Source organism: Miniopterus natalensis, chromosome 5, assembly GCF_054644295.1.
Source record: "Miniopterus natalensis isolate mMinNat1 chromosome 5, mMinNat1.hap1, whole genome shotgun sequence".
Lineage (NCBI taxonomy): Eukaryota > Metazoa > Chordata > Mammalia > Chiroptera > Miniopteridae > Miniopterus > Miniopterus natalensis.
The window spans coordinates 53,344,463-53,488,641 of NC_142085.1; the positions used below are offsets into that span (position 1 = coordinate 53,344,463).

Consider the following 144,179-nt stretch of genomic DNA (forward strand, 5'->3'; position numbering starts at 1 on the left):
AAAAGGAAGGATATGGGCAAACAAAGTGGAAGCTACATTGTCTTTTGCAACCTAGACTCAAAATACAGCAGCATTTATTCCACATTCTCTTGGTTACAAATAAGCAACAAGTCTCTTCAAGATTCAAGAGGACAGAACATACATCCACCTCCTGATAAAGGTCTCATTGCAGAAAAGCTTGTGGCATGGCAGAATCTGTTTTCACCATCAATGAAAAATGTAACCTTCCATAGTCTGCTTGTTGACCACAATTCACCTCATTTCTATATGTGAAATATATTCAGATTTTCCCTTAAGACCAGAGTCTTAGCTCAAACACTGTGGGCCCAAAGTTCAGATACCTGTGACCTATATCAGGCCCACATGTGGAAGAGACTCCTCAAGTATAGTTTCTCGGGTAGATTAAAAGACAAGATATCTACCACTGCTACAGCCAACATGCAATGAATAACAGCCACACAAACTCTGTGTTAGACTCTCTGGGCTGCCATAACAGAATACCGAAGGCTGCGTGGCTTAAACAACAGAGATTTCTTTTTTACAGTTTGGTAAACCAGAAGCCCGAGATCAAGGTGCCATCAAGGTTGGCTTCTTGTGAGACCTGTCTTCCTGGTTGGAAGAGGGCCCCAGCCTCATGACTTCATTTAACCCTAATTACCTCATTAAGGACCCTTCTCCCAATGCAGCCCAATTGGGGGTTAGGACTTCAACACACGAATTTTGAGGAGAATTTAGTCCGTAACACATGAAATACAAAAATGGGGGAAACTGAAAGCACACTATAGTCACTGGTTCATAGCAATTAAAAAATCCAGCCAGGATCATGTTTCTACTTCCTTGATTAGGGCCCATCTGTGTTTTCTCAGAGTTCTCTGTTCGCTGACTCTGTCCTCTGGGCTTTTGCTTCCTTTCTCTGTGCAACTCCTCCTTTTCTACACAAAGGGGCCCAGTCTGAAACGGAGTATCTGTCCAAGCTCACTTACTGTCTGTAAAAGGTTTCTTTTCATTGCATGCTCATTAATCGTTCACTTTAAAGTGATACAATTTCTTTACCATGTTATAGCTTACTGTGTATCAATTGATAATCTACTCTATTAAAACAAAACAAAACAATAGCAGGTAACTTTGGCCATTATGTCTACCTGGAAAAATAAAACATGCTCTTCAGATGCAGATTTATCTGTAGTAATATGAATTGAACTAACCAAAGCATAGCTGAATGGACTGCGGATAGTCAACCAAACTAAGAAAAATCAATCCACAGGATGGCATAATCTGACTACATTATTTTGAGCAATGTAATGAGAAAAGACATAGAAGCTCTAGTCAGTTCATCATCAATACTAATCCAAAAGACTGCTCCACAGTATAGCACCTTCAACCAGAGTCATCCTCATGTCATTGGTAAGTAGACACCTCAAGCAACAAATTTAAGATCTCTATAATGCTGTTGCAGAAAGGAGAATGGAGTAGAGAACAGAAACACAAATAAAAATAAATAAATAGAGAGTCCAGCACAGACATCTGAATTTTCTCCTTCCCATTAGCAAGGGCCTGAGCACTGCATGTGGATTCCATGATATTCTTATGTAAACCAAATTACCCACCCATTTGTTCTTCAGTTTAAGTAATTTTATGTCTTCTATATAATCTCCAAATAATCTCTAGTGAGAAAAAAAAAATTCCCAAAACAGAATGGTAGCTTCAGAGGACTGTCAAAATTCATTTAACATATTTGGTTATAATTGCAACTGAAAGCTGGATTGAGGAGACTATATAATACATTATATAAGTGAAAATCTGAAAGAAAATGACTTTTAAAATCATTTAATGAACATGCCAAAATGCTATAATCAGAAAATATTAGTATATCCAAAATTCATGAGAAAAACAATGCATGGAGGAAAAACAAAACCACCACCTGGTTTGCTAAGTCCTCCATCATGTCACATGATAACCACTTTTTCGTAGTGAGGACATTTAAGCCCTATTTAGCCTTCTAGCTTGGTGATCCTCACTATCCCTAGAACGTCCCTAGATATAATAACAGAGTAAAGTTACTCGGATATTATAGGTTTGACTATCCCCAGCTGCCTGTATAACATGCTAACTTATGTCTAATTTAAATCATGAGAGGTTAACTGAAGAATTTATATGCATATATGTATAACCCATGACCACAGGCAATAGTGCCATGAAGGTCTAGTGGAGGGTGAGATGGGAGCAGTGGGGAGGGGGGTTAAAGGGGGGAAGGGCATCTGTAATACTTTCAACAATAAAGATAAATAAAAAAACATGAGATCCCAGTGTAAAATGTACTGCAGTAATATTTACTGAAATATATTATTGTTTTAGCAATACAAGGAATAGTCTGGACTTTCAAGACATTTTGCTTAAACTTTACTAAAGAGCTATCCTTGAAGTCAATTTTTGAATTTAACTTCTAAGAATGAGTAATAAGAAATAATATAAATAATGTGAAAATTAAATCATCATGTGGATAATTTATGAAAAGTATCTCATATAAACAACTTGCTTTTTCTACACATTTAATAAATATTTATATGAAGCATAGCTATATAACAGAAGCTTAGTTTAATTAAATGAATTTGAATCTATAATTTTCATGTTATACTTATATTTCATTGTAAATTGAGGATATTTTATTCTGTGTATGGCTGGAGATAATTTTTATACAGCAGAAATACACAGCCTGCCAAAAGGAGAGAGATACTGTACCTTTAGATAAAATGGGTAAATTGATGCATTATAGAAATTCTGCACATCATTTATACATGTCCCAATGTAATAGCATAAATGCATCATCATAAATCATTTCCCTTTCATTATTTAAAGTACACTAAGGTCACCTCCAAAGTTAAGACAATATTAGCCATTTTATTCATTATGGGGTGGAAAATAAGACCAGTAATCTCTTTTAGGACTGCAAGTACATTTTCTGTTTGAATTTTCTTTCTTCTCTCTCTCTTTTATGATATTTTGATGCTGATTTACCAGAGAAACAAAGCCCATGATAATGTGAAACATAAATTTCCTGAGCTAAATGGAGTCCATTAAGTGAAACACTGAATGCAAAGCTGTTAGATAAGGAATGGCAGGTTACCATAAATTAAGCAATAGCCATTCAGGAGAGTATGACAGTAGAATTTTAAAAATCTCAGTAGCTCATTTATCAACTACTAAGAACATATCCTGTTTACAAACATAGAATGTTAAGTAATGTGAAAAATAAATGTTATAAAACCCTTTCCATTTCTGACAATACATAAGAACACATTCTAATCAGATAGCTGTTGAGTCCATAATGCTGACAGTTCGATTATACAAGGGGCAAGAAATATGGATTTTTAAAAATTTATTTTACATGAGTTTAAAGTATTTATAAATAATTTTGAAAAGCTTGGGCTATTGTGAGAAGACAGGAGAAATGTTTTTGTGTACTGGAATAGAAAATAAGAGTTTAATGTTCACATACTGAATGATAAAAGGAGATATAGATGGTAGATAAGTAGAGACACACATAACGAGTTCACAATTTCTTTTATACCAAATATGACTTTGTACCTTAAAAAGTATGTTTTGAGAATATGAAGGGGGTGACAACATACATTTAAAGATTTCTGAGCTACAACAGAAAGAAAATTTCTCTGCCCTGAATGTTGATGTTGGAGGTAAACTTCCCCAAGAGATATGTTTGTTTCTCAAAACAAGAATAATCTCCAAAAAAAGGGAATGGGAAAGAGGTTGAATAAAGACCTATGCAAATGCTCTTTTTATAATTCTTATTACAACTCATGAGCTTGTAAATTCCTACATAGCTACAGCTGTTGTTTCCATTATTTTACGATTATGGTTAAAAGTATTGCAATACTCCCCTTACCCTCTTTTCCTCAATAACTTTGACCCTTGACATCCATTTAATGATCATAAGCTCATGAGTAGAAAAAATATTTCAGGTAACTTTATAAAGAGTCATCACAATTTTTATATCACAAAATTAGAACATGGTATGACTAAAAATTAGTAGCCATAGTTGTTTCATATCAGTGGCAGGCATTATACTGACTTTAAACTACCAAATGGATCTTTGTTTAGGTGACAATAGCTTGAACATCCTCAGCTTCATACCCATCAGATTCTTTTCTTACTGTTTGTTTCTACTAAATTAGAAAATATCAACAGCTTTATGTCATCAAGATTCAATATTTCTTAATTATATCAGATAATCTTGGTTATGTTGGGGAGAAAAATGAACTCATGAGTTAAACAGAATTCTCACTTAAATACCCATTGTTGGGAAAAGAGGTGCACATATCACACCAAAATGCAGAAAGTCAACTGTTTGAACTTAATAATAATAAAAAAATTCCATGCATCATAGATTTAAAATAATTTTAAATGACATTTATTATCTTACTTGATCCCTTCTCCACACCCAAGAAACAGACCCTGAGGGAAGGATTAAGCACAGTCTTCAAGGTGGAAGTTAGAGAAGGTACTGTAAAGACAGAAGTAACAAAGACGGTGCAGACAGCCAACAAGAGAAGAGTTACCGAGCCAGCTATTATTGCAACGAGTGACTGAAGCTTAAACTCTTAGAGAACATCTTGGACATCATATAAAGTGCATGTGTCAAAATTATCATGGGGTAAGGAAGCTGGAATAATTATAGTTTTATAACCGTCGATGTCATTCATTGGTTAAGAGCTGCCTCTACAGGGACATTCAGTCTTAGCAAATTCCAACCAGGTATGCTCATAGAAAAAGCATTTTCATAGGGCAAATCAAAGGTGACAATGACCATGACGTAGGTGCTGGCCACCAGAAATCAAGCTGAGAGCCACTGAAATGGTAAGTGGATTTGAAGGTACATGGGCAGAGCACTGAAAGCTTCTGCTACATTTCTGTTTACCAGCAAAATTCATGCTCCACATCAACATGACAGTGTTTACTATAAGCGTTTACAAAGTTGTTCCTACCCATAGATTTTTGTTATGTATTTTCATTAATTTTATATTTAAAATATTAATTTGGAGTCATTGGTCAATCTCTTGTGATTTAGAAATAAATTATGCAAAGCAATACTGACACACAGTAAAAGTCTATTACAAAACACATTGCCGTCTTAACTAAGCATCGCTTGAATAAATTAATATGTTTTATGTAACATATTTTAGTATATGTACAGAGCAGTTCATTTTTTGTGCTATGTGAAAGGTATATAAGTTCTATATTATTTTTGCAACTTTCCTTACTTAAATAGTTAAAAATATTTTTTAAATTCTAAGAACATGATTTTGACAAGTGGGACAATAAATGTATGAAAAATATGTGAATACCAAATATTTAGTAACCATAATTAATTATATATTTCATACATGTCACATAGATGTGTCATTGCTTAACTCCTTTTCACCTCAAAATGGTTCCACACTTAATAAACTTTAGGGATACACCATTTTTTTGTAGGCTTTAATGTGAAAAATACTACCCAAAAAGTATAGCATGCAAGGCAGGTTATGATGTGTCTTTAGGGTGAAACTGTAGCACAAGGTATTAGATGTTCTGCATTTGCTACTCTTCCAGAACTTAAAACAGCAACAACAAAAATCTTGGTGAACCAGAGATCAAATACAGACTGTTTATAACAGCTGTTATCAATTACTTTCTTCCCTGATGACCAAGAGGCAGATGTGATAATTAAATGACACGTTTCATATTTCAGGCAGAAGGACTAATATCCGCATAGCACTACTTGTTAGCAAGTAGAAATGAGTCCATTGTTCCGAGGAAATTGCAAGATCTTATTTGTGTAGATACTGTTAGCCTGGAGAGCCTCCTTTGGCTGGGGTTGGTTTGCGAAGGTCCCTGTCTGATTCTGTTTATTACAGGATGCGAGGCCCAGCTTCCCTTAACCATCTGGTTCTCTTAGAGCATTCAAGGAAACAGCTTAAAATATTCTCAGGGTTCCTACCAAATACAAGGCCTGTAAATGCCTTAATTAAAAATCTATTTTTCATTGTGTTCCCCAGTATATGAGAGCATGGTTAAATCTTTTACTAATGAGATACAAAAAATAATGAAGTAAATAACAACACCATTATTTTTCAAACAATAAGAATAATCCTGCATCATATTAAAATTATCTCTAAGTATTTTCTCTTGTAAATCACAATAGGATGAAGAAATGTCATATAGATATGTATGAGAATGATTCTTATGGAAGGTGACCTATAGGTTATATATTGTTTGAAAATTTAAGGACATATATGCTTAAATCTATGTATATAACTTATAGTATAATGCATAAACTAGAAAGCAACCCCCCAACATTTCTTTATTTAATATAGATATGTTAATGTGTTTATGCAATGAATTATATGATAAAGCTCTTGCATGCTATAAATCATTCTTTGACTAGTGCTCTCTTTTTTTCTGTCACAATACATTTTCTAAATAAGGCATTATGTTTTCAGTAGTTGAATATATGAGTCAATAAATAGCTCTTGAAGGTGATGGAATGTCAAAACAGAACAGAGTTATTTGATAACCACCAAACTGTCTGTAGCACATATCGATATGATGGGCATTAGTCCCACTAGTCTACATTTTCACATAATAAAGGAATCACAAATTTACTAAAGTTCTGTTTTGAATCAGTCTGATATTTTGTATGTAAATAAAATGAGTAAAACACATCATAGCAAAATTTATTATAGAAGTATTACCTATTGTAAATCTATAGGTTAGGGAATTGAATCTTTGTATAATATTTAATGTTAGAATATTTCCCTTATTTTAATAAATCTACCTGTTACATCATTTAGTATTATGTAAGTACATAGCTTTTTCTTTTGATTTTTACTGCCACATTTCAAAATTTCACCTGTGAACAACTGAGTGACAATTAATATCCTAAGGACAGGTTAATATTTTTATTGTTATAAGTCATCAGATGCATAGAAACCACTAAAGAATATATATTGGGAACCAAACTGAGTTGTTTCTTATCCTACTGGAGAATCTAAATACTAAATACAAACTAAAATTTTTAAAAATTACATTAAATTATCATTATCTATTTTACTTTAAATATTGCAGGAAATTTAAAAAATAATTCCAATTATGTAATGCATTTTTCACTCAAAAATCATTTGTAAGTAAACAAATAAAAACATAAAAACATAAGCTTTTATTTATAGGTGGCGCATAATCACAACTTACTGTTCCAAGAATATTACATATATTTTAGGGATATTAAATATGCCTTGAAAATAAAGTGGGAATAAGGAAGGACATTATGTGTATCTCTGTGGAGAGTGAATCTCAGAGAAAGGAAGCCTAGAACATTGTAATGCAACATATCAAATGCAGATAAAAGTTAAACAAGAAAGTAAAGAAATAAAATTTTGTGTACTCGAAAGTTAATTTTTTTTCTTGCATGGGCATGTAGCATTATATGTGAAGAGGTAGAATGCAAATATAAATTAAATATATTAAAATAATAGTAGCACAACTCAACAAAGCAAAATCAGAATACCTTGTAGAATATTGTTGGTAAACAAGCCCACGCTCTCATTTAAGAACATGTCATTAACTAACCAATACAACAAATGTATTTGTATTTCCATTTTATAAGCAAGAAAACTAAGGTACAGAGACATTGCACTCCTTTCCCAGAATAAGAGATTTGAAATCTTAGGCTATGGAAATATATATTTCAAGTTTGGAACTACTATGCTATATTTACTGCAAGTGTGTGTTTGTGTGTATGTCTTTAAACAAAATCCTTAGGTTTTACAAGTCTAGAGTTAAAATTGAAGTGCCTGCACTTGGAGGGCACTAACTTATCTAACTGATCACGCCTTCTGTCATGAGCATACTACCTTGCTTAGAGGAAAGGAGATAGTTCTTAGTAACTGACTGATTATTTTTAGATCCCAAAGTTAAAATTTCTAATAATCTAAACTCTCAAACATAATCAGAACATTCAATGTTTCCTATCTTGGTGTAACATCCTATAATATTCTGATGCAGCATTTCAACCTAAAATTATAGCATTATATGAGAGAGTAAACATACACATACACCCTTAATCAAAGAGATTTTAAATAAAAATATTCAATCTGATAGGAAAGTTACTAGTATAAGAAATCACATTAATCTGCAATTAACAATCAAAAACATTTTTGTAATGTCATATTAATCATTGTTATTTGAGATCCTATATTCTTCATCAATACATGTTTCTTATAATTTTTAAAGAAATACAATTTAATGTTCATATTATTAGCAGAAAACTACTTTATTTTTTTATCCCCTGCAATATTTAATATTGTATAAAGGCAATTATATTTTTGTCTTCTAAAATACATAAAGTGTTTTCTTTCTTTTCTTCCTGTTTTTTTATTTTTTCTGTTGTAGAGACACCAACCAGTCTAACGCATGGGATTAACATTCAGAGTAGGAGGCTGCAAGGATACAAACAACTCCAGCTACTTATGTTTTGAGACTTGTCTACTAGTAGGTGGTCTCTTTCTCAGGTTTTTGTGTTTCATTTTTTTAAACAAGTCTCTGGACTGGAAAGTTAGTTCATGCTGGATTACACTATAATGGGTCATGTAAGAAGGAAGCTGTCTGGGACATACAAATGGCCAAGAGACACATGGAAAAATGCTCAACGTCACTAATCATCAGAGAGATGCCAATTAAAACCACAATGAGATATCACCTCACTCCTGTCAGAATGGCTCCATCAGCAAATCAACAAAAGGCACGTGCTGGGGAGGGTGTGGAGAAGGGAGCCCTGGAACACCGCTGGTGGGGATGCAGACTGGGGCGGCCACTGTGGAAAACAGTACAGAGGTTCTTCAAAAATTAAAAATGGAGCTTCCTTTTGAACCAGTGATTCCACTTCTAGGAATATATCCTAAGAATCCTGAAACACTAATCAGAAAGAATATATGCCCCCCTATGTTCACAGCAGCACAATTTATAATAGCCAAGATCTGGAAACAGCCCAAGTGCCCATCAGTAGATGAGTGGATAAAAAAGCTATGACACCAAGGAATACTATGCAGCTTAAAGAAGAAGGATCAGTATGGGACAGTATGGATGGACCTGGAGAATATTATGCTAAGCGAAATAAGCCAGGCAGAGAAAGACAAACATCACATGATCTTACTTATATGTAGAATCTAAAGAACATAATAAACTGATCAACAAAATAGATTCAGTGACACAGAAGCATGGAACAGACTGAGGGATCTCAGAGGGAAGGTGGGGGCAGGTGGGGAGAGATTTACCAAAGAATTTATATGCACATATGCACAACTCATGGGCACAGATAATAGTGTGGGGAGGGACTGGGGAGGGGGATGGGGAAGAGATGGAAGGGGTCAATGGAGAGAAAAGGGGACATCTGTAATATTTTGAACAATTTAAAAAAAAAAAGAAGCAAGCTGTCGGAAGCATTTACAGCTACAGACATTAAAGGGCAGCTTCATCAGTTAGATTTTCCAACTTCTCACAGAAAAAAAATCAGCATTCTGTTCTAACTTTTTTCAGTGAGACTTAATCTTCCAGTCCAAAGACAGCAATACATCCTATATGTTTTACTCTTTCTTTTGTGGAATTTATAATGAAAAACGACATATTAAACTGTTGCCTCTATGCATTAAAATGTTTACTATTCATCTGTATCTCTCTGAAAACCATCTCATGGACACAGAGCGGAGCGGCGCAGATCCTCCTTCAAGGGAAGGCTTGTGTCCAGCTGCTTGGCGTGTGGTCAGCACACACCTCCCGCCGTCAGCTTCTTCTAGGTCAGGCCTGCAGGTGCCCGCTCACGGAGGCCACGCCCGCACAGGGCAGCCTGCGCCCGGCTCCGGAGAGGCCGGGCTAACAAGGCCTGGCCATTTCAACTTGATGCATGTCAACTCTGATCAGTAATAGTTGCTCCAGGCCTTCCCCTCAGGAGTGGCCCAGGCTTTGTCAGGCCTGCTTTCCATTTTTATTTCCTCTATGCCCAGCCCGTCTTCGCCCCTTCCTTTCTCAAGTGTTGATTTCAAATGAACGATTTCACCTTCAATCTCCATCTTCAGCTCAGCGCCTGTTTCTGAAGACCACAGTCTGCAGCACCACACCCGAGGAAATACTGTCCAGAATCATTTTTTGAGATCAAGGGTCAAAAGGTCTTTATAGGTTTAAAAATGCAATTTAAAAAAAAAGGCCATCAATATGATTTTATGTAATTGAAGGCAATTTGGCTTTTATACAAGTTGTCCAAAACTCAGCACCATTTTAAAGTCATTTGAAAATGCTAGATGTACTAGCTATTTGGGAGTTGTGACAATTCAAGAGCTATTCAGATGATGGTTGAAAATAAAAAAATTATCTTAATGGATTAAAGAAAATGGAATTTTGAGTCCCAGCACAAAAGATGCCTTGTTTTTTTGTTAAAATGCAACTAAATTATATTCTTTTACAATTGTAGTCACAAACTAAGCCTGTGTGTGGCAAAATTCAAATGTCAGAATTTTTATTCCCTTTTGAAATCACCAGCATGTAAAGAAATAGGCTGAAGAGAAACTGCTGGTCCAGTCAGTACATACCTAAAACTACTATAACAGAATCCCGTTTGAAATCCACAGGTATATCAATTATTACTGCTCACATTTCATGATTTAGGAAAACTTTGTCCTACCGCCAGGCTATTCTGAATTGCATTGAGTCAGAATACATGTGAATCAGCAGAGCATTGTTTAAGGTCAGTAACGAGGGACACTTCTTAAAGGGTAATGATTCCGAAAAATCACAAAAGACCCCAAGTAGCCAAAGCAATCCAGAGGAAAAAGAATGAATCTGGAGGTATCACATCGCCAGACTTCATATTATGCTCTAAAGCAAAAATCATCAAAACAGCATGTATTGGCAGAAGAAAAGACATACGGGCCAATGGAACAGAATTGAGAGCCCAGAAATAAACCCACATACACATGAGCAAATAATTTTCAACAGAGGAGCTAAAAACATATAATGGAGACAAGATAGTCTCTTTGCAACAAATGGTGCTGGGAAAACTGGAAAGCCTCATTTATATCGTATTTTAAAATCATAATTCTTTTATTTATAGAATGAAGATAATAATGTTACCTACCATATAAGTTTGCAAATAAAAGTGATTATTGCTAATTTTTATGCATTAGGTCTATGTCATGCAACTCTGAAATTTGAAATTATAAGCCCTAAGAAAGGAATAAGAAAAAAAAAATTTAAAAATAAGTTCAAAAAACAATTTAGCTAGAAAGTGGGAGAGATAAAAATAAATCCCAGGTGTGTCTGACACCAAAGCTTCTGGGCAATTCATTAGATTCGAGCATGGAAACTTTATGAACAAAGTGTGTGGAGAAGCTAAATATATTTGGAATATATTTTATGATGGAATAACTCTAGTTGAAGGTGATTTGTTGAAAAGATGCTCACACAGCCCCCTACTCTCTCCACCTGTGGCCTTTCTCTGATGTAGTAGCAATTCAGATGGTTGTGCATAACCCCCAGGAGCCCAGCAGAAATAAAAAAATTATCTTAATGGATTAAAGAAAAAGGAATTTTGGATCCCAGGACAAATAATGTTTTGTGTGTTTTTTTAAATATTTATTACAGGGTTCTATAATGACATGCAAGGGATAAGCCAAAAGGGACCATAATACAGAAAGTCCTCCTAATGTATACGATTTTGAAAATTACCACTTTGTCTGAAAAAACAATCACCAGTTTACTAAGGCAGCCTCAGAAGTCCCATGGCCACATTAGACTGAGTTGAGAACATATCATTCCTGGGCGTCCCTGAGCTTCCTTTCGGTTAAAGGATGCAGGTTTGAGAACACGGCACCCTGTATTTTTGCTCTATAGACTGTTCATTTTGTTTCCTAAAGTGAATCTGAATAACTTCTGGAGGACAAGGGCCATGAGAGATTGAAAAATGTAGAGAGATACAGATACAGATATATAGATTCCATGATGTTTATCACAGGTTAGTCAGCATTACAAATATTGCTTCAATACACTCATTTACCAAAGTAGCTTCATGCATCGGGAAGCAGAAACCAGGATGGTATGGATTGGAATGGGGACTGACCCTGAGAAAATGAAGACACTGACCACAGACTTCATTTGCTGAGACTTGGGTTATAGCAGGAAGGAATTAATAGCTAGAGGGAGGGAGGTTTTTCTGTTTTGTTTTGTTTTGTTTTATTGTATTAATGGACTATAGTGGGGTCTGTTTATTTGGAGGCAAAAAGAAAAAAGTCAAACCTAGGTGATAAAATACCTTCTGAGAAGAGACAAGGGAGGCCAGGATAAAATAAAACCAGGTGGATGACTTAGTCTTCAGTGGGTGCAGGGGCAAATGTTCCTCCATGCCTGGGAAAATAGGAGGTATACATGAGATCAAGGGCAGATGGATTCGTGAATGAGAGATGTTAGGAAATTCAGGGTGCTGAAATGTAGCTGTTTTCATTTTATATTGTGAAGAAAAAAGATCATCTCTGGATAACGCAGGATCGAGAGGTGGTAAAGGACACTTGAGGAGGGCAGTGGAAATGTATAGTAGCCACCAAAGCAAATAACCGAGGAGCTGACCAGCGGCCTATGATAGAATTGCCATGAACTGTTGAACGTGCATCTGATATTGGGAACCATGAATTTCTAACGACCCTACTAGATTTTGTTTGTGATTTTATTTCAGAAACACTCAGAAGTGTGAGTCGAGAAACAGTACATAATAATGGAATTTATTTTTTTACTGGCGTTTTGTTTTAAGGGTACAAGAAGCGGTTAACGTGAACGGAACAGCTGACCATACAGGGAAGAGAGCGTAACAGTGAAGAATCCTAGTTAAGGAAGAAAAGAGGAGAAAGGAGGAAGAGCTAATTTGGAGAAGAGATAATAATAGAATAATAGTAATGATATAAGAACCATTTAGTGATCATTGTGTGCCCTGAACTGTTCTTATTGGTCTTATTGAATCCTCCGTTATAACAAACATATAAAGTTGGTGCTGTTATTAACACATTTTACAGATGAAATGATCGAAGCACAAAGGATTAAATAAGCAGCCCAAGACCACTAAACAGCAAGTGGTTAATACAAGCTAAAGAGACCGAATGCCAACTAGAGTTACTGAGTAAGAGGGTGGAAAGATAGGATGCGAATTGTCAGGTTTAATATTAGAGTCTAAGATTTCAAAAGTGCAGCATTTCAATTCACAGCAAGACGCACGTATAGCCAAAGGTATGTGTTGGTAAAATGAAGAGTGTTAATAGATAAGAAGCTAAAAATTACTATTTTGAGTCCTACAATTAAATTTGCAGTAACTGCTAGGAAAAAGATTGTTTTTTAAAACCTATCTCCTTTTCTTTATCTCTCAGTTCAAACTAGATATTTGAGAGTTTTTCTCCAATTGTTCCATTTTCTAATTACTTTCTTTATAACAAATTTTATGAGAACATTGTGTGCATTTATTCTAATGTCAAGCAATTATGAGTGAATGGTGGAAGAATGCTTGTTTGCATGAGCATCAAGTTCCTTGGAATTTGTGTGTAGAAAGAAGATGAGCCGCATATTAAAGTCCTCAAAATATAGGACCATGGTCAGGAGCTGGATGGCAGCAATTAAGCAGTGTAGTGATTGGTAAATAAGATAGCTAAGGGACGGAAGCAGCAATGACACAGTCTGAGAACAATTTGTTCGCCTCAAAGGTTCTACTCCATGGTGCCAGCACAGCCCCAGGGAAGCAGCGTCCATACAGAAGAGCCAGAATTTGGTGAAGGCAAGGAGGTAGTGAAAATATGCTTCCCAAAAATGAGAATGTGAGGTAATGTTGTTTAATGATTATATGTGATGCCTTCATAATAACACAGTGAGAGTGAGGATAGCATTTAAAAATATGAAATAGAGCTGATTAGAAACACATAATTGTAGAATGTCATCCAAATATAAATATGCTGATCTGTATATTTATGTGATTTTTCCCCCAATAGTGTTTCTTGTCCCGTAGAAGTGAGAAAGAAGATAGGAAAAAATATTTCACTTTTGGAGGTGGCCAAACATGACAGGATTGAGATAAATAAACCAGTTCAATGTTTATAATAGTAGAATGTCCTTTTGTATTTGAATCCCTGGAGGCGCTGCATATTAAGTCATAACTGCTTATTCCAAGGATCCTCATGTCTGTAGGAATGCTGAACACCAAATACTGGTTTTTAAAAAAATGAACAAAATTATGCAGTAGAACATTTTCCATGCACTCTTAAAAATGCCATGTAATCTGATTATTCATGACAGTAACAATCAAATCTGTACTTCACAATTGTGAGGGTGAATTTAGTGATTCACTCAAAGCCAATGAATGATGCATAGTTTTAGCCTGTGTAATGTATGAGTGACAAAGTAACTCACTTGTTAAACAAAACTCAACAATACCATCATTACTATTACGTGTGTAACATCTGAGCTATCTAACATAGGTTTCCTTTCATTAAATGTTTCCATTCATTAAACAAGATTTATTATCTCTGAAAATGTCAAGAGCAACAATTAAGAATTGTATTTAGGTATGTGATAAATGAATACTTGGACTCCTAGATATCATCCTGATTGTAAAGGGCTGGTGTAATGACAGAGCACAGAGTCACTCCTGAATTTTAATACCATTTATATGACTCATCAGCTATGTGATCACAGGCTCCTGTTCTTCCCTAAGCCATGCAGACATTATTAATACCTACTTTATAGTAGGTATTAAATAAAATGATAAATGTAAAATATTTAACACACCATCTGGTACATAGTAGGTTCACAAAAATGCTATTTTATATTATTATTATTCTAATTTTCTGTAAGTGTGGCTACAGAAACACCAGAAGAGTAATGCTGGCCATGTAACAAGACTCCTGTAAACTCCATTTGACTTTAGATATTGTTGGATGAACATGATGCCCTGGGAAGACACTCTGTGGTTGAAAGATTTCACCAATAATCAAGAAGAGTAACCAAGGTCAGTATTTCAGAATACAGTGAAAGAATATTCTGGGAGCTGTTTTAATATATCACATTCTATCCTAGTAGCTCTTTTCTCTGTTTAAAATGCTGTATAGGGCACTTTGATCGTTACTTGAAAAAGTAGAAAGGTTTTATCATTGTTACCAGAAAATATAATAAAAATTGATCTTCTGTTTATTCTTACAGCATACTACAATGAGATAATGAAGACTTAGAGTAAATTTCAATAAAGGTAAAATTAGGCCTAGAGAAAACATTGTTCATGGTGGATAATAGAACAATCATTATCAGAGGTTATAAGTCAAATAATATAATATGGATTCAAAAGCAACTGATTAATTAATTACTCTACACAAGCACGTGATTGCACCCTAAAGCAATTTCATAAAGGGTAAAATTTTTAAAACTGAATATTAATTGTACTATTAAAATATTTGTATATTAGAATTTCTAGATAAAACCATTCGTGGTGCAGAATGACAAGAAGAATGTGAAAATATTTATGTAGATTATTATAATCAGTCTAATTCTTCTTACTTGATTCTTACAAAATGTTAGACGTAATCTCTCTGGAGAAAGACCTATTCACTGTTCCTATTATCATTCCCTCCTGAAGTTTCCCCCTCATTACTATATTTAGCACAATACTGAAAAGAATGACTGGGAAGCTATTACCAAATACACATGTAGTAAGAGAACAATAGGAATTTAAAAGAGATTTGCGGAAAAGTAAAGCGTTACTGGGAGAACGCAGGCTATCTAGGTCTAGAACATGGATTTTAGGTAAGTCCATTTCGCTGAGTCTTTCATATATGTATACGTAGTGGAAGGCAAGTGTGGCCTGGGTCTTCCCACTTGTAGCCCTCTCAACAATGGACCATTTTCCTACCACAATTTATACAATAATGGTCCTGGAGTTGGGCTGAGTGCCCGCTTCGCTTTCCATTGTTGCTCGCAGACCATTTTCCTTCCTTCCTTTCAAAAGCAAGCAATACTGAATTTTGTGTCCCTTGTCCATATTGCTACACCTCCATGACACTTTCTTCTACGCTCACGGATCATTCCCACTGTTGACTGTTGACTGTCAGTTCTTCCAACGCTGCTCCTGGTGATTTCATTACACACCTTGAACACTTCTCTTCCAATAATTTACCTTACTCACAAACCTCCCTCAGCTATTCTCTTCAGTAGTTGTGCCCTAAACCTTGTTATTATATAATAAGGGACTAAGCCACTGGCTTATTTATGTACCATATTATAATTTTAGTCATTATTTTAGAGTATACTCTTCTACTTAAAAAAAGTGTGTGGTAAAATATGCTGTTACCCTGGCAGCAGCCTCATACAGCTCGTGTTCACGCGTCTCAGTTGCATCATTCTTGTGAGCTTTGATTTAATATTATGTTTTGTGCAGAATGTGCTGCACGGGCTTACAGCCTAGGGCGACAGGCCACGCCATGTGCTCCAGGTATAGAGCAGGCTCTGCCATCGAGGCTGTTGCAGACGCACTTCGCGCTGTTTGCACATGATGCAGTCGCCTAGGGACGCAGTTTTTAGAATGTGTCCCTGTAGTTAGGTGGCGCGTGGCTGTTTACAATGGGCTCGAGAGCATGCGTTAACTAGCTCCCAGCTTCCTCACTTACTGCATCTCTTGCTCCTCTTCTTTCCTCTCAAAGTACACTCGTTACACAAGGCTCCCTTGAGTTCTCTTCACATACGTTCATGCTCCAGTCTCAAGGATCTTCGTATTGGCTTCTTGCTCTACTTGGAAATCTCTTCCTTCAGACATGTGTATGTTTTATGCCCTCTCTTGCTTCAAGCCTTGCTCATTTAACTCCTTTCTTTTTGGGAGTGTATTCTGATCATCCCGGTGACATTGCAAGGCGGTGCTCTTTGCCTACACCCTGCTCTTTACTTTGTTTTTTTACTCTAGGGTTTTTCACAGCACTTGTTTCCTTTGAACTTAACTTATAACTCAAAAATTAATTATTTTCAGTGGCCACCTAACCTTAGTAGAATGCAGAAATTTAAAAAGATTATTTTAATGTGTGCAAGTAAAGCAGTTCTTAGCACATGGGCACAGTCAAAAATATGTTTTATGTTGGAGATGAGTGAGAAAATAAATATTTGAGTAAATATTTGAGGAAAAACAAATAGGAAGGCTAGCAATATCTGAGCTTAGTTTCTGAAATCCTGCACTGAAACTTTAATAACAGTGCTTTGGGAAGAATAAAAAGCCAATTTACATGTGACTTGATCACAGTTTTAATAATTTAATAAAAATGTTTTGTTACCACTTAAACAGCCTGCAGGTCTATTTCAGGAGAATGAAGAGAGATTCCTGGAAGCTTGAAAAGTTTTAATTTCTTTACCATATGCCTTGATGTCAACTCCACAACTCCCTAGCTATCAGGAAACTACTTTTGGCAGGGTTTTACATAAACACAATTATTTTAGTTGCTTAATCTGTAAGCAAAATTAAATATCTACCCAGGAATTTAATAAAGTATCATTTTCATATTTCTATCCAATAAGTCATTCCTCTTACTTCTCTGATTTTTCAGTCTCCTACCTCAGTTTAGGTAGAAACACATTAAAAGTTCAAAATCACACATGAGATTTAATAACATATACAAATTATATATGTATACACACACACCCACACACACACACATATATGTAATGGAAAGAGTATGGAGGCAGAAAATCTGAACTACATTTAAGTTCAGGAACTTGACAGACATTACATACAAAGTAAACCAGTTAACCATTTACCTTTATGGTAGTGATTTATTTAAGAAAGCACTTGATATTATACATACATAGTATGTATCAAATCCCATATCTATATATGATAGTAAATGTGTAGCTACCGTAAGTTTTCTGAAAACAAATATATCAGCAGACTCAAAGGTAGATAATCATTAAGGAATTAGGAAAGCCATGTGTTTGTAGATACATATTTAAGCTGGAGTAAAATAAACATCATTATCAGGATGTGTGACCAGATGTTTCATTTTCCAAGTAGACATAGTTTAATGTTTAGAGTTCCAGTTCTAAATGAGCACTGCTTCTTGCCCCTGCTACAGTGTTCATATGGACATGGGAAAAGAATAACATGATTATTTCTATTTTTAAGAACTGATATTGATTTATTAGTGGAATACTTAACTCTTTAATACATATTTTGAATTTGACTGCTCAGCTTTGAGGGTAGATTTATCAAGTCTATCATAGATTTTTTTCTGACAAATATTAGAAACTTGGGCTTGATATTCTGTTATGTAGATATTAACTACAAATGACTACTCTTCCTTAATAAATAGTAAATGTATTTTTCTCTTTATTGGTGTTTCAATTTGCGAATAACACATGTAATTATTCTCATTGAAAATGTCAATCAGTTCAGAAATATGTAAAGTAAACGGTGAAAATCTTTTACTGCTATGTCCTTACGTTAGAGGTAGTTCATCGGTAGTTTGGTGCATATCCTTCCTGCTCTTTTTGTCTATAGTGGCATAAATATATATTTATACACACAGGCATATTTTAATTGATTAATTCATACGGTACATGTTATTCTGAAAATCTGATAGTTTTCTTTTTTTCACCAATAACTTCAGATATTTTATAATTCATTATTAGGAACCTATAACATTCCATAAACATGGGTATATTTTAATGCTAGACCTTACTTAACATAAGAAATATTTTTACTCCACTGAATTTCTGAAACGAACATGGTACAAAGTCTTTAGAAAAGTTTAAGGTAGAAATAAAATCTAATTCCATTTTAGAAGGGACTTCCATAACATTTATTTCTTTCTCTTTCCTATTTTAAATTAAATAAATTGTAGATCAAGTAAAGAATGTATATATTACATTTCTAATGAGAAAATTTAAAGTATATGTGAACAATATTTAAAGAGCTTCCCTCACATTTACAAAGTATTTTCTGTAGTTAACCTCAGTAAGTTAAAAATTATGAGCTATAATATGTTATTATTTCTATGTTACAGATAAAGAAATTAAGCTTTAAAGAGGTTTAGTGAATTGTTCAAAATTACACAAAAAGTAAAAGCCAGGGGCTAAATTAAGGGGTCACATCTTGAGACTCAAAGACAAAATGCAAATTCAACTTTTTTCCTTTTAAAATTTGCTGTACATTTTTTCACACACTTGATTTTTGAATAATAAATATTAAGGGCTTTCTTTGTATTCTAGCATTAAGTAGTCTAACATTTCTACTTTCAAAATTATTAAATGCAGAATTATCAAGTATTCTAAATATCTCAATTATGAAAAGTATTGTATTTTTGATATGCAAGATTTTCCAGTAAATGTATTTACCATTTAAGATGAGAAAAGTTACACTTAGGTTATATTTTTAAAGAGAATTTGAAAAAAGATAAAAATGTGTGTTTCTATTTGTTTCAATGGAAAAAAATAATAGGAGATGCATACTTAACACTCACTATATGCAGACATTGTATTACTATTTTAATGGTTATAGTGCTAACCAGTATAATGTTGTTATACTAACACCATTCCTGTGATAGATAACATATTCTATATTGTAGAAGAAAAGCATATATTTAGGTTAAGGATAGCTAATGAACAGTAAATCCACAAATCAAACCTCCACTATCTAATGTAAAAAATGTGCTCTTAACCTCTAAATTACTATACTACAAAATCATGCTCACTTTAGTGAGTTATCCCAATGTTTAAACAGAAATGAAAAAATGGTGTGTTTTTCAAGTCTTTTTAAGAGATGTAGAAAATATCCAACCTCATAAAGTTTGTTCTCTACAGAGATATTCTTTAGAATGTTGAAAGAAATGTTGTTTTTACCTGTATTTCCTTAGCTGCATAGATATTGGCATTCAGGTCCATGTTAGGACTGAGGATATAAATTGTGTGCCTATAAAATTTTCCATTCTCTTAATGTATTTTATGTGGCAAATTCCTCTTGTTCCTTATTATGGTCTATGAGTGTAATGATTGGGTAATGATATCCAATATTCTGAATCATTTTATGCATATACACTATATTCATGCAAATTTGATTTGCCTAATACTCTGCTTTTTAATTTGCATTTTCATAGAACCAGTTGAGTATTATGAGGTAAAATTATATTGACTAGTTTCAACATCTTAGAAAGCTAAATCATCATTATATGGGAAATGTTTAAAGGTAATTAATTATAAATGAATCATGAAAAACTATTCTCAAGGCACACATCTTGAGTTATAATGTGATAATAGCTACATGTTCTCAAGATTTATTTTAGAATTATGGTATATACCCAATGCTTTAATTAAAAAATTAAACTGAGTAATTTTAAATAGAGGGTATTCATTTTTTTATTGAAATACCAATGTGAATATGTTTATGTAATTCTAAGTTGGTCCAAATTAGATAGAAATGGCACAGGTATATAATGGCATAGAAATCCAGAGGCACCAAATGCATATCTACATAAATGCATTAGGGGTTTTTATTCAACAAAATTATGTCGTAAAGTTTACTGCCACTAAATTTTTAAATAAAAATAACAAATTTCTACTCTGAATCAGTAGAAATCATACGTCTTCGAGCATGATACATTTCCCCTTTATCTTCTGGTTAAAAAATGAGAGCACTTTCAAAACAAAAGGCTAGCATGAGGTCACGGAGCTGCGCCAGCTAGAGCACATAAGCATCTTGGTACTAAACTGAAGTACATCTGAATATTCACAGGTGTCAGATTTGGAGAAATATGGACAAAAGAAGCATGATGAATAAATACCCGGAGGCATAAAAGAGCATGGTGAGGGTGGACGCATATGTGCAATTGGTTTTATTTGATCCGTTTCTCAATCCTACCTAGGCATTAACATTAATCTTGAGTCTTTTCAAATATACAGAAAACTAAGTCGAACATTATTATTGTTGAATCAAAAGCTTCAGAAATATCAAGGGATTTATACATTTAAAAGGTACACAAGAATAAACTCAAAATAAATAAAAGACTTAAATGTAAGTCACAAAACCACAAAAATCCTACAAGAAAACATAGGCAGTAAAGTCTCAGACATTTCTCCTAGCAATATTTTTGCCAATATGTCTCCTAGGGCAAGGGAAATAAAGGAAGAAACAAATGAGACTACATCAAACTGAAAAGCTTCTGCACAGCGAGAGAAACCATCAATAAAATGAAACCGAAATCCACTACACATTCATCAATGATACATTGGGCAAGGGGTTAATTTCCAAATTATATAAAGAAATTATACAACTCAAAACCAGGAAGACAAACAATCCAATTAAATGGACCAGAATCGACACTTCTCCAAAGAGGACATGCAGATGGCCAATAGATATATGAGAAAATGCTCAATGCTACTAATCATCAGAGATGCAAATTAAAACCACAGTGAAAGATCACCTCACACCTCTCAGACTGGCTCCATCAATAAATCAACAAACAACAGGTGCCGGGAGGGTGTGGAGAAACGGGAACCTTAGTGCACTGTTGGGAACGCAGACTGCTGCAGCCGCTGTGGAAAACAGTGTGGAGGTTCCTCAAAAAATTAAAAATAGAACTGCCTTTTGACCCAGTGATCCCACTTCTGGGAATATACCCTAAGAATCCTGAAACACCAATTGGAAAGAATATATGCACCTCTATGTTCATAGCAGCATTATTTATAATAAGCACAATCTGGAAGCAGCCCAAGTGCCCATCAGTACATGAGTGGCTAAAACAGCTGTGGGACATTTACACCATGGAATACTACGTGAGCATAAAAAAGAAGGAAATCTTTTCTTTTGCAACAGCATGGATGGACCTGGAGATTACTATACTAAGTGAAATAAGCCAGTCAGAGAAAGACAAATACCATATGATCTCACTTATATGTGGAATCTAATGAACAAAATAAACTGTCAAGCTAAATAGAACCAGAGTCATGGATACATGGAACAGACTGACAGCTGTTAGAGTGGAGGCGGGTGAGGACTGGATAAAAGAAGGTGAAGGGATCAGCCAAAGAACAGACATGCATAACCCATAGACACAGATAACAGTGTGGTGATGGCCAGAGGGAAGGGAGGGCAGGGCCTGGGTGGAGGTGGGCAAAGGTGTGTGTGGAGGGGGAAGGAGGGGATGGAGACATCTGAATATGGGGTGAACTGAAATGGTGTGTCAGAGATTAAAAATGTTTTAAGGATTTTGATAATTATTCCAAATGAAAGTTTGTACCAAATTATACTCTCACTAGTAGGGCATGAGAGTTCCCATTTCCATATAGCTTTATTAATAAGTGTTACAGGTTTTTAAATATGTACTGAGTTGCATAAGTAAAATTGGTATTTGATAGACTTAATTTGCATATATTCAATTATCACTGAGGTTGAGTATTTTCCATATATTTGTATTATGTATTTATTCTTTTGTAAATTCCTATTCATGTCAATTGGCAATTTTCTACATAACTATTCATATTTTCATTATTGATTTGTAAGAGCTCTTCATATATGTAAAACCCAAATCACGCATTAAATTATTATTTGTTTTTCAAGTTTCAGACTTTTCCTTTCTGTTTCACCAACCTATTTGTCAATTCCTATGCCAGTAAGTGTATACTTTAATTCTTAAAATTGTATAATATATTTTAATATTTGGATTGAAATTCTTTTATACAAAGTTGAAGCAAATAATAACCAAAGGGCATGAACAAAATTATGCTACAATCTTAAGAGCTTCTAAGATTCAAACATATGCAAATTAAAGCCTTCACTTATTTCATACTTCACTTAAGGCTAAATCATTCCACCAACACTGTCAGTGATATTTCAGCACAATAATTCTAAAGATAATTCAACTGCTTACTGAATGCATTACAGAGCTGTAACATTTAACACTGCAATAGTAGAAGTTTCAAAGATGACACAGTGCTACATAAAGTGATCTTACCTCGGGTCAGTGTTAGTTCCTGACTTCATCCAGATTAGAGTCTACATTTTGTTTACAAGTAAAGTCAGATATGAGAAGAATACAGAACGCAGATGCTGAGAATCCTCTCTGAATCATCATAAATACCAAACGAAATGAATGCTGAATGATAATTTCTATTACTATTATCCACTGCCATTTACCCTGAGAGTTTGTCTTTGGCAGAATTTATAACAGCTAAATACAAGCAAATTGTCACCCTATACCTGACTATAAGTCCTATGTCAAACATTACCTAGGTACAGATGGATGAAAACACAGGAATCAATCGTGAAGGTGTTCTTGATTGACAACAGCAGGATGTTTATAAACTTCACAGTTAGAACATCTGATGTCTTATTTCCCAAGTATTCTTAAATTGCAACGTAAAGAAAACAGTAACTCTCTTCTGGCTGTTGTAACTCCGAAAGTGGAATTATCTAGCTCATATGTACCAACAGAGAATATTGGAAACACATACCTTCCCCCCGCCAGTCCTCCCACTTGCCTATTATAGTGTTTGTTCTTGTTGTTCAACAGATGTTAATTATGTTAGCAAAGGTTATTGTTTAATCTTAGTGTTTTTAACTTGTTTTCCTTTTGATGTTTTCATGCAGAAAAAATCGATGTGGAGTTCAAGTTTCACTTCTGCCACTTACTTTGGCAAGAGATTTATTTTCTCTGAGCCACAAATTCATTATGAAAAATACAAATATATGAAGTTGCTGTGAAAATTAACCAAAGTAACATGGAAAATGCCTAGAATAGTGGTTGGAACAGGCTGAGTGCACCAAAGTGTTGGCATCTGGAAAAGTTCTCATTTAAGCCATTATTTTGTTTTGAGGTAGGAAAAAGCCAAATTTATTATTTCTCCCAAAACAAAACTGTTACTGACACATCCTAAACCCATTTCCTGGTGCCAAATAGAGCTCACATAATTCAGAATTCCCAAACAGGTCTCCAGAGCTCTTCAGTGTGTAAAGCAGGTTGCCTCCATTTTTCATTCTCCTGACCTCCAATGATTTTACCAAAAAAAAATCTAAGTGGCAGAAAATACTAGGCCAAATACCATTTATTTAGTTCTATCAAAATGTTTAAAAAACTGATTAGTTGTTATCACATTTCATTAAAAGTAACAAAACCCATAGGGATGGAAAGGAAGCAGAAGCTGCTAGACAGGATGTTTGGAAGAACAGGCAGACCTCACATGTCCACTCTAATCCGGGTTCTCTTTGAAGGACAGCTTGAGCAAGAAAGAAAAAAATAAGGGACAACGAGAGAAATATTTGACCTGCCTTGTTGGTAACTAAAGCACAGAAATAAGGAGTAAAGTTCACATGCCTCAGCAATTCTCAGCCTGCCACCAGAGTGAGCAACATGCAAGGTAGCTCAGTCTTCTCACTTCCAGCATCTACTGTGAGCTACTGATGGAGGCATCCAGGTGTGGACAAGGGTTCCTGGACTGCGGGGACACCTCCGCCATTTGATTACTGCTTACCTTCCATGAGTCTTTTGGGGAGCTGAAGTGCTGACTTAGCTCAGACACAGGTTGTGAAGGGAAAGAGGTACTCTGGCTGAGCATGTAACTTACTGATTGATTTCATGGGATTTTCAAGTTCCATTTTTATTTAGACCAGGTGTGGGGAACATTTTTCTGCCAAGGACCATTTGGATATTTATAACATCATTTGAGGGCCATACAAAATTATTAACGTAAAACTGGCTATGAAAAAAGCTCCTAGATTTATTGAATTTTGAGTTCTGCCTGTGGAAGGCAAGATCACTACTTAATTCATTTTGGTGTTCAACTTGTTCTAAATTTGGACATGGGCAACTCCTTCAATCGGCTTCTATGCCCCTTCCTTTGACATGCTTCATCATTATCTTGTCCTGTCTTACCTTTTCTTTTTTCTTATTTTTAGCATTTCCTTACATTCTAGCACTCAAAGGTACACCAAGCTCATAGTGCCTTAATTTAGAATCATTCATCTCTCCAAGGGGTCCTGGTTTGTCTTATTACAAAATGCTATTAGAAACCAAGATCTGAGTGCTAGGAATGCACATTGCTCTTGGGACCTTGTTTCTAAGCCCTCTCAGCTAACAGAGCAAGGAAATATATCTCTATATACTAGCCTATGTATAGAAACAAAGATATAAATATTTTTAATATGTAGCCATCTGTATGTATATTAAGCTAGAAATAAAATACTGAGTTCATTTTGATGTTTTCAACTCTAATCCACTGCCATGTGTATCATTCTAGGTTCCTTCTCATGCGTATTTATAAACCTCCATTCCTACAGTGAAAAACCTGACTCCCACCATCTGCCATACATTTTTACTCAAGTTTTCAATTGCAGTACACATTTCTGGCAATATTCATAACAGTAACCTATAGCCCCACGGAAAACAACTTTATTATCGGCTGGACTACAGTGCTTATATACCGTTTCCTTTGTCATTGTTCTTACAAACTCCACTCATTTCCAAAGTTATGCAGGTCAGTGTCATTTTCTCAGATCCATCTCCCCCCAGTGACATAACTTCATATACTTTTAATAGTGTTAGATCATTTTCTCACATTTTGCATTCCATGCTGGGATCCCTTGACTTCCAAATTGGTTTTTCTTAAATTTGCATACATTAGGATTCAATATTTTTTCAGTTAAGTTCTACAGGTTTTCAAAGGAATATTGTCATATATCCACCATTACATCATCATTAAAATATTTTCACCACCCTAAAATATCCACTGTGCCCGGCCGGTGTGGCTCAGTGGTGAGCATCGACCTAGGATCCAGGAGATTCCGGTTCCATTCCCAGTCAGAGCACATTCCTGGGTTGCGGGCTCGATCCCCAGTCGGGGGCGTGCAAGAGGCAGCCAATCAATGACTCTCTCCTCATTGATGTTTCTCTCTCTCTCCCTCTCCCTTCCTCTCTCTGAAATCAATAAAGATATATTTAAATATATATATCCACTGTACTTCACTTGTTCAGCTTTCCCCTTCCTCAAGCCCCTGACAATCACTGATCTTTTTGGGATTTCCATAAATTTGCCTTTCCCATATTTCCTATCATTAAAATTATACAACGTGTAGACCTTTCAGGTGGACTTCGTTTACTTGGTAATACGCACTTAAGCTTTACCCATGTCCCTGTGACCCTTATTAGTCATTTCTTTTAAGCACTCAGTAATATTGCAGTGTATGGATGTGCTACAGTTTATTTTCCCATTCACCTGCTGAAGGTCATCTTGGATGCTTCCAGTTTTTGATGATAATGAATGAAGGTGCTACAAGCTTTCATGTGAAGATTTTAGTGTGGACGTAATTTTTTAATCAGTTGAATAAATACCTAGAAGCACCAGTGATGGTGACAGGATTCAAGGAAACAAAAAGAGTGAGGCAGCCCTGGCCAGGTGGCTCAGTTGGTTGGAGCGCCCTCCACACCCTGAAGGCTGCAGGTTGGGTTCCCAGCAGGGTGGGCGTGGGAGGAGGCTGATCAACGTTTCTCTGTCACGTTTCTCCCCTCAACCTCTATCTCTCTCTCCCTTTCTCTCTCTCTAAAATCAATAAAAACATACCCTTGGGTACAGATTTTTAAAAAAATGAGTAAGGCCAAGTGCTAAAATGGTTAAATAATTAATGAGGGGATATATCTAGAGTCAGGTAGTTGATAACAACAGGGAGGCATTTCAATGAGGAGGAAGGAGAACAGTTTGGACATAATACTAGAAACAGTTTTTATTATGGCTACTGTTTCACTTCTTTCACAATGATGCTTAAATTAATTAAGAGTAAATTGTGCTTCTGTACATCATGTGATAGCTCGAAGGCAGTGTTATTTATGAGTTTTTTTAAAAAGCAACACAACAAATTCCAGACATAGATTTCTTTTTTGATGTAAACATACAGGCTATTTTTCTTCATACCTGATAGTAATGAGTCAGGAGCCTAAGGACTTTGAGAGAAAAGTTTTGAAAAGCATAAAGGGAGTTAAATTGCAAATTAATAAAATATTGGTAATATTTATGTTCCATATTCTCACCAATTCCTACCTAAACAAACGCACGTTCAGGACATAGGATGCTATTACCCTGGGAAGGCAGTGATTACTGTTCAAGATGTGTGATGACTGCTCTCAGGATGGCTGTGGCTTCGTGATCTTGAATACAAGGCAACATCCAGTCTTAGAATTTATTTTCCTCAGAATTAAGACTTTTTCAGTCAATGAATTTCTTTCCCAGAAGTGCAAGGGCAAATATGAGGACAGTCTTGATTAGCAATGGCAAAAAGCCCGTCGGACAAAAGGACCAATTGAAATTGCCAAAGCAACTAAGAAAATGGGAAACAAGACTATTTCTTCAGACAGCACTTCAGTGGGTGACGAAGGCCTGTCCTGTCTACACCATGCTGACACAGCAGGCACAAAATTCCCGTGGAACATTCTCGTTACGAAATGCTATGGCATCTTTAACATTCTGTTGAAAAGAAAGATATAAAAGCATTTGGATATAAATTGGTAAGTGACAAAAAGCAAAATTTAGGAAAGAATGGGTAGTATAATGCTTTTTCAAAGATGAGGTGATAGACTTGGTCAGTTACCAGCATGTATTTCCTCCGGGCTGCAGACCCGCGTCCCTGGCCCTCCGTCGCAGTGGAGCGAGGCGTTGCCTCTCCAGTGTCGGGAGGTGCTGGAGGGACGCTGCAGGACGAGAGGGGTTTCTCTCGCTGGTTCCAATGTTCTCTCTCCATTTTCTCCAGCAATTTATCTACTCAGTGGTGCTCACACCCAGCAGCACACTAGTCTTGCTCCACCATCTGGGGACTGGCTCAGTCCCAGGGGAACTCAACAAACCACTTCACCGTCTAATAGGCTGCAGCCCTGTCTTTTCCAATGGAGTCTGACTTCCATCCTTAGAAATCGGGGGACACTGTCAAGATTATGTCGTCCTTGGTTACTCTTCCTCAGTTCTGGGCTCTTCTTTAAAGTGCTCTTCTATTCCCTCTTACTAGCTAATCTCCTATAAATAGTTAATTAATCCTTACAGTAAGCTTTCCCTGTTCAGAATACAGAAAAACTCTGGTTTCTCTCTCCTGACTGGAACAGTTTTCTCACACACACACACACACACACACACACACACACACACACACACACGGGTTTGGGCAGTTATGTTTGAAACAATTAGCAGTAATTATTTCTGGATGCTCGGCTTCAGGATGCTCATTATTTTTTTCTCTCTACTTTTTTCTATTGTCTAAATTTTCTATAACACACATATATTACTTCTAAAATCTGAAAATATAGAGTGATTTTTAGAAGGCGTGAGTAAATTCTCTTAAACTTAGAAAATAAAAATGTATCCAGTATATTTAAAAGCATATTGACAATTTTAACCCTAAAAAACTTAGGTTGGGGGAGAATTTTTTTATTCATCCTTGTTTTATGCTGTATTTTTTTAAAGGCTTAAGTAAGAAAGAAGTAAACAATGAAATGAATTCAACAAAAAGTGTCAGACACTTATGATATTGCAATTGTCATTATAAACTAATTGCTGTTGCAGACAAGAACACAAAATGTGGAGTTACTTTACAAACTTGTCCTAGATAAAAACTGCTCTATTTAGTGCCCTTTAAATGGAAAGTGACAGAGTATAAACCGACCAGACAGGGCAGGGGGTGCATTATCAGTGCGCTGACACGGCCTCCTTTGCCTCTCCTCTCTGATTTAATGTCATCAGACACAAGGTGATTTAGAACACTCTTGGTAATAACGGAGAGGCTGAAAGCAGATGTGTAGATATTTTTAATGCCGTTTTCTTCCCAAAGTTTTGTTCTTTGGTTAAGGCTATACTGTGGAGACAATCAGTATGTTGCAGAATATAATAAAAATGAATATCAAGAGCAGATTGCATGGACAGCCAGGAATAATATTTTTATTCTTACAAAAATGGGTTACTTTCCCGTAAAAGTAAAAAAATAAGTGTGTGCTTGTCTGTGTGTGTACATGTTTGTATGTAGGCATATATGTGTGTGTATAATATCTGTGCAGACTACAAACATCACTAAGCATATTGAATCATAAGCCTACAAGTGAAATATGTGCCTGTGTAACAGGATTGGCTGCACTGAAGGCAACGGCTGTGCACTACACTTTTATCTATGTTTTTCCCAAGGATTTCTCTTATACAACTTTGCCTTTAGCTGTATCACAGCCCCTTCGCTTACATTGTGCCTTGGCTTGCATTCCAACAAGCACACTAATTTAAACACATACGAACTTTATTTTTTCTGTACTTGAGCAGCCAGGCGAGGCAGAGCTCCAGCAGGACCTGAACCAGTCCTGAACCATGCAGGAAAACATAAAAAAGCCCTCTTGCTTCTTTCTGGTAGGGTCTCAAATGACTCATCTTAGCCTGGTATCCTGCATGCCTGAAGCCAGAGAAAGTCTACTTCTGGATTTCTTTATTCTCTTGGGCAAGTTTGCTTTGTTAACTTCTTTATCTTATTGCTTATCAGTAGCTGGACCTGTCAACTCATCAGAGGGAGTAAAATCAGTATAGTTTTTCCTTCAGCTACAATTATTTAAACTTTATTTAACTCCTTCCAACATCCTAAATCACCCATCATCCAAGGGGGAAAGGTGCCTGCAGCTATCCTAAATAAAATCTTCATTTTACAACTTGTACTCTGTTTTATTATTTTCATATGATCATTCTCAAAGACCATTTTTTCATACCCTGACAATTCAATCTTTTACTCTCCAACTTTTTCCTTACTTGGATGAGTCAACATTGACAACAGTCTGAATTGTTTTTTATATCTATCCCGCCTTATTTTTTTGCTTATAAAATCCAATTTAGTTTTTGTTCTTTTACTTGAAAAACTTGAACATCTCCATTATTACACCTCTCTTATCAGTTATCTTTAAATTGTCACTGTTGTTTCAATCAGCTACCATCACAATGCATGGCTTTTATCCATGAAGTCTAAAACTTGCTTCCTTGGAAATCTTTCTCATCCCTGGATGTGTTCGAGGTTCTCTGATGCATGTTTAATCTTAAGTGTACCAAACACTGTCAAATTCTCAACAGAATGCTAGAGCAGGGGCTCTCGAACTTGGCTCCACAATAGATTAAGTTGGAAACCTGTGGAAGTTTTATAGAGAATATATGCCTTAAGCTGGATGTTGCGAATGGAGTTGGGTAAATTCAGACAGGGGTAAAGAAGGTATTAAAAATTAGGGAAATAATAGTTACAAAAGACAAATGCACTGAGTATACCTAGCTTTGCATTGCAGGAAAGAAGCAGACATGTTTGATTAGAGTTTGTGTATTTGAAAACTATGGGGGAAAAGAGGGAAATAAGGTGGCAAAATCAGATGAGTCTACCTGCCTCTTGCCCCATTTCGACCATTCCTAATGAAACAAAATCAGGTAGATTAAAATAGCGATATGAAAACTGGTGTATAACTCTGCCACTAAAGACTATCCATGATCAATGAACCATAGAAACAGAGACATATTTTCATCAACACAGAAAAGTAGAAATATTTTCATATATATGACAGAAACATTAATAATTTGGTTGTTAAGATACATAGAGGGCCAGATTAGAAGAGACATAAGATAAACTCTCATTTTTCACTTAGGTGAAAGGTCTGGGAAATATGGGAAGGGCACCTTAATGAAATCATATGCTGAACCTTTATTTGGAAGTGTGAACATAGCTCTGGGTGTGTAGGATAAGAGACAGCAACCAGCAAGTGTTGTTGTGAAGATTTTTTCATTAAAAAAGTGACTACAGTAAGAGGAAGCCTTCAGGGCAAAGCTCCCTGTGAGAATGGATGACTAATGAGCAAACATCCTAGTCACAGAAGCCCACCCCCACTCCCCACACCTGTTCTAGAGTCAGGCCTACAACCTGGCAACCAAATTAATAGAACACCTAGTATTTCAGGGCACTGCATTAAGGCAATTTGAGATTGAAGTTCATACTCTGTTGCTTACAGGGTGATTCAGCAATTTTTAAATATGCTTTTATTGATGTTTTAGAGAGAGAGAGAGAGAGAGAGAGAGAGAGAGAGAAACATCTATGTGAGAGAGAAACATCCATCATTTGCCCGCCTTACACACCCTGACCTGAACCTGCACCCTGGGCATGTGCCCTGACTGGGAATTGAACTAGTGACCTTTCTGGTGCACCGGATGGTGCTCAACTAAGGGAGCCACACAGGCCAGGGCACTTTGTTTTTCGATCCTCACCTGAGGACATGCTTAGAGAGAAGGGAGAGAGGGAGAGACAGCGAGTTGAGAGAGAAATATCAATCGGTTGCCCTTCCCAGGCTCCCCGACTGGGATGGAACACACAACCCAAGTGTGTGCCTTGGCCTGAATCGAACCAGCAACCTTTCACTGCAGGGGTGCCACCCAACCAACTGAGCCCCTGCAGCTGGCCAGCAGTTTAACTTTTAGAACTCAGTCCTCTTGTTTGTAAATTGGAATCACTAGGAAAGCATCGACCTTATGAGTATGATGTGAGGGGTAAGCAAAATGATGCCGGTAAAGCAACTGGGCCTTTTTAGATCCTAGGAGGCAGAGCTATCACCACAAGAAACACGGATGTAGTGGGAGAGCCTGCTTGCAGAGTTCCCTTCCAGCAAATATAGAATGTCAGTGACGCCCGTATTACTCCCGGGGTGAGAGGCCACCAAGGCTGGAAAGGCACCGTGGCATGTAACCTGCGCCTCTGGCCTCATCCTGGGAATCAGGACTTGCAGTAAGCAACCTTCAGCTTAGGAAGCATTCTCCTGAAGGGGGGTCCGAGAAAGGGGCTAGCCCACAACATCATAGCAACTGCCACCCTAGGAAATAGTTTTATTTTTTACTGTAAACCAAAGACATTTAGCCTTCAAAATAAAGGTGTGGTTGATGGGGAGATAAAGCTTTAGTAGTAGAAGAATGTTTGCTTAGAACACAAAAGAGATATAAGAGCTTTTAAGTATCGGTAGAAAATATAATAGGCATGGGCTTAGATATTCAGGCTATACAATCTATTTGAGAAAGGGCTCCCTAAGAGATATATTAGGTTGACATAGTAATTGAGTTAATAAACAGAAGTAGTAACAAGTGGATGAAGTAATAATGAGAATGGAAATCACGCATATAATAAAAATAAGTAATAAGGTAGAAAATACATGTTTAGATAGATTGAACAAACATATAGTTCAAAAACTGGAAGATTAATTCTGAAATCAGTGACAAGTTTTTACATTATTAGATAGGACTGAGCACATAAAAAGAGATACAGTGAATTTTATTATAAGATATTTAGCAATATTTCACTTTTGAAACTATTTGTATAAAATCTTATGAAAAGTAATAAAATTAATTTAAAATATAATTAACAACAAATTAAATATTATGGAGCCTATATAAAAATTCTGAGAAAAATTAAAAGGCAATGAGATAATTCAGGAGAAAACAAAGAATTTGCTTGGCAGACGACGTAAGAGAAGGGTGAAAGAAGGAAGTGATACCTGTCTATGGCTCTAGGAAATTTAATACAGACCGTATAAGACTCTTTTCAAAAACAGAAAACTGAAAAAATGAGATGACTCATTCATAGCAATAAAAAGATACAAGAAACAAACTAAACAGAAAACAGTAGTAGAAATATTTAATTCCTATCGCAAGCAGATACAGCATTGCACTACACACACTGAGCTGCAAAATCGGCAGAGCAAACTGACACAAAGTTCAGAGGAAAATAAAAAAGTGGCTGAGAATGAAAAGTAACATTAACTCCTGGCAGGAAGAAGTTTTAAAGCTTCTGGTCTGGGATTCAGTCACTTCTTTTACAGGAGTGATGCTCTCGGGGTGGGGGAAATAAGCAGGTAACATGGTGAAATCTTTTGGTCAACTAGACCTCTGGTAATACAGGCTAATGCTATTTGCTAGGAGGAAGAGACCTGGTCATTGAACTGCCCTTCGCAAGATACCCTGAGTAGGGATTCCCTCTGGTAAACAGTGCTCAGGATCTATCAGGCGTTTTCCTGAGGAGCTGCACAACTCTGGGATTAAGAATGGAGACGGTTCAAAATGGAAATGCTCCCACGGTGGGAAATGAAAGCATGAGCCCTACCTGTGGATCACATCTATTATTCTGGAGCAGAGGTTTATAGCGAATGCAGGAAGATAGGTTCTGAGGAGCCACCCTTGATGTCCCAGAACTATCTGCTTTGAGCCCTTTGATTTCTCATATTTTTTACAGTAATAGTAAAGCTTGATATTGGGTGAGATCTTTGACCCATGTGAATCTGATTTGGTAATATTATCTGTCTGTTAGATCAAGACCTACAATAAAGGTAGTTGAACTTCAAGGTAGTTGAACTTCAAGATGATAATGGAACAAATGCCAGAAAATATACTTGTTTCAAGACAATTTCGAAAATAGAGAAAAGCTGGAATCTACAAAGAGAAAAGCTTTATTGTGTTCCAGTGTCTATGTTTATATCGACTATTCCACTTTCAGGTGAGTGCGCACCCCCCCCCCACTCAAAACCACTCGATTCTTACATTTTCAAAGAGTTAATGATAAATATGATAAAATATCAACTTTTTAAAGGGGGACACTCTAAGAGAATATCTCTCAGATAAAGGGAAAAGATGAAGTTAAACATATTGCCCATTTCAGCTTCCTTTAACCCACTCAGAATACTGGTGATTATGGTTTTGAATTAGAGGTAGAATAATTTAAGAAGAGAAATGGAAAAATTTGGCTTATACTAGATTTGTGAATATTTTTTAGTTGTGCTCTAACAGGCACTGAACAGATTCTCAGATCAAGCGGGACATACTGTGACTAATGAAACAAATTCTGTCCTCACAATGTTCTCTTTACTACTTCAGGATCCCCAAAGCATTATGATTCCTGCGAGAATGGGTCCTACGCCAAAGCAACGGACTTGCCAAAGGTGATAACAGTATTAACTATAGGAGTTGCCAGAGATATTATCAGTTGCACACAGAAATTAAATAATTTGCCATGATACATAGAAATGAAGATGTGATTCCACCCAGAAATGTCTGATGAAAAAGTCCTTGCTTTACATACCGTCTCCACATTCTCCCCACAACATGTACTCCTTGCCTTAGTGAGTTACATTTTGAGATGTCTTGGGATACAAAAATAAGCACAGAACTATGCCAATTAGGGCACAATCTGTAATTTCACAATTATCATTGTTTTCATGAGTATATGGAAGTTTTTGCAGGTAAATACATCTTAGAGATTGCTTCCCGGTCCAGAATATCTTTTATGGGCCAATCATTGTTAAATGATTCATTAGAATTCAAATCAACATGAGCCAGATATTCTATTCCATTGAAAAGTCTGTATTGGGAACTTAAAATCCAATGCTAGCTACTCAGGTAAGTTTTTTAGATTCCCTCATCTGATCTCTAGCAAATCATATGAACACTGAAATAAATCCTAGGACTTTCATTCACTGGGCTGTTACTTATTTTGTATGTTTACAACTTCCATACACATTAGAAAAAAAATGATCCTGTTTTGTATATTAAGATATAACAATAAAATAGAGACATACTCTGCTTAACTCTGTAGCTACATTAGTTTATCTGGAACTGCAAAAAGTTCATGAACATGCTGATTTTTTTCTGCTTGGAATATATCATCCACTTCACATGGCCAACTGCAAATAATTTTTCACGCCTTAGCCTAAATATCAATTCCTCCATGACATTCATCATTGTAAATATCACTTCTCATTAGCTATCAGAGCTTCTTATTATAGAGTCTTGTAACACCCTTGCATGTTCCTTTATAACGTTTATCACAGCATAATTTCGTTTTTTGAGTGTTTGTGTCCAATCCCTATTTCTTCCAGTTGATGTGTGCATCCATGAGAGTAGGAATTTTTTTCTCTCCTGTTCATTGTTATTTCCTCAGAGATATTTCTTGACCTAGGACATTCAATTATATTTGCTAAAAATATATATACATATTGAATAATTTGCAACATTTCTGAAGCACAATTTAGAATAAACTATTCTGAGAGGCTAGTAGAGAGAAGGACGAAGCTTAAGTGATAAACCTGGCTGTCTCTTCAGGACTGAGATTTAGGTCAGTTTTACAACTTCAGGTATGGTTCAATTTAATGACGCAAACAAGACTGTACAGAAAATATCTATCCTTTTAGCAGTGAGCATACTGAAGAAAATGTAATCCTAGAGTTGTATACATAATATTCAGATTTCACCAAGATTGTCCCAGGGGTCCCTTTGAATATAAAGGAAGTATCTATACCTCAAAAACATGTCCTCTGTTCAGCATATCAATTCCCATTCAGTAAACTGATCTAAGTTGCTAGGCCTTTCTGTGTTCCTAATTGGGAAAGCTTGCTCTCTGCTGATGCGCGCGTGCGCACCCACACACATCACACACCTCTAGCATAGAGTTGTCATTATGTTTTGAATGCTTATCAAGAGGAAAAAAATGTTCCAAATAGAGCATTAAATTTGGTATAAACCTAAGACGAGAAGCCATTCTTATTAGTGTGTACTAGTTTAAGTCAGTACAACTAATCTTTTTTAGCCACAAAAATGAAGCATCTGTGTTCCTTCTGAAAACCACAGTTTATTATCTACCCATCTACTCTGAATTACCAACTCTGATCCAGGCAGATTATGACAAATGTTCCAATATAGGCACAACAGTTTACATATCTTATGTAACAACTTGTGTTCATGTGCAAAAATGTAGCACAGAACAATAGTTTCCCTTTGTTCTTTCCTTTTATTTATTTTTTTTGTAAGGAAAAGATAACGGAAGATAAGGCTGGAATAATCTGTTAAACTGCTGTTATGAAAAGTCACAAATAGTATTGCAGAGAGTTTAAACATTATTGGAATATAACAGATATTCTCTAGAAATATGAACTAAATGCTAATCTGTACATCAACGATAAGTTTTGGTCCATGTCCTACAAGAGCATATCATCAAATGCAGTATTAAGGAAGAGATTACAGAGGCAGAGGTTGGAGTGATTCGAGGACACAAACCAAAAAACGCAGGTGGCTTCTAGGAATTGGAGAAGACAAGGAAACAGATCCCCCCCCCCCCCCCCCCAGATCTTCCAGAAGGAGTGCAGCCCTGGTGACTCATTTTAGACTTCTGACCTCTGGAACTGATGACATTAAAAGCAATTAAAAATCAAGTGAAATCAGAAGGATCATATGGAAGATTGCACACTGACTGGTGGAGTCTACTTCTCTCTTTTTCAGGCAATGGGCTTTGTCCCATGACTCACTTTGGCCAATGAGATGTGGACAATGAAGCTTCAGGGGCTTTGCAGGTTTCCCCATTAGATCACACTCCAGAAGCCCACAGTCCTTCAGCATGAATCCTGGAAGGAGATGTGTAGGAGAGACCTGCATCCTGAAACCCACACTCAGCCTGAAGAGGAGTCGCTGCTGCTGACCGGATGCGTGGGCAATCAATGTGTTATTCTGAGCCACTGAGATGGGGGTTATCTAAAACACGGTGGCAAGCAGGAGCTAATACACTTGCAGATTCCCAGTCTGAACAGAAGAGCTAATACTACTTATCTCCCAGGAGGCAGCTGAGCTCAGTCTCAAAGCTCAGGCTTCTAAGCTCTCTGACACAGTCCACTGCACCACCTTTCCAGGTTCCCACTTCAGCTGCTTCCACCTTTCAAGGAAATCAACTTCTGGGTGAAAGTCATGTCTCCTTTTCCCCTCATTTCTTCAGCTCTAATTTTTAAGTACAAATCATTTCACTGTTTCCACTCTCTGTAATAATATTTCTGTCACTTCAACTCCTTCCAGATGCAGCTCATTACATTTCCCCAACCGTTCAATTTGGCAACCCAATCAAAAATCTAAAACATCTGGGGATTCTTTGATTAAGCCGTTCTACTTTCAGAAATTCAGCCAAGAGAATAATCAGACAAATAAATAAAAATGAAAAAGATATTCAAGGCCTAATAATAGAGATCTTTGAAGTCACTTAAGTGGGGATGAGCACTGATATGTCCTAAAGAATGCATAGGTTCTAAGATAAATGCAAAATGTTAGAAGACTGAGCAATACCCTCATTTAAGGAGATGCCAATGAAGGAGCGAGAATGAAAAAGGTCATAGCACTGGGAAAAGAGGCAGAGTACACTGTCATGAATGAGAAGGAAGGTTAGGTGTTAAAAAGGGTGTAGTTTGTCAAGGTTTAATTAAAACCTTCATAAACTTTTTTATTCACAGAATGTATAAGGTAGATTCTTAACATTTTTAGCAAAATTTTATCATGTTTTCTGACTGTACGTTAATAGATCTTGCAAGGGAAATGATGACCTTCATCCCTATAAGAAATAATAATGGGTGGGTTTGTAACAATGTTTAATAGCTCTTCCCTCAGTTTTCATTTGTCCTTTAACTTAATATTATTAAACTTTATGAACTCTTGCAAAAATGAAGTAATTAATCTTTATAACATCCTCTGAAGGTAGTTAGATAGTTTCATTATGATAAAAGAGAAAGAACATATATTAGTTAAATGAATATTGCAGTATCAGCATCTTAGCATTTCTGATAATCTTTTCAACCCACAAGGATAATAATTTTTTTCTTGTCATAGTCTCTTTTATATATCTGAATGACCCACATATTCTTGCTTTTATTTTATTCTTTCTGCAGTATTCTGTTGTAAAAATATCTGCAAGTATAAAAGACATTTATTTATTACTTGCTAATTTTAAAATAATTTACATTGCACTTAATTTAATAAAATTTTTAGTTAAATATTTTATCTCCTTATAACTATGTCTTATTCTTAAATAAAATGCATAACATTTTAAAATATGTGTACTCAAGTGAGGTTTGTAAATGATACATTTTTAAGTGGATTCTAAATTAATCGATGTGTGGATCTGATTTTCATTTTATATATTACAATATTTACTTTAGTAACTTTGGGATGTTAGTCAAAATTAAAGACAAATCACCTACTGTGTTGAGATTCCTAATCTTCAGGCTTGTTTTGGGTTATTGTTTTCTAATACAAGGGAAATTATTAATTCTTCTTGTGTCTGCCCATTGTTCAAAATTGTCAACTTTTAAAATTTCTCATTCTCTCATAAAATTCAATTCTTTGAACTTCTATTCATTCACAAAACCATGTGTTTGTATAAATTGTTGTTTTAAAATTAAAACAACAGGACAGATACACTGCAATTCTCAAATAACACCATTAGTTACCTCTCCAGATAATTAGAGATGGATAAACATAACATGCCAGGCATTTTTGAATATATAGAAACTCTAAGTTATCATTCTTCTTGGCAACAAGAATATTGTGTAGGCCTCTGTCAAATGGCTTAGTAAAATATAGATACAAACTGCCCACACTACTTTCCACATGTGTAAGAGTAGTAACCTCAAAAAAAAAAGAGTATTAACCTCACCCAACCCCAGATTGTATTTGAGTGCTTATGAACTTCTTATTTATAACTCATCCTTTGGATTTCTCAAAATTCATATTACACTTAAAACTGCAACATCCATCTTCTTCAGTTATGAAAATAAAGGCAATTTCAATGTCAATTGTCTTCTGTTTTTGTTTTGTTTTGCTATTTCTCAAAGATTTTCCATAGTAATTTTCCAATAATTATATTTTATAGTATTTGGCATTTAATTATTTTATTATCCAGATTACTTAAGTAAACCAATTATACGCTTTTAAAAACACTTGCCGTTGGCTTCAATTGCATTTTTAACAAGATCTCAAACACAGTTTTCAAAACAAAGTGACACTAGTGTTACCTACTTTAAATTGTACAATAGCTTCTGTTTTCTGCAAATTTGAGCTACTGGAATAGCTGTCTTGCTTGACTCACGTGTGTTGATAATCATTGCCACTTAAGATTGACTACCATTGGCTCTAAGCACGTAGAAAAAACTTCAAAGAATTAGTGAAAATTAGTCTGTATTTTCAATTGAAGAGCATGATGATACACCTACTGATGTCAAGAAATGATCATATGTCTGTGGGATAGTTCTGTTTAATCCTTCAACGTGAAGGAACTTCATTACTTCCTGTTTTTTAATATTGTTTCTTCTCTGCTCTACATTTACTGTATCTGATTGCTGAGGCAAATAAACCTTGATATTTGTGTTCAGACAATAGAAATTACCTACCATATAGAGCATGCCATTCTTTTTTTAATTTGTTCAAACCTTAGTAAGTTGATGGAAGGTGCTAATAGACAGGCTGTTGATAATTGTTCATAATATTTACTTTCAGAGTCATTGAAAATAACATGTTTTAGCAAAACAACTTTTCAAAAATACTGCAACTTGCAATATAGGAAACCACAGTGTCATATGTCATATCTGTTTACACTTCACTTTAATCAAACTGAAGTCACATCTAACTGCATTTAAACCTTAGAAGACATCTAAAAGTGCTTTGTCAATTTTTCTTTAAAACATGCTGGTCTATTTTTTTAAAAAAAAAAATCTTTTTTGAAATTTATCTTTATTTTTGAAAGTATTCGATATCTCCTTTTTCCCCTCATTGGTGAAAAGAGATCTTTATTTACATTGTAATCATGTTTAACTTCCTTAAAAACATTTAAAATTATATTTCAGCTTTCACACCTTTGCTTTAGGGTTTCAAATATTAAAGATATTATTGAAATATTAAAATATTATTAAAATTGAATAATTTCATTCCTGCTCTCTCCTATACTTTGTAAATTATTAATACAAATGGGTTTGAGTAAATCAATCATACTTTTGTCTTTATGCTACAGGTTTTTGCTATTTAGACCCATTCCCTATGATCTCTTTCTTTACTTGGCTTTTTTAATTGCATTACATACAATCTCATTTTTTAATTTCCTCCCACTGATATTATTGAAGTATCTTCCATTACTTTCTCCTTATGTATAATGATAATATATGACTGCTTGTTAAAACAAAAGCCTTGATCAGTTTCAGCTGATCACTCAAAGGTTGAGCAGAATGCAAGGGATGCCAAGTTGATGCCAAGCAGGCACTAGGTCTGCAAGACCACTGATATGGGACTTGTCCAAGGAGCGGCCTAAACTGACTTAGCCACCCTCAGCCCGTGACCCATTTAAAGAGTTTAAACATTTGCGGCTATGGTTAAAGAATGAATGTTTCCTCTCAAAAATATGTAGAATTACGAATATTTACCCTCTCTCCTATCAACATAGTAGACAACTTGCTTTTTTCCCCCTTCAGGTCTAGTAAAAGGGGCTTCAACTGGATCACTTAGAGAGCTTGCTATGTGTCTGTCCCCCAGAGGCTGAATCTACAAGTGATTGAAGTCTGACTCAAGCCTGGGACCGTCAGTCCAAGAAAAAGAGATGCATTGGAAGCACACTGCTTGTCCTCCGATGACAAGGACAGACGCTTACTAAAAGTCATCTCATAAAAGACTTTGCCCAAAGAGCCTACCTGGGGGCTACGAGGCTCCAACAGAGAAAGCCTCACATAATGAAGTACAAACGAGAATGACGCTGTCGCATTCCATCTTGCAAGTTGCAGCTCTCAGAACCTGAGAGACGGCATCACAAACCACCCAGCCCATACCACAAGCATTGCTCTCGAACATTCCTCCAGTCTCTTAGAAAACATCGTGTTCTACAAAATACTTAACATTAAACATCTGCCAAGCACTGGCACCTAAACATGGCAGTGGTGGCCATACGAGAGGCCACCTTTCTTTTATTGCCCTTTCTTTTATTCTTCTCTCCTCCTACCACCAACCCTAGATAGATCAGAAACCATGGTAAGCTAGGGGAGTAAAGAAAATCCCAAAAAACAAAAGCATGATGAGGAAATAGAGGAGAAGTCTCCCATGATCTCTTGTCCCACTGCAGCCTTCCTAGTATAAATTGGGGGTGGGGGGATCTGACTTGTAACAAACATGTTTTGCATTTTTGATCATTACCCTAGACAGTAAGAGTATTCTTGGATGGAAAATGTCTAGACGACTTTTTGTAATCCAAGACCGCTGAGAAAAGCTATGGCACCTGCCTAACATTTTATTCAAGGGCAGAGAAAGGAGTAGCGCACAGAGCAGTTTTTAAGAGAGGAAAGAAACAATAAGGTTTGTTGTTGTTGTTGTTTGAACCCTATTAAGTACAGTCCAGGCCAATAAAATAATTAATTTTTAATGCTAAGCAAAATAAGCTAGTCACAGAAAGACAACTGTCACATGATCTCACTCATATGTAGAATCTAAAGAACAAAATAAACTGATGAACAAAATAGATCCAGAGACCTGGAAGCATGGAACAGACTGAGGGATCCCAGAGGGAAGGCGGGGGTGATATTGCTCCTCAGATCATGCTATGAAAGCTCTCTAATAAAAGATGCTTACAAGAAAATTTAGGAAGGTGAGAACAACTAACAAGCATAACATTGAAGAACTATGACATGTTTTCACAGTAATATTTTAAAAAATTAATATGTAATATTTTTGTTTTTCTAGACAGTTCTACCCCATTTTCTTGGATTCATTGGGAACTATTTTATATGGGGAATGGAGATCATTTTATATAGAAATTAGTTCTCTTTATTAAACTGAAAGTGGGTTCATTATATGAAATTTTATTTATTTATGTAACATGAGGGTATGTATACCATTGCTTCACTCTGCTCCCCTGACCTGGAGTTCCTTTAACTCACAGAGAAAATCTAACCTCTGACAATCCTAAAACACCCAGTTCAGTTGCTAACATCTTCATCAAACTGTCCTGGTCCCAATATTGGATATGATCTTTCTCTGCTTCCAAAGCGCTTTCTTTATTCTTCTTTTATGGCATAAAACTTAGAGCTGAGTCATGTGTATGATATTATATTTTCCCTTCTAGAAAAGTACATTCCTTTCAGGGAAGTCTGTGTCCTATCCAGATACATATTCATTACACCATTTTTTCTCAACACCTACTATCCATTCTATTCTCTACACTCATCACATTTACCAATTTAATGTTTAAATTATTTTTTATCTGTGTCCTGAAATAAACTGTAAACATTGTGACCTCAAGAACCTCATCTAACTTCTGTAGGACTCTATTTCTGGCAAATGTAATAACAGTAAGAAAACGTACATGTCAGGAATTATTATGCCACATAGCCCATGTGAGGAAGGTGGTATAATTATGTCCATTTGCGGATGAGAAAAACGAAGGCACCCTTTTAAGTAATTTACCCAATGTACTACAGTTATTTTAGTAATTAAGAGACTGGGAGTGATCGATACTTCAATAGTACATTTTCAGAGAATATATATTAACCCTATATCATATTTTAACCCCTAATGAAAGACATATAGTAGATGATCAATATATATTTATGAATAAATTAATCATTTCAAGGAAAGTGCTAGTTACCTTCTAATTAATATAACTTGTGTTTCCAAAGACACGGATATTTGTTTTAGAACAGAATTTACCATTATTATCTTGTAAAAATTTAATATTGCATTTTCAGAAAAACAAGTCAATTACTGCTACTTATATCTCTATTATATTTAATAAGCAACATTTTGTGGTTCATAAAGGACTAAAACATAAAAGAAAAGCTGCTTATCAATTTGTACAAAACAATTACTAACATGAGATTTTAAATGGATTTCAGTTGGCTAGCTCATTGAATAGATGTTACGTTGGCATTACTATGTAAAATTCAGCTAAGTAAATATTTTGAGAAATAGTGTAAGAGAACAAGTTTAGTTTGAGAATCTTTAATATTGTATAATAATTAGTATAATAAAGGTAATTTAATAGATTTTAAGAGCAAAATACCCTCAATAAAAGCTTTAAAAATGATTTGTATAAAGAATCTAAATCTACTTTGTTACAGTGCACTATTCAGTGTCTCTGAAACATGAAACAGAGTTTTTATTAAAAAATGAGGGCCATTGCTATCAGTAGCCTTAAGCAAAAAATAAAACAAAGACTTTTTTTCCCCAATAGCAATTAACTGTGAGTAATAGAAAGTTTGTCCAAATGTCATTCAAAAAAAAAAAGGGCACAGTGTTTCCAGAAAGAATAATGAACTTGAAATCCAGAGATGCTTACTACAGCTTCTGGTTCAGATTGAAGGTTTAATCTCTCGTGTCGCTTATAGATTTTCATAGAGAAAAGCAGAAGAGTCAAGAATGATTGAGAAAAATAGGATGTTATCATTATTATGAGTGAGATCAGTGTTGAGAGATCATCAGCAGTTTCTGGTCTTGTTCTGAATGGTGAGGATTGGATTTTACTCAAGAAAGCAAAGGGCAAAGAGAACAAAAATAATGCCTATTTAGGAGAAAAAGGGGAGGTAATAGATCAAATGATCCAATATAAATGTAATCTTACATGAGACAGAAACATGATTGGGTAAATCGTAAAAATAGTATTTGTAGAAATGTATAGGTCTTTTCCTAATGTTATCAAGAACACACACTCAGGAATCAGGAGATGGTAAACATTCTATTTTCTTCTATTAGTTGCTCTTTAGGATATTTATCCAAAATTAAAGGAAACATAGTAATTGTGAAAACAAATAATAAAACATAATCTTGAAAATTAGGCAATTATTGTTTATTGTTATTGAATTATAATGAGATATATTTTAATACTGCTCTTTAGGGTCTTATTTGCATGAAAGAATTGCATTGTAATATGCAGTGTTGTCTAAACTTCATATAACCCTTCTAGTTAAAGGTAAGTGTGAGAGTCCAGGTGGCTTCTTCATGTGCCTTTTATTTATCATATAGATTAATTTAATAAACTGAAGTGCACTTGAATATCTGGGCAGAAAACAGATGCTAAGGTGCTTTACAGGGATGTCTGACCAAAAAGTGATGAGTTCAGTAACCCAGCAATAAATTAGATGTTTTAAGTCAAGGTTTTATTTTAGTTTTCAGATAAAAAACTCAGACTACAATGAAATTGATAGCTTTTATAATCATAGGATCAGAAAAGGTGCTCTTTTCTTCTTACCTCCTAGCATTGTCATCTCCTTGAACTACAAAGAAGTGCTTGTGAGATAGAATTATAGTCCTCTAACGTGGAGACAGCTAGTCTTAAATTATCAGGCCATTATTAGCAAAGTCAGTCTGGATCAACCCATGTCAGAGGAGATAGAGTAGCTTTCAAGATTCTGGGCAAAAAAGAGCATTCAGAGAAGACTATAGAAAAGAATTCATGTACTGGTCTTTTAACCAAGCATAGTTGGATAGTAATCATGTTTTTCCAGAAATTACATTACTTTTTGGGATTTATGATAAAAGATATGTCAACGGAACAGGATACTGTTTTATTCAAGTGCATTAAATACAGGTCAGCAATTTTGTAATACTAATGAAATGTATTATTATTGGCCAATTAAAAGGTTGCTCAGCTCTGCCAGTGTGACTCAGTGGTTGAACATTGACTTATGATCAGGAAGATCTCGGTTTGATTTTCTGTAGGAGTGCGTGGCCAGGTTGTGGGCTCAATCCCCAGCAGGGGGCATGCAGGAGGCCACCAATCAGTGACTCTCATCATTGATCTCTCTCTCTCCCTTCCTCTCTCTGAAATCAATAAAAACATATTTACAAATATATAGATATATTATTGTTTTGGTAACAAATTATATGAAGTTCAACAGTCTTTCTCAAATTAAATTATTTTTCTTGTTCAAATAGAATACAATAAAATGAATACTTTATATTATAAAACTCTTAATTACTGTGTATTATTGTCACAATTCTATAAAAATACTGTATCCAAATATATATCTCTACCTTTTTGGGCATATAAACAGAGAGAGATGGCTAGAATTTTAGCCAGTCAATAAACTCCCTCTGAATAGCCTAATCCACTAAAATAATTTAAATCAATATCTTCTTTGTCTACCTGCATGGGTGTATTACACTCCTAACACAAATCTACATTGTGCACACGAGGTGCTGTAAGGCATTCGAAGGCAGAAAGGCATTCTTTATCCTTATGAACCTGCAATTGGCTTGTGCAAGCTATGCCTTAACTATTTGAAAAACTGAATCTGTAAATCTGGGTTCTGGAGAAGGAATAATAGGTAAAACTCTATTTTATGATTCGGGAATTACTGAATACCTACCACTTAAAATTATGAGGTTTAATTTTTTTTGTTTGTTTTAAGCAAGAGAAACATTTGCCCAAAAAAGTAAAATGGTGAACATTGAAAGAAGAAAACAATTGTTTTATGATAATGTACACTCATGTTGAACCATTTTTTCGAAATGTTTTAGAGTATCTGAGGCAGAGGCCTCTTATAAATGATCTACTTTTTAGATGCTTTTTAGATACTAGTAAAAGTATCTAAAAAGTAGAGGTAAGGAGGATCTATCTCTCTGACAGCCTTAGGGAACTCATATTTTTTCCTGGAGCCAGCATTAAACAAGAAAACACGTAATGAGTTGCTAATTTTATGTTTTAGGCAAAAATTCAAAAGGAGCTTTTGAAGAAGGAAATCAATGTGAATCGAATCATCAGGGAAAAATTAGCTCCTTTACATAAACATCTTCCAGCATTGCCTCAAATATTAGGAGGCAGGTCAAGATGAACAAAACTGATTTTTATAAAAAGAAAAATCTCTACAAAATGTACATCATCAAAAAGTATGAATAAGAGAAATAACATAAAATGCTTTTTATGTATACCCTATTATAGGGCAAACACGAATATTTTTCATGCTTATCCTTTAATAGTTTGTGTCTTGCAATAAAAGCTGAGATGATCAGTTATGACTACATTTTCTAGATTGTTAGGTAAATATTCTAGGCAGTATATATTTTAATATTTTGATCAATAAGCTAAACTGAAATATTCATTATTCAACCCATGTTATTTATTCCTAGAGAAAAAAGTAACCAATGCAATTTGTAAAGAAAGATGTATTCACTATGTAATCATGTAACTTAAAGTTTACTTAATAATAATATTATTAACTCAAACTTCTAACTCAAAATTCCTTTATCTTAATATATTCATATAAAAATATTACTGAAATGCAGAATCCCAACTGTAATCCAGCTCCTTATTTCTGGAACATATTAAATTATTTACAGGCATAATTGCCCACAATGTAATGCAGATGTCAGAATTAAATCAAAATTCTACCCTATAATATGCACGTTAATGCAAAGATGTTTGTATATATTTTAATGTTATATACTTATATATATAATTTCATAAATATATTTCAACTATTGTATTTGTTTTATTATTTTGTAGAGAAATTATAAAACAGTTACAGAGTAGCTTGTCATTTATTCACTTAACTGCTACTTAATTTTTACTTTTCAAAAAGATTAGTATTGATCATTAACTGTGTGTGAATTTAGAAAAATTGTTACTAAAATGTTCACATCCTCTGATCCATCACATTTTATTGGATATATTCTAAAACACAAACTCATTTAAAATATTTTCATTCATGCATTACATCTAATAGTGTAAAGCTTAATTCCAATAATCACTGAATAATTAAAGCTGTAAACATTAAAATGCTTAAAGAATATTTTAAAACATGGCAAAATCTCCAGAATATAATGTTAAATAAAAAAATAATACATATTTGTGTATATATATTCTTTTTTTAATCTTAAATTTTTTTTTTATTGTTATCAGTATTACAGATGTCCCCCTTTTGCTCCCTCTACCTAACCCCACCTGACCCCAGTCCTTCCCACACTACTGTGTGTGTCCATGGGTTATGTATATATGCATATATGACCTTTGGTTAATCTATTCCCATCCCGTCCCACCTTCCCCACTGAGATCTGTCATTTTGTTCCATGTATCCATGCCTCTGGACCTATTTGGCCTGTCAGTTTATTTTGTTCATTAGATTCCACATGTAAGTGAGGTCATGTGGTATTTGTCTTTCTCTAATCATCTTATTTCGCTTAGCATAATAGTCTCCAGGTCCATCTATGCAGAAACAAAGGGTAAGAGCTCCTTCTTTCTTACAGCTGCATAGTGTTCCATGGTGTAAATGACTAGTTTTTTTATCCACTCATCTACTGATGGGCACTTGGGCTGTTTCCAGATCTTAGCTATTGTAAACAATGCTGGGAAAATGTCAGAACATATCTTTTTATATAAATTTATCATTTTTTCCCACAAATGTATACTGTGCACTTATTATATTGACCTGGTTATATGAGATATCTCCATGAACCAAACAAAGACATCCACTCTGGTGGAACTTAGGTCCTTGTGGGTGGAAAAACATAAAAAATAGAAATCTATAAATCATATATATGTTAGAAAGTGGTAAGTGCTATGGGGGAAAGTAGAGTAGAAAAGGGACACTGAAAAAAAATGTGCAGATTTTAGTAAAAGTTATTATTGTAGCCCCAAATTAGAAGGTGATATCAAAGCAGAGCCCTGATCAAGTGAAAGTGTGCATTGGTTTACTGGGAAAAGTATTATGAGTAGAAGTAATAACTACAGTAAATGCTTGCTTGTCTGGCCTGTCTGAGGAGTAATAAATGAAGCCAATGTGAACAGTAAAGGGCAAGAATATCATTTCACTCTGTGGTCCTGCATGAGATGGCTTCTACGTGGAGTAGGATGGGGAGCCTTTGTAAAGGTTAGAACTGAGGAACGATGCGATCTTAGCTTTTTAACTTGGCCACACTACACTGGTTGATTCTTCTACTGGTCCTGAATGGCTTCACTCCTGAGTCTGCATAAAGAGTCATTGTAAGGTGTTGATCACAAAAATGACATGAAGAGTTGTGTTTAGGAAGATTATTATGGTTACAGAGCAGAAGTTAATGAAGATTTGTCAGTCAAGAGACAGCAAAATCATAAGAAGGCTACTATTAACCTAAATTAAAGTTTAGATAATTATCTAAAACAAGAAAGTGGTAATAAGAATGGAGTAGAAGTGGATATAATGAGAGGCGTGTTAGGTAGAAGACTGACATGAATTAGTGATAGATTAAACATTGTAGATGAGGTTGAATATGCAGATTTTCCTTTTTCAGATTTTTAATTTGAATCAAATTACAAGTATTGTCCACTGAGGTAGAACTACATGAGGAGTCTTTTGGGGGAACGATGGTGAATTTAATATTGGATGTGTTGAGCTTTAACATACCTAGAAGTGACTTAGGAAGATGTGTCTAATACATAATCAGATGTCTTATTCAGTAAAGGCATTCAGAGCACTAGTCAAGCTATGGCCATATCTCCAGTTTAAAGACATCATCTGAAGCCAGGAGATCTGGTGAATGTAATGGGCAAAATGTGGAGAGGGAGAAAAAAGTTAACAAACTTTGAATCCTGCTGATATTTAAATGATTGGAAAAGGAAAGAGGAATGATAATAGTGGCTATAAAAAAGCAACTATAATTGTTGAAGTTAAACTACAACCCATGGACCTTGTCATAGATCACACAACTAGCAAATAGGGGTATAACTGATAAGCAGCCTTGTCTGCATACAAGGCCAATTCTCTTTACAAACCACCATGTGGACATCTGTGAGTCCTGTCTCTACAAAACAAGAAAATAGACAAAACTTGCCCACTATTTGTATACTACAGAGAGCTTGGGCCTTCACCTGCACTCATGACCATTTACAGTTCTGGGGAAAATAGTGTAAGGCACTAATCTTGCCCAAGACCATATAAAAAGAATTCAACTGCTAAGAATCACTCATATATAAAATATTTTTATTACTAACAGCCCAACAACCTAAACAGTTCTAAAATGTTTGTACTTAGTATTACATATTATGGAATAGTGTCTAACCATGACTGTCCCTCCCCATTCCCCGGTAGGGTAGGTAACACATGCATTTCACAGTCTTCACATATATACTATGGTCCCCTTTTACATTTGAATAAGCACATTAATTTTCTTAATGTGGATGTGTTAAAACAAACTGTTCTTAGTTCTTAAAACCCCAAACTACTGATTTTCATGCTTTGGAGAGGGATCAAGATGATATAATGGTCAATGATGTGCATTTTTGGATTGTAATAGTTTTGATTGGTGTTCACTCCTAAAATAGTATTTCATCTCCCAATTCAGTCTATAAAGCCAGGGTTTAGTGTGGCCTTCTGCAACCTGACCAGGGACACTAACTCTTATCAAAGAGGTCTCTATACCTGACTGTAAATTGAAACACTTAAAGAATTTTAAGTACTCTTGCCAAGGCCTTATCCCTAGAAATTTGGATCAATTGCTCTATGGTTGTGTGTGTGCGTCAGTATATATTTTTTTAATTGTTTAAGTGATTTAAGGGGTAGCCAGAATGAAGCATCAACATCTTACCTGATCCACAGTAAGTTTTAGATGACATTACTGTCTTTATGTTTAAAAATAAATATTTGCCAGTAAACTATACAAAACACATTTCATGCTGACCTTGTAAATTTAGTAACAAAATATTTTGGTTTCTCTAGACAAGGTCTATGAAAAATGTCTTGAGCAACTGTAAAATAGCAAAATTACTTCAATCCAGGGGTACTCTGGAAGAATTAATCTTCCAAAGAAATATTACATAATGTTTTAAATTTTACTTTTAAGACCTATCGATCACACAGTCACTGAAATGAAATAAAGAAATGTTACCCCAAGGTATAATCCCTTTTGTGAAGTTTAGAGATATAAACATTGTGACCCTTACTATAGCTCAGTTGGCTAGAAGACTGTCTCTATATGCCAAGGTTGTTGGTTTGAATCCTGGTCAGGGCACATATAAGAATCAAGAATCAACCAATGAATGAATGCATAAATGGGTAGAACAGCAAATTGATGTCTGTCTGTCTCTCTCTCTCTCTTCCTCCTTCCCTCCTCCCTCTCTCCTCTTTCTCTCTCTCTCAAATCAATCAATAATATTGATTCTAATTTTTTTAAATTAGGATTTGGACCCAAATGAAACTTAAAAAAAAAAAAAAAGATCTAAACATTGTCTGAGAGTAGAAGTGAGAAGTGTCACCTTCAGTAATCACTCAAATTCACCAAATATTTTAGGCCTTAGTGAATCACATTTGTTAGTGCATTAAATATAATTTTTATTAACTTCAAAAAAATAGAACTAAAGCCTTTCAGTACATAAATCCCCAAAACTGGATAGTAGATATAAAACCCACTAGTCGGCCTGTCTGAAAGTACTTTAAGGCAAAGTCTTGCAGTAGCTGCAATAATTTGCTTACCACATATGTTTGTGAAAGACAGAACATTTCCTAGCAAGTTTCCATATTCTTTATGCAATCCTTACAGGTTCACGAGGAACAGATACCAGACTAGGGGCAAGTGGAACTTCCAAACACAAAGTTTAATTGTGTGTAATATCTGACGTATTTTCACAACAAATACTATAAAACTCAGAGAAGCAAAACCTTTCTCAAAAACTCTTAAAGTTAATTGGGATTTAGGTAGAGTTCTTGGGTTTTTCATACCATTTTTCTACATGACACTATCAGTGAACTAGAATATAAGTGCCTTGAGGTCCAGGATGATGGTTACTTAAGTTTTTGTCTCAATGGGACTTGTTTCATAACAAATGTTAAATACTATTTACTTAATCAGAAAGTGAACAGAATAACAACACTTCTTAGCATCTACACACAATATTAATAACAAAAGAGATGAATTAACACTTTAAAAAAGTAATATCTGCTGTTATTTTTAATTTTGATGGTCAGAAATATTGTAAATAAAATTAGTTGACTTACTCTAAAGACAAATGACAGAAATCATGCTGGAATTCAACATTAACAACAAATAATTAAACACTGAATGAACCTGACAGAGGACCTTTATAACGTTGCCAAATTCAATTTGGATAAACTGAATGTTTACAACAAGCCTAATGATTTCATCAGTCTTAATTATAATTGTGGTTTAGTAAAAGACTCACATCTACTAAAAGTAATGAAGTATGTGTCAAATGTTTGAAGAGAAACAATTAACTGTTGCCCAAATGGTTATTGTTTTGCAAATAATCAGAAACTGAGGGAAATGATGGTAATTGCAAGAGAAAGTCTATTGTCTATGAAAGGCCACAGTGATTCCCTTACACAGCAGCTCAGTGTGATGAATTCTTAACATTTATACGCTATGTAGGCCTCTTCCCATCAAATTTTCTGCAATTGTTTCTTTCCCCTGAAAATATTTTTTTAAATTTCAAAATGACAAATTTGAAAAAGCAACTATTGTATAAATATTCATTTCACTTGTTTAAAATGTATGTAACAATTTGAACAAGTATGTTGAAAAGGAAGTTTAAGTTTTGAAACAAGTTTCTTATATTAAAATTAGTTAAAAATATAATATTAAGCTTTAACATTAAGAAATAATATAAACTGATAGACTTTTGAAGATTGACCATGGAGTGTCTTTAAAATATAATGCAAGCATTGTAATATGTATATAGATATGTAAATGATTTAACATCATTGGTTCTATAATATTTGTGTCTCACACTAATTAGCATTTCCTGTACAGATTTTCATGTCTTGAGATGGGGTACACATTTAACATTTTAAATATACAAAGCATTCTATCATGTTAACATTGTATACTTCATGCGAATGATATTTTTGTTGGACATTTAGTTCATTTCTGACTTTTTTGCATAACCAGTAAGCTTAATTTACTTCAAAATGCCTTCTTGAGGAATACTTTTCTGGGAGAATATTCCTAAAGGGAAAATACAGGTTTAAAATATATAGATAATTTTGTTGGTTCATTTTTTTTAATTGTGAAATTTAACTCTAGAAAGAACTTAACAAATTTTAAGTGTCATAAGAGACATATAAATAGCATGAACCCAAAAAGCCAATAAGTGGTATTTATAGTTTATTTTGTTTTGACAGCTTAAGAGGAATATAATTATACCTCAAAATTGTTTTAATATGCATCTCTTTAATTGCCACTGAGACTATATATTTCTCTATAAAATATCAGGCTGTCCATTATTGTTTATGTAATTAATGTCATCAATTCTGGGTACTAAATACAGATTAAGATTGTTACGTAGGTTTGATACTAACTTTATGCCTTGATGTTTATATTTAATGGGTATTTATTGATTTTATCAGTTAATAAATCTGTGGAAGACTTTTATTTCAAGATAGAGGTATATGCCCACATATCTCAATTACTTCCAAAATCCTCATTGCAAGTAAGGTATAAAAATAAACATTCGCACACGTAAGAGTGCAAGAAAACAGGGAAGGGTGCCTTCCACAAACAGAAATCTTTGAGCAATTTCCATAATATATGGTGGACAGAGGGTTAAAAACTATGAATATCTCTTGTCTCAATGCAAGCAAATACATTAATCTACATTCACAACAAATATTATTTCCCAGTAGCTACTCAAAGCACAGAGCATTAGGTCAGAAAATGGGGATTCGTCGGAACTTAGGAGGCAGGGAATACAACTACTGGCTTAAAAATTGTGCCCATTACAGAATAAGAAAGGGGAGCCAGGTTCCACGCAGTGCCGTTCTTTTATCAGAGATCAAATGCAAAATTAAAACACCGTGTGTCATAACTGCTTCCTGAAAACTGATAACAGGCAGCACCAAACTGTTCTTTGAGAACAAAAGAGAAAGAAATGAAGTGACCCCTGTAATGTCCCCAGCTTTAGTCTTGAAGACACTGGACTGGGGTGGAGGGAAGGGGCCCCGGCAGGGCCTGGCGACCTCCCTGAGCTGAGGCCGTGGAGGTGGGAGTGCGGGAGGCTGAGCGCAAGGCTGTGCGGGGGCCCGGGCCGGAGGCTGCCGCGCGGAAAGCGGGCACCAGAACTTTGCCCGGGGCTGCCGCTGATTCTGTGAAGGAACACTGAGCTGGACACATATGACGGGGAAATCCATGGGGCTGAGCAAAATACAACTGAGGGGGAGCTGTGAGATGCAAATGCAAGAACCCATCCAGGGCTGGAGAATTTTCAGCTTCTTTCAACAACTGCATAGAATCATCTGGGATGCCTTGGACATCAAACAGAGACTGCAAAAGGGACACACAATAAATAAGAGTGCGGCTCCTTATATAACTAGATCTGCTCAAACAAAATTTACGAAAAGTATCAGGCTAATCAACAGCCTTAAAAAAAAAAAAAAAAAGGTAAATATTCTTTAAAGAAGAAAAATAAATTCAGCACTGAATAATGTAAAACTCATAATGTCCAGATGTCTAATTACCAGGTATGCAAAGGAGCAGGGAACACATTTATCAAGAGCTAAAAGAAAAATCAGTAAAGAGAGAAAGATGATATCTTCCCCCTCTTTTAACCCGATTATACATAGATTTGTCTATTTTATATGAACTAACACATTCTTGAATCTAAGCATTATCGCATGGGCTCAGGAGCAGGACAGCACAAGGGAAGCCAGCTGCTGATAATCCATGTGTTCCTTGGGTATCTTGACCTTGTTTTCTCTCCTGAGATTTTTAATTAATAATGGATCCCAGGGTATGCTCCACCCAGAGAAGGTGTTTCCCAAACCAATGTCCGCATCCTCAAAGTTAGTTCAGTTTCCTGTAATATGACAAACTTTATTATCTGTTCTCTAAAGGTATTTAGTTTTTCTGTTTTTGAAATGTTTCCCTTGACTTCTGTGGGCTTTAGAGAGAATCTCATTATTTCATTGATGTAGCTCATTCCCCTAGAAAATTTTAGGAGGCATTGGAAATAGCCAGATTTCTAGTCCTGATAGGGGTCTCAAGTAGGCTTCCTATTTCCAAGTTATGACATAAAATTAGAGTTATTTTATTTTATTGCTATTAGAAATATTTTCCAATCATTTTTCTTATATTTCATTAGGAGAGAAAGTCCCTGAGATTCAGGTTCACTCTGTCAAATTTTCCATGAAATCTAGACTACTGGTATTATTTTAAACATTTTGGTATTATTTTAATATTTTAAAAAGCTATGTCACTTTTGTAATTCAAAAACTGAACTAAAAAGGAAAACCTTTTTACATGATAAGTTTTTGTGCATATAAGAAAAGCTACCCAGTGAACAATGGATTTTTAAAAAAATATAAATGGGCAATCATATGTTAATAGGTTTGCCATCATTTGTTATAAAAAACATATTAAAATGAGATATTAAGTTTTACTTCATAGTTAAAAGAAAAAAAACACCATTATCTAATGTTGTAAAGAAAACATACAAATTATCATATTTAGTTATATTCTTCTTTTATGAAAATTGTCTACATATACTAAATGTCTCAAAAATGTCTATATCTTAAAATGTGTTCTAAAAGTAATTAGACTAGTGGTATATACAGAGATAGTATATATATAAAGAATATGTAAAAAAAACGTGCGTGGTGCAGTGACATTTATAACATACAACCAGGAAACTACCTAACTACATGTGTAAGTTGGTAAATAATTATAAAAAATATTAAAATGGAATAATACCAAGACATTCAAAATCACGTTTGAGAAATATCTTATGTACATAAAAATGATCACACTGTATATGAAAAAGTAAACTCTATAATAGAGTATGATATTTTTATTCAAGGGCCTACATATATTAAAATATAAGTAGTAAATGCATAATTAACCTAACCCTAACTATGCACAGAGATTATTAGTATAGAAAGAAAATAGAAGTAATTTTAATTTGTGTTTTATGGGTGTGCATGTCTGTGTATTTCCCTAATTTTCAGGAACTTTGCATTAAGCATGTATTACTTGTAAAGTAGAAAATATTACTCTTTTGAAAATTTGTTCTATATTCAGAAAAAAAATTCTAAGAATAACTACTGCGTTCGGTGGGAGGAGAAGCATAAGCGAAAGAGAAAATACAGTTAAAACTATTGGGAAGTTATGTGCACAAATGTTATAGTGAAGAACTGCGAAATCAGTGAAGACAAGAAAACGGAAAGTTTCAAACAGAAGCCAACAGTCAACAGTGACATAATGTGCAGAAAAGCTAAGAAAGCAGGGCCCGGAATACCTCCATTAATTTTGAAACTGTCTTCTTTAAATGCTGAACGCAGCTTTAATACAATGGCATCGTCATTAGAGGCCTCAGTTCTGCCAGGGGATCTTTCCTGTTTCCTTCAAAGGGTTATTTATCCGGGCCATGTGGCTGCGAGCACCTCCAATGGGAGGCATATATTTCCCCAGCCGTCAATGCCCAGCTTCACCACAGTTTCCCTCGGGCAGGGAAACGTGAGCAGAAAGGAAGCAGGTGCTTTAAAATCCATTTATGTTTCTATCATCTCTCTTGCTCTTTCCCTTTCCTAAAAAAATAGGATGTTCCAATGTGAGAATGCTTCTTAAGACTGTTTACTGGAAAAAGATATAATAATAACGAACTTAAGCAAGAAATAGGAGCCCACCCTAAGAAGCTAAAAGAGAACAAATTAGATCTGAGGCAAAAGGAAGAATGCATTAATGATAAAAACAAAAATCAATGAAATAAAACATGGACAAACAACAAAAAAATCAGTAGAATCAAAATCTCTTACTTTGAGAGGACTGACACAAGTGAGTTATAAACCTCACCTAGGCCAGTTATAAAAAAATAAGAAGAAGTGCATTAACAATATCAGAAATGAAGGAGACTGGTGGTGGCATCTACATGTTTTGTTTTAACATTTCTTCTTAGTTAATTTTGCAATTCCTGTCATTTGAGGAATTTGTCTACTTCATCTAAGTTGTAATATTTTTTGACATAAAATTGGAGACTTTCCTTCTTACATATTTAGAGTCAAATTTGTTGGTATGTCTCCACTTTTATTCTCCATATCATTTATGTCCTGTCCCAATATGATGTCCTGTTACACTGGTATCTGCTTATATCCCTGTTTCTCTTCTGTGGTAGACAGTCTCTAAAATGGCCCCCAGTTATCTCTGCACCTGGGTGTCCACACCCATATGTAATCTCAGCCAAGGATACATATATACAGAAAGAGAGGCAAGTGTTTAGAAGCTTTCGTAACAATTTGATGTTGTTGCAAAAGTTTTAGTGTTCCTTACAAATGTATTGATCTTCAATGGACTGAATATTTTTAATCATCTGTCACCAGAAGTAGTTTGTGAAATACTGGTTTAGAATAAATTAGACCTACATTTCATGCCACTGAGAGAGAAGGGGTCAGGCCCATCCTGGGATGATGTGTGGTATGAGAGTTTTTGGAAAGTATCCATTCAAATATTCTCTAATCCACTGAGAATTACTAGTAATATAAGGGCATGTAGAATATTTTTAAAAGCCTCTCTGTCAAGCTTACATCCCTCTAATTTATAGAACATCTTAGGGCATAACTCTGGAGGCATCAAATATACAATGGTAATGAATGAAAAGGCAGGAGTGCTGGGTCCAGACAAGGACCAGAACCAGCAGGGCTCTGTGGGCACTAAGCTTAAGTGTCAGGAAAACCAAACAAAACCTGTGTGAGAATAGTTGGGGGATGAAAGTAGAAGTAAGAGAATGCTGTGATTCAGGAGCAGCTCTTAAGTGGAAAGAGGCAAAGGAAGCCAAGCAGATGGCGTCTTCCCATTGTGTTTGAGGCTGTGTCAAAACCCCAACCCAAGATCTGAGCTCCAAAGTACATTTTTAGGTACCTCCTTAGATCACCCTCAGCTAATTCTATTCAATCACTAATGAATAAATACAAAACCTCAGTGAACTCTGCTGAAATTTTCAGCAAAGAAGTCTTTGCTGCAAAAAAAAATATGTCCTCTGTTCTGATTTTCATTCTATTGGAGCCCAGCTTAACTCATACTTTTATTTATGGGAGTAAGAGAGGGATAGAATGAAGTGTTTCGGGGAAGAAGAGCTGACATTTCCTTTTTACAGTGAACAGTGGTCTGGAGCAAGCACTGGGTAAAAACATGACAATATAGCCCCTTGTGGAAAATTAGCAAGACAAAGACAAGTAACTAGCGAGCGAGGCATTCATTTTGCGACTATGCACACCCAGGGAACAGCTGCTACCACATCATTAGTTATACAATTTAAAGCCTTTTGTGTCCAGATAGATGAGGCTCTCTGCTAAGATCAAAATTTGGAAAACCTGCAGAGAGCCAGTTTCCTTATCCGCATAGTTCTAAATGAGCACCAGGAGGAATTCAGGACGAAGGAGGGAACCCAAGCGAACAGGTAGAAACAGCTCAGGCAAGCCTGTTTCGTTACATAATTCCAGTGCCAGAGCAGTATCTTGATGTAGGACCCTGTTCAGCTGAGAGAGCCAATTTTCAGCTAGCGAGTGTGAAAGTCACATATAATTTCTGCTGAATAAGGATTTCCTAAAACAAACATTTAAAATTACTAGATACGATTTGCCGGTAATTACATTACCTAATAACAGTGTTTACAAAACGGTCACATTTTTAATTTTTTTCTAGACTTAACAAAACTTAATCAATTGAAAAAAACATATGATAAAACTAATTTTATTGCATAACATTTTGAAGGACAATCTATGAATATAATGTGCATTGGTATTTATCAATTTCTTCTGACTACAATGTTTTACTATGAATCAAGTTTTTTTATTCCAGTGTTTCTTTGTCCATTAGAAAACAAATTTAAGTTTTTTAAAGAAAACAAAATAAATGTAGTTAGTTTTATGTAAAATCTGGTCTGAGCAAAATTGCAAATTACCCCATATACAATGAATGATAAGCCATAAAAACAAACATACAATAGCAGAGCTTCTTCTCCATGAATAGAACCACAGCTTGTTGGAGGTGGCAAAATGTCCAAAGAAAACACTGAATTTCCCGAGAAGTAAGGAATGACCATTGATGAGTTCTGGTCATTAATACAAATAGGAATTCTAAGAAGACATTTTTAGATGAGTGACCCAAAAAATGACTTGACCCAGCCAATAAATGAGTTCCTGCCTCTTTCCCTTCTTCCTTCTTCTTACTAGGAAATCATACATGATGATTAGAACTTCAACAGCCATTTCAAAACAGGATGCACACTTGAGGATATAAGTCAGGATAAAGAGATGGTAGGAAAAGAAAAATAGGACCCTGAGGTAATGGTGGTGTTATGGAACTACCAGAGTAGCCCTGAACTAATAAAATATGGACTTTTTTACAAGAAACCTATAAGTTGTTTAAGCCACTTTAGGGAAGCAGAATATGTTTACAAAGCTTATAGCCAAAAATAATCCTTATATACAGTTAAGTTTGATAATTGATTATAGCCATATAATAAATATTTTTCAATCAAAAAATTAACTCTACATAAATATTTCTTTCAATTCATTTATTAACCTATATTTATTGAGAACATATTAAATACCAGAATTATTTTAGATAACAGGGATTCAACGGTGAATAAAACATAAAGTTCCCACTGTCTTAGAGCTTTCAATCTAATGAGTGCAAACTAGAATTAAGCAAAACCACATAATAGGCCAGGTGTTAATAAGTGCTATGGTAATTTAAAAAAGGGATTATGGAAGGAAAGAGACTGATAGCTTGGAGACGTGCTTCTGGTTTAGGTCAGGCAGTCAGGAAGTCTTCTTAATAAGGTGACAATTGAGCAGAGACTTAAGGTAGGAGATTACTTTGTTATACATATATGGTGAAAATGACCTAGATAGTGAGAACAGTAGAACCACAGGCCCAGGCCCACAGCATACATACAAAACTCAGGAAACAACAAAAAATCTAGGTAAGAGTTAGGTTAAGTAGTATTATAGTTAAATTCTTAGATTAGTTTCTCTTTGCCTTGAATATACATATGAACCACCTGGGATTCTGTATTTCAAGCCAACCCCTCAGAGATGACAATGATAATGATCCTCCAGACCAGCAAGGCCTGAGGTGAAATTACTGGCTTTACGCTCCTTCCCTTCTTCTATTCAGTCTTTGCAATGTAGCTTTGCCGTTCCTTTCACTTTTAGAATGGAGTATATTTTTCTGCTACTTCATTTCAGATATGGCCATATGAATTTAATTTGGCTAATAAAATGATGCAGAAATAAGAGTTTTGAAATGTTTTTGTTTCCCCTTAATTATGTCATTGCTGTGTGATGAGAGACACGTAGAACCCAGCCCAGACTAGAATCAGCAGAGCTGCTCAGACCAGTACAGCATAAATTATTCTATCAGCAACACACTCAGTCACATGAGCCATAATAATAAGTGACTCAGTATTAAACCACTGGATTTTATGCAGCAATAGTTTATCTATACAATGTATACATTTAAAGGATGTTGCCATGAGAAATTATAAACATGCAATCACTATTTATTTTGGAAGGCTACTGGTTGTGTAAGGCACATTTATGATCTACTAAGAAGTACGAAATATGATCGACTATGTATTATCAAATCACAAGAACTATTTTTGTTGTTCCTCTTTAGAATCAAGCTCCTTATTAAATCAAAGTTAGATAGGCCATGGCTTCTATTATATTTGTAAAACATAAAGTACCTACTTGTTTTGTACAAGAAAGATACTGATTGTTTTTTTTAATAGTAAATTATAGTTGAATAAGCTGAACTTTTATGGGCTATGAAAGCAAAAGATCAGACCAGCTTAGGATCACCCATCTGTAGTAATCAATCAATTTACATTTCTGTCTTGATCTCTGTGTAGTACCTTACAGTTATTTAGCCAAAGTATAAAAATATAACAATCCAGAAGATTAAGAACTGGTATTGAATGAGAATTATAATTGTCTGTGTAAACAGGGATATATGTGTATTATATATGTATATATTTACATATCTATACCTCTTGCCTGTTATATAGCTAGTTAGGCAGACATGAGCAGAGCGAGGACAATGGGCCAGTCATCTCCCCAGTAACATTCCCCATGTTCTCTAAAAAGCCCTAGAGATACATATTATTCAGTGGCAATGGATGCAGTTAATCTGAGACATTTCCACATAAAGGAACAAGGGATCCTTAAATATGGCTGATTCTGAGACTGAGACAAAGAAAGTATAAAAGACCTTAGAATATCTTGTTCTGTTACAAAGGAAGGAAGTGCACAAAAATGAAGGAACATAACTAAAGAACATGAAAACCAGAGTTAAGGAGCTCCCACTGGCTGAATCTTGGGAAATTTGAGCATCAAAATAAATAAGACAGCAATAGAATACTTGTAGAATCAAATTCGAATCTTTCTTTGCTTATTTAAATTTAATGTCTGCCAGCTTTCTCTAATGCACAATTACTATCCCCCTTTGAAACAATAAATAACTTGACTGGAGAATATTATTCATTCATTCATTTATCTTTGTCCCTAGAACTAATTTAATTTTAAATGGGAATTCTAGAACTAATAATTATAATAAACTAATAATTCAACTTCTGCTAGCAATATTTTATGTTTAGGTATGCCATAGTTATGCTCAGTGTTCCCTACACTCTCAGCTGCAGGTTTTCCTCTTTCACTGCACCTCAGAGGCTACTTCTTGCACATATCACAGCTGTATTCCATTGTTACTTTTACCCATTACTTGTTATCCTGGTGAGGAGGTTGGGGGGAGGCAGGTATGCATTTATTTCCTCTGTCAAAAGGCCTCAAGGGTTTGATCTTCATAAGTGTTCCTCTCCCTACTTACATGCAGTTCTGGGCCTAGAGTGTGTTACTACCCCTCTCCCAAGGGCAGACTTTATTTTAAAATATCCCATTACCCCAGGTGCAGTGGGTTTTCATCAATCATAACTGGAGACATTAGCATAGATCTCTAAAAGAACACCCAGGGAAAAAATGAGTATGGATGAAGAACTGAACAATAAGGAAACTTGACCTAATTGGAACAGAGCACTGCCAACCACAACATAACGCAATTTTTTTCAAGTATGGATGGAACAGTTACCAATATAAAACCCTATGCTGGAGCATAAGAAAGTCTCAACTCGAAGGATTTGACTCCTGCAGAGAACTAGGTAAACTGCAAATAAAATTATTTAGAGTGTCTTCAGTTGAACAGGACTCATAATCTAGAAGACATTCTTTGTGTCTTGAGATATTATTTATGCTCAAGTAGGCATATTAATTCAAATATATTATTAAGAATGTCATTTCGTTATGCAAGAGACAAAATATTCTAAATCAACCAAGATGATTTTGCTCTGATGTGAAACTTCCTATTTTAAAGAAGGAAAGGTTATTAATTCCAGCATTTTCCTAATTATAAGGTTGAATAAGTAGGTAGATTATTTTTACAAATCCATAGAGAAATCAATTTTGAGTCCACCATAGGGTTAGAGAGAATTTCTGTGGCATTGGGATATCTTTAAGTGGTCAAAAAGTACTCCCTATCTGAGTGTCCAAAACAAAAAACAAACCTTGATTTCTAGTTCACATGAAGCAATACCAATACTTTTTGATAGCTATAATTGCACTTTCAAGATCATAGCATTTGACAAAGATTGCCAAAGATGTACTTGTAAATAAAAGCCTTTACTCATTTGAAAATGTAACATCTAACCTTAACTCCTTATAATATTAGTTCTTTCTTATAAAGTCAGAAATCAAAACAATCCATAAAAAACTGTGGTATTAATTTTAATGCTTGTTTGATTGAACTACCTGTCACAACACAATTTTTTACAAGAAATTTTAGAATATTTTTCTCTTTGGTGAATAATATATTAGCAGTAATGTAATGGAAACAGCAGCAGTGGCATTCTAATCAATAGGTAAATAGATTCTCACCCTTATTTACTTCTATATTATAATTCATACTATTATGGTAGGGGGAGCATTAGTCTATTCTAGTTTTCAAATAATGTGGGACAATTTAGTCTAATTCAAATTGGTCAACAATTTTCCATCCATTACAAACACGTATATGTAAAAAGTCAGTGCTTTCATGGAACTTACAGTATACCAGGGCAGAGAGACAATCAACAATAGATATAATAAATAAGTAATAAATAAATAATAAATAAGATATAATGAATTGTATGATATGACAGAACATTCCCTGGGCTATGGGAAAGAGAAAAATAGAAAAGATAAGGGTGATTCCCAATGATAGGTAACATATTTGAAAGTGTAATTAGGGTAGGCCCACTGAGAAAAATGACAGAGCTAGAATTTGAAGGAAGTGAGGAATTAGCCATGTAGGTATTTGGGTGAAGAGCTTTCCATGCAAAATACAGAGTTAGTGCCAAGGAGTAGCGCAGAAGCATAACTGGGATATTCCAGTGTGCCTGAAACAGCTTGGGCAAGCATATGTGTGATATGACACAGAATGTCAAAGGCAGAGGGAAATGGGACACTAGCATATATAAGGACTTTGTGGGTCACTGTGAAGTGTGGAGTCAATGCAGGGTTTTGTGCAGAGATCTGGCATGATCTGGTTGGTAAATATTTTAAAACAGTCACTTGGGACACTTTGATAAAAACAGTCAGAGGACAGGCATCAGGGAGGCCATTTAGGAGGTCACTTCAGTGATCCAGGTAAGAGAAGATGGGGACTCAGACTAGGTTAGAGTCATGATGTTGACTGAGTCCTGATGTTAACCACCACGGGGAATTTAATAAGTAAAGTAAGTATGGTCAATAATTCAAGAAGCTTTGAATCTAGTGTCTTAATTTTGTTTTCCCATTAAAATATATTCCTTTGAACAATATACAACTGCCATGTGTATAGATAAAATAGTCCAATTTCTACAGTTTCCTATTGTTCAACCTCATAGTTCCATCAGGGCAGGGCTTTTAGTCTAGGTTGTTCTTTGCTATATCCCCAGGGCCTGGCTTTTGTTAAAAGCTTGATAAAAATTTGTTGAATAAATGAAATGTGTTTTATTTTTAAAGTGGGTTTAATGCAACACAAAATTTTTATGGTAATTAATTTATTCTTCTTTTATTAAATATCCACAATGTGTCAGATATTGAATTAGGCACTGGGAAAATGAAGAAATATAAAATAGCCCATACTTTCAAGGAGTTGACTTTCTATTTTGTGATAGATACAAATAAATAAAAGTTACTGCTACAGAGTGGTTATCATATAAGTGTTTTAGAAATACAGAGGGAATCAGTTAACTCTGTCTAGGAAAGTTTTATATATATATATATATATATATATATATATATGCAAAAAGTGATATTTCAGTTTGGTCTTGACATGTAAATATCAATTCAAAAGGCAAATAATCAGAAAAATCAGTATAATTTGAAGATACCTATGGCATGAATTGCTGTGGTCTTACTCTGATTTCTGGAAATATTTCATGCCCTTCATTATTTTAAAAGGTGAAGAAAAAAATCATAGTGCAAACCATGCCACGATCTAGAGCTTCTAAATACACACTCAACTTCATTGCCTGGACTATTCTATACAGTGCAAAATTTACTGCAAATTACAACATAATGTGAGACTTTCTTCTTTAGGAACATGTTCATTCAAACACAATATCCAAAGGAAAAAAATGGTGTAGAAAGAGAGCTTTTTGAACTTTGATACCAGAATTCCTGGAATTTATATTCAGGTGAATATTTGCAGTTTGAGTACTTCTGTACAATTCTTGGAAAGGAATATCATTTAGTGAACAATTTGAAATTAGAAAGAAATTGGTTAACATTATTCTTTCAAAAAATGACATACAGAATTCCTAAATAGAAGGGGGACAGAAAGAACAAGACCAGAAATTGAAAGGGAATATTGGAAATAAGGGACAATGGAGTACAGAATGAATTTAGATGTGTCCTTGTAAATCAAGAAAGTTTCAAGTTCAGTCTTGCGACTGTGCTTCAGCTCCTTGTGTTTTTACTGTCTTTGTCAACTGAGTACCCCTCTTGAAAGTCCTTGTATTTGATTTTAAACCTATTGACCTGGCTGTCAAAGATTACTGATAAAAAGCTTTGAGCTGTAGACAAGCACACCTGTGCAAACCATGTGCTTGCTTTCTGCTTCACGCCATTCCTCCATAAAGTTGTTACAAAAACCAAACAAATACTGTGCCATGTGTGGGTGAGAAAGGGCTGAGGGCACCGACAGAAGGAAAATGCTCTGAAGCAAACAATACAGCCATGTCACAAGACTTGACTCAGTGCAGAGCTGCTCTTAGACACAGGTCATATTCAGATATTTTATATACAGGGTGAGGCAAAAGTAGGTTTATACTTTTTTGTACAGAAAAATAATACAATAATAAATAAATAATAATAATACAAGAATGAACTCTGTGTTTTATGTGCTCACAACTGTAAACCTACTTTTGCCCCAACCTGTATGCTCACTAAAGAGGTAGGTCAAACAAACATTATAGAGATATAACAATACGGTCTAATCATCCATCGATTTAACTTATACCTGAGGACAGGAACAAGGCCAGGGCAAGTAGGTGGGCAGCAAGAAGTCTTTAGAACCAAAGGAACATGGGAAGAAAACAGTGACAAACAGATTATTACAAAGACAGTTTAGTTTTTTTGCTTACTGTGATTTCCGTTAACCCTGTTCAGAGGAAGGACACCCAGAGGAGCTTGCAGAGGGAAAAGGCCAGCTGTCTTGTGGAGGCTGGCAGGGGTCCTTAGGCATTTTTCCTAAGGTGATGGAAAGAGGAAAAGGCAGATTTGTTTTCTTCCCTCATTCCAAACCTAGACCCGAATCCTAGAAAACTTCATCTTTAGATGATTTATTTAGTGATCAGAACAAAAAAGTTGATAAGGGTGCTGTCTAGGTAGTGGTGAGCTCCCCTTTCTAGGGATGACACTACAAATTATTTCACAAATTACAACATAGTTTTCTAAATGTTGACATTTATTTCTGGTCACTTAGGCAATGTCTGGTCACACAGGAGGATTTTCACCAATACCTCATTTCCAGAGAGCAGACCTTAAACAGAAAGGTCAATATTTTATAACTTCTCTGTGATATGAAATACTAAATATGTACAAAATAAAAAGAGATAGGAAATTATTGACTTATTCTTTCAGTAAATGCTTATTCTAAACACTTCTTTTAAAGTGGGTATGAGCAGTAGTGTTTGTTGATTCAGAGTAGTGGGAGATGGAGATAATTAAACAGTGTTTTTAACACAGCATAATAAATCCTTGGAGAGATGCAAGAATACTGTGGGACATGTAGAGAACTCAACTGTTAAACACTGAGGAAGAGGAAAATCAGAAACATTTCTCTAGGAAGCTAATGGCTGAACAAAATCTTCAAGAGAAATAACAGGTAGTGAGGCAGAAGGGGTCAGAATAGTACATCCCAGTAAAGGAAAAGCACAAACAGGGTATTAGGAGCATGAAAGCTTCATAGTTTTAAAAGTAATAAATATTTGAAAAATGTAAGGTAAACCATAAGTGGCAATGGCAAAGACCTCCAGCCTAAGAAATAAAAATTAACAGTGTTTGGAAAATGTGATAAAATATTAATTACATGAGTTGGCATCATAAAACTGTGTCACACAGGGGGGGGGGGGGACTCTAAAGATAAGTAAGTATTCAACGAATAAGTAGTAGTAATGTGTTGGCTGAGTACAAATAAATAGTTAATACATTTTATATACAAGGGTAGCAGACATCTAGAAAATAAAATTTTCAAAGTATTTTATTTATAATTATACCAAACCTACATATCTACATATCTGGCTTATGTTTTACATAAAATTTCTTGGAATAATTACTGTTAGAGCAGACACTCTTGCTAGACTGAGATGTCCCTATCTCTCCAAGGACATGGATAGAATACAAGTTTTCAGCATCATCTAGATTCCAAGACCAAACACATTTTTTATAATATTAAAAAACAAAACAAAACCAAGAAACCTTTTCTCTAGTGCCTACAAAACACTTCAAAGGAATCTGCAAAGGTGCCGGTATCTCACCTTCCCTGTTTGAATTATTTTAGAAGTGAGGACCATCAAAATAGCCTTACATGATAGAGAGATAAATAATGCACACTTTTACTTTTAGAATTTTACATCTACCATATTTCCCTTATGTATTCTTCTGCCAGCTCAAACATCAGCACAGCACGTATCTAAAATATTGTATCAGCAAATACTCTTTCCTGGGAATCAAGAAAGCAGTAATGGAATGCAGAGAGCACTGAACCAGGATGGGAGACTGTTCAACTCTGCCCTGAGTTAGGGATGTCTCTTGGCTTCTCTCTTCTTTAATTCTTCTTATGAAAGTTGATAAATAAACGTATGGATCCTGTGTTTTCTAGAGATGGTTGTGAAAATCACATAGAAGAATATTTGTGGGGAATAATTTGTGAGCTCTACGGTGCCCACTAAAGTAAAAGTCTAAAAATCACTAATAGTGTAGAATAAAATAGTGAATTGCCACCTCTTGGTAATGTGTTAATGTGATCCATACTAGCGTATCTCACCCGACAAGTGAATTCTCAGTCTTCCCAATTGTATTTTACCCTCCTGCTTTCAAATGCAGTCAGCACCCTGTGCAATTCTACAAACTAAAATCATACCGGTGCAGAACTTTTTAAAAATTCCACACACAAAAATACACAGCCTTTCAAATCTCACACAGAAATTAGGTTTGGATTGCAGGTTTGAGGCCTGTTCCTCAATATTTATTGAGACAGACATGTGATTGAAAACTAAGATGAGAATAGAAAAATGCAATTATTATCCATCTATTTGACATGTCTGGGAAAAGCTATTATGACCTATTTCATTACACCTTTTCATTATGCTATTTACTATGTTAATTGAAACTTTATAATGTTGGAGGCGTATAAAAGATTCTTTAAGCACACAGCATATACCAGCATAAATCCACTGAGGCAGCACATTTTAGAACTCATAGTTATATTATAGTACAGAATTAACCATGAGAACACAGGGTAAAGACAAATGATTGCCAATAATGAAAATAGAGGTGATAACCATGCTTCCTTTATTAATGATTGTTTAGTTAACAAGCTACTAGTCAGATCAGGTTCAACTCTCAAAACCAAAGCTGTCACCTTTAGGAAAGATAGCCAGGTCCCTCCTGAACCGGAGCCAAATAAGTCACCCCTCTGAGGCCTCAGCACTGCCATACTTGCTTTTAATGTCAGAAAAATATTTTTAAAGACGAAGCCTTTTATTTCACAATTTAAGTTGTGGCTCAAAATTCAAATATTTCTCTTCTTAAAAGGAAACTTTGTAAATAAATTTGATTAAATTTATCATAATAAATTCAAAACATTAAAAATAAAACAGTAATCATGTTTCTAATTTGTGCTCTTGGAACAAGACAACTGCTTTTTTAGATGAGCATTTAATGTGTACAAGTGATTCTGACAAATGTATTTCTTCCTTAAATTTAGATTTCATGACAATGGATTTTTAAATTGGTGACTAAAGTTTTTGACAAGCCTGAAATTTCTGGAAATGTTCTCTCATTCATTGGAACAAAATGATTTAGCATGAATCTCCGGGTCATGATATTCATAAGCCTTTAGAAAATATTATAAAACAAGTTTTCTGAGTGTTATTTTTAGATAAGCTAAAATGCTTAGGATAAACTTAAGTTGTGCATTGTGTTCTAAGTAAAATAGCATTTGGAATGTTAACTCTTTCCTTAAGGTATTTTAATGATTTATAAAATGTCATGCTTGCCCAGTCCACATGGCCTAGTGGTTGAGAGTCAACCCTGAACCAGGACATAGTGGTTCAATTCCCAGTCAGGGCACATGCCGGGGTTTCAGGCACGATCCCCAGTAGGAGGCATGTAGGAGGCAGCAGATCAATAACTCTTATCGTTGATGTTTTTATCTCTCTCTCTCCCGTCCTCTCTCTAAAGTCAATAAAAACGTATTAAGAAAAAAAATTTTAATGTCATACTTGTTTCAAAAATCTACTTCAAAATATAGTCTATGTATCCTCATGCCTCTAGAAGAGCTATATAATAAGCACATGATAGGGAGCACAGATAGATCTTCTGCCAGTTTGGAAACTGGCTAATCATTTCAATCACATGCAAGTGACTTGCCAATAGAGTTTATTGAAGCTTTATAGATTAACATTTTGTAAATCTATCGTAGATAAGTAGCAGCTGTTAACACTTTCTATTAAAATGTACACTGGGCTACAGATTTAAGATTTAATTTGCATTAGGGAAAAATAAATATATAAACTGTAAATTTTTAGAATACATGCCTTTGGATCTTTTTACCACATCAAATAAAGCATCTTAAGTTCAGCGTTTATGTAGCCAAATATAAAATCTATATACACACATGCACCTATTTCTGAAAATAAAAAACAAAGTTCTGAATTTTGCTTCTAAGGCAATACAAAAACATTTCTATTTCTCTAAATTTTTTCTTGAATATAAAGTAACTTTTCAAATTAGATTTTCAAGTAGGGGAAATTCAGCATTGTCTACCTAACTCTAGTAAGAGATATTGAGATTTGTTTATTTTAGAGATTTATTTAAATTTGACCATGAACATTTCAATACTTTTCATAGCCAACATGAAAATAATATTTTCCCATAAGGAATCCTTTGAAAGATACCCATTGGCATGGATGTCATCACACACTGTTATAAAAAGAAAAAAAAATCCCTGGCTGGTGTGGCGTTGGTTCATTGCACTCACCAAAGGTTCGCCCTTCAGTTCCCAGCCGGGGCACACGCCTGGGTTGCGGGTTCCATTCCCAGTAGAGGGCATGCAGGAAGCATCTGATCAATGATGTTTCTCTCTCACATGATGTTTCTCTCCCCACCCCCCTTCCTTCCTCTTTCTAAAATCAATAAAAACAGCCCTGGCCAGTTTCAGGCAGTGGTTAGAACCAAGGGCACATACCTCGGTTGCAGGCTCAGCCCCTGTGGGGGCGAGTGAGGGGAGGCAACCAATCTCTCTCTCTCACCCCTTTCCATTCTCTCTGAAAAGCAATGGAAAAAATGTCCTCTGGTGAGCATTAAAAAAAATTTTAAAAATAAATAAAATAAATAAAAACATATTTTTTTAAAAATGAGTAAATGGGAAGGTTCCTTTGAAATAAGATTGATTACTGAGGGAGCGCCTGGGCCAGCAGGTATACAAAATGCCATTGTATTGTTCCTCAGAAGATGAAACCCCATAGCATTATTTGAAAACACTCAGGGTCATGTGTTTAACCTCTGTGTGGTCTGTTGCCATGGTCCCATCATAACTGATGGTCACTCTAAATCTCACTCATTACCACATCCAAGCTTTCTTGCCTTCACCACTAGGTATTTGGTTTAAGTTACCAATATGACTGTTTCTTTCAATTTTCATGTTTTTTTCTCATGATAATCACATCTTCTCGGTCAAATACCATGTATTACTCCATTATCCTACTTTTTGTTGTGGGCACACAAAAGGCTCTGCTTTGTTAAAAGACATGCCCTTAGGAACGACACAACCACCATCACAGCAACGCACCCTCTCCTTCCCCCTGTCTTTGCTAAGAACCTTCTTTTCCTTTCCCTCTACCTCAGCTCACCCCATTTCTATTACCTCTGCAGCACACTGGGTATCTTCCACTTGTACTGTACTTATTTTCTTATCTTTAAGTAAATCTTCTTCTGTTGGTTTTAGAGTTTAAACAACTAATATCTGGATAGTTTGTTAATTTATCCTTAATTAATAAGCTCTTTGTTCCAAACTACATGTTCTTCTATAACACATACTCAGTTTCGTAAATTTACTTGACAGTGCCTGATTTTTAGGGCTTGCCATCATTTTGTCACCAAGATAAAACTAGTAGGAAACAAGAAGCATCTGTCACTTTGATCAAGTTGCCATAACCAAAAATATATTAAGTAGAATTCCATTTTTCTTGTACTACAACTTCATTCATGTGTAATGAGTTAAGGAAACTCTCCCCTTAACCAATATAAAAATTTCTTTCTCAATTTCTTTCATTTCTGATTACAAACTTTATGACAAACATTTCAGTCCCTCCTCTGAGTCACCCAGCCATCAATAACATTAAACAATCTTCATGCCTCAAAACACCATACAAAGCTGAAAATATGCATGTAAGCATCTATGACACAATCTAGCTTATTTTGTCTCACATCACTTTGGCACAGATGGGTAGCTTTATGGCCTAGTACTCTATCTGCTACATTATTTTACTTTGAAAAACCATTAACTTGTACAAAGTTCCTGCTTCCCTTGATTGAAATAGTCTATTAAAGACTAAGATATTTAAGTATAATTTAAGGTCAAGAGAAAATATAAATGAAACTCTTAGTGGGTTCTTGCCCTTCCATCCTACAAGTAACAGCTTATTCCCTTATTGGAACATCATAGGCAAAATTCTCATTTAAAATGTATGATGGTCATTAAAATTCACTCATAAAATATATTATGAATGTGACACTAGACTGAGGTTAAAGACAAATGTAACAGCAGCAAAAGCAATATAAAAATGCAAATTTGAAGCCAATTTACTTAATACTTCAATTTCAAAAGATTTTCATTTATTGAATAATCTACTGTACCAATAAATAAACCAAATGTCAATAGTCTTGACCAAAATAGCACATTTTTCAAATACCTTAAGGTTTTTTTAGCAAATATGACATTTTCTGCAAACACCACTCTCATAGATTCTTATCATTTACTTTCATATGCTTGAAGGTAAATAGAGGCAGGTATAATCACCACCCAAAAGTTCATTTAAATTTAAAGAAATTATAGCACTTTCCCAGTGCCTCAAAGTGGTAGAACCGAGAATAGAGACTGCTATGCTGACTTTATAAGAAGTTACCCTAAACTGATAAACTAGTGATGAACTGTTTCACAAAACTATGGCTCACAATTTCCTTTGCCATCTCAGTCATGTCAATACAGTTCTTTCTTTATTTGGCTTGCAATTTAAATATGCAAATGACCACAAGAAATATTCTACAAATACAGTTTTATAAGCACAATCAAAATTGAGATCAAGTGTTTATTCTGTATGTATATGGCTCTGACAAGCTTATGGATGTTCACCAAAAATCATAAAATGTATCTGCTTTATATCTATATAAAATTGTCTTATGTAAACCATAAGTGTTCCTTCTCAAGGGTTAGATCAATTATTTTGTCTTTAATTTACTGTAATAGAATAAAAATGGAACAAGAAAAACAAATAAAAACATTTTTTCATAACTTAATGTAGCATATTTTAATTTAAAAATTCCAAAATATTATTAGTTGAGGTTTTTTATGATTTTATTACTAAAATTAGCACCACTTAAGGATTTAAATACCTACATCTTTGCAGACAGGCACATTTATTTTCTTAGAATAAATACTTGTGGTGAAATTAAAACAGAAAATGTTTGAGAATATCCCAAGTGTTCCTTTTTAAAACCTTAAGGTGGTTACATACATGTTTCAAATATTAATTTTGTAGCTTTTTAACCAGGAATCTCCAGTCATATGACTACAGTTGCCAATCAGATCATGAAAATATGTAAAACAGGCTAGTACATAACAGGGATGTAGCAAAAATTAACAGAAGGGTATGTACCCCCTGCAAACCAATGAAATGTAGTTAAGGGCCTGTGGGCCACTAGCTTATAGCTTCTACTTAGGACAGTCTGAAAGCAAAGTTGTGATATTCAATTATGTCTACTTAGCTTGCTAAAAAGGCCCTTTAGTGACATGAGAGACATGGACTTATATTATTCTAGCAGGTTCAATTTCTTTAATCAGATTACACATACACATACACACACACACTCACAAATTTTAGATAGCCTTTCAAAATTAAAAGTGGCTTGAATCACACACATTTTTTCTCCAAGATAACAAAACTCCAGAAAGCAGTAAATTCAGGATTAGTTAAATCAGATGTTCACCAACATCAGTCTCTAAATCAGCTACTCTGCACTACTCTTTGTTTCCTCACAACCTTATGTTTCAAGGTTAGAAGAAAAAGGTATTCCTTTAAGTCTCTTATCAGTTTCTTAGCATAATTCCCTGATTTCTCATTAAACTGAATGGGATCAGATGTCCAAACTACTTTCTAAAACATGAGAAAGAAATTTACATGGTTGATTTAAGGACAAATAATTCTAGAACTTGTGGTGGAGCTCACCTTCCCTTAGCACATCCATGTCAATTCCTTAACAAAACCGGGTTTGATTAATAAGAAAACAGGAGGAAATCTCTGTTAAAGGCACAACAGAGCTAATCAGTCTGTCCCCTAAGTGACGTGTTTTATTTGCAATGTTTTCCTCCAAATTTCTTCAGTATTATCCCATTTTGTTGTTGTTGTTGTTAATCCTTACCTGAGGATATTTTTCCATTAATTTTTAGAGAGAGTGGAGGAAAGGGGGAGAGAGAGAGACACATCAGTTGATTGCCCCCAAACGCGCCTCGACGGAGCTGGGGATTGAACCTGCAACCCAGGTATGTGCCCTTTACCAAGGATCAAACCCATGATCTTTTGGTGTGCAGGCCAGTGCTCTAACCACTAAGGAAACTGGGCAGGGCTCCCCTATTTTTTAATGTAATCTTTGCATGTCTTGGTAATAGTTCTAAAAACTCTCACTTCTATTAACTGAGAAGAGCTGTATTTCTTATGAATAACCTAATTTGGCCCACTCTCTGAACCCCAAATCACAAAAAATTCAGGAACAAATTTACCAAATGTCAAACATAAGGTCCAGATAGATAGCCCACAGCTCCAAAGGGATGAAGGGCTAGGCAAGGTCATGCTCACAAACGACACTTTGAAGCTCACTATGGAACCTCATTAAGGTTCCTAATTATAACCAGAAGACCCCAAAATCTGAATCAAACAAACAAAAATGTACAGGAAATTATTCTACGTGTCCAGAAGAAACTGGGGTTGAGCAAATCCTTCAAGGTAAATGGAATCAACTTCAGACAGAAAGGCGCCGCACAGCTACCATTTGCACCCAAATCACCAGAGCCCTGGATATGCTGGTGCTGTGTCTGTCTGTCCTTTTCAAATGAAGGGTCATGTCTCACTGAGGAGCTAATTTTATTTCTACACTAAAAATTTAAATACATCACCTAACTCAATACCATTTTTTTGGTTTAGAAAAGAAGGTGACTAAAAAAGAAAGCCGTAAATTCAGCACAGTCACCCAGCTGGCTCAAGATGGCTCAGATCCAAAAAATCCCTATAGCAAGTATAGCAGAATACTTCACATAACAGCAAAATAAATGACATTGTGATCCCGTCACATTTTTTTCTCATTAGGATAGTTGGTGGTTTTACACATAAACCTTATGAGTCACTTCAAAAAGAAAGCCAACTTTGCCATGTTTCTTCATTAAACTTGACTAAGTATAACTATGTAAAAATCACACTGACCTTCCATTGTCAGTACAAGATGGGAGATTTGATAACTTATAAGTGGTAATTTCTATCAGAAACCTCCACATTGTGAACTATTGATTATTACTACCTAGGTCTATAGCATATTGTGTTTCTCACTTATACTGAAAATATGCCAAGTTTTAAAATGTCAATTTATGAGTTTCACAAAAGCACTATTTGAATTAAAAAGATATTTCAGATATATTTCAAAAAAAGCAATTTTTGGTAAAATACAATACTTTCCTACTTACTATATTCTCAGTTTTTTTCTTCAGCCTCAAATCATGCTTAAGGTATATGCAGACTGACATGAATTATAGATCAAGTGACATGTATTATCAAATTGGCAAGGTGCTATATATACCACAGCACAAAATTGTTTGAAATTTATAAAAATAATATTCATATATAAAGTGAGGAGGACCTAATTCATAGGGCTACATATCCTTAAGATTAGGATTAACCATTAAGACAGAGGGAAGGAAAAAAGAAGAAAGGGCACTAATTCAGGGAAAGTCATGAACAGTGATACTAATGAAAAGGCAGTGGTTGGGTAGGAATTACAGTCACTTGCTTTACAAGAATGTATCAGTCAGTGCAAACAAAAACCTAGTACTGGGCATCACTCTAACTCATGACATTTTTCAGGTGAGTTTAATATAAGATTATTTTTTATTACAAAAACATTCCCATTCTACAAGGTAATTTATAAATAAAAAAGAACTGAAATAACAGAAATTGGGTTTGGGGCAATTTTTCAAACTAAGAAAGTATGATTACATGCAGTTGATAGAAATGGAGAAAAAGAGAATCCGTTTTTGGAAAATTAGAATTCTTTCTTCTTAAAAAAATTTTGAATATGATTAGCTAGAATATTATATGATATTTTTACATGTCTGGTAAATTGACATAGGTGACTTACGCTTTATTAGAATAAGCTATGTATGGTCCACTGTGAAAAACAGACTCTTGTATACAAAAATATAGCTGTTGAGAGTGTAGAAAGTGTGGACAAACTAGCAGGAACACTCTCCATATTAAAAATACACAGAGGCTAATTTTTATTTTAAGTATTCAGTACTATTCAATGTCATATTAGGCACCATGGGAGTTCAAACAATGTTTTATTTCATGTGCCTTGACCTCAAGAAAGGATATATACATATGGAAAGTTAAACAATTAAAGATAACATATAATGTAGAATATATGTCTTAGGTAATAATTGCCACAGGATAAGAGTGTTTCTCAAGTCATGCACAGAACGCTTACTAGCAACTCACTGAAAAAACTGTTTTGATATTAAACACAGCTGTGAAATTTGTCATCATATATATCGCTCTTAAAGCTCATAATTCACATTAACACGCTACGTTGCTCAATCTCAAAACTCATATATTAACCAAGCCTATTTGATTTTAACAGAATATTTTCAAAATTGATTTGATGATGGAACACCTAATACCTATAAACATTTTGTGTAAATGGTTTTTATTCCCTACACATGGTTTTTAGATGTCCCTAGAGGAGTTGAGGAGAGAAAGAGGACTCCTTTAGGTTAGTCTTAATCAGGCATCATTGCGGAGATAGCACTTCAGCTGAGTCTAGAGGAAGCAAGGATTTTTTGTTTACATAAGGTAGAAGCAAATTAGGAGAACATTATAGGCAGATAGAAACAAAAACAAAAAACAAAAAAGAAACCCTAACATTTCAATCCAGAGTGTCAAAGGAACCTCAGAGCTCATCCCAGTATGCCTTGACCTTCCATCTCAGTTGCTTTTCTTGCCTATCAATGGCCAAACTCTGGCACTTCTTTCTGCCCTATAGCACCAATTGATACCCATAACACAGCAGACGCTACAAGGAGGGCTTTGTGTCCTCAGTGGATGGCTCGTGTGTCTGCCTCCCTGATGGCCATGTCATAGGCAGTGTCCACCCTCCCAGCCCCTGCAGCCAAAGTGGCTTCCTTTGGCCAGTGTCTTAATACTGTAGAACCTAATCCTTGGGGACTGGGAAAGCCTGATTGAGGTTGTGATGTAATCCTGGACTTAGGCTCCTCACTTAAATTTATTCTCCAGGGGCCTTGTTTACCCCATAGCAGAGGCTGCTCTTACAGCTTCATAGGAAGGATATCAGAATGTCTACAGTGTAAATCAAATTTTTGCTTTAACATTAAAGTCAAATTAAAGCAACTAAAAAAGTATTTTTAAGATGCAACATGGCCTGTCAAGATTAAATTGACTAGTTCATTTTCCCTAAGCCTTTACAAGTAAAAGTGGTGAATCAGAGAGCCATTATTAAAGGGAGAAGCTGACTGGCCATCACAGGTGTGATGAAAAACAGCGTTGGCTCAATCTTGTACCGGATCTGGCCTAAGACTTCTGTTTTCAACAGTTCAGCTTGAAGTAACAACTGAAAGATCTGCCTAGGGGTTTTCGCAAGGCTTGAAATAATGTAAGAGAAATGTTTGTTTCTCCTAAAAATAATAAAATTTGTATTTTTTTATTTGGAAAGTTTAAAAAATATATATGCTTACTCTTCTGGACCCAATTCTCCTTGAATGGTATGTCATACCTAGGAATGCCGCAAGTCCTATTCAATTTCAGAAGTTTTGAGGGGCTTGGGGGGTGAGGAGCGTGGATCATCTTTTATTTAGAGATGACATACTTAATGGCAACCTAAAGTAAAATGATAGCCCTAGCCTGTCCAGTGCCGCTCATAAAAACAGTTCTCTGGAGTCTATTTCTGCATTATCAAGGCAAACTGCAGATATTTGTGATTACTCTTTGAAATTACTGTAAATAACTATTTATTTGCTCTTTGTACTTTCTGAAAGAACTGCTTTGAAATTTACTGACATCCATGTGAAGTATTGCTGATGCGATTCATTGGATCTCCCGAAGTTCTAAGTCCCAATAACTATCAAGATTTCACACTCAGTCTCCTCCATCAAATACAGTAATTCATGTACAAACATAAATAATTTTCCTCACATTTTGGGCTGAAATATTAAAAAATGGTTCACTCATCTCCCTCCACCTCATTTACTGCACTTCCTCATGGGAGGTGTCCGAATTGTAATTAATTTCAATTCATGCTCATAATGCTGTGCATGCACCAATATCTGCCGGGTTCTTTGGAGAAACTTTTGAGAAGATCAGCCATAAGACTGATAGAATCTTCTTAGGACAACAGAAGCTAAGGACCAGGGGAAGTTATTCATACAGGTTGCCATTTCAAAATTAGAAATACACACGAGACAAATCCCTTTCTGTATCTCTCACATACCCTCGAGGGTATCTGTGTGCCCTTCAAGCTTGCTGAAGTTCCATTTTGCTTGGTTTAAGGACTATTCTTCAGAGAAGAGACTGACAAAATGTTCTCTACGTTGTTTCATATCCACTGCATTAGTATGTTGTGAGCAGACTTGTCTAGCATCAATCACAAGCAAAATGTTTGTTTACTTTCATTTTCAAAATAAATAAATTAGCAATTTATGTTCATTTTTCTCATATAACTTATTGTATCCACTACGAAATTCACTGTGACATCAATCTCAGGAATAAATGTGGATCACCTTCAACTACTGATCCTGACCGACTCTTCTTAGCGTTTGGTTTCTATTTCATTTGGAAAATTCTAACTGACAGCTAAAGAAATAATATTACTTTGCAATAAATTCAAACTTTTTTCCAAATAGCACACACTATTCAGATGCATTGTCCTCGTGATGGACAAATAGATAATTAGAAAAACTAGGAAGGCTGACACAAATGTGATAAGGAATATGTCCTACACTGGCATCTTTAGAATAACTAATCTTCAACTGACTTGCTCATCTGATAGTAGCTATAGAACCTCAGGCAATTTATTTTGTAACCCCTCATTTCCTTACCTTTAAAGTTTATGTATTACTTTTTATCTGTATTAAATATGAATAAGTCCCAGGACTCTATTTTTAATAAGCTTTTTAATATTTCCTATGCAGCTACCCTGAATTTGGTTCAGAAATAGGTTCTAGAAATCCTGTTTCAATCAGATTTTTATATAAAGTAGATCCACTGATTATAAAACTAAATATTAAATAATAACACTTAAAAATTACATGAAGAAAAACCCTAAATAAATACACAGGAGACCAGTAAATTATTTTAATCTGCATTTTGGGCATAGCTTAACTATAAAAATTACTCCCCTGGGGGTGCCTGGTTTTTATCTTCGTGATTTTTTTCATGATGCCTATGTTTTGAACAAATAGTTGGTGCACAAAATAATATTTTTCTCATATAAAAGAAATGCAAACTAAGGTTAGAGGAATGCCTCAGATAGAGTTTTCACTCAGATGTATCAATATTATCCAGCAGTGTCTCCTATAGTATTGAAAAACAATGTCTGATACCACTGTTTTCTATAATATGGCAATAGAGCAAACTACATACGCTGAGAAACCAACCAAAAAAAGTATCTAAAGCAAGCTAGATAAATTATATATTAAAATAAATTTGTTTTAAATTACTGGAGGTGGAAGAAGACATAGAGGGGATAAATGGTGATGGAAAAAATAAAAAACAAAAAAATCTAAAAAATAAATTACTGATGAAAATAGTAAGGAATTGAGAGAGATTCCTCAAAGCAGAGAGGGGCAGGTGAGTGATGAAGAACTGGGGGGAGAAGGGAGGGAGAGAAAATCAGAGGGGAAGGAGAGGAGGAGAGATGGGGTATTAAAACAAATAGGTAATTAGCTTTTAGAGAAATTAAAATCTGTGTGTTACGGAGTTTTGGTTTTAGAAATGGTGGGGGACTGAGTCAGGGACTCACAAAAAGCTGTGACCTCTGAAAAATGACCCAGATTGAAAGAGAGAGGAGGAATATTTCCACTTCCACAGCAGAGACAATGAGGTGGCCTGTCAGTCTCTTCCTGGGAGGGTGAGGCCGGAGTGGCATTCTCCTCTGAGAGTTTTTCACACTAAGCATGACTGGGAACTGAACTGTGAATCAAAAATACATACGTGATAAAAAAATTAAATTAATACTTTTTTAAGTACTTGGAAAAAGATGTCATAGGGAAATGTCAAAAGACAAATGAAATAAGAAAAATATTGAAACAAACATTAGAGATGCAGAGCAAATTTCCATAATAAATTATTGTTAAAAAAAGAAAGATTAAAATTTTAAAGTAAAAATGGTCAAAAGTGTGAATAAGGCTCAAAAGTGTTATATTAAAATGGTCCTTAAATATATGAGAATATGTTTAATCCCCTGCAAAATAAAATAAGTACAAATTAAAATTACACTGAAATATTGAAATATCATATATCATGTACCAGATTGGCAAAATTTCAAAAGTTCCTAACACTTCTGTTGATAAAGCTGTGAAGAAATAGGAATGCTTATATAATACAAATGGAAATATAAAATAATATAGACTTATAGAGAAGTTAGCAATATATTACAAAACTGCATATTCATTTACCATTGGGCCCAGCAATCCCACTTTTATGAACTTAGCCTTAAGATACCTAAAATAATAAAAACTGCATATGGCATTGGTTGTAACTACAAAATATTAGAAACAACTGAATATACATTCATAGGAGATTGGTTGAATAAACTGGTATTTATTGGAATAAACAATTATGGAATAAACAATGGAATACCTACTATAAAACTGTCAAAACAATGAGAAAGTTATTTTGAACAGATATAAAATGATTTCTAGAATACATTAGTAAAAAAAGCTATGTGCATAAAAAAAACACTTCTGGCCCCACTGGCGTGGCTCGGCAGTTGAGCATGGACCTAAGAGCCAGAAGATTGCGGTTCAGCTGCAGTCAGGGCACATGCCCGGGTTGTGGGCTTGATCCCTAGTCCGGGGCGTGCAGGAGGCAGCCGATCAATGACTCTCTCATCACTGATGTTTCTATCTCTCTCTCTTTCTCTCTCTTCGTCTTTCTGAAATCAGTAAAGATATATTTAAAACAACAACAAAAAACACTTTTGTGTAAGGATAGTAAAGAAAATTATATATATAGGTATATCTATCTATATCCACAGAGACTGGACATCACCAAAAACCTATTGAACAGAAGTTTTAGACACCAGGCCTTAGTCTGTGTAAGTTCAAAAATGTCTTAGGTGATATTGATAAGCACCCCTCGTTAAGAACCCCTGTGGTAGAAATTTTGAGAGAATATTATACATGAAAGGATATAATTCTAAGTCTATCACATTGGACAGAGAATTGAGCCTCAGTTTTTCTTCTATGAAATTAGAATAATGATTCCTTATAAGCAGTGTTGTGATGACTAATAAAGATAATATAGAGAATACCTAGCTCATTGTTAGTCCTCAGCGAATGTCTGTTATCATTTTCTGTTCTTGAAAAAGGTTGAAAAAATACATAAAAAGAAGAAATGGCTTATTTATGAGAGATCACAGATAATGTAATTTAGTATCATATTTTAATGAGATCTGTAATTTTGTAGAATTTTAAACTCTACTTTAAGACCATTAGACTAAATCCTGTAAAATACAAAAATACCACCTGTCTTCACAAAAGTAACTGAAGGTCTTAGTACAATTTCAAATAATGGGCTTATGCTGCTGACTTGCACACATAAATGAGTGCCCTTGTGAATTGAAAGATATTCAAGCATGTTTATCATAGTCAGAGCCTGCAACTGCACACTGATCGACGCCCCCGCTCATTAGCATACAAGACTCCTTGCTCGCGGTTGCATTTGCATGCTCCTCTTAAAGCTCCCTTTTCCTTCCCTGTTCAAACACCCAATGACCTTTGTAATCAACAAGAAAATTAGAAGCAGGTGGGAGCTTATTTTAATGATGCTGAGACCAAATTGTTTAATTTAAATCTGAACTTTTTTCTTCCAGTCCTTTATAATGTCTGACAAATATTAATTATGTGAAATTAGACAGAGACTCTGACTTTTTATTGACTCTGATCAAGCTCTGTAACTAACCTTTTGCTTTTATATTTAATTAATACGATAAAAACATCTCTCATCTATCAGTCTTTTACTTTTTCCTGTAGCGTGCAGTACAAACATGATAACTTTGGATTTTAGCTAATGTTCTGGCAATCTTTACAAATTTACCTAGGTAGTTATTAAAAAAAAACGAATTGAGGGCATTTCCTATAGAATTGTAATTATTTATTTTAATTAGTGCATATCAGTGGATTGAAAATAAAGTTTCAACATCATAAATGGCAAGATTGAGCTTGCCTTGTGTCTTTTGCATTAAAAATTTTTTAAATCATATTTACTTGAAATATACTCATTTCCCTAAGGTTTCTCAGAAGAGTGCCAAACAATTTTGTTTCATCTTTATATTTCCAGTATATAATGAATTGGATAATAAATGCTTCCAACTGCAGCCATTTCTAGATTATCTACAAATTATTTGCCTTGTGAACCTACAATAAATTTACTCAGTCCATTTTCTCTACACTGTTCCACATGGGTTTACTCTGTGATCTCCTCCTTACCAACAAAAAACATGCTCAAAGAAACCAAAATGACCTCAAAATGAATCACTATTCACATCTTTTGAAATAAATAGAAACTGACTTTATAGTAGCGCAGTTTTGGGGTTGCCACAACTATCTGTTGTTATTTTTAAGCAATTTAGAATTTATTATACTTCATATCTCAACTTATCCAGCTATCACTCCATTATAATTGCCTTTTGAATGAAAAAAAATTAATATGATCATTATTGTTACAATGATAATTGCCAATAAAATATTAATTTTATCAAAACTATAAAACAGAATTTAGTTTTGAAAAAATATAACTATTAACTATTTCACCTTTTATTTAAAATAGCCTATAATGCCCTAACCTTAAAGTTTGCCACTATTATCTAAAACCATCTTGACTATTAATATTTTGCCAAAAGAACTGATTCTTTTCAGCTATTCATACATTATTCAGTGTTGTTTTAAATATTTATACCTACATACTTATTTAAAACACATATACAGACCAACGAAAGCTTCTATTGGTAGTGATGTCTTGAAAACTTCTAAGCAAATAGAAAACTGTTTAACAACAAATTTGCTTTTAAAAACAAGTCAAATCCAAATATCTTGTTTACTTTTATTTTTATGTTATACTTATATATCGGATGGTTAGCAAATAATCTGAGGAAGTTTAAAATAAAAGATATTAAAATATGATTTCTAATTGCAATAGAAAATCAAGGTCATAGGAAAAAGTTAAGAAAATCTGATTTCCAAAAGGGCTAACCTATGTTTTTCACAGAGTTACAGATATTACTATAAGCCTTATGAAATCCAAAAAAAAACAACAACAACAAAAAACAGGAATATAACAAATGGCACAGCTGTCATACTGAAAAAACTAAATGAAAAAGAAAACAGAAATTAGACTCGATATTTAAGATAATGAACATCTACCCACTCTAACATAAACTCAGGATTCAGCTTAGGGTCTGAATACAACATGTACTAACTTCAAAGTTCTCTATGTTGGTAAAGCTTGTATGAGCGCCAAACTGCTAATGCCAAACAATGTCATACACTGCTACTTTAGAAATGTCAGGGGAGACAAAATATAAACCAAATAACAATAAACCTATAGGAAGTGGAAGGAAAGGTTTAACTACTGTTTGTGTGGCCTTTCTATGTATTTATGGCCTCAGGGATGCTTGAGGATTCAACATTGAATAGCGTTGCTTTGCAATATTAACTTGATGCATAGGTGAACACAATATCAAGTCCAAGATAACTGAAAATTCATCTAAAGACTATATATAAGAACAAGCACCTGTGCTTTATTGTCCAGAATGTTAGTTGCAAAATGAGTTGCCAGTACAGCTGAGATACAGCATCAGTGGAGAGTGGGAACTAGTCACTTACCCTGAGGGCATGTGCCACTCGCTAGATATAAAAGGATTCAAAAGCCATGGCTTCTCTGGCTCCTGCCCACTCAACCCCTTCTCTTGTGACTAAACATATTCTGAATGTGGACACAGGAAGCTGTGCCTAAGAATGCAATATTTGCTAGGCTCTTGTTGTACGTGCTATATTGTTCTCTGCCCTTGATCCTTTCTTTTTTAAAAAATTTATCTTTATTGTTGAAAGTATTACAGATGCCCCCCCCCCCCCTTTTCCCCATTGAGCCCTTCCACCCTGCCCCCACCCACCAGGTCTTCACCACACTATTGACTGTGTCTGTGGGTTATGCATATATGCATATAAGTTATTTTGATCCTTTCTTAAAGCTAAACAATGTTGGTGCTGGTGGAGCCTGCTGCATTAAGAACTACATTATCAATCCAAAGCCAATGACCACTTGACCCTATTAAAACCAAGTGAGTGTTTTAGTAACTAAATAAGAGGTTAGGTGGCACATGCGATCTGGAGAAAAATACAGATGGTCAAGGAGATGTTCCCCCAAAGATGTGAAAAAAAAATTGTAGCAAGTCATTTAGATTTTTGGAAGAAGCACATTCCAGAAAGAGAAAGAGGAGGCATGAGTCCTTGAGTCAGGAATACGCTTTGTGTGCTTTGTGTTTACACAGCAAGACAACCTCCAGCTTCTGGTTCTGCACATAGCATGGAAGTAGACACTCAATCCTAACAAACAGTAAAAAAGCTGAAAAGACTGAAAAGTCAACAACTCTACTTGGGTCCAAAAACAAGGGGAGAAACACACATACATCATGAATGTCCATAAAGCCAATGAATTATACACTTTAAAAATGGTTAAAATGGTACATTTTATGTTATGTGTATTTTATGACAATAAAAAATTCTTTTAACACAAAATGAAACAAAAGAAAACAAAAAAACAAGGTGAGGACACAGGGCAAACCACTGTCCTCAAGATTGGAAAGTCGGGCAAATGTAGGGAGTTACGGCTTACTGGAGCAAAGACTCACTAGAGAGCAGGAACCACTTCAGGAACCAGTGCCAGGGCAGAAAAACCAGGACTGTAATTGAGGAATTGCTAGAGGCCCAGTGTGGGCAAGTCTGTGAGTTAAAAACTACAAAGTGGCCTTTACTCCCAGAAGCAAGACCAGGTTCTTAAACTAAATATCAAAGAAAAATCACTTTACGCCAGATCACTCTCTTCTTTTTAATAAGACCTTTATCAGGGGGAAATGGTTAATCAGAGCCTAAAATACTAAGATAAACTAACCTAAGAGAAGGAAAATATGAAAATATCCAACTCCAGATGACTATCCCATCCTGTCTTACAGAAGCAGGAAGAAAAAAATAGCAAAACTTATGAAATTCATAGTCCAAAGGCATAGGGTCACTAAAAGACTGGACCTACTCATAGGACTATAGAACACCTACCTCTCCCCACACCTCACCACCACATTATTAAAAGCCTATTTATAGCACTTCCTTTTACCTGGTACATCATATCCAGTTATCAAGTAAAACACACAAGATATTCCAAGAGGAAAAACCTCAACTTGATGGAACAGAGCAAGCACTAGAAACAGACATAACAAGGATGTTGGAATTATCACACTGGGAATTTAAAATAACTATAATTAATATGCTAAGGACTCTAATGGATAAAGTAGACAGCATGCAAGAACAGATGGGCACTGTAAGCAAAGAGATAAAAATTCTAACAAAGAATCAGAAAGAAATGCTAGAGATAAAAATAAAAAATTGTAACAGGATGCCCTTCGTGGGCTTATTAATATACTAGAAATGACTGAAGAAAGGACCTCTAAGCTAAAAGATACATTAATAGAGTCCTAGAAAACTAAAAAGCAAAGGGAACAAAGACTGATAAAAATGAAACAGAATATCCAAGGACTGTGGGACAACTACAAAAGGTAGAACATAAATAATGGGAATACCTGAAAGAGAAGAGAGAGAAAAAACAGAAGAAATATTAGAAACAACAATCACTGAGAATTTTTGCAAATTAATGTCAGATACCATATCCTGAAAGCTCAGAGAATATCAGAGGGTTAATGCCCCCACCAAAACAAAAACAAAAACAAAACAACAACAGAAAACAACTACACCTAGGCATATAATTTCAAATTTCAAAAAAATAATCAAAGATTTAAAAAAATTCTGAAAGGAGCTAAAGGGAAAAAAAATCTCAAAATTGATGAGCCTCTAGTGAGTCTAAACAAGAAAAAAGAGAGATGATACAAATTACTATATCAAAAACGAAAGAGGACATCACTATAGACCCCATTAACATTTAAATGATAATAAAGGAATACCACAAACAACTCTATGCCCACAAATTTGATGGTAGATGAAATGGACCAATTCCTTGAAAGACACAATCTGCCAAAACTTACAAGAAGAAATAAGTAATCTGGATATACACATATCTATTAAAGAAACTGAGTCCAAAAATCATAACCTTCCAAAGAAGAAAGCATCAGGCCCAAGTGGATTCTAACAGTGAATTTTATCAAACATTTAAGTAAGAAATAATACCAATTTTATATTATTACTTTCAGGGGATAGAAACAGAGGGAATACTTCCTAACTCATTTGATGAGACCAGCATCACACTAATACCAAAATCGATATATAAATTACAAAAGAAAAGGAAAAAGAAACCTACAGACCAATATGTCCCATGAACATAGATCCCAAAATGCTCATAAAATATTAGCAAGTCAAATTCAACAATGTGTTAAAAAGTATTATATACCATGACCAAGTAGGACTTATCCTATATATGCAAGGCTAGTTCAACATTTGAAGATAAATTAATGTAATCCATCACAACAACAGACTAAAAAATAATATGATCATATCAGTAGATGTAGAAAAGCAGCTGACAGAAACCTAATACCCATTGTAAAAGCTCTCAATAAACTAGGGATAGAGGTGAATTTTTATATCTTAATAAAGAATATCTACAAAAAACCTACAGCTAACATCATACATGATACTGATAAATGTGAAGCTTTTTCTCTAAAATCAGGTACAGGGCAAGCATATTGTTTTTCACCACTCACTTTCAACATCATACTGGAAGTTCTAACAAATATAATAAGAAAAGACAAGCAAATAAATGATATACAGATTGGAAACAAAGAAATAAAACTGGTTTTTTACAGATGACATAATCTGTAGGAAATACAAAGAAGCAACAAAACACTCCTGTATTTAATAAATAATTATAACAAGGTTGCAAGATAAAATGTTAATATACAAAAATCAATCAGTTTCCTATACTGGCAATGAACAAGTGGAATGTGAAATTAAAAATATAATACATTAGCACTCCCCAAAAATGAAATAATTAGGTATAAATCTAACAAAATATGTCCAATATCTACAAGAAAAAACTACAAAACTCTAATAAAAATAAAATAATAACTAACTAAATGAAGAGCTATTGCATGTTAATGAAAAGGAACACAATGTTGCCAGAATGTAAATTCTTCCCAACATAATCTATAGATTCAATGCAATCCCAGTCAAAATTCCAGAAAGTTACTTTGTGGACATCAATAAGCTGGTTAGAAAGATTGTATGTAGTGGCAAAAGACCCAGAATAGCCAACATAATATTGAATGAGAAGAACAAAGTTGGAGGACTGATACTACCTGACTCCAAAACATACTATAAAACTATAGTAATCAAAACAATGTGGTATTGATGAAAGAAGAAGCACATAGATCAATGGAACAAAACAGAGTCTAGAAATAAACCCTAATAAATATAGGCAACTGATCTTTGACAAAGAAGTGAAAGCAATACAATGGAGAAAAATATTTTTTTTAACAGGTAGTGCTGGAAAAACTGTACATCACATACAAAAATGTGAACCTAGACAGACCTTATAATCTTCACAAATATTAATCCAAAATGCACCATAGACCTATATGTAAAACACAAAACTATAAAACTTTTAGACAATAACATAGGAGAAAACCCAGACGACCTTGGGTATGGTGATGGCTATTTAGATACAACACCAAAGGCACAATCCATGAAAGAAGTAATTGACAAGTTGGACTTGATTAAAATTAAAAACTTTTTCTTCTCTGTGAGTGACAATGTCAAGAGAATGAGAAGAAAAACCATGGACTGGGAGAAAATTTTTGCAATAAACAAATCTGATAAAAGACTTATCCAAAATATAAAAAGAACTTTTAAAACTCAACAATAAGAAAACAACCCGATTTAAAAACGAGCCACAAAGCTTAACAGATATCTCACCAAAGAAGATATGCACGTGGCAAATAAGCACATATAAAGATGCTCCACACCGTATGTCATCAGAAAAATGCAAATTAAAACAATAATGAGATATTACTACACACCTATGAGAATGGCCAAAGTCCAGAACACAGACAACACCAAATGCTGGTGAGAATGCAAAACAGTACATAGTACAGTAGTCACTTTGGAAGACGGTTTGACAGTTTCTTACAAAACTAAACATACTCTTATGATCCAGTAATTGCGTTTCTTGGTATTTACTCAAAGGAGTCGACAATGTATGTCTACACAAAAACCTGCACATGCAAACTTATAGCAGTTTATTCATAATTGTTCAAACTTGGAAGAAACCAAGCTATCCTTGAGTAGATTAATATATAAATAAAATGTGATACATCCAGGCAATTGTATAGTTATTATTCACTGCTAAAAAGAAATAAAACTATCATAAAAAGTCACAGAGGAACCTTAAATGTTATTAAGTCAAAGAAGCCAATCTGAATGGTCTATATACTGCAGGACTCCAACTATATGACATTCTGGAAAAAGCAAAAGTATGGAGCCAGTAAAAAGTTCATTGGTTCCAGGGATTTGGCGGTCGGGGAAGTAAGATGAAGAGAGAGCACAGAGGATCTGTAGGGCAGTGGAAATATTCTGTAGGATACTATAATAATGGATACATGTCATTATATTTTATCCAAATCCACAGAATGTACACCAACAGTGAACTCTAAGGTAAACTATGGACTTCAAGTGATAGTAATATGTCAACGTATGTTCATCAATTATAAAAAAAAATGTACCACTCTAATGGGAATGTAGACAATGGGGGAGGCTTGCAGATAGGGGCAGAGGTTATATGGGAAATCTCTGTACCTTTTTCTCAATTTTGCTGTGAACCTAAAAGTGCTCTAGAACATAGACTTAGTAAGAAAAAAAAAGAAAGAAAACAGGACAACCAACATAGTCAGTGTGGAACAAGTCAGTGTCAATAGCAGTAAGGAGATACAGCCAGAAAGATCATTATTATGAATTGGAGAGGGAAGATCTTGTAGGGTTTTGCATTCCATTCTAAGAATCTAAAATTTTGCTTATCAGATAGGAAGTTTAAGCAAAATAGAGACATATGTGACTTGTGTATCATTAAAGTCACCATGGCTGTTGTTTTGCAAGTTCACTGAAGGGGATCATTGTGCAAGAACAAATTAAGATGCTACTGTAGTAATCCAAGGTAGGTAAATAAACATGTCTTAGCCCAGGATAGTAAAGGAAGATCCACAGTGGTAAAGCTAACAGAATCTGCTGGTGGATAGATACGAAATGCAGAGATAGAGGGGAGTCAAGGATAATTCCTGGTGACTAAAAGGATAGAGTTGTCATTGTCAAAGAGAAATTATTCACTGGACTCTATTTAAAAATGGCAAGACAGATTTCATTCATAATTTTGCAGTAAGAGAGAAATTTCAGATGAACTAAGCTCAACTCTATTGAAACAAAAGGTGGTACTTTTAAAAAAGTGCTGGGATGTTCTAAAGGAACAGCATTAAAGGAATTTGGGGTGCGAGTTCTTCAATATGATTAAGTCACCTTTGTTTGCTAACTAGTGCTTATTGAAGTTAGACTCTTACCCTACCATAGAGACTGGAAAAAGGGGGCCCTATCTTTCCTGATCCATATATTTCAAGGGGATGGCTCCCAAGTCTTTAAGAAAGATATTCCTAGCTTGCAGAAGATACATCTCAAAGGGACAGAGAAGCAAGATTTCTAAAAGAATGCTTCCAGGAAATGGAGGTCAAGGCCTTATAGTCAGGTTTGACTGGAACAAACAGTAAATTGTTTCAGCAACATTGAGCTTTCTCAGGCAGGCAATTTAAGAGGGGTAGGGTTGTCATCCTAGGGACAGACCTTAAGCCACCAGAAACTAAAATAGTGTTTGTTCAAGTCTCTTAGTGTGAGGGGTGAACAAAATTTCTTGTGCTGAGAGTTTGCAGTTCTTATATTGAGATTCTTCATTTTCATAAGCAGACTCGTCATATACAACTATCGTTGTAGTTGTAACACACTGTTTAGAGCATAGCTAGCTTCCATTTTGATAGGAAAATTCTCTTCCTGTTATGAAAAGCTATCTTATTCTTCATGGAAAGAAAAAAAATGTTAAAGATAACAGTATATCAGTCAAAGTTTATTTTTTGGCGCTGTATTCAATACCAAATTATCTGTATTTGATATTCAATGATAAGGACAATTTTAGTTAGGTTATATTTAACACATTAAACCTAGCTTTAAAATAAGTCACATTTGGTAGTGTATTTGTTTATCTTACCTAAACGAAGGAAAACAATAAAAATGCATGCATACTAAACACTGCAAAACTCCAAATACAGTGCAGAAAAGGGGGGGGGGGGGTTAATATAGTTCATTTTAGAAGGAAGATTAACATATGATAAGCATATACTTAAAAAAAAAATGGATACGTAGTTTCAGTCACAGTAAATGTTTAATGGAAGCTTGAACTATTTTCTAATTCCTCCATACTGCTTCTTTGGGGATACCTTTAACAGGAGAACAATGCAACTAAGAGCTGCTGGAACATTTAACTATATTCCTGTTTTAAAAAAAAGAGCACATGAAAAAAAGGAAGCCACTTTTAAAATTTTGTTTTCTAAGCCATAGTTGCACACCTCATGCTGACAAATTAAGATGCAAACAAGTCGATTCATATTTAAATGAGTGTTCAGGCTCTAAATGTCACGCGCTTCCCTGTTGAAACACTCCTCAGTTTGCAGTTGTATATGTCAATTCACGTGCATTTATGGTAAAATATATAAATAAGCATGACAGGGACCCAATGCACAAATGTCTATGTTGCTTTGTAAGACCCTTCCACAACTATGATAATTGCTCAAGATGTACAAATAGAAGGCCTGTTTTTAAAAAAGTTCTTCAATTACACAATTAATATTGTAGTAGGCCTCACAAGAAAAGAAGAAAAAAAAGAATCCGGGCCCAATATGAATACCAGGAGAAAATATTTGTAAAGCACATAATTTATAAAGAGATGTATCTAGATTTTACAAAGAACTATTACAATTGCATAATAAAAAGGTAAATAACCCAAGAAAAATAAGCAAAAGATGTGAACATTTACAAAAGAAGATACACAAATGACTAACCAGAGTAAGAAAAGATGCTCACCATCATTAGTCAACAGGGGAATGCAAACTACAACCACAGTGGGATAGCATTTCATATATACCAGAATGGCTACAATAAATAAGAGAGGCAAATGCTGGCAAGCACTGGGAGTAATGGAAATACTCATAAATTATTGGTAGGAGTGTAAAATGGTGCAGTCGCAGTGGAAAACAGTTTGGCAGTTCTTAAAAAGTAAAATATAAAACTGCTGTACAATCTTAGCAATTTCAGTCCTAGATATGCACCAAGATAAATGAAAACATATGCCCATGCAAAGATTTGCATACAAATTAGGTTACATGTAAGGTTCATAGCAACACTATCCAGAATAGCCAAAACCTGGAAACGACCTAAATAAATGTCCATGAGGGGTTGGTAGGTAGGCAAAATATAGTATATACACACAAAGAAATACTATTTTGTAATAGCAAATAAACAGACCACTGTCATACGCTACAGCCTGAATGAATCTCAAAGACATTATGCTAAAAAAAAAGTCACTCAGAAGTCACATATTATATGATCCCATGTGTACAAAATTTCCAGAAGAGGCATTCTTATAGGAACAGTAAGTAGACGAGTGGTTCCCTGAGGCTGGTGCTAGGTTAGGCACTGTCAGTGAGCTTGAGCGATTACATGAGGGAGGGGCGGGAAAATGTTCTAAAACTGATTTATAGTGATGGTTGGCTTAACTTGTTCAAGTAAATAAAAGTCACTATATTGTACACTTGAAACGGGTGAATCTTCTCATGTATGTAAAATTACCTCAATAATGTTAATGAAAATAAATAGTAAGCTTTTTCCTATCTATCGAAGATTTTTTTAAAAAATATATCTTTATTGATTTCAGAGAGAGGCAAGGAGAAGGAGAGAGAGATAGAAACATCAATGATGAGAGAGTCATTGATCGAGCCCGCAACCCGGGCATGTGCCCTGACCGGGAATCGAACCCCGATCGCCTGGATCCTAGGTCCACGCTCAACCGCTGAGCCACGCCCAGCCGGGCTCTATGTAAGATTTTTAACTCAAACGTCAGATGAATATAATGCGGATATATATTTAAAAGTTTTTTAAATAAAAATATATGCAGAGATGTCTGTTCTAACAGTGAGTAAGCCTGATTTAATTGACTGGTTTGACAGTAGAAATTGGCATTTCATATTACGTTAAACAGAAGGTACTTTTCATAAATCAGATGAGCAAATCTGCAGTTTTGATGAAAACTTTGATAAAAGCATAAGATGTAAATGCAAAATACAAATGTTTCCCATCCCTATGTAAAATAAGATGCCTATCAAGAAATAATAAGGAAAATTAATAATATTTTGCTAAAGATCCTTAGCCATACATTTTAGAAATGTAGAACATGATAGACAAATGCATTTGTAATAAAATGCATTTACTATTTAAGTGGTTATAAATCTGTGCTTTCATGAAAATGAATGTGAAACTATATCAAGCTATTAGGTGTTAAATTTTTTAATTTTTTAAATATTAGTATGTAATTTGGGGGATATAACTCAGAAGAATTTGAAGAAATGTGACATTATCATATCGAAATATTTCTATAATCATCCACATGTTTTATGTGAACCAGGTGATTCCTTCTAACATATATAAACTACTTAGAAAAGGCCCTCATTCTTGGTAGGAAGGGAACCAAGGCTGGCCTTCCAGACAGAGGCTTATTACAGTGAACCAGGCATTTAGAGAATGAACTGAGTATACAATACAAGGTTACACAGCCTAAAAGGTGAGGAAGACGAGGCAGTGTAAACAGTAGGAATGGAGAGTTGAATATAAGAGCTCCTTTGGGAGAAGTTATTATTTCGGAGTACATCAAGTTAATTGTCAGACCTGGATGGCAACGCACTAGAAACAAGAGTCACGGGAGCTCTAAAACAAGACGTGAAAGCTGGGATAGAAATGAGAGTCCTCTATGTTTGTCAGTTTAAGATATAATTACACATGAGCTTTTCAAGCCTGTTGTACTGAGAGAGACATACGACAATGACTAAATTCAGGAGAATATATCCATACAGGAATGCTCGTAAGAAAAGAGGTCAGAGAATAAAATAACAGATTGGCACTTATCTATTTACTTAACCTGTGTGCAGAACATATCATAGACTCGGAGGAAGGAGTGAAAATTGGTGGAAGAAATATCAGTAACTTAAGATATGCAGATGGCAATATCCTACTAACAGAAAGTAGCAATGATATGAAATAGCTTCTAATGAAAGTGAAAGAAGAAAGTACCAAAGCAGGACTGCATTGGAACATCAAGAAGAAAAAGTTATGCCTGGCAGGTGTGGCTCAGTGGTTGAGCATTGACACATGAACCTGGAGGTCATGGTTCAATTCCTGGTCAGGGCACATGCCCAAGTTGCGGGCTCTATGGAAGCAAACAATCGATGTCCCTTTCTCTCTAAAATCAGTAAAACATATTTTAAAAAATAATAAAAAGATTGACCTATAGGTGACCACTTGCACACAGCTAAAGAAAAGATGCAAGCAAATTCATAATAAAAAATGTATTATTATCCATGTAAAAAAATAAAAGATGTTTTCTGGGTATATTATAGAGTTTTTACCTCTATATTTTGTTCTGTGCTGAGACACTGAACAGGGAATAACTGTTGATCCATGTCTCAGAGTTCCCTGTGCATTGCCAATGCTACCTGATCCTCACAATGTTACTACAGGACAGTGATGTGTCTTTTGCCAAAGAAGAACTACATGTCTTTCCTTGGGTGTCCAGAAAAGTGAAAATGATCCTCAGCCCATTTTCATGAGTTGTATTACTTAAATTGATCATTCACAGCTGCATGATCGATCAGCTGCCTCCTTCCTACACACACATACACACACACACTAACCACCATGACTGAAACAGAAAATGTGACATGCTTTTAAAGTAGTTTGGGTGTAGTGTATATTTATACTTCATAACTCATCTTAAAATTAACAACCCAGAAGTACACTTATCATTTTCTGCCATTTTGAAGTAGGTAACAACCAGGGGAAACTGTGACATTTTTTCACTATTAATATTTTCAAGTACCATCTAGCACTGAAGGACACACCTGTATTTTTAAATCAAAGGGAAGACATCTTAGCATAATAGAAACAGTATTAGCTTTAGAGACAAACATATGTGCATCCAAATCTTGGCTCCATCGCTTACAGTTTTTGTGAATGTGAGCAAAATAAATATTTTACTCATAAAGTGTTTGTGACACTCAGTAGTATATAAGGGCTGTTTGCTTGGATGGGTAGTGTTGTATGTGAACTTCATGTAACCGCTTTTCTCTACTTAGCATAGTTTCTATAATGCAAGTGTACTAATTCTTAGAGAGCTTACAAGTAAAATAAAGAAGGATTTCAATATTGAAATGTATGCAAAATGCACAATGACTGTGAGAGAGTAGCCATAAAGAAATTAGTCCCACCACACAGATAATTTTTCAAATAGATCCACCTGATTAACTCTCAACTAATGTCATAAGCACAAATGTGTATACATGATCAAATTACCTAAAATATATGTTTACCCAACAACAATTACAGTCAAATATATGCTTAATATAATATATTTTTAGAAAAACTAATCTGACATATAACTCAACAGACTAGATATCTGGGAAGCATAATAACTAATATAAGCTGACATTTATTTAAAGTATACTCTATATGACACATGTCCTAAAACTTATTTTGCATTTAGTCCTTGAGGCAAGCTTATTGGCAGTTGTTTTTGTTTTGGTTTTTTCCCATAGCACAGATAAGAAAAAATAAGTAAACAAACAAACAAAAGCACATAAAATTTAAGTAGGCTGCTTAAGGTGTCTGGGCTAACAGAGGGAGATAAAATTATTCGGCTACTCTAAAGTGGTGGTGGGAAAACCTCCACAGAGGACACGTAGGTCTAGGGTTACTCTTAACGACTGCATGAGCGTCACAGAGAATTGCCTCCAAATGTAGAACCTCAAAGAAAAAGTCTTATAGTATACACATGTTTTAGGAGTTAGTTTCTAGTAAATACCATAATCATAAGGGTGGCTGAGATTATCAGTAATTAAATCTGAGAGTCAAAAAGAATTTTTTACAGTGACTTAACAACATGAAAACCCAGTTAAAGTTGTTTCAGACTGTTTTGAGGTAAAGACGGTGATATCTAACCTGCCTGACTTGCCCCTCACCCCATCCCTATTTTCTGATAGCAAATCTAATGAAAATATAGAAACAAATATAACAGTTCAACATCCCATGAACTAGCAATACTTTTCTGTGGATGCCAGTGTGTACGAATGTGTGAGGAAGAATCATGGCCCCAGACATGGTGAAACTGTCAATGATTTCCACCTTCCATGGCTGCACAGCTTCACTCAGGCTCATGCTGAACTGACTGCCCAGAGGAGCTGCTGTGTGGAGTAATCAGAGCTGTTTCAAGCCTCTCTGTCTAATTAGTTACTGTTTCATGTATGACAACTCCAGGATTTCATGTCTCAGTCTTGCCACAGAGTGAGAAGCTGCATGAGACAGAAATACTTGCATCGCACACGGAAAAGCGAGTTCAATAATTAGGAAGGGCTAGAGAATGGAAGGGCATTGGGTGCTGTGAACTCCCAGCGTTTTGCACACCTTGTGTGGACATTGAACCAGTAGAGCTTGCATCACATTTTCCAGAGAGATATTCACCTCAGCATGATCAGAGGAGCAGACAGCGGGAAAAGGAACACCGTCCTCCTCAGCCCTGTCGATCCCTCTGTGCACACCGGTGGGCGTCAGCGTGAGACCTGAGCAAGGGACTTGCAGGGAGAAGGTGAAGGGGGAGGGACGGGGGAGAAGCAGCAGCACTGCTCCTGGGGAGGCAGAGGCCTGGGTTCCGCCTCTAATTAAAAAAGGAGCGGAGGGAAAAATAGCATGGGGCCCAGAAAAAATTCTGAAAAACAAAACAGGGGTATAATGTGTTGACAACACCGAAGAAGAACACATTCTGGTTAAAGCTTTAGCAATGAAAACAGTATTTTAGAAAGCTTATGTTTTTTCAACATATAAAAATGGTATGGAATCCAAATGGCTTTTGGCTCATTACCTCTCTTAAAAATCCCCAGCATAACATAGTAAATAACAAAATATTACCATAAAAAATGATAACTGGCAAGTTACAGGTGGACTTGCTAAGGATGAAACCTATAAGGCATTAACAATAATTATAAGGGAGGTGGGGCTAAGTGGACAAAAAAAGGCAAAAAGAAAAAACCTTTACTCAAGTTTCATTATAAGGTTTTATTCCAGCTTTGCCTCATGATGTGGAAACAGCAAAAACAAACATCTTACACAAAACACAAAGGTGGTGCTTGTTCAGAAGATGAAAATTAGACAAATAAAACAAAATAATTGGACAAAAAACAACAGCAGCAATGGAATAGAGCCATATAAGATCATCCTGTGAAATGGATCATTTCTCATATCTAAAAGATTAACCAACCCCATTCTCTAATTGTACTTCCCAAGACATGATGGTTTCTGAATACATGGGAAACTAATCTTTTTTGTAGTAATTAAAAATAAAAAAAGCAGATAGAAAACTAATAATCATAAAAATAAAAATGTACAAATTTTCAGAGAAGGAACTTTTTAAATATGCTTTTTAAGAACTCTTTATCTTGCTAAGGTATTAATAACATTTTTATATCCTTAATTGCAATAGCATTTTAATCAACATAATATGGATGGCATAAAGCATAGTGTTTTTCATACAATATATTTACTATTTTTAAAATCAGGCAATTCATTAGTCAGAAAACTCATTTCCAAAATACAATATTAAAATATTCACCGGATGGCATGCTTATATACCAGGTAAATGAAAGCTCATTTTTAATTTGATTTGTACCCCTCTCAATTCTGAAAGAGAGAAATGAACTTTGTCAGAGACTTCCAACTAAAGAGTTAAAAGTGGAACACCATCTAATGTTTAAGCAGCTAAAGAAGACCAAAAAAAGAATTGTTTCAATTGGCGTTTTATAATTTTCCTCTCTTTGTTCAGACGAGCAGACTGTCCTTCACTATCCACAAGGAAATGGCCTTTTTGAAATTCCTTGAAAATGTGTTCAACTTATATAAAATCACATAGCAATGCAAGTCAAACTACCTCCTCCAGCACCAGGGACTGTGGACAATCACCTTATCACACCACAGCGGTCCTCTCCATCCACTGGCCCTACATGTTCCTTGCCCTTAGCCTTGCTCTCCTGAACATGTGGGCCCATCAGATCTTCGAGCCTCTCCTTTCAATGAAGTGGAAACTCTTCGACATTGTTGACTGGCTCTGAGGAAGTCATCCCAGAGAGCTCTTTTTTTTTAATTTATCATACTCTAGATACCAGCCACCCCAAACTGTTCCTATTCTTTGTTATGTTCAGCTCTCCCTTATCTCCCAGGCCTCACATGTGTTTTCATAGCAGAACAATCTTAACTTAAAACCTCTTGTTCCTGGCTGTACCCCATTTATTCTGTAGGCCTCACCTTCAATGCTGCATCTCCTAGGAAACTTATCATCTCCAAAGTTGGGGTCCTGTTCCCATGACTGCACCTACCAAGCACCGCACAGGATAGTCCGCTTCAGCCTCCCCACAGAAGTGAAGTGAACCGCATGCACTGTTGGGTGGCCGCTGTCTAGCGGAGGGCGGGGATCTTATTAGCACACATGGCATAGAAGGAAAGGAAAAAAGAAAAGTGAAGAGGCGAGGGAGACGAGGGGAAATTATAGTTTAAAAACTTAGGGAGTTTCTGACTCTCCATCTCCGTTTGCCCTGCCAATGAGTAAGGGAGCTTGGGTGCTTACCCAGAGACATATCCATTAGTACAGAATTCAAAATGATTGGAAAATATGCGCTAACATAAAAAAAAAAACAGCAATAACACTTGTGCTACCTCAAAGGAAAACCTACCCTGCACATCATTTGTGGAGATCAGCGTTTGAAAGGCTCTGCACTTATTTTACTATATAAACAAATAAAAGAAAAATGAAAACAAAGCACAGTACAGAGCAATATGTACTAAATTTCTAATTGCTTTCCTGCCACCCATTTGTTTATAATGTGCTGAGTACATTGACAGGATAATAACTGAAGAGCATGACAAATGTTTGAGATGCACACGACGGCTTCAGATCTACTGCCATCATAAAACAATCACTTCATGAGTCAGCCAGTGTTTCCAGTTTTAATTGACGCAATAGATTTGCAATTGTGAGCTTCTCTTCTGAGCTTGCCTTTTATTTTTATTAAAGAAAAAACATCCGCCGAAATTTTTTGCATTAAGTAGGTATCATTTTCTACATCAGTTCTTCAATGTGAGTGTTTATTTTAATAAAACTAAACTTCTCTGACATGTTTGCTGTCTCAGAATACATATTTTGCCTATAGCATCAGGCAGTGGCTGCAGGCGGAGCGTCTTGGAAACGGAGCTCAGCCAGAAGAGCCAAGGCGAGGCAGAGCTGATGGCCTGGTGCTGCGCTCAACCGGCCCTCTCGGCCCTCAGCCCCGGGGGCCGCTTTACCTGTGCTGGAGCTTGGAGTCAGAGAAAATTCTTTCTCAGCTGCCACTCAGACTGGAGAACAGCCGTGGCAGCATGCTCATGATTTTCTGAGAATACAAAATCTCAGAGGCAGCTGGCTAAGCTCCTCTCTCCCCCATATCTCCCCGGAAACCATTGGTATACAGTATCAAAAAGCAGATTGTTTTGTCTACTCAGGTTATAGGAGGATGTTAAGGTCCACTCTACTCTTTTCATTATGCTAGTAAGGATGAGCTGTTATAGGAACATTAAAAATAGACTAAGCAGGCTTCTAAGACAATATAGCAAATTGGACACATTTCTAACAAATAATTCCAATGCACAAAAATGAAATCCAGAACTCTAATACATAATATAATTAAGTTGCATGCAAAATAAGTATAAATTAATGGAAAATAAAAGTTGAAAACAAAGGAAATCAATAACTCTGGTGGGGGGAAAAATCATTAAAGAAGAACACACACAAAAAGTCATTGCCCAGTTTTGAAGCAAACTTTTGTGACATGAAACCTGAAAATAAAGAAGGGAGAAATGATTAAAGACAGACAGCATCTCTCAACTCTAAGCTGATAAAAAAATAAATAAAAATAAAGTATTTATAAGGAAATTCAAAAACAGGAAATGAGACATTTTTTAAAAATTTGAAGCACTGAATCTTAAACATGCAGAGGGATACTAATTTTATATGTGGTACTAAAAAAAAACTACTGGAGGAGATTAACACTCTCAAAGTTAGACATATAATTTTTAAAATCCTTAGGAATAAATAGAAACAGAAACTTGAAAAGGAGAGAATGGTCATCTCGTAACTCATACTTGAGTTCGTGAATGTCCTTAAGTGTCAAGGGTACACAAGCAACTTTCCATTTCTGGGGAGAAGTCCCTCACCTGGGAGAGAGGAGTGGAAACTAAGTAGATAAGAAAAGTGAAAGAACAAAAGACTAAAACAAAATGATAAAGGGATAGCGAGAGTAACCTGTGAGTGAAAATTAGTCCTTTGGTATGCTGCCCAGCCTCTGAGAGACGCCCCATATCTGGCCAGTCAAGTCTGGGACTTATACACGTGTTTGGGAGCAAGTTAATTAGTTCCAGGGGGTGCACAATGCCCACTTTATAAATCCTGATCCCTTCCCTCCTCCCACCGCAAAAGCCCATAAAATTATTTCTGATTTCTGATAGCAGGGAATCTAGTAAGTCTTCTTATAGAAGATAGCAATTGAGCTCCTTCATTCATACAAGTTTAACTTTCTGTAACTATCTATTGATGAATATATACATGTATATGTATACACACACTAAACACACATTTTTTTATTTGGAAAGAAGTAGGATTTTTAGACAGAATGAGAGTCTCGAGCAAAGGCACAAAGGCACGATAACATGGCAGGTTAATATAATTTCTTACTGAAGTTTATAAGAGAGTGACAGTAGAGGATTCTAGGAAATTAGGGAATGATTAAATGAAAGATTTTATGTGCTATGTTAAGGATTTTGCATTTTACTTAACAGGAACATAATTTTAAAAAACTTATAAAGTAAAATACTAGTAGTCTCAGTCTTTTGAAACCATGTTTATTATGAAAAGAAATCAATATATCATACCTCCCTTTACATCACTTTATTTTTTAAATAAATTGAATATTGTGACTCAGAAAAGAGATCAATACTGAATTAACTTTCCCAAAAGAATACAATTCTTCCCACGTAAACATACACAAATATGGTATGCTTTCCAGGAAGTCACTTATTTTCCCCAAGAAAGTTTTAAAAGCAGTTCACTGAGGAATGGATCATAAAGGGAAGAATAATTCCAGAGACAGACAAGAAAAAAAAATGCGCCAGTTTTTTTGGTTACAAAAAACCAGAAATTCACTAACTAAATTTCTAACACACACTCCTAAATGGATATGTTTCTAGCAATGACAAAAGTCAAGCAGCATTCATGTCATCTATTACACCAAGACAAAAACATTAGCAAAATATTACTTCAACTTACTCTGTGTCCCAAGTAAACATTATTTTATACTACTTGTAATTTCAGTTCAAAATTGTTATTAACGTTTTCATTAAAATAACCATAGTTAACATTAGTTGAATGTTTATCATTTGCCAGGAATTGTTCTCAGCGCTTGACAAGTACTCATTTAATACTCACAATACTCTCATGAAGTGAATATAATCATTTTCTCCATTTTACAAATAAAGACATTGAGCCAGAAAGAAGTAAAGAAATGTGGTGTCTAAGAAACATAATTAACAAACAAACAAAAGAGAAACAAACTAATAGATACAAGGAACAAACTGATGGTTGCCAGATGGGATGGGGTTTGGAGGACTGGGTTAAAAAGGTGAAGGGATTAAGAAGTACAAATTGGTGGTTACAAATGGTTATGGGGATGTAAAGTGCAGGATAGGAAATATAGTCAATAATATTGTAATAACTGTATATGGTGCCAGGTGGGTACTAGACTTATCCAGGGGATCATTTCTGAAGTTATGTAAGTGTCTAACCACTATATTGAAACTAACAAAATATTGAATGTCAACTGTAACTGAAAAAAAACTTTTAAAAAAAGAATTGTGTCCAGGGTCATACATTTAATTAGTAGTAAAGCTAGGATTCCAAAAATAATTTTGACTCAATTCCCATGCTTTTTACCACTGTGCTTAAATACTTCTAAATGAAAAGTTTATTAATATTTTGCAAATAATTACTGATTCTGAATTATTCCTCTAAGATTTATTGTCTTTCCCACTAGTGCACATACGCTGTAGGAATTATTTCAGAGGTTCTGTGCATAATAAAATTCCAGAGTCCATCTACGTATAAATCTTCATACGTGAAAATACTTCTACTTTTCCAACATATTGGATATAAAGTTTGATCAAGCATAAAATTCTAGGTTCCAAATAATCAAATTTCATATAACTTTCTGTTCCCTTTTTCAAGGTAGAATTGTCAGAATTATTTGAGGTTATGGGATTTTTGTTCTTTTGTGGAAGACAAGATATTTCTTCTAAAGAATGTTTTTACATTTTCTCTGTATTGTTAGTGGTGAAATGTCACTATGTCAATGTGTGTGCATCTGAATGTGCACGCACACGTTTCATCTTCCTGTTCTTTTTCTCTTCCATTTGGCAAATTATACAAATTCTGTACCCATTTTCTAAGCTTCTTCCCTTTGTAATTTGAATCACATTATCTATATGATGAAAAAGTTCTTCAGTTGGATCATGCAGCCTCATGAATTCATTCCTCCTTTTATTCCTGTTTGGTTTTTAGCTCATATTTTGAGCTCTTTTGTTTGCTTGTTTGTTTAATCTCATTGATTAAGTGTTTAATTTACATTATCTGTTTTGCTTTTGTGTTGTTTTTTTTTTGTGGGGGTACATAAAGTCTCACATTTATGATGGTACAAGCAGACAATGCTAATTCTAAATTATTCTCCTTGTTTACTCCATTAACTATAGTTCCCTCTGTTTTCATTTTGGTGTTCAACACTCTGTGTTTTTTTAGTATTGGATTTCTGCAAATATTTATTGATTCTGTCTTGTGTGTTCACCTTTGTGTTTATTGTTATTTGTTAAATGGTTGTTCTACCTCCTGGGTCTAAGAGTAGCCGTCTCTAGGGTATTTCCAGTTATCAAGGGTTCTGCCCTATCTCTGTGCCCAAGTTCTCAAACTTACTACTCACTTCTGGAGACAGAAAATACATTATAAATTAGTTTCACATTATAAATTAGTGTTATCCCAAAAATATCTGTGCATCAGTTTGCTACTTGGCATCATTTTGTGCAAAACAAATGAAGCAGAAGACATGTTTTGATAGTTTTCACAGATTCAACTCTGTACTTGGAGAATGTAAACCTATAATTATACATGATTTTTTTCCTACTTCTTGTAATAAAATGCAGTAAGTTTGAGTGGATGCTAGGACCTATAGCTGTTCTATGTACAATGTGACAACGTTGTGCTCAAAGATGAATAATGTATAATGGATTGATAACTCTACAAAAACCACATGCCACTTTGTTGCTTTCTTCCCTACCTCACTGAGGAAACCATGAGAGCTCCAGTAGAAACTGCATCTTCCAAACAAAACTAAAAGTAAATTATTTATTAAATATCAGATTCATGAGGAAAGTCTACTGGAAAGGTTATCCAAACTCATCGGAAAAGTTGTTGCAAGAAATATCCTGAGTACTTATTTTTGGACCCTTTGACTCTTGTCAAGAACAGTGCTGACAGAGCAATTCATCCCACAAGAAAACCCACATACAACAAATTAGCAAAATTTAAAATGTATTTATCACTGGAATAAATGTTATACAATTATTGCAATAGAAAACTATAAGTCATATATAAATATACACATCTTATCTAAAAATGTAAAAAAAGAGAAGCAAAATAAATCAATAAAAACATTTTAAATAAAGAGAAGACCGGCATCACACTACTAAGCAGGAAGAACTCTTGAGAGAGAGAAAACTGACTCCAGCTTCACAGGTGAAAAGGTGCCTGTGAGCTGCTGGCTGGGTTCTCAGTCTAAAACGATCTTCATTAATGTGAAAAAATACCTCAATTACCACAATTATCAAAGGGAGTATGTTGAGCCTATCTACACAGGGGTTTGACCAACGCCTGGCAGACAGGTGTTGTGGGTTATCATCCTGTCAAATACTCCTTTCTCTGTGTCCTGAACTGCACTGTCTGTGTTATATGACGTCTTGAGCATGAATCACATGTCCTGCTGTCACCCTCCACGCTGGGTATTTAACTATCGTGTAGCATTAGACACCAACTATCCAACTAACTAACTACCTTACAAAACAACTAATTTAGCCGGTGTCTAATGCTATGGGATAATTAGAGAGAGAGAGAATATTTTTGCTTTTTTGGCTGATATGTAATTGGTAATATAAGTAATATTTTCCAAATAAAGAAAATAATCACAAGTTATCAATTAAACTGTTTTTTTAAAGAATTGTTTACAGCAAAAAATTATATACAAAGGGGGGGAAATGGCCAAATTAAAAAAAAAAATTACATCCAAGCTTTTATAATAATTCAAAGACCTGTATATATGAAAATATTCTGGTTCAACAATGTACTATAGTTTTGCAAAATGTTACCACTTGGAGAAATTGGGAAAAGTGTACATGGGAACTCTAGAGAGAGGTTTTTATCATTATATTATTTCTTACAACCACATGTGAATCTACAGTTATGTGAATCTACAGTCAATAAAACAATTGAAATTTAATTAAAAATATAATAAAAAGTAGTAACTCTAGGGCTAATTTGAAACATCACATTTCAATCCCTCCAGCCCCTCTTCTTCTTCCTCCTCACCTACTATTAGTAAAAAATTTTCTGACAGATATTACTCAGGAAAACCCATTAATGAACCCCAATTCCTCCAAAAACATGTACAAAATATTAGCTACATAAGGGCAGAATTTTCTCAGAAAGTCATTCTCTATGTTTCATATTACATGTCTGAATATAGTTATAAGTTATTTTTTTACTAATCAATAAAACAATTTTTGAGAATCAAAAATTGCTAAATAAGTTATAAACATGGCATTTGGTACTTCATATATCAAATTAGAAAATACTATTAAACACAGTATTATTAATTTGATTCAAATTTAATGATTAAAGGAAAAGAGAAATTCTAACTTTAACTTGGGTTCTATATTTTTACTTTTTAAAAATTCTATTACTAGCAGATCCTCATTTCATTATGTTGGATATATTATTAGTGTAATGAATAAATATCAATTTCCAAAACTGGCTGTAAGTAGTTGAATTATCTTATTCACATTTGTTTCCATTTAGTATTTTGGGTGCAGCATCATAGCAGAAAATCAGGTTCTTTCACACATCATTTCAAATCATCAAAAACAATCATGCATATTTTTTGAGTTTTATTTTTCCATGATATAGTCAAGCATCAAAAATACATGTATTTTCTCTTAGGCTTAGACTATTTCACTCATTTGATTTACAAAATTAACTGGATATAGCCCATTTAATGCTCCACTTTCTTTTGTGAAAGTTCAAACATAAAATCACAAGATATGTCATTACAAAGAATACTAGTAGAATTAAATGTGACATACAAAACATTACATAATTTTCCTTTTAAAGAGAACACATTGGTTTGAGCTAATTTTAGATTTCAGATGAAATATAATCCCATTATTTCACCCTCACCTAGGGAAATAAAAAATTAAACTTTATGTATTAGGCTGTAACCTTAAGATTATGAAATGACCTCTTCACTTTACTGGCAATATAATAGTTACATCATTTCAGAAGAGATCAGAATTTCAAAACAAGATCCATAGAGAATATTAATTTCTTTAACTGGTTTTCTCATCGTTTTTACCAGATGACTATCAATTCCATATACAATGTAGGATGGTTATACTCACTAGCCTTTTCAGGCTTGAAAAGCAAAGAAAACTTGAATATACCATTTGGTAGCCTAACTAAGCTTTTTATATTTAAGTTAAAAATGTGATTTGTGAACTTTTATTTATTAAAGAAATATTTTTTGTGTGTGTATCAAATATGTTCCAGGCATAACTCTAGACAAATGGCGAATACAATAATGTACACTAAATCTCTAGTTTCAAAGATTTCTATTCTACTAGGGTTACAGGGAACTATTAAACAATTATAACCTAATATAGAGAGTGTGACAATTAGAGTAGTTTCTGGAGATATAAGCTCACAGTGAATGGAGACAGTATCCAGTCCAGTTTTGGGAGCTAAGAAAAGGCTCCCTAAAGAAAGTCATATCCAAGTGGAAACCAGAAATGCTGTGATTTCTGCTGATATGTACTTATCTTGAGGACTAATGGTATCAACTGACTACATTTAAGCAAGGCAGGGTTAAAAATAAGATTTATAGTCCTGGCCAGTGTGGCTCAGTTCATTGAGTGTTGTCCCATGCACCAAGAGGTCGCCAATTCAATTCCTGGTCAGGGCACATGCCCAGGTTGTGGGCTTGATCCCCAGTAGGGGCCATGCAGGAGGCAGCCGATTGATGTTTCTCTCTCATTCCCCCTCTCTCTTCTTCTATCTCTAAAATCAATAAAAACATATTTCAAAAAATAATAATAAAATTTATATATTTTTTAAAACCCATGAAGCTGAAGTATAGACAATGGACAAGAGGCAGGGCAGTTTACAAGATATATAAGGAATTTGTATAATGTTTATAAAGCCACACCCCAGTGACTCCCTCTTGTAACATTGTTGGGTGAAACATACCACAGTTTGGATTTGGATCCAAGAAATGGAGGGACTTTCCTTACCATACAGACTCATAACAGCTAAGAACCAACCTAGTTAATAACAGAGTGGCATGTTGACATAATTTATCTTTATTCTTTGTGATAGTACATCCTCAGTAAGCACATACAATTTTGAAAGAGGAAAGACAAAGCATGTTTCCATCATCTTGGTTTAATGCTATGTTAATACAATCAGACTCCCACCAAATTTTATCCATATTCACTTGCTATGATTGATTGATGCTTAGGAAGGTCACTGTGATGGTTCTATATTTTTCATCCACTCTCCTGGCTCAGTTTATAAATGACCACTTGTCCTGTTTATTTTAATCACCCTTAAAATAGAAGCCTCAACAAAATTTTGTTGGGCTTTTTAAAAAATATCTTTATCAAGCACATTTCCTCCTATTTAGGGAAGAACCAAATTTTTGTGGGTGAGCCAGATGTTTATTTCCAGTCTTCTCTCATAAGTTTAATATCATAAAGCCTGCTTTCAGTTAATAACTCTTTTAAATTTGTCATCCATATTACTCAGGTCTGTTAAGAGTAACAAAAATCCAATTTAAATTACCTTGAGAAAAAAGGAGGCTGCATCAACTCAGGAAACCAAACCATAGGAAGGTGTTACAAAGCTATAGAAACAACAGGGACCAAGAATTCAAATGCCCACAGGACTCAGTCTCTATAGGTTTTACCCAATTTCCTCTGAATGTTTACTTGAAACTTTCAGACTAACTTCTGTAGGACTAGAAATATGGCTGCTTTGATTCTAAGTCTCATCGTGTTTCAAAGATTTGCCTACCAAGCAGACCAATTTTTTCCCCAGACTTCGAAAGAAGTGCTGAGATTGACCCACCTTCAGTCGATGGCTCAACCCTAGACCAGACAGACACAACCTATGCTGTGGGGTTGTATGATGGGAAGACATCAGAGAATCTTAGAGTTGGCCAGAAGTAAACCTATGCATATATATGGCCAATTAACTTAACAAAGGAACCAAGAATATGCAATGGAGAAAAAATAGTCTTCAATAAATGGTGCTGGGGAAAACATGTAAAAGAATGAAACTTGACCACTATCTTACACTATACACAATAATTAACTCAAAGTGGATTAAAGATGTGAATGTAAGACCTGAAACTATAAAACTCCTAGAAGAAAATATTGTCAGTAGGTGATATAGGTCTTGGTGATGATTTTTTTGTATTTGACATCCAAAGGAAAGGCAACAAAAGCAAAAATAAAGAAGTGGGACTACATCAAACTAAAAAGCTTCTGCATAGCAAAGGAAACCATCAACAAAATGAAAAGACAACCTACTAAATGGAAGAAGCATTCGCAAATCACATATCTGATAAGTGGCTAATATCTAAAATATATAAAGAATTCATACAACTCAATAACAAAAAACAATTTAATTTAAAAATGGTCAAAGAATCTGAATAGATGTTTTTCTAAGAAAAACATACAGATGGCCAATAGGTACATGAAAAGGCGCTCAACATCAGTAATTATAAGGAAAATGCAAGTCAAAACCGCAATGAGGTATCAGCTAACACCTCTTAGAGTGACTGTTACCAATTAGACTAGAAATAGCAAGTGCTGGCAATGATGTGGAGAGAAGAGAACCCTTGTGCACTTTGGTGGGACTATAAATTGGTGCAGCCACTATGAAGAACAACAGTATGGAGGTTCCTCAAAAAATTAAAAATAGAGCTCTAATATAATCCAGCAATTTCACTTCTGGGTATTTACCCAGAGAAAACAAAATCACTAACTCAGAAAGATATATGCACCCCCATGTTCATGGCAGCATTTACAATAGCCAAAATATGGAAATAACTTAAATGTCCATTGACAGATAAATTAATAAAGAAAATATGGTACATATATACAATGAAATTTATTTGGGCATAAATATGAAATCTTGCCATATGTGACAGCATGGATGGAATTTGAGGGCTTTAAATAAAGAATGAAGTCCTGTGATAAGGGGAAACATGGATTAACCTTGAGGACATCATGCTAAGTGAAACAAGCCAGTCACAGAAGGACTAATACTGTATGATACCACTTGTTTGAGATATATAGTCAAATTCTAGAAACAGAAAGTAGAATAGTGATTGCCAGGAGCTATGCAGAGGAAGGAAAATGAGGTATTGTTGTTCAATGGGTATAGAGTTTCAGTAATGCAAAATGAAAAATTTCTAGTGACCTGCTGTACAACATGTACATAAAGTTAACAATAGTGTGATGTACACTTAAATTTTTCTTAAGAGGGTAAATCTCTGTTATATGTTTTTCATCACAATAAAAAGAAACCCTCAAATATAAATCACTGGTTTACTTTTCCCTTGAGTTTAGAATACCTAGGAAGAATGAACTCTTATTAAGAAGTTTTGAAAATCCTGGGGGTAAAAGGATATATTCACAAGGCAATTGAATATATGGGTGTAAAACCCTGCCCCTCGGTGGAGTATAGTATTTAAAATGGTGCATCTGAATAAATAACATTATTTTTAGTTATCAAATTTCAAACTTAACATTAGAAAAGTAACATTCATTTCCCATAATTACCCTTGTCTAGACAGATGACTCAGAATCTGATATCCCTCTGAGGCTAGAGATTTTAGGTTACTCATCTGACAGCCAAATTTACTTCACATTTTCTAGTAAGCCTAGACCTTTATAACATATCATTAAGCTCCTTATTCGCAAGCCTAACTTTTAAGATAAAACTAAAATTCAGAAGTAACAACACTGAACCACAAATCTGAATCCTGTACACAGGTGCAATTGTCAGCATTTCTTTTGCACACCTTGAGAAGATTCACCGCAACACAAAGAACTTTAGAAAGCAGACATAGTTTTTAAATCACATGGCAGGTATCTGTTGATAAAATATAATATACTGTAACTTTATATGTCATATAATCTATTAATACTTGGAGTTTCTTCTTGTGTAGCCATACGTAGGAAGGGTACAGATCACAGAGTGTTAAAAGTCAAGGTTAATTCATATACTTTTTCTAGCTCATACAAGTTACTCAGGGACCAAGAAAAAAAAAAAGCAATTACCAGGTGAGTTAGGAGTACTATTTTCTTTCTTGTTTTTAATGGAGAGACTCACCTAGGTTACATCAAGTAAGGGAAGTCTGGCATAAGGTTACCGACAGGCATACCTTAGCCACTTCTCACAAAAAGCCTGGAGGATTCAAACAATCAAGTAGAAATTGAAGGACAGCACAAATTGCATAGAACTAGGGTAGTGTAACTGCACCTAGAACTCAGAAGTCTGACAACTAGATTGTAATCCTTTAGCAACAGCGGTCTCATGAACTTTACTCCAGAACCCTGTCTTTATACAGCCTCAGCTATGCGGGAATGTGTGTTTTCTCTTCTCTGCTTTCTCATTTATAACACTGCTCTGTTCCTCCACCTCAGCTTTATGGGAGAGCGGGTCTCATAGTCCAGTGAGTCCCCATCATTCCACTTTAGGCGGTGCCTTGAAAGACTACCTTATAAGGTAATGCCCAATAGACAGGTTACCTGAGGGCAAGTGCCAACTCCTGAATCAAAACTTAGGAATCAGAAATGTGTGATCAGTTACGTGGAAGAAGTCCCTTAAGGAGGGCTGTGGGCGGGCACTGTGACAGAAGAACTTGGCTGAGAAAGTGGCCTGCCTTCCTGCCAGTACACACTGGGGAGATATGCAATAAGGAAAGATAAAATGGTGAAAAGAGAAAGGACTGACAGTCAGAGCAGCCAATAAATAAGCACATCACACTGAAGGAGCAACAGTAGGATACAACAAATAGGAGTTAAAAAATCAGGGGTCAACCCAAAAGGAGGAAAAATGGAAATGAACATCACAGGCAGAGAGGGCTAATTGACTCTCCCATCACTCGGCTCCATCTGCTTATTTCTCTTATTTATAGATTATGGGTTTTTTAATGTATTCAGTGCAGAAAGTTCCAAAACACCTGGTTTTCAATTTGTTTATCCAGTCAATTATGGACTATGAACAAAACCGTGGGTTTCCAGCAACCGCTACTTCCAAGGCTCCTTGGACCTCAGCTACTATTTCCATGCACAGAAGGTAACTGGCTCCAACAAAAGTTTTAGCCCAAGTAGTAATTCCAACTTTTAACTGTACTCTGTTAGTAGCAGTGGTTGTCAGGACAATGGTCTGGGTAGGGGCTGAGATGACCTTTTCATATATATAATGAAAAATTTTTAAAAACAGATTTTAAGTAGCAATCATTCTGGACATGGGTATAATTTCTGAGTGTATTATGTATACATAACATTTTATATGTAGAAAATACATCACTTTGACTCTAAATATGACGGCTGGGTATGAAAAGGTTCTCCTTTGCCATGTTGCAATCCTAGCCTCATTATCACTAAAAAGTTGAGAGATAGGCACCAGAAGTGTAATTTTACCAAGGAAAGATGAAATTCATTTGAACACACGTAGGCTTTACAACAACCTTTGTAATGAGTTATAAAATTAATTAATTAGCAAAATGATGTCTGTACATTTTTATACTTTAAATGTCTTAATCCTCTTATAATCAAGATAGATATGGCTTAAAATTATAGCTCTTATTGGAGTTTGAAGAAATATATATTTGGTTAATTTCATATGATGTTGGTAATCTAATTATAAATGAGGCAAAGGCAAATATGCATATTGTAAATTGACTTTAAACAGGGGTTCTGCAAATGGCTATCTATAACCACAATAACATTATACATTGTTTTACTTGAATAATTGTTTTGGATAAGATCAATCTTCTCATTTATTTCCATTTAGTCAAAATATACTATTAAATGCTGGATCACACTAAAACTTAGATAAAGAGAAAATTACATTCTTTTAAATCAAAGGAAGGTTATGACTAAAAATATTTTTCCTTGTAGCTGAAAGAAAATTTTAAAAATTAGAATATAATTGTTGTGTTCTTAAGAAAAATGTATTAATTGTTCTTTTAAATTGCTAGTTACTTATGAAATGAAGTCTTATTATTAATATTTATAATAATTGATAAAGGATTCTTTAGGCTATAAATAATTAAAGATAGTTAATTATATCACTTGTGCTGAAATCCAAACTATATAAGCCTTTTATTTGTAATATACCTATAAGCTAAAGGAATTTCCCTCCCCTGTAAAAATTGTTCTCAGTGAATTGTATACCAGGCCTGTGTCATTTCTTAAAATTTTAAGTCAAAATAAGATTAATAATGGTTTTCCAAAATTAACTTGAAATAATAATTGTGTTTTGGAATATCTGATAATTCCTTAGCAAGCTGATAGAATTTTCAGCTGTAACAAGACCACTAATGTAGTAAAATAGAATATGGCTCCCAAATTAAAATATATCTGGTGGCAGATGGTCAAATCTTTTTTTAAACGTTGGGGATTTATAATGTATAATAACTGAACTGTGTGTAAAATCTTTTTCTTTTTCACCCAGTAGCACAGAGGTCCGTGAGGAACAGATGTCTGCTTCTCCTGATTAAAGTGAAAAACATTTCTGAACACTTTCTGAAGTGAGTTTTTATGCAAAAATGTTCTAAGAATATTATATTTGATATGGTTAAAGTATTCTTCAACATCAATATATACTGTACAGAACTAGACTTGCTCTAATTATCCTTAAAACTGATTTATTTTCTATAATAGGAATACTATGAAATAAAGATACCAAATGGTATGATGTTCACTTTTTTCCACATTTTCCTTATAATTATTACCTGGAGAGTTTTGAAAAATTCTAATGAAGATATTACTAAAAAGGTGAGTTCTGCTATCCAAAATATTGCTACTTCTGGATAAGTAGTACATTATGCCCATGTATATATGCTCAAATGCCATCCCCATTCATCAAAATTATTCCATTCGTCTCTCTTGGAATCTCTCCTTTATCTCAGTTTCGCTGAGAGACAGTTCAGAAATTACATATACCAAGAGGGATTTGAAAGGGTCTCACTGCTCTGAGACAAAGCGTGGCAGTGCCTGGCCCTTCGGGGACGTGGCCAGCAGAGCAGTCCCCAAGCACTCCTGTGAAACCGCGCATCTGCTCACCTGGTGCACCCCGCTCAGGCCTTCTGCACTGTTAGACTCTCCACGCCCCGGGCAATGACACTTACCATGTACCTCAGAGGAGGCCTTGGCCTTCCTTTCAGCTTTACTTCTTGGTGGCTGGGCCATGCTCCCATTATCATATTTTAGAGGGACTTTTGGAAATAGCTGGCTCTGCCTCTGACATTGCCACCATTAACACTCTGCTTTCAAAACTGAACCCTTGCCCTGTTTCCTTCCTTTTAGTTTTCAAAGCCCAGCACAGAAATATATTGGTCTTCTAGGATCCCAGTCGGACATGATTTGTTTGTTAACCCTCTCTCCAGGAGAGTAATTTCTGGCCTGGTTTACACCAATGATTCTGCTATTTGTTCCAGTTCTTCCTCACCTTGGAAATAGGCCCTCTTAACCCCCAGCATGCCACATGGCTGTAAAACTAATATACCACCGTGAGCTAATATTAACTGGAAAAGAATACAAGTCTCACTTCAGATTATTTTAAATTTGTAATAATTTTAGAATTGTATTATTTTCTTGAATATCTTGTATGAACTTATTTTTAAGGTATTGATAAACAAGTTGAATAGATTTTTTTTTTATATCTTTGCCTCACTTTCTGACTCTTTTAGTGGATCCATGTATTATTTTTCTTGGGCATAATTACACATTTGAATTTTGTCATATTCTGACTTCTCACTATATATATATATATATATATATATATATATATATATATATATATATGAGAGAGCGAGAGAGAGAGAGAGCCCATTGGAATGGTAGTTGAATCATGCCTGACCTTTAGAAAAGACTTTGTAAATATTTTTGCAATTTATGTAGCATATTTCCTCAAATCCATGATCTCATTTAATGTAAGATATTTTTAAAAATAAACAAAAACAACCAAACAAAAAAACAGCTCAGAGGGGATAATTTACCCCTAGGAGGATGTTTAGCCCTGAAAGGAAGCATAACTGATCTTGTCCAAACAAGCACCTTCCCACTCTGCGTCCCACCTGGCTTTCCGTGTCCTGCAGTAGTGAATGGTAACAGAACGGCACTGCTGTCAGAGCCCACGCTCTTGATCTGGACCTCTTAGCATTCTTCAGACAGACAGCATGAAGTCAAAGTCAAAGCTTTGGCTTAATTCTCACAAGTACATGTACTAACAAGTAAAATTAGTACTTACTCATCTATCTTGAGAAAACATCGCTTCCTTTGACATCACCTTAACTACCATTCCAACTTCAGAAATGCAAAAATGTCATCAACAACAAGAAAACACTTTTATGAATGCTTTTGTGCTGAAGTCTCTTGCTGATATTAAGAAGCTTAAACTAGTTTTTGTTTTTCAATAAACTGGTTTCTTACATACTTTTCAATACAGTGCATTATTTTCAGGAGCATCTAGGGAGTAAAAGAACAAGCGAAACAGCCCATTCATTTTAAATACTAAAAGGAATTCAGCACTTTATTCAAGGTGTTTTATTATGTTTGTGTTTGCATAGTTATTGGGATCATTGTTAAATTATATGGAGATGACCTCAGTTCTTCATTGTGGGGAAGATGGCTCTATGCATGTAGTAAAAGGTCAGAATTTAACAAAAATTAAAATATGTGATTATGCCCCAGGAAAAAATACACAAATATAATAAAATATCAAGGTGAGTGAAGCAAAGATTTTTCTTTAACTTTTCACTTTTTATGCTTATCAATACCTTAAAAATGAGTCAAATTCACACAAGATTTTCATGATAAAACCCTCAAAAAATTATGTATAAGGAGAACAGACCTCAACATAATAAAGGCCATTTACAACAATCTCAATATAATAAAAGCTATTATTACAACAAACCCACAGCTAACATCAAACCCAAGGGTAAAATAATGAAAGCTTTCCTTCTATGATCAGGTACAAGACAAGGATGTCCATTTTCACCACCCCTTTCCAACACAGTACTGAAAGTTCTAGCTAGACCAATTAGGCAAGACAAAGAAATAAAAGGCATCCACATCAGAAAGAAAGAAGTAAAATTGTCATTATTAGCAGATAATGCGATCTTATACATAGAAAATCATAAACACTCAACCAAAAAAAAAGGTTGGAACTAATCAACAAATTCAGTGCAGTTGCAGGTTATAAAACCAACATACAGAAATCAATATTCTATTGGTTCTGCTTCTCTGGAAAACACTGACTAGATTATGGTACTCAGAGTGGTTATAGAAACATAAAGGGATTTATTATAAGATATTGACTTACATGATCATGGAGGCAGAGAAGTCCCATGATCTGCTATCTGAAAGCTGGAAACCTGGGGAAGTTGATGGTGTGGTTTAAAGGGTTGAGAGCCCTAGGGCCAAGGATATAAATTGCAGTCCCAGCCTGAAGGCCTGAAAACTAGGAGCACAAAGGACAGAAGATAACATTCCGGCTCAACAGTCAGGCAGAAAGACAAGTGACCTTTGCTCCACCTTTCTGTTCTGTGCAGTGAATGGGATGGTGCCCATTAGCACTGGGGTGGCAAACTGCTTTACTCAGCCCGCCAATTCAAATGCTGATCTCTTCCAAAAACACCCTCACAAACACACCAGAAATAATGTTTAACCAGATATGTGGACCTCCTGTGACCCAGTCAAATTGATATATAAAATTAACCATTATAGATGGAAAGCAAATGAAGTGAACACTACAACAGCTCTAGCTGGCTGCCTCAAGGGAGATTCCTGGCTATGGCACAGAGAGGAGGTACTGAGGTGGAGCCCAAGGGACTCTCTCAGGTGAGCGTACATGGCATAGAATCTGGGGAAACCAAGATGACCAGAGAAGTGAGACCAGCACAGGAAGAGCATCCCAGAAGTCTAGAAAGCGGTCCTCTGAAAGTACAGATCGCCACGTATGTGAGAGGAATCAACCTAAAACCATCTCAAATTAGATGGCTTCTAATCTCAAATAGTTAGAGGAAATAGTATCCAGCACTCACACAGGACCAGGAATAGCACATGTTTCCACCAGCAAGACTCAATTCATGGGGCATTAAATACAGTTTTCAGGAAGGTCTTGCCTCAATCGAGGGAAACAACCCTAGACTGGGCACTGCTCCAGACCCTCCTAACAAATCATAAATGCATAACTCAAGTAACATAATGGCATGCCAGAAGAAAGATCAGGAGTAAGACACTGGATGATGGCCTCAAGAGTCAAGAGAAAACAGTCCAGCCAGCCGACATCATGAACAAAATCATCTTCCTTGAAATGCACATTTCGGTCCCTGAGGCTGGCTGCTGGCCATGGGACCCAGCCCTTCCATCCTGCCCACCCTTCTCCAAGCTCAGCCTCTAAACCATGCAGGATGGCGCCAGAGTGGATGAACCTACCTTGTTCAACCTTATTGTTCCGCCAGGGCGGGCCAGGTTTTGACATTAACTTTCCTGCTCTATCCCAGCAACTGCTGGATCAGTTACTGGACCAACTTCTTACCGAACTTTGAACCTGATATTGTGAGAAAAAACTGAGTCAAACCCAATTCAGTATCTGGATCTACGGAGGGTTCAATAAAAGTTAATGGGCTTGAATTTAATTTATGTCAGCTAAGCTTTTTTCATGGTTTCTGCATCACCAAATAACTTCCAAGCATGTCTATTTTTGTGGCTAGAAATCTCTCGGTCCTACCTATGGGAACACATATCTTCACTAAGATACCGCGATGGCACTCTATTTCTTTTAGCTGGGCTACAGCTGACTGGATGAGATGTACGCCCAATCGTGGAGGTGGCAGTAGCTTTAAACAAACACAAGTGGAAATCCAAAATGAAGTGGGAACCACAAAGCAAGAGGCTTTTGCAGACAAACAATTTGCTCACAGCAGGATTCATATTGGGCTATATGACATGGGGCTATATCAAGCAGAGTTCCTGAAAACACGTTACACTCCAGCTATGTATCACACATGCCAACAGCCCAAGTCAAGGGAAGAGGGAGGTGAGGAGGCAGGAGAACTTTGTCTCCAAAACAGATCACTGTAAAGTCTCTGGTTCTTAAAGCAGGAGCTATCTTCAGAGCAAAAAGATTTCTGTAATGTTAACCATGCTTTGCTTTGCTTTCTTATCGGGAAAAGGGGACAGATATATATTTCTTATTGTTTTCTGAGACCTCAGAAAGGAGGAGAGATATATAAAAACATGAAAGCAGATTATAAACATCTTAGCTTTCAGTACTTCTGTTTCTATTTTGGGCCTATACCAAAGATAGCTACATGACTTTATGATTTCAAGTGCTGACATCAAAAAGAAAAATGTCCTCAAGCAACCTAAGCATACAGGAGATTCTGACACTGGAAGCTTATTTATTTTCAATTAAAAAAGTAAAGGAGGTCAGTTTTTGATATTTTTATTTGTGTATCCTTAAAACACTCCACAAAACTATATCTAAGGTAGAAATTACCTCAGGCAATTGTGATCCCTCCTGCATTTTTCTTTAAACTCAGCAGGACTCACTTATAAAATGCATAGCTTTTGAAAGGAATCAATTACACCTCAGGTCAAAACAAGCCTCTCAAATAAAACGATGATAGAATTTCTCACTCAGACATTAAAAATTAACCATGCACCACGAATGCTAAATATCTAGAGTCCTAAATATTTGAGGTCCTCCACCTAGCAGGTGATACAGTGACATGGCTGTTGTAGTTATTACTTACACAGTATACATAGTATCTACTCAGTCAATACTTGATGATTGACTACTGATGACTGCTATCTAGAAAATTCTATTACTGCCCCAAGACAAGTCCATGAAATTGTTTGGGATATGTTTTATATATTTGGGCAGAAAATCTCTTATTAGTGATTCTCAAACTTGGATGTGCTTTAAAGTCACCAGGCTTCAGCCAGACCCCAGCATCAGCACTAAGAAACTGCAAGGTAATTTCTATATTCAGGCAGTGTTCAATCTTTAGTGTGTATCAGGATCACTTGGGGGGAGGGGGGGTTAAAACACAGATTGTTGGGCCACACTCTGAGCCTTACCCCAGGGTTTTTTATTAAGAAGGTGTTATGGATTGAGTGTTTGTATCCCCCAAAAAATTCCTATTAAGGGGTTGAAGCCTTTACCCACAGAGTGATGGTCTTTGGAGCTGGGCCTGTGGGAAGTAATTAGGGTTCAATAAGGTCCTGAGGGTAGTGCCTAGTCTGATATGGGATTCTGTGGGATTAGTGCCCTTATGAAAGAAACACCAGAGAACTCTCCCCTCCAGCCACCCCACCATCTATCAGCCCAGCACAAAGAAGAGGTTATACGAGCACTCAGAGAGGGCAGCCACCTACAAGCCCGTAGGCCTGAAAATTTGCATTTCTTACCAGTTGCCAGGTAATGTTGATGCTGCTGGTCTGACAATCACACTTTGCAAAGGGCGCTCCCTCAAACATCACTGTAACTACAAGTCACCTGGGGAGCTGGGTCAAGTTCAGATTTTGATCCAGTAGTTTGGGGGCAGAGCCTAAGATTTTATAGCTTGGTGTGTTTTGTTTGTTTATTTGTCTTTTAGGGACAAGTAAATCATGACTCCCAGGCATCCTGCAAAGTAGGCCGGTCACCTTAGGGGCAACCTTTACTGGCTCAAAAATTCATATTCTATTAGCAGTGAGGATTTGGGTGTCACCCTGAATCGTTATTTCCTCACTCATAAATTTAAGGCATAAAATTTTACATTTTTAACAAGCTCCCAGGGGATGATAATAAACTATATTTTGAGTTGTTAGTTTATAGGGACTCTGAGCGCTCAGGTGTTAACTTTGGGCTCTAGGACAAGGCCTGAAATAACTGCACCAATCCCTCCCAGCATCTCCCAACACCCCCACCTAATTCAAGACCTGACTTAAGTTTCCCTTTTTGTATAAAGCCTTCCATGGGCAGCACAATCAGAAATAAATTCTCTTTTAAATTCTATTACTGGTTGGTTTTGCCTCTCAGCTATTGTTTTATTGTTCTTGCTCCCTTTTCTTGAGCATTTGCTAGATTCAAGGACTACACAAAATGCTTTGCAAACATTTGGTTTATCTTTAGAACAGCACTGGAATGAAATGCTGTTAGCCCCAATTTAAAATGAGAGAAAGAAAGAGGGTCAGAGAGTTTAAATACATGTCCTGAGGACAGGAAATTAGAATGTGATGGGGGAGGGTGGGGTTGCCGATTCTATATCCGAGATGCCTGGCAATCAGGCCCATGCTTTTAATCACAAAGTTGAGCATCCTTCATTTGAAATGAAGTACAGTTTTATATTAAAAACATGACCCCATATGCTGAATGCTGTGGTTACAATTGAGAGACAAAGAGTTGTCACAGAGTTTATAATCTAGTAGAGGAGATTGGTATTGATCATATAATTTCCTTCATTAATTCATAATTTTGAAGTGAGATAAGTGCTGAAAGAAACAAGCCCCATTGTTTGAAAGGCTGTAAGCATAAACCTGAGGTAAGAATCAGGAAAGAGACCTCTGGTCTGGGAGCATCCAGGAGCCTGAGATGCTGATAAGAGCCTAAGAAGGATGTGTTTGAAGATGAGGGGTGGTTTCTTCCAGGCAGACGAAATCACAAATACCCCACCATAAAAAAAAAATCTGGTATTTTCCAGAAACTCAAACAAGACTGTTGTGACTCTATTGCCAAGAGCTGGGGGAAAGAGCCAGTTACACTAAGCGAGGTGCTACTGCTATTATCATAATTATTATTTGATTTTATATAAATCACTTCATTCTTTACAACTGAGAGCTTTTACCTGTATCTTCATGCTGGTAAAATACAGGACATATAGTAAAATTTTAATTTCAGGTGAATATCAAATAAATTTTAGTGCAAGTATTATGTATTATTGAGACATAGAGTTGAAAAATTCATTGCTTATGTGAAATTAAGATATAACTTGGTGTCTAGTATTTTCATTTGCTAAATCTGGCAGCTTTCTATGAGAGTCTTTCCTGAATTTTCTCTTACTTGGTACTCAACAATATTTTGGGACACATACTGGCTCAATGAATCTTAGAAACGCCTCCATCATACATACCTAAGCACAAAATACACACACGCATTTAAGTGCTAAGGAGCATGTACCACATATCATGCATGTTCTAAGTGCTGGGGATGTCACTTAGACAAATAAGACAGGCAACTTTCTTGCCTTGCATATACAATCACCTGACACATACCAAATTCATTCAAAACCTGTCATGTATCAACAGCCAGGGGAGGTGTTGTGCATACGTCATTTAATCCCAATAGAATTACTGTTATTATTTACATACATTACTTCAATATAATTCATACAAATAATAAGAATTAGGTCTTATTATCCTCATTATTACTGTAGTTCAAAAGTTGAGGAAATTGAGGCTTAGGGAGGTTCTGCCTGTTGGAACAACAATTAGGTTGTTGAGCCCAGGGTCAATGTATCTGTGTGACTGGAGAGCTAGCATATACATGTAAGTCTCACAGTGCTCCCTCCAAAAATGCAAACCCCATTATGGTTTGGCTATTAACTTTGTTATTTTCTATTATGTTATTTTGTTTACTTGTTTTTGCTTTGCTTGGCTACTTTTAAATGAAAAGAACAAAGAGAAAGCAGAACCTCCTTAAAATGCAATCATACAAATATTATTCATTGCTCATTTGTTATTGAAATGGTGCAAGAAATCTTTTTAAGGACTCTGTTTCAATATTAGGTTTCACTTTTTCTCACACCAATCACCCATAAGAAGACAGATTTATAGTTTTTAGATCACGTGTTTGCCCTAGCCTCAGATGGGAGCATTATAATTTTCCCTCCCCACAAGTAGATATGGTCATGCTTTTTTATTTAACTCTTTAAAATGAATATATCTTCAAAATGATGCTTATGAGATGATTTTTAAAGAATTTAAGGTCTAAAAATTATACTATGAAGCCCCAACAACATCTTACAATGGAAGTAGCAAGAGTAGAGCTTTCATATGCTCTATAATTTCATCATTAATTTGTGCAATATTTTCCTGTTTTTGAATTGTGACTGTTCCAACAAAAAAGCTGTAAAACTTTTGAGGTTATTTATTGTTGTGTGACAGCCTGTAACATAGCTAGATAAACAGTAGTGTTACCAGTGCTTTGGATTTAAATGTAGCATTAGGGCTCCCTGACTCCAACATTTAACTTGATTTATGGTTTGTGATGTAAAAATACCAGGGCTCCGATGGCTTTAAGTGACTTTGAAAATTAAGTAAAGAAGAAAATGTAAGGACTAATCTAAACTTGCTGTGAAATATTAATTATGCATTTCAAGTGAAGGAAGTAAGTGAGCAATAATTTAATCTGTGACATGAAATAAATCCCAAACTGTACTCTTGCTGAAGGCATTTTCAAAATAAACACTTGATTTTTAAGTCACAAAGGAACTGAAGTTGAGACCGTTAGTGACTGTATTCTGAGCTGTTTATTAAAACATCTCCCCCCAGATATCTGTTTTTAAAAAATATCTAGTTTTGAAAGGTGAGATAAGGCAGAAAAACACAGCTTTAACCTAAAGAGGAATAGAGCATGTTTTAAAAGTATGCCAGGTGAAACTTCTTAATGATCCGTGACAGTGTAAAATGACAGCTGCAACTGCTGAGTCAGTAGAGAAGAAAATCTAAATGTAGGAGCAACTGTAGCCTTTATTAATGACCTGTGAGGAGCGTAGGCAAACGGCCAGATTTGCAGCAATACTTCTCTGATAACTGAGCATCCCAAGCCTCCCAGATATAAATTTCTCCAAACTCCCTAAATCAGAAATAATATCCTCAGCATTTTGAATTAGGCAAGACACACAGGCATGTTATCCATATTATATTAATCTTCGAAATGCATTGCCTAAGGAGGAAACATGAAAGCTAACAGATTATCTCTACTGGAGGAATTAACACTTGAAAAGAAGAAAGGTTTAAAAAAAATGCATCGGAGGCAAACAACACATCCTGAATCTGCAAGTTTGCAGGAAGTTGTTTTTCCCAGCCTGGTACAAAAACACTATGATAACACAAATATTTTGCCATACCTGTCACAAGAGCTTCTTTTTTTTCTTTTCTTGAGATCTCAAAATTATGGTAAAAATGCATTCCTCAGGATTTGGGTGGCAGACATACCTTTTTTTTTCCTTCCAAAGATGAAGAGAGTTGAGTTACCATCTTCTTCATTGGACATATTGAGGAGACTTTACCAGTTTTTAAGATAAAATATCAGCAACTTTGAACTATTACTCAGAAGCTGAGCTCTCTTCTAAGTCAATTTTGATGAAGCTAAATATTTCCGGGAAGTACTTGGAAGTTTTTTTTTTTATCAAAGATGGGTATTTATGAAGCCAGCAGCAAATGTAGACTACCTGTACATAATGGAGTGAAAGGGAAAAACTGAGGAAGAAGAAATAAAGGGCAATTTTCCTTAAAAAGTTTGAAAAGTGCGGTTCCCAAACCAGCAACACAGCATTGCCTGGCAACTTGTTAGAAATGCCAATTATCAGGCCGCAGCCCTAATCTATTGCACCCAGTGAATCGGAAACTCTGGGGTGGGGCCACGCATAGATATTTTAACTATCCCTTCAGTTTATTCCCTTGCAACTAAATTTAGCAACAATTCTTTGCTAAATTTACGATTTAATCTGAGGGGGAAATTCCCAGTTTTCGTTTATGCAAACGAACAAACATGTGAAGACTCGCCTAAAACGGGTAAGTAGCATCTTTCTTAGGCACAAAGACAAAGGTCTTTAAGGGCAGGTAAAAAGAAGTAGCTATAAAAAAAGAAATGGTGTCATGGTCCAAAGAGCTTTCCAAAGGGCTGCAGAATAAGGCAACATAAAGAAACATCTTGTTGTTGTTGTTGTTAATCCTCACTGGAGGATATTTTCCCTTGCCTTTCAGAGAGAGTGCAAGGGAGAGGGGGGGGGGGGGAGAGAGAATCATCCATGTGAGAGGGACACGTGGATTCATTGCCTCCTGACTGGGGCTGGGGATCGAGCCTGCGACTCAGGTACGTGCCCTGAGACTGAAATCGAACCCGAGACCCTTCAGTCTGTGGGCCGATGCTCTAACTACTGAGAAGAACCAGCTAAGGCCATAAAGCAACTTTTAAAAATAAACTTTACTGAGATTTCATATATGTATTCTTAAAAAATAAGGCTACAAAATAGAGTGGATAGTATGACAGTTTTTGTTATAGCCAAATATGTAGGCATATACACACATCCTTATTAGTCTTTTCATTGGTTGGATAGAAGTAAATAAATCTAACTACTTACAGTGATTATCTTTAGTTGGTGACATTATGATTAATTTACTTTTGGTGTTTTTTATGTTTACTATGTTTGCTTTGTTAAATATCTATAATTTTTATCACCTTTAAATTAAAATAATGTTATTTATCTTACTGAGCATCCTCTAATATGTATCCAAGCTGGATAGAATCTCTGTTGAGAAGTTGACAAATTCTTAAATGATTGTAAGTGGTTCCCGAACTTGTCTATGGATTAGATTCACATGGGAGATTCAATCAATTCTGAAGGCTGTATCCAATCCCCAGAGATTGAGATTTAATTGTTCTCGGTTATGACCTGTGCTTCAGAGGTTTAAAAAATCCCCTGGTGATTCTAATCCACAGACCAGTTTGGGAACCAGCAGAATATACGGTTTTAAATGCATTTTGTTTACAATGCTACCACCAAAAAGTAGAGTTAGGGTCATCAGATTGTGATCCTAGAGATACCTTATCAGAGTGTAGAAGGCAAAATTCTGATTCTACCTGCTTTTGATACTCCCAGACAAAATTTTAGGATCCTGCTCTTATTGGGAACAATCAGTGCTAACAGTCTGGGCAGAATTATATTATCTACTCATCAGAAATAAAACTCTTTAGTGCCATGCTAGACACGAGGCATCAGGGTCAGGAGTGCTCTGACCAGATTTGTTTCTCATGCCTAAATCTGGACCCATTGTATAATGCTATATGTGTAAAAATCCACTTCATAATGGCCAACTTCAACTCTGTATGTCCAACATGTCTGTGAACATATAGTCTGCTGTTCTGTACACCTTGAAATTCTATGCTTTGCTTGCTACTACCTGACTAAGACCAAGACCAGAAGTGTGTGGAGTTAGAAATGAACCTTAAAGAATCACTCCTTGGCTATCACACAAGAAAAACTAGATCTCCAATCATTTCAGAAAGTCATTTTTATCAAAATATTTCTTCGCTACTGGTTACAGATTCACAGGATAAAATAAATAGGTAAAGTCTAATTATTAGATATATGATGCCTAGTTTGTTACATGATGTGTTCATACACATCAGATAACACATTTTTACTGTTTTAAATATTTCTTATCCTAATATAAAACTAATTTTAATTTTTAAGACAGTGCACTTTTAAAAAATTGTGCTATTGCTGTTACTAAAATGCATTAAAAGAGACCCTAGGTCCTGCCATTTATTTATCTATTTTAACATTTCCTTTCATTCATTCTGAGTGAGAGTTCATCCTGATATTGCAAGCTGGAAATCAGAGGATTAGCAAAGTGAGATCATTTAGATTTGTTTTAGGCTCCATGAAATGCAGGGTGTCCCCCAAAATGTGTGCATATTTTGAATAATTAGAAAGGCAGCATTTATTAAAATACATTTCATTTTCAAATTGTAATAGAATCTACAGGCATTGTGTGTATACATTTTGGGGGGACACCCTGTATACACAGTTATATAGCCAGTGATATACATGTTTATAGAAAATTAATATAGATTTCACATGGGACAGAAGCATGACTGAGAGCAGAAAACTCTACTGCCCACTGATAACTACCCACAATGCTCATTTTTTCTTTAAGAGTAACCAGGCACCCTCATCATTATTTCTTGTTTGTTGTTTAAAACAAATATTTTGATTTTGCTTTGGGGCAAGTGAAATTGCAACCAATATAAAGGACTTTTTTTTAAATTATGGAGTAAAATAACTTCAAAGAACAGTACCTATAGTAGTTAAGGTAATGCTAGCTGCTATAGTAGATAAACTGAAATTTCAGTGGCTTAATATAACTCTTCTCCATCCTCTCTCACTGGTATAACAGGAGAATTACAGTGTTTTGGGTTGAACAGCTCTTCTGGGTAGCTCTCTTCCAAAAAGCAATTTAGTAAAGGGGTATTTTCATTTTATGGCTACACTTGGCCCTTGAGTTCGCCATGAAGCCTTCTCCATTGTCAGCAAGAAGAGATCGAAAAGGATATGTGGAAGATTTGTACAGGCCAAGCCTCAAAGTGAGCCATAACGTGAGTCAGAAGTTTATCTCAAGATGAGGCCTGCCAAGGAGGCTGGGAAATTTAGTTTACCTAGATTTCCAGACAGAGGAAGTGAAATTGATGATCAGCAAGCACTCTTTGAAGATATCCAGTCATCTGGGTTTGTTTAAAATGGTTGAGTAATGTTATCACAATAAAATACTCACAACCTGAGCATTTCAGTTAAAATTCTTAAAAACATTATTTTAATTTTTTTAATAGTACTTTTTTTCTGTGTGGGACAATACTGTATAGCACACACAGCTTGACATTATTGGAAAATATTATTGGGAATCTTAAAGGCTATTAAAATTTCATGGGATACTCTCTTTTAATTACCAAACAAAAACAAACTTCATACCACTGAAAAAGCTCTCATAAAACCATTTCTCCCAGACAATATCAAAACATTAAGATGAAGTGCTACCAGAATGTTTTTCTCTGATTCTACAAGTAAACACTGGTTAATAACTTAGCAAAAACATATCATGGTCTTGCAAAATAAATCAAATCGTTGCCCCTTTTAGTGTTAGAGGGTTTTATTTAGTGTCTGTATATGTTATTTTTTAACAGTGTTATTGGGATATAGTTTATACATTAGAAGAAACTGCACATATTCAATGTATACAATTTGATGAGTTTGGATATATGCATACAATCACGAGACCATCACCACAAAGTAATAAGCATATCCATCACCTCCCTTAGTATTGTTTCAAAGACACTACTGATAAAAGGTATTTATTATACTGGATAATGTTTATATTCTTATGTGGAAGAAATGCTTCTCATCAAAGTTCAGAGACCACCACTAATGCTGATTATCTGAAGCTGTGTGACAGCCACATATGTATGTATACACACACATACATACATACATATATATAAAAAGGCATACATAAATTAGAGCATACTCTGATTATATTCTCAAAAATATAGGTTTAAAGCAACAAATTTTGAGTATTTAAAGAAAGAAAACTACACTTTTACTAGAATACACTGACTGTATCATTCTCTGATTAAACATCAGCTTCTAATTCCCTGTATAGTGATCTCATAGAACACTTCCATTTCAACCATAAGATGGTCAGTTACATAAAAACAATGAGCCAAAATCAGATTATTTTCATTGCTTTGTGGATATTTTAACATGACCACAAAATTCTTTCATTGCACATTGCACTGTGTTCATTGACAGAGAAATATGTAGCCACAGATTTGTGAGCTGAAAGATGCCAGTGCCCTATTTTTGGAACACCAGGGAAAAGACCAACTGCTTCAGGTTTTTAAAAAATAAATTTCAGGGGAGCTTGGCATATTTGGCAGATACAGTTAAAACTTTGAATACAATGAATTCAAAATTTCAAGGACCCAGAGCAACACTATTTTTTATTATATTGTACTTTGAGAACTTAGAACTAGAATAAGTTATGAGTAGAGTGAACTGGTACTAAAAATATCTCTTCAATTTTTGACTTAGCAAAGCACTCAAAGAAGAGATTCATGGAAATTATTTCAAGAAAATATCTAAAGTCACATCTAATTTGTTTCACAAGAGAACTTCATGTGATAGATTCCTGATGTGACGCCGAAAATCTCAGAGACTGATAAAGAGAAAGTTTCTTCCTATCATCCTACCTTCACCCAAAGTAGCCAAGAAAAATATTTGAAAATCAAGGTTGATCAGGTTACTAAATAACAGAGGAAATCTCTTTGGAAAATCTTGGGCTGGGGTGGGGAGAAAAATATTTCTCTGTTTTCCTACCAGTTAGTCACTATTCCTTTTTTAATGCACTTGTGAACTTTTTTTGTTTGTATTTGTTTTTGTTTTTCTTTTTCTCTCTCTCTACTTTCACTATGAAAGCAAAGTGCACAAGTCTGGTATTCCAAGTCCTATATCTTCTCGCAATAATCACCTTAATATTAGAAAACTCAAGGTGTGGTGAAGCTGCCTAAAATTCAAACTATTTTCTAAAAGTGCCACTACTTTGATTTATTTTTAGTTTTATTAATTAATTTCAAAATTTTAAGTAATATTTAAAAAGAGCATGAGATAATTATGTTCATCAAAATAGTTCACCACTGTACTGATAGTGTTACCATTTCTGAACAGGGCCAAGGATTTCTAACACTTAAGGTATGTTTTGTGTGTGTGTTTGTGGTTGTAGGGAAAAAAATGTGTCATCAACCTTCATATTAGCGTTTTCATGGGACCCCATTGCTTTTCACCCCATTGTATCCAACACTGTTGGATACTCTTTCCCTTGACCAGATTTTTAGTTCCATAATTCAGAGTATCTCCTTTCCCGATTGTCAGAACAAACATAAGGTTAATAGCTAGGATTTCCTTGTTAAGGATGGAATTAGATCAGTGGGTGAAAAACAATGGGGTCCTATGAAAACGCTAATATGAAGGTTGATGAGGCATTTCTTTCCTACAACACACAAACACACACAAAACACACCTTAAGTGTTAGAAATCTTTGGTCCTGTTTAGAAATGATAACCCCATCCCAGGCCTTGAAATCAGTCCGATTCACATTCTGTCTCTATTAGGTTGCTTCCTAAGTCACCTTGGGCAGGTTAATAACACTCAGTTTCATTTCCCTCAATGAGGAACACCGAAACCTATTTTTAAAAGCTGAAGTAAGAACTGTATGAGATCACATAAGTACTTGATTCAACAAATTAGACATATAGTAAATGTAAAAATAAATGTTAGTTATTAAATCAATCCCTTTTCCAAGTTGTTAGTTTGATCCAGTCCTAAGTATAAGGAGTATCTCTTGAATTACTGACCATTGATTTTCTGAAACCACAGAACTAAGGACAAACCTCTATTAGATGTTGCTGGGCCTTTGAGAGTAACATCCATCCATTGAGTGGTGGCAATCTCTGGTGAATGACGTTGTTACTCAACATTGACTAGGCTACCCAACACTGAAAAGTAGCATCTGCTATCAATTTCCTTCAACCCAGCGATTCTGGTGGATACCCTGACTCCTGTTGTGATAGACAGAATAATGGCTCCCAACGATGTTCATGTCCTTATCCCTGAAACCTGTAAATATGTTACCTGACATCACAAAGGGACCTCTCATATATGATTATTAAAGGATTTTGAAATGGACAGCGTGGTGATCCTGGGTTACTCAGGTGGGCCCAATGGAAACTCAAAGGTCCTGACAAGGGAAAGAGGGAGGCATGAGAGTCCGAATGGGGAAACGATGTAATGATGATGGAAGCAGAGGTTAGACTGATGCACTTTGAAGATGGAGTCATGAGCCAAGTGATACAAGTGGTCTCTGGAAGTAGTTAAGAAAAAAATTTTTTCTTGCAGCTTCCAGAAAACATATAGGTGATCTTATACCTTATTTTAGCCCCCTAAGCCTCACTTCAGACTTCTGACCTCCAGAACCTTAAGATAATAGATTGGTGTAATTTTAAGCTACTGAGATTGTGATAATTTGGTATAGCAACATTAGGAAACTAATGATATGTTATGCCCTTTAATAATTCACCTGGCCATAGCCTATCATGTCTGCCAAGCATGCCTTTTCCTGTGAGTGTGACCAAGTTCTTTCAAAGTTCAGCTCCATGCTCCAGATGTCTGCTTATCAGAACTTTCCTTGGCATCAGTTATGCTTACAACTATCATGCCTTGATTCCACCTTTTCTGTTTCACTCTTGAGGTGCATGCATACAGTGTTCACCTCTAGGGAGCCTCTAAATCCTACCCGTATTCTCAGAACTTGCCTGACAAACTAAAATTTTGTCTGGCAAGTTACATTTTTACTTCAATCCTGCATCAGAGACTATTATATTATAGGGTGGGGCAAAAGTAGGTTTATAGTTGTGAGTATGTGAAACACAGAGTTTATTCTTTATATCATTATTTCTTATATTATTTTCCATATGGACAACTGTAAACCTACTTTGCCCCACCCCGTATATATGCCTTTTCCAAAGAAACTGACCAGGAGCTATGATCTTAATTTTTTAAGCAAAGCAATGTGATGGATGAGACTTCACTAGAGTTCCAGTTGTATGGACACATTGAGAAGGGAGCCATCAACACTTCCTGGGCCAGGGAAGCCCTCCTGGGAAACGAGGTGCCTCCTTGAACCCTAGACAGTGGACATATCAGGCTCTTGGCTTCACTTCCTGGCATTCTCTCTCTCTTCTTCCCACCCACCCACCCAAGTGCCAGGTGGCTATCATTTCTATTTTAATTGAAGTGAATTAAAAATTTTTTAAATGTATGTTTTCAAACATAGAAAATACAAATAATGTGCTATATTGACTTGCGTGCAGTAAGTGACAAAAATCAGGAAATAGCTGAAGCCTTTATGTTATATAGTAAAGGATTAACTCAGCAGGCATGAGTTGTCCAACACCTACACATTCCAAAGGTTTTCAGGAATGGCCCTTGAGCTACTCCTGGGAGACAACCTCTAAGCCCTTTAAATAACCTGACTGATAACTGTGTCTTTGTGTACCTTGAGTCTTGGATCACTTCAGATACTTTTGCTAACAATGTGATTTATGACGAATGCCTATTTTGGTTCATCAGGGCCATCAGTTTAACCAAGACTGAGTAGCTATGATCAATCATGCAAGCATTCCTAGCCTATGTGACCTCCAATACCAACCAAGGATATCAAGGCTTAGATGAGCTTCCCTGGTTGACATCACTTTGCATGTGTTGTCATATATTATTGCTGGGAGAATTAAACACTGTCCATGTGTCTCCACTGGGAGAGGACAGCCAGAGGCTTGCACCTGTTCTCTCTTGGACTTTGCCCTATGTGCTTTTTCCTTGATGATTTTAATGTCTCCTTTTACGGTAATAAACCAACATCATGAGCATAGCTGAGTCTGTTAGTCCTTCTAGCAAATCATCAAACTTGAGGGTGGTCTTGGGTCCTTCAACCCAGGGTCATAGACTTTTCCTAAAGCTTAAATGATCAGACAGATGAATAAAATCAGCTATTCATAAACTTGCTAAATTAGTTTTAGAACTTCATGATCAAATAATTTTATCACCAATCCTGTCTTACCATTTCCTGCACAAACATACACACACATTCATGTACAACTGCATGTGTGAGCACACACACATACATAGCAGATTATGTTGCCTTGAATAAGGCTATGATTCTACACTTAATATGTATTTTTCCTGATGAACAATAAATCTAGCCAACCACACACATCCTACTATATTAGACCGTTTTGTAGACTTTTTTCTCTTCCTTTGGGTGGTTGCTATACCCTTTATCTCCTTTCAAACAACTGATTGAATATAAAACGAGCTAACAGGGGAACATTACTATCAGTGACCATCAGAGGGCTACCCAGTGAAGGTCCCTTTCTTTCTCTCTCTCCCTCTCTCTCTCTCTCTCTCTCTCTCTCTCTCTCTCTCTCTCTCTTTCTTTCTTTCTTTCTTTCTCTTTCTTTCATGTTGGGGCCAGGGAAGATTTCTTCCTATAGAGCTCTCAGTAACAATCTCTGAAAACCACATGCAATATAAAAATGTGCCTGAATGTCGAATCTATTGAATTGGAGGCATAATGTCGTGTCAATATGATATTGAAGAAATTAAGGGGTAATGCAGAATTTAACTTTTTCTTGACCCTGTCACAAATCATAGCCGCATATTCCTACAGCGTATCTTTATACAGTGGTTTTAAACCATCCTGTAGAACTGGAGCCAAGTTCAATGGATGATGCATATAATCTCCAAATTGGACAGATAAATTGTTTACATTGCAAAGTAAAGGTCTTTGCTTTTCTCATATGTTAATACCTATATGAAGTCTATTGATTGTATTTTTGCAGGGTCATGTTTTCTGCCAAAATTTAGCAATGTGTTACTTGAAACAGAATGTTTCTTAAAGAAATAAGAGCACTAAACATGTATCCTTGGAAATATGTTTTAGTTTATAGTTTAAAAATACCACAAACCCAAGGCTTTCCATTGATTAATATAGCCTTCTAAATATGATTTTAGCTCCCACATATGATCCCTAAACATTTGTGTCTACATTCACATGAAGCCTAAATGTATTTCTGCAGTGTATCTAATTGGATTTATTATAGTGTAATAATGATAAAAAAATTTTTATAAATTATATGTTACAGAAAAATTGAGACAGCATGAAGTATGACTGCAGTACAGAAAACAAGTGATCGAAATGACTTAAATAAATGCATGCATTTAATATTAATTATGAATTCTCATGTAAATATAGAACTGATCCTGACAATGTACTCCAAATGCTAAACAATTAATTTGTGACTTTATAAAAACAGATTTAGGAAAGTCATGCTTGCCTAAATTTTAAGTGTAGTATTTGCCCCTCATTTTGAAATGCCATAAGTTAATTTTAAAGCAAAGCATGAGACCCCATGCAATGTTTTAAATGAAATCCTTTCTTCTTGGACAACAAAACATCGCAGGACATCAAGTACTTCTAGCGATCAAGAGTGTTTTGTTTGTATTTGTGAATATAACACAGCTTTTCTATTTTGTTTCTAATTTCTAAAAGGCATGGTGGAAAAGAATGGAAATATTCCCTTAGAATATACATGTTTAAGTAGGTAGATATTTTCCTACTTAGAAGGTATTAACAGCTTCTTTATACATTTTTACTTGAAAGTAATTTTTAGTCATCTTTAATTGAATAAAAACTGACTTCCTTTAATAATCTTAAATAAATCAGCACAATCATTATTAAAAAGGTACAGAGAGGAAATTAATAAGCATCTGTAGGTACACATCTGGAGATTTCGCTTCTCTCACACAGCAAGCAGAAAGAGCCTTGGACGTGAAGCCACAACAGAGTTGGTTTTCTGTCTTGGACTGGTTTCTCAAATTATCAAATTAGCTATTCAGTTGGATCCCACCTGATCTAATACTTAAGGAATCTATGTGCTTAATGAATTTTTAACCTGATGGCCATAAAGACAACAGACTGGGAAACAACTACTAGCATAGCAAAGGGGGGGGAATGCCATTCCTCTGAGTCCTGACTTCTATGATTTTCCTCCTTCCCAACCTCAAACTGTGAAAGTTTTTCCAGTCAAACCTTGAAAACAGTTTCAACAACGGACAAGATGGTGATGGTAATGGTACAATGTATGTGGGGTGGGAGTGGGGGAAAGGAAGAGTAAGGTGATCAATTCAGTATTTTACAATACATTTCAGGGCGATATAAGAACATAAGCTGAATTTCTTTAGTCCTATTTTGAGGTGGCCCACATTAGTGTTGTTTTGAAAAAGCCAGCACATATGCAAAAAACATCACACATTACATGAGATATGTACTGAAACTGTGTGTTTGGAGGTGATGAATGAGACTGAGCCTTCAAGCGCAGAGATCCTAACAAATATTTTTCTGTAAAATATTAGATTTCAACAGATTGGATTTGGACTATGATCAAGGTTTTAATTGTATCCTACTGAATGAATATTACTATAATCATTTATATTAACATTGTAATTACTGTCATTATAAATCCCTACATTCTTTATTGTATGTATACTTGTAAAATAATTGTTTCATCTTTTGATTCATGACTTTAAAAATGATATTTCAAAAGAGAAGGCAACTAAAAGAATAAAAGTACCACAAACACAAAAGATGAATTAGAGGAAAGAGTATTCCTACTATCATAAAAGTTAGGGGAAAAAATCAATTTTGTTAAATAAAGAAGAAAGAACAACATATTCTAAGGAAGTCATTAAATTTGGTTTATTTTGTTTCATTATACAATGAGCTTTAAGCACATTTTAAAGCTCACTATATTGTTTGTGACTTTTAAAAATTAATTGAAATGCCAAAGTTTTAAGCATGAAGCATAAATTTCACTTGACCTTTTAAGAAAAAATGTTTTTGTATATTCTTCAGGAAATGAATTTGTCTTCTCTACCAATCGCATAAGAATGAGCCAGGTGGCAGATTACTTAAATATCTTGTCTTTCACCTCTGGAGGCTGGGGTTTAAATATGGCTTAGAAGAAATACCCAGGAGTGATTTGTGTATATCTCAAAGCCCATACGATTGGGCTTAAGTAGTAATTACTTGCAGCTGCGAAGATGCTCTTTCAAAAAACATCAGAAATGTCATCAGACAAGATCATTGGGTTTCAATAAAGGTATAAAGGCCACCCAGACAATCCATATGGGATCAAGCTTATCAAAATAATAAACCTAAAGGTCTACTAACTTTCTTGGTCAATGAAAACTACCAAAAGAGCTTTGGTAGAGTTTTTTTGAGAAAAAAAAAAAAGCAACAGAGAAAGAAAAATGAGTAGCCTCAGATCAGATTAAGCAGTGAAAGCATCCCTAAAGACATGCAAATTATAATGGTAAATGAAAAATTAATTAATTAATTAAAAGTATAGCTTACTAGTGCCCTCTAGTGTACCTTCTCTCTTGTTTTATATAGATTGTGATTTTTAATTTTTTCTACAGTATAAGTAGGGGTTTGGACATAAATTCTAGAACAACTGAAAACTACAAAAAAAATAGCTATAAGGTTTTAAAAATCAAATGTTAACATTATCAAGAAAAAATAAAACAACCAACCTAAGAATATTATTTCATTGTATTAATGTCAATAAACTGACATCAGTACAAATTAAAGAAAGACTGACAGAACAAAGAATGATACCATTTCCTCTCCTCATGCTTGGGCAAATCAGCCTTCTCCCTGAAAAATATTTTGCTTCCCAGTCACTGTGTTTGCATTCTAATTGTATCATGTGCCAACAAAACAGATTGTTTGCTAATTGATATCATAAAGCAAGACAGCCCAATGAAGGATGATAATTCTCACTCCAGCTAGCAGCAGCCGATGTAAAGCTTGATAGAAATGCTGTCATTTTTAACACAAACTGCCTAAAATTGACTTTTCACTGTAAATATAGTGAGACTTTAAAATGAAATAATTCTGCTACAATATTTCTGTTACAGGTTCTAGTTTAGCTGGTAGCCTCTTAAAGAAAATAAGTATAAGGGTATCTTTCAGTCTCTGTACAAAGCATTTACTGACCAGGTGAAACTTCTGTCCATAGCCAGATGCAGGCTCAGGGAAGATATGTTTGCTCATGGATTTTTAGGAGGGAATAAAACAGCCAATGCACAAAGTATCTCGCTACTGAAATTTTGCAAGATGTCAATAAATTAGAATAGTTAAAGCTATCTGTTACTTTAAGTATTTAAATATCAACCATGGTATATTTGAAAAATAAAAATTATTTTCACATTTCTATCCACCTTTCATAGCAAAATGCCATATTTCTCCAAGAGACTTAACCTGTCAACATAGAAGAGCAGTCAGTTGTTAAAGCATTTGTGAGTATGTGTGTGTGGGTGGGTGGGTGTGGGTGCGGGTGCAAACTGATGTTATTAGGCATTAATAAATGTCTAGGGTGAAATCAAATGTGATTCCATACAGAACAGCTTCTGAATCTAGTTCCCTAAAGAGCAATGGTCATATGATGCAAATAATCCAGACACTGGCAAATGAGAAAATAAAGGCATTCTGAGAATGGTGATAGAGGAATTTGGAGATTTTCAGATTACCTCCCAAGAAGGAAGATTAAATAAAAAGCAATATACCCCAGGTCATAATATTCAGCAATCTACTTTGCTTATTCAATCTACTTTTCTTATGCAATTTTTGGTGGTTTATAAAACTCATTTATACTTTTTATTTTTTTGGACTTTGTAAAAGAATTTCACCTCATTTCAGCCTTGACTTTCCATTTTGTTTTGCAGAGTAAAATGTGACTAATAAAAATAGATGGCTCAGATTCAGAGAATTTTCAAAGTAGAAAATATCCCCAAAGATCATCTCTTTTATCCATCTCAAATCCCACCACTTGGCAAATGAGAAAACTGAGGTACCGGGAGGTAAAATCAGATGTGTTTAAAATCACACAGCAAGTTAGTAGCAGAGCCAGAAGGAAAAGAAGCCTCCAGTATTCTATCCATAGTTTTTCAAACTACCTACTTTTGATGAAATGCAGTCTTTTAAAAGGGCCCAAAAATAGCTCAGTTTTCTACCTTTTTAAGCTTAAGTTTTAACAATTTAATTCTCAAAGTGGGCAAAGGGACAGTGCCAAGGGACCAAACTGCAGAATGAATTGAAATCCCATCACAGTTGATGTCAAATTGTTTTGCAGTCTGCAGTTAATCCGGAGGTAGAACTTGATGGACTTTTAATTAAGCGACAAACACCTATACATTTGTGAGTCTGTCAATTGACACTCCAGACACAGATTTGAAAACCATTAATTGACACAATCTAGGGGTTTGGTTATATTAAGAGTAACTCCACATCTCCATTTATTTTTCCTTTTGCTAAAAATTTCCACCCTTTACCCAAAATTTGTAGAGAAAATTTTGAAGGTAGTCATTTTGTTTGTGATCTCTGCTTTTCTTCATATATTACATTTACACTTCATTCAAAGCTTTTGCCTAATTTTCAGGCTCTTCTGATTAAATGTCTGCCTAAATCCTGAGGCTAAGATCCCAGATTTCTGAGGTAGGAAGATGATTTTTTAGTACACTGGGCAAATGTGAAACCATCAAAGATGAATCCTTTGTGAGCAGCAACAACCAACCCAGAGAGTGAGGAAGTTCTAGGTAAATGTGGCAAATAACACAGTGATTGAAACCAGTGTTCAAATCTCCTTCTCTTTCCTTCCTGCCCAGGATGGGCTCAATCAACATCGGGAGAGTACGGAATAATGTACACATACTGAAAACAAAACAATGGGAGGGGAATTTCAGTTCCAAGTGTTCAGCATTCAATTCTGCTTCATTTCAAAGTTATAATCCATGTGCCTTCGCTTTCCTTCTCTAGTGAGCACTAGTGCCACTGTGCCATATGCCACTGTTTGGAGCCATGTCTCCCTTAGTTACCCTTTAATTGGATTGACCTATGGGAAGGATGGCTTGAAACCAAGCTTAATTACATAAATCTACTTCAGGCTCTAACCTGCCACTACAGATAGCTCTCCTGGGAGAATGAAAAGGAAGGAAAATTTTATCCAAAGTTTCAAACTTCTTCAAACATTTCAAATACCAAAAGCATGCATTTTATAGCATAATAAAAGGTTAAAAAATCCCTCTTTGCTTAGAATTTGAATTTTCTTCCTTCCATATAGTCAGCACATAATTATGATTTAAAATTGCACTAATGTATGAAAAGCACAATTTAAACAAAGTCAAAATTACTTAAAAATATCTAAACATTTCTTTTCAAAACCATAAGCCTTATTTATAGTGACTCTTTGATACTGCTTCAGCGTTCTGACTAAATATGTGTCCTATTACTACTATATCAAAATGTCTTATTTTCTTCACTTAGTAGAGCCATCTTTTAAAAGAATATGGGGATTAGTTGTGATATAAGTTTGAAAAACAAGCAAACAGCAACAACCAAGGCCAAGCATATGACATTTAAAGTTATTTTATTTTAGGGAACCAGCAACCTTGTGGTATTATACCCAAAGAGTACTACAACTTGGAAATACATTCTTTTAGGAATATGGACAATGTTGAGTGAACAATTACATGTTTATGAAAGTATAACACTATCATACTAAAAAATGGATAACTGAATCAAAATTTTGCTATGTAATGATAAGAAGCTAAATTTTGATGAAAATAAAAAAGCTTTGCCACAAATAAAAATCAATAAACATTTCATGGAAATAATGGTAAAGCTTTTCGGGTTACCCTGCCAAAAGAAATAATTGAAAACATAGCATTTCCATTGCACATATCTCCATGCTTTGCACTTTATTGAAATATCGATTCCCAAACAGAAAGGCAGTCCAGATATCTTCTAGATTAATGTGAGCCTGATAGAAATATGATGACACAGAGATGGCTGTCCAGCCTACTGATGGGCAGAGGCCATTAGTTTACAAGGCAGAGCCATGTTTTGGGTTTTGTTTCTCTGAAATTTTAACTATTTGATCATGTTTTGCCTTATATTCAGGATGTGGGTACTACTATCATCTCCATATTACAGATCAGAAAACTAATCCTTAGATTTAGCAACTTGGGCAACATCATACAAATAGTAATTGGCAAAACTAGAGTCTAAATCAAACGTTTCTGAACCCAAATCTGATGCTTTTAACTTATATTCTCTCTAAGATGACACTAAATTATATATTCCAGCCACATTCATTCTGTTGTAGATGACAGAGTTTCCAAATCACTCACAGTCAAAGCTGAATGCCTACAAACACAGAAATTTTCCAATACCTAACCCAAAGTGATACAATTAGAGACTTTACGTAAAATCATGCATATGGGTGACAATGATTGACAGAAATATGCATTAAAACAAACAAATAAACAAACAAACAAAAGAAAAAGGCAAAGCTGTAATGTAGGTAAATGACACAGTTACATGGAGTGGATTCAGTAGCATTCTCCTCACCAGAGCAGCGAGCTTTCCTGAAACTTTCCTAAATGACATCTGAGAATAAGTAATTCCTACCCTCCATCTCTGAAAATACCAATCTGTTGACACTCATGCTTCCAAAAATCCCCTAATCCATAACTTCAAAGCTCCTTCAAACCTACATTACATTAGATTTCTGCTTTAAAACACTGGAAATTTCCTTTCCTTAGCAAGGAATACATTTAGCTACTTATTTTCCCCAATCTGAGTAACCCAATGTTACCCTAGACAAAGGTGAGGACTCCACCACACCTTTGAGAAGGTCTCTTTGTCATTCACGATAATTTTTAATACCCGATTCTCTGAACACTCTAGAAACAGGAAAAGATTCTTCTGCCCAAGAGATGAAAATAACAGGTAATCAAAACACTCCTTAGTTCTTACTGCGAGAGGAGTAAAAAGTCAACTTTCTCAAGCCATTTTCTCAGGAATATTATGTCCTGTTAGAAATGTGAGTCTAGGAGTAGACAATGATTTGTCTTAAATCAGTAATTTTAAAGCCTGCTTTTAGAACACAAAGTAAAAAAGAAAAAGGAAAGAAAAGAAAGAAGCAATAGGATTGTTAAAATAAAAATCAGGTGGCTATTGAGAGAATTTTATATACAGAAAGGCACATGAATAAACAAGACGATATACAAAAAAACAACAATATTCATAGAATTATTTTCAAAATTAGAAACCAATAAAAAATGATTGTCCCACTATAAAAGTATTCAAAGGACCAAATTAGAATATTTATAAATGACAAAATTAAATATCTGATAAATTAATTCAAACTCCATTGTCCTCAAAGAAATGCAAATGTAATCTACAAAATGCATTTCACCTGTACATTAATAGATTTTTTTGGAGGAAGGGGAACAGTTGTTTGATTTGTTTTTAATAAATATCTAAAGCTGATAGATGGAGGAAATGGATACACACAGTTGGAATAATGTATAAATTTTACTAAAATGTTATCCAAAGATAAGAATGTGTATAATTGTGTTTTTCAATAATTCTATTCTACAATATTTTGTAGAATATTTCTGGACTATTTTCAAAGGAAATTCAGGGAAGCACTAAAACTTAATTATGGAATGTTAGTATGTATAGGTATGCAGGTAGAAATAATGTTGAAGATGTAATGTAAGCTTGATTAAAATATATTATGATAATGTATGCAATGGAAGCCTATTGAACCATTAAATATAATTCTGTAAAAATATTTTTTAATTCCCTACCAAATATGATTTTGATTTAAAAGGACATCTTTGGATTTAAGCACTAAAATACAAAATCAACTTATGCTTCAATTAACCACGATACAGTAGCACAGTAATTTGCAAAAGGCCAGGTGGTTGCTCAAGCATTTTGCTGAGGTTTTCAATGATAAAACATATGTAAAAAGGCATAAAATATCAGTCAATAAAGACTGTTTACAAAACGTTTAAAAAGTAGTAGCTGCATAAAATTCATGAGAAAAACTGCCGGAATCCATAACGGGCTTTGGATAACTAAAGGAAGGTAATTCAAGAAAAGGACTTGGAGCAGGTTTGTAATACCGAGGACCAGGTTGTGCTTTGGAAATTGACTCTTTCTAGTGCTGTGTTTGCTTTAAGATAACTATGCATCTATTTACTGTCATTGTTTTTTATTTTTCCCTAACATACTCTTTTCTGTGAAACTTTGATTTTATGAACTTCTCTTATCCCTCCACCTTTATACTTCCAACTTAAAAAAGGCAGAGAAAGCAAAAAACAAAAACAAGCATTACACAACGCAAACCAAATGGGCGAAATCCTGTTAGAAAAGGCCCAGCTGGCATGTGGGATTCAATGCTCAGTCCCACTGTGCGATTCTTCAGTCTCTGCCATCAGCATCTCCAAGAGCTCCATGCTGTGGCAGCTGATTCAGCCAAGAAGATCTCTGCTGAGAAGTTATGCCACTTTAGATTGTTATTTTAATTATAAATGTTAATTACGTACACTGAGAATTTGTTTCAATGTGAATATATTGTGCTTTGTATGTGAGAATTAGTTTAATGGGAACATTTCTAGTATATACTATTTCAATTGATCACAACGATTTATCCAAGGCCTGTTCTGAGAGAGAGCTTTGATTCTTGTGTGATATTTTAACATAATTTTTTAGATAAGTGAGCCCATCCTCTAGTCTTAAATCTACTAGAGTCTAAACTTACACTCTGTTAAATTTATTAATAAGAAGACCAGTAGACTGCTGTGGTTTTAATGCCAATGGCAAACCAAATCTAACCCGGTAAATGCCTCAGGGTTATGAAATCAGAGCAACAATCACAAACAGAGAACTAGGCTTAAGTTATAACTAATCAAATAATTTCCGTTCTTTGCTTCTGTACTTTCTCTACATACGTCTTTCCCCAGCTCCTATTTATTGGTAGAGTGCTCCTAACCACATCTGGTTTGACACGGCCCAATTTAAATTGATCATGGTTCCAACAAACTCTTAAAAATTTTAATGTGCCCCAGTTTAACTTTTAACAACTTCTTGTCACTTAGTCCAAAAAAAACAAAAACAAAACTGAGAGTAAAATATTAGATTAAAATAATTACCTTTTTAAGAAACACTATATTTTTAGCAATTTTGGGTTCACAGAAGAATCGAATGGAAAGTACGGAGATTTCCCATACGATCCCTGTGCTGACACAAACAGCCCCAGCCACCCAATATAAACATCCTCCACCGGAGCGGTCCGTGTGTTACAATGGATGAGCCTGCACTGAAGCATCATTGTCAGCCGGAGTCCATAGATTACACTAGGGTTCTCTCTGAGTTTTGTGCATTTTGAGAGTTTGCACAAATGTCAAAAGACATGTACCCACCATTATAGTATCATACAGAGTATTTTCACTGTCATAAAAATCGTATGTGCTCCACTTATTCATACCTCCCTTCCCACTAACACCTGGAAAGCACTGATCTTTTTTTGATATATCTTTATTGATTTCAGAGAGAGGAAGAAAAAGCAAGACAGAGAGAAACATCAATGATGAAAGAGTCATTAATCGGCTGCCTCTTGCATCCCCCCACTGGAGATCAAGCTGGCAACCTGGGCATGTGCCTTGACCAGGATTTGAACCGAGAGCCCCTGGATCATAGGTCGATGCTCAACCACTGAGCCATGCTGGCTGGGCAGCACTGATCTTTTTATGGTCTCAATAGTTTGGCCTTCTCCAGAATGTCCTATGGTTGGAATCATATAGTATGTAGCCTTTTCAGATTGGGTTCTTTCTCTTAGTAATACATATTTTAGATCCCTCCATGTCTTTTTATGATAGTTCATTCCTTTTTGCACTGAATAATAGTCCATTATCTGAATGTACAACAGTTTATTAATTTATTCATGTACTGAAGGACATCTTGGTTGCTACCAAGTTTTGACAATTATGAATAAACCTGCTATAAACATTCATGTGCAGGTTCTGTGAAAATAAGCTTTCAACCCCTTTGAGTAAATACCAAGAAGCACAATTGCTAGATTATATGATAAGAGAATGTTTAGTTTCACAAGAAGCTGCCAAACTCTCTTCCAAAGAAGCTGCATCATTTTGCAGTCCCACCAGCAATGAGTGAGTGTTCCTGTCGTCCCACATCCCCACCAGCATTTGGTGTTGTCAGTGTTCTGGAGTTTGGCCATCCTAACAGGTGCATAGTGTTACTCCATTTTTGTTTCAATTTGCATTTCCTCTTTCAGTCTTTTTCTCTATGGCTAAAACCATGGACTCATAGACACAAAATCAATACAGACTCTCACGTATTTTATAAACCTGTAGCCCAAGCATCATGAAAAACAAGATGATTAGAAAGGATCTCTTAGAATTAAAATTATTATTTCAAGAAATTGTTCCTCTGGTCTCCTTTCTTTTTCTCTTCTTTCTAAATCAGTTGAAGCTAACTTGGAGAACTTGATTTTGTACTCCATGGTAATATAGTTTAAAAAACAATGTTTTGTCCTTTATTCTAACGAAATGTTATATTTGTGAATTAAGTTTTCCCTTCAAAAAGGTAGTGGTGTCATGCATTATCATAAAAAATAGCTTAAAGTTTAAATTTTTAGTTGTCTTTTGCCATCAACGTCCCCTTTACCCCACCAAAGTCATTGATATTTATTTCTATAGAGATTTCAAATATTAAGAAACACATATAATTTAATTTTGGAAACTCATTGGAAAATTATTTTACTTAAAAAAACACATCATCTTGGATTTATCAAGAACCATAGTGGAAACTGGTAAAGGCTGGCAGTGTTATATTCAGTCATTTATTCAACAGGGATTCATTGAGTGTCTGCTAAATATCAGGCATTACTTTTGAGACAAAAGTCAACAAAATAGGCTAAAATCTCTGCCTTCACAGAGGTAAGGTTATAAGTGATGATAAGAAATCCATGTCCTACAGGTGAGGGTAGGGGTTGAAAATGCATCAGCTGGGCAGAAGACCTCTACATCCTTTGACAAGTAGCATCTGAAACACCAAATCCCCCCACTTTCTATTCCACAGAAATTAACTGAAGCTACTTTCTTCCCTTTAACGTGTTCCAAATATTTTAACTTCTCTTTATTTTACTTTGGAAAACTTTTTCTTAAAAAAAAAAAAAAATGTCTTTATTGATTTCAGAGAGAGGAAGGGAGAGGGAGAGAGAACTAGAAATATCAATGATGAGAGAGTCATTGATCAGCTGCCTCCTGCACGCCCCCGACTGGGGATCGAGCCTGAAACCCAGCATGTGTCCCGACCGGGAACCGAACCTCAGTCTCTTGGGTCACAGGTCGACGCTCAACGTTAGCTTCACCAGCTGGGCTGGAAGACTTTTTCTTATCCTTGTGACCTTTGCATTTATTTCTGCCTTAATATGAACTCTATTCAGGAAAATGGTATTTTCTTGTAGAGGGGGGTATTCACACATTTAATTTTCCATTTATCATTCATGGTTATGGCCTCCCCATGGCCACCTTCCTTTCTCCCTGTATTTCAACAACTCTAGCAGGATTCCAAGGTTTTTTGGTGTTTGGTTTTGGGCTTTGCCCGCTCTATTGCTTAATGGTAATTCCTACAATCTCTGTATTAATTTACTAGACTTCCCCCATTGCTTTTGAGAAATATTTTCCCCTTGCTATAATTTTTTTCAGTTAAACTGTTCCTTCAAGATTTGAAAAGAAAGAGTACATAAGGTTGAGTATTTGGGGCTGCTTCCCAGAAATGTCACCTGTGGACCCACTGAAATCTGTATATCATGTCTCTTTTTTTTTTTTTCATACATCAAATCTGACCTCTCCATAGTTTTTTAATTATTCAGGTTTCAAGTCATTTGCCATGGCCCAAACATCTCTGTTTGCCCTTTTTTATAGCTATAAAACTCAATTTCCTCAGCCTTTTTATTCTACTTCCCTCAAGTACTTCCTGCACCTTTCAAATGGGTTGGGCTCAGTTTTTTTTAACATTTCAACATACTTCAATATGTAATTGGTCCCACATTTCTCCTGCTCTATTTAGGGAAAGCACTATGCTGGATCTAAGGGTTCCCTTGTCCTTCCTTTATCTTTTCTACATTTCACATTTTGCCAAAAATGCAGAACCTTTAGTCACAGAATGATCCTAGTCTTATCCACATTTCTGATGTGTTACTTCTAAAGCCTGAAAACTGTTCTCTATTCAGACATAGAATTGGAATCACTTTTATCCCCCATGAAGCAAGAATATTTCCTAGGGAAAATGTATTTTGATTCTTTCTTTTTTTCTAACTGTCTTCTTTTTTATCCTTAACGTCTGATCTCTTTAAAATTTATTAATTTTCTGCTCATCAACACAATAGGTTGACACATCTATATCGTACAGGCATCCATTAATTTTTGTTTCCTGATAAACTATAGCTGTCCACTAATTGTTAAACTAAAATTTTGGTCTCCAAAATCCATTACCAAAAAAAAAAAAAAAGCAAAAAACCAAGTTGATTTAAATAATAGTCTCTCAGTATCGACTAAGAAAGGCATTTGTAAGAAAAGGATGTGTAATATCCACCAAGCCAAATATCTGCTTTTAAAAAACACGATTATTTTGAACACAGCTGAGCCCTGGTCATGACTTGAATCTTTGGCTCATTGCTGTCTTGTTCTGAATACCTTTCATCATTAAATTTAAGGGCCAAGCTTTTCCACAGTAAACTTTGCCAAAAGAAATATAGTTGGTCCAGCAGTTAAAGGTTCTGAAACAGCTTCTCCAAAATCCTGGTACCCTAGATATCTTCTCATTTAGAAAAAGAAAACAACAAATAAATACATATACACACATACATTATGTTCTCTGCATTAGTAAGATAAATGTATAGATAGATGATGATAGATGATGATAGATAGATAGATAGATGATAGATAGATGATAGATAGATAGATAGATAGATAGATAGATAGATAGATAGATAGATAGATGATAGATAGATAGATAGATGATAGATAGATAGATAGATAGATAGATAGATAGATAGATAGATGATAGATAGATAGATAGATAGATAGATAGATAGATAGATAGATAGATAGATAGATAGATTAGATAAATAGATAGATAGACAGACAGACAGACAGACAGATAGGTAGATAGATGGAGCAGTAATAAAAGTCAGGTCTTAATGACAGAGTTAACCCACAGGTTATATGTAGACCTTGTAATCCCAGGAGAGTAATAAACTTTGCCAATGATTTTTGAATAAAGTTTCAATCCATTTATCTCCCTAGATATCCTGTTTTAATTTTGCTTTAGATCATACAAACAAATGGGCAAGAATAAAATTTGTTCCTGAGAAATACTTTTGTGAAGAAACTAATTATGTTCCCCACTTTTCCTTGACAGTATCTCCCTACCCTATGTGTATTTTTACAAGGCCTTGATATATTTATATACTCTTCAGTTTCATTTCTGTTTATGTACAGTGATAAGGCACCACAAATATTTGTGAAAAACAGTAAGTGCATAATTTTAAATTACTAAAAATAATCATTTTTTATTTTTATCCTTCTAATCATCTTATGCCCATTAAATGATAACAATGTCTGCAGCAAACCATGATTTCAGCATATCTGTGACCCTTACCAGTTAGTGACTTAACATTTTAAGACTTGGTTTCAGGATTTATAATTTGTTGATGTCAACCTCAGGTATATCAAGTGGTATAACTAACACAAGTGCTAGCTCACACTGTTTAACACTTTAGATATTAAGCACTGTTTCACTCATTTTCCCCCACCAAACTCCATCTTTAATCTCTTTAATTTTTCTTCTCTAAGAACCACATATCCTATTTCCTGGGTGCAGGAACATCTCTAAAATCAAGGCCTTAAGTTTTCAAGCCCCTCTCATCAATGACGTCACATATTTTCTGGCCTTTTCCCTATACTCTGTAAACAATGCCTAACCATTAACATTGTTCCTTCTTCCATCCTGCTACTTCGTCTACTAAATTTAATAAGTCAGGAATTAAATGAGAATTGCTAAAGTTTTAACCTGACTTTGTCTATTTCTCAAGCATAAAATTAGCTTGGTGCTAAAATCAATTAAAGTAGGACTCTACTACTATTGATGAAATGCCAAAAGGCATTCCATCTCCCTAAACATTTCACACATTTGACCAGGTAATACTTTGATCCTTGCATACAGTTAGATAGAAAATATGTTGAATTGACCTAAGGATGTAAATAAACATCCTCATTTATTTACTCTATTTTTTGGACACAATTATGGTGGCATAAACATTAACAATTAATCAGTAATTTTTTAAAGGTGGCTATTGTAAATAGCTTCCTATTATTTGGGATTTTCATGTGTAATTACATCATAAACACAAAGAAGTGCATATGCATAATATATTTATGGTCAATAAAAATAACAATATTTGATAAAAGCAAACATGTACCTACCACCTACCTGAAGAATTGAAACATAATCAATACCACTGAGATCCGATGTATGTCCTTTCCCAATGAGACTACTGTTCCCCCCTGAGGAGTTAACCAGACACTATTCTGAATTCTCTGGTATTTATTTTCATAATAATTACATGCTACCTGTATGTTTCTTTAAATAAAATCATTGTTTAGTTTTGTGTGTTTTACCATTATGTAAATAATCCATCTTGTCTAGTATTTCGTGATTTGTTTTTTACCACCAAATATCATGTTTGAAATTGATCTATATTTTTTACTCATATTCCACGATGTGTATATTCCATTCTGTGAATATACATATTCCCAATTCAATGTTTTTTCAATCTACTTGTTAGTTTATTTTTTGTTAGTCTGTTTTCTTTTACTTATTGTTCTATAATTATTTCATGTGTATGTATACATTTTTTTAGATAAAAATATGTCCCAGTCATTTGGGTCTGCCATAGGAGGATACCAGAGACTGTGCGTCTTATTAAACAAACATGTGCTTCCCCCAGTTCTGGAGGCTGCGAAGCCCATGATCAAGGTGCTGACAGGTCTAGTGTCTGGTGAGAACACGCTTTCTGGTTTGCAGAGACAGCCATCTTCTTTTATTCTCACATGGCCCAGAGAAAGTTTTCTCTTTGGATTCTTTTTTAAGGACACTAGTCCCATAGCTCC

At 35.1% G+C, this 144,179-nt stretch overlaps 1 non-coding gene across 1 annotated transcript; it reads right to left on the reverse strand.

Annotated features, from left to right (window-relative positions):
* Positions 1 to 116,294: 116,294 nt before the first annotated feature.
* Positions 116,295 to 116,443, reverse strand: LOC148093099 (U12 minor spliceosomal RNA). The gene has a single exon (XR_015714625.1). It is a non-coding gene; the product is annotated as a U12 minor spliceosomal RNA (small nuclear RNA).
* Positions 116,444 to 144,179: the final 27,736 nt, after the last annotated feature.